The sequence below is a fragment of the Zalophus californianus genome, chromosome 9, assembly GCF_009762305.2.
Source record: "Zalophus californianus isolate mZalCal1 chromosome 9, mZalCal1.pri.v2, whole genome shotgun sequence".
Lineage (NCBI taxonomy): Eukaryota > Metazoa > Chordata > Mammalia > Carnivora > Otariidae > Zalophus > Zalophus californianus.
The window spans coordinates 60,943,847-61,084,130 of record NC_045603.1 but is presented as its reverse complement, the minus strand read 5'-3'; the positions used below and the strand labels follow the sequence as shown (position 1 = coordinate 61,084,130).

The following is a 140,284-nucleotide window of genomic DNA, read 5'->3' as shown; positions in this document are numbered from 1 at the left end:
AGTCATTGAGCGTCTGCCTTCGGCTCAGGTCATGGTCTTGGGGTCCTGGGATCGAGCCCTGCATCGAGCCCCGCATTGAGCCCCGCATCGAGCCCCGCATCGAGCCCCGCATCAGGCTCCCTGCTCCGCGGGAAGCCTGCCTGTCCCTCTCCCACTTCCCGTGCTTGTGTTCCCTCTCTCACTGTGTCTCTCTCTTGTCAAAAAATAAATAAAATCTTTAAAAAAAAAAAAAAGAAAGAAAGAAAGAAAATGCCTAGCAAGCACTCCACCAAACATATGATGAATGAATTCACAAATGAGCAGCTCGGGTCCAGGAAAGCCCTGCTACCTCTCGCTCGGTAACCAACCTACCTCCCAGATTCCCTGGTGTCTAAGGCCTGAGGTAACCCCAAAGCAGGACACATTGACTCATTCATAGGTCTTTGGGCAAGTCTGCTGACCTGGAAGGTAGGAACGGGCTCTGAAGGGGGCGCTTGGGGCAGTCTGGGGCTGGGCAGGTTTAGCCTCAGGGAAGTGTTAGGCAAGCTCCCATGGCAACGCAATTCTGTGTGTGTTTCTGCCCTCCCAATAGAATTCCAGGGTAAGGCCATCTATTCCCCACGGCCAGGAGTTGCCCCATCTCCTTCCTTGACTCCTCAGGTTTCCCTGGTGATTCATCTCAGGAAACTAAGAGAAGCCTGGGCAGCAGAAGCAACCTCCAGCGCATAGGAGGCAGAGGAGAGAAAGTCCTACCCAAGGAGAGGGCCATTTCCCTCCCAGATTTGTGCTTCTGACTCAGAAGTGTCCAGCTGCAGAAGTCAAACTCCCCAGGCCTCCTCCTAGATCCATGGGTCCATGGTTCCCACGGCTCCCACATCCAGCCACATTGACCCTCCACCCCCAGTCGCCCCTTCCCACCCACGGCCAGACCCTGTTCCACGTGGCAGCCAGCTCCGAAGCAAACTCTCTCTCTCCCTGAGCAGGTCACCAGACCAGGGACTCTCCTTCTCTCTCTCTCTCTCTCTCTCTCTCTCTCACTGTCCCTCCAGCCTGACTCCACCCCAAGCACCTCCTTCAGGAAGGCCTCCCAGACCTCCCAGGCTTTTCTCCCAGCCCAGACTGTGATTAGATACCTTCAGCTCTGACCTGGTCTACCAGACTGGGGCATGAGTTCAGGCACCCCCAGTGGCCTAGGAGTACCCCTAAGACGGTAATGACAACTTTTAATCCTTACAGAAACTATGAAATAAGCATTATCTCTGTTTTAGAGCTGAGGAAACAGCCTGGAGGTTAAGAAAAGCTTGTGCTGTACAGTAGCTGCTGGGAGAGGCCGAACTGGGCCTTGTCTGCCTCCCAAGCCATGTCTCTCCTCCCCGCTTCCCTCCCCCTCCAAGATTGTACCAGATGCCAGGCACTCCCCACACCATAGACTTTTTATAACTCCATTCAATCTTCACGCTTAAGCCTACAGGGAAAGTACAAATAGCCTCATTTTACACCTTAGGATAGGGAAGCTCAGAAAGTTTCAAAATATTTCCTAAGGTCACAAAGCACTTGAGCATCAGGATCAGAATTCAACCCAACCCTTCTAGCTCTGAAACCCAAAGTGAGGTTTCCCAGGGCCCTGGGTCTAGCCAGAGCCAGGCCGAGAGAGGCAGGGGATAGCCATGTAGATTCTCCAGGCCAGGAGGAAAGCTTTGACCCCAATCAGCCAGCACCCCTGATAAAGGAAGATGCCTTCCAGAAGGGAAGACCTGCCGAAGTGGCCCTGCTTGTCTGGGGAGACCCAGGAATTCCAGAACAGCTGAGCAGCTGACTGGCATAATCGACCTCCCAGCTCTCCACCCTTCCTCCTCATCCTGTGAGCTGACACACCCTCAAATCCTTTCACTTCAGCACTTCCTACCACCACTCAGTGCTCTTGGATTTGTGATTAAATGAAATGAAATGGAACTGAGAATTGTTTTTAAACAATCCCTAGAACAACGTAGAGTAGCCGAAAAACATAAATTTGGAAATCAAATCACATGTGTTCCAATCTCAACTGTCTCTAAATTGCTGTGTGACACTGGACAAGTCACTTCCCCTGTCTGAGCTACAGTTGTGTCTGTATAATGAAGGAGCAGGACCATTTATTTCTGGAATTCCTTTAATTCCATTTAAATTAATTTGGTTTGGGGCACCTGGGTGGCTCAGTCGGTTAAGTGCCTGACTCTTGATTTCAGATCAGGTCATGATGTCAGGGTCATGAGATAGAGCCCCGTGCTGAGCAGGGAGCCTGCTCCTCCCTCTCTCTCTGCCCCTCCCCACCCAATCAATCAATCAATCAATTTGGTTTTTAGCACTTTGAATTTCCCAAAGTTATTGCAGCACAGCGGGGACAGCACTAAACTTGAAATCATACCTGATTTGGGCTCTCAGCTTTTATTCTCTCATATGTAAAATAAATTAGGTGGTGACAGTAGTTGTCAGAGCTTTTCTTTGCCCTGTAAAGGCCCTGTTTAGGATCCCTACTGCAATGAGAGAAAACCACAGACTCTTCTCCAAGATCTCACCCTTCCTCCTGTTCTTCATCGCCCTCCCTCAGTGAAAGGGCCCCTGTGATGAAGCACACTCTCGACTATACTCTGGAGTCACCCATAGTTCCCTCCTACCGCAGTACTAGCCAGTGGACAAGACAGCATCCTCTCCTTCACTGAGCATTGAAAGGGGCGAAAGGATAGACTGGACAAAGGACTGGCTCATCTAAGGAATGAGAAGAGTAGCAATGAGTGACCAGGGAAGGGGGTGCTCCTTCGAAGGAGCCTCTGTGCTGGGAGTCCCCACTCAGACTTAGATGGGGTCAGGCCTGCCCAGAAGCCGAGGAATGGAGGAGAGCGGGGGCGGCAGGCCTCAAGGGGGCAAAAGCACAGCAAGGCCAGGACAATGGGGAAATGACCTCAGGGAAGGAGGTCTGGCAGGTTCTGAAAGCCGAGCTCTCCGATGGTCTGCAATTCCTAGCACGGACTGAGTCAGGCAGGGCAAGGTCCGGACGCCCCGCCCCCAGCCGGGAGGAATGCAGGTGGAGGTATATGTCTATACAACAGACTGCCTCACAGAGAATGGGCCCATCCAGGGTCATAAGCCTTATGTCCCCACCCCCAGAGAGCAAAACTAGCTACCTCTGAGTTCCCAGGAGCTCAGGCTGAGTCAGAGCTGGGGGGCTGCAGGGACAGTGGCCCTGGGCAGCATGCTTCCAGGGTATGGTGTCCATCAGAAAATGGGACCAAAGGAGGTTGGGAGCAAAGGGGGAGAAGACATGGATCAGGATGACTGGTCCCAGCAAAGGCTAAGGTCTCAAACTCCTACTAGCAGCCCCAAGCCAGAAATCTCCCCGCCCCCGCCCCCCCAGGGACGTTCAGGCCCAGAACTGGACAGCACTGTCGTCTCAGCCTCCTGCTACTGAGCTCTGGGGTTCATGCACAGCTGTTCCTGGAGCGTAATGGGTCCCCTCTCTCTCTCTCTCTCTTTCTCTCTCTCTGCCACCATTAACTATTTCTCTAGATTTTTTTTTTTAAGATTTTATTTGTTTATTTTAGAGACAGAGCCAGTGAGTTGCGGGGAGGAGCAGGGGGAGAGGAACAGGCAGACTCCATACTTAGCCCAGAGCCTAAGGCGGGGCTCGATTCCAGGACCCTGAGATCATGACCTGAGCCAAAATCAAGTCAGACGCTTAACCGACTGAGCCACCCAAACTCCCCTCCCTAGCTTTAAAAACCACGTCAACTCACACTTCCTCTTAGAGGACAGGAGCAGGACCCAGAAAAGTAAAGGACCCAGGTCCTAGCTCCAGTCCTGGTCTTCCCTTCCACCCCTATACCCTGAGCTGGGCTCCCAGTCCCTCGGAGGAAGGAGGAGGCAGGAGGAAGTGTTGCCTTGCTCTCTGTGTCCCTGAGAAATTCTCTTCCTCCCTGCGATGTTCCTTCCTCCTTCTTGCAGGCAGGTGAGAGGGGCCCTGGAGACGTGCGGGCGGGTCTGCAGAGTGGAGGGGAGCTGACATCATCACCCGCTCTGAAGCTCCTAGACGCGTACACATCCTCCCGCTGGCCTTCTGGCCCTGCCCCCCTCCATCTCCCCCAGTCACTTTGCTCCAAGATGTCCTCTGGCCAGGCCCAGCCAGACTGATCTTCCATAAACACCACTTTGATCCTGTCACTTCCCAGCTCAGAGACTCCCTTTGCCTTCAGAATAAAGGTCAAACTCCTCCTCTAGCTGAGCTGAGCCTTCCCTGGCTGGCACTTAGCTGCCTCCCTGCCCCAGCCCCAGGGCCGTGCCCTTTCTCCCACAGCACCTTCCTGTCACCTGCACCTGCTGAAATCTTACCCCTCCTGCGGGCCCTGGCTCCAACACACCCCATTCATTCTGCAAACATTTACTGAATGAAAATCACACACCAGGTACCTGCCCACACAGCCTGCCCCAGTCACCACTGCTGGAAGTCACCACTCCCACAGAGACCCCCAAAACGAGCCTTGGTTATGCCCCTGGGCTGGGTCACCCTTGCCTGAGCACCTCCCTAATTGTAAACCTGATCCACAGGCATCTAACGTGGCTTGAGCATTGGCTACTGAAGCAGTCTCCCATATTTGCCTCATTCGGTCCTCACAATGACCTTGAGGGTTTAGTATTATTACCGTAACTTGCCCAGCAACTAGTAATTGGGGCTCCAAACGGGGTCTCCAAATTCCAAGTCCAGGGCCTCACACCAGCACCAAGTGCAGGCTCAAAAGCAGGCCCCTGTCTTACACGTTTCTGTTTTGCTCAATAGCCAGCACGGAAATTCGTTCGACTCACAGAAGGAAGGAATGCATGGTTCTCTGATTCTATTCTAGCCCGATGAGTCGTCGTGAGTTGTCGTCTGCCCTCTGACCCCTATTTCCTCTCTCCCACATTCCTTTTTTCCTATCTTCTCCTCTCCTTCGCCCTGAGCCCCCAGGATCCTGAAGATAAGGGAGAAAAGAGGCTGTGATTATTCTCATTGATACCAGGGATGGATAGGCCTTGGGAAGTCCTCCACAGCCCAGAAACAGCCCCAAGGAGGTAATCCAGGATGGGAAGGCTCCTCCCTACACCCCACCACCCCGTTTGATAGACCAAATGAGCCCCAGCCTTTATCTTCATCCCTCCCCAATTCTAGCAGGACATAGGCTGGGCAGGGAGGGGAGCAGTGGGGGCAGCCAGATAACAGTGAGAGGGTGGAAAGAGACCTAAATTCGGTGACTCACCACCTTGTGCCTTCCCAAGATGGGGGCGGGGGTACCTGCACACTTGGAATTCCAGCCCAGCCCTGGAGAGACACTTGCGTGTCAGTAAGCTGGACAGGGGGAGGAGGAAGAGCTCTGTTTACTCCCAAACTAAAGCACAGCCATGGCAACGGAGGCTGGGGGCCATCGGTGTGGGGGGCAAAGTCGCAGCCAGAGTGGGACCCCGGCTGCCTGCCAGCCGACTGGGCCGGATGCCCAGACCATGGCAGCCAGGCCTTCTCCGGCCAAGCACCCCCTTGTGGCCAGCCGGAGCTCATCCTGAGAGCCGGGGAGGGGCAGGCCTGAGGGAGAAGCCACCCATTTTACAGAATCACACGCGTTCTCGTTCCCTCCCCTCCCCTCCCCGTTCTGGGTGCTCTCTCTCCGGAGGCCAGGCACAGACAGACGGACACTGAACCAGGGGGGAGCGCTTGGCCTCTGTGCTGGGGCGAGGAAGGAATGGGGAGCTGAGCCAGCCACGGGGAGGGGCGGAGTGAGGGTGTCAATCCGGAAGGCTTCCTGGAGGAGGACAAGGCAGAACAGAAGGAGGGTGTCCCAGGCTAAGGAAAAGACAGTGGCGTCTTCAGAGCAGAAGAGGGTGTCTCCTCAGCTGCAAAGACACGTCATCAGACCTGCCCCTCTCCCAGGGACCAGACTCATAAACTCCTGGTGCCTGAAGGGGCTTCCGTGGCTGGCACCACCTCCTTAATGCCCCCCTCGCCTGTTATCTGTATTCATCCCCACCCTTAACTCCTTCTTGGAGGTGGCCCTCCCTGTGCTCAGGGCCAGGCCTTCCACCCACACTCTCAACTCTACCCCCTGGGAAGCTTGCTCCATCAAGCCTCTCCTCTCCCCGTCCTGCTATGCCCACTCCCCTCTTCCTGTATCCATGTGCAAGTCTCTCCTCCTTAAAAAAAAGGAAGGGAGGAAGAAGAGAGGGAAGGGGAGGGGGGGCAATCATCCTCCACCCTTGACACCTCTCTTTCCACAGCCAAGCTCCTCAAAAGAAGAGGTCATATTCATTCTCAATTCTCACCTCACACTACCTACCCCACCCCAGCCACCAGCCACAGAAATTATTTTTTTTTTTTTTAAAGATTTTATTTATTTATTTCAGAGAGAGAGAGAATGAGAGACAGAAAGCACGAGGGGGGAAGGGGGTCAGAGGGAGAAGCAGACCCCCCGCCGAGCAGGGAGCCCGATGCGGGACTCGATCCCGGGACTCCAGGATCATGACCTGAGCCGAAGGCAGCCGCTCAACCAACTGAGCCACCCAGGCGCCCAGCCACAGAAATTATTAAAACCACTAACGATCAGAGGCGCCTGGGTGACTCAGTCATTAAGCGTCTGCCTTCAGCTCAGGTCACGATCCCAGGGTCCTGAGATCGAGCCCTGCATCAGGGTCCCTGCTCCGCGGGAAGTCTGCTTCTCCCTCTCCCACTCCCTCTGCTTGTATTCCCTCTCTCTCTTCTCTCTCTCTCTCTGTCAAATAAATAAATAAAGTATTAAAAAAAAAAAACACTAATGATCAGGGGCACCTGGGCGGCTCAGTCAGTTGAGCTTCTGACTCGGTTTTGGCTTAGATGGTGATCTCAGGGTCATGAGATGGAGCCTCAAGTCGTGCTCTGCGCTCCTGGGGGAGTCTGCTTGAGATTCTCTCTCCCTCTCCCTCTGCATCTTCCCCCCAACCTGCTCCCCACACTTGCGTGCTCTCTCTCTCTCTCTCTCAAATAAATAAATAAATAAAATCTAAAAAAAACACAAAAAACTAACGATCAACTAATAGCTGAATTTGGTGGACTCTTTTCAAGTTTTTTCTTACCTGATCTACCTATGATATTGGACTGGACACCACTGACCACTCCATCTTTCTTGAAAGACTATTTCCTTGGCCTCCTGACATCTCCTTCTAAACTTCTTACTATCCCTCAGGCCATTCCTTTCCAATTTCCTTTTTTTTTTTAAGATTTTATTTATTTATTTGAGAGAGAGAGAGTGAGCAAGAGAGAAAGAGGGAGCATGAGTGGGGGGAGGGAGAGGGAGAAGCAGGCTTCCCGCTGAGCAGGGAGCCCGATGTGGGACTCGATCCCAGGACCCTGGGATCATGACCTGAGCCGAAGGCAGATGCTTAACGACTGAGCCACCCAGGCGCCCCTCCAATCTTCATCCCCGAATCCTTTCTACCTGCCCACAACCTGTATCTGTAGTCCTTTATCTTCTTGGTGGGCCACGCACACTCCTTTGGCACAATCACAGATTGTCAGCATCTCCTATATAACTCAAGAGGCTCATGCAGTCAGGAAATCCATCCACCGAGGCCAGACTGAGAGCCTTGGCCTCAACCTCTTTTCTTCTGGTCAATCCCATCCACTTCCAGGATGATGGCTCCCAGACTCTCAGGAGAGCTGCAGAACTGTGTTTCCAATCACCACCTTGGGTCTCGCCACGTCTCAAAATGAGTAGGTTCCAAACTGAAGTGATTATATAACACCACCCTCCTGGCCTCTCTTCCTTTCATAATTCCCATCTGATGGACATCACCCCTTCCAAAGTGAGAAAGCTAGGAGTCACCTGAAGGCCCGGGAATGGTACTATAATCTGCCTCATACAGTTGTTAGGAAGCTAAATCATGATATGTATAAAGCATGTGGAATTGTGCCTGGCACATCATAGGTGCTCAATAATTGTTGGTTATTATTGTTAGTATTCTTACTTCTTCATTCCCCATACATCCAATTAGACACCAAAACCTGCCAAATCTAACTTCTAAATTTCCTTTGAATCCATGTTCTTCCCTGTATTTCCACTGATTCTCCTCCCTTAATTGAGGCATTCATTATCACTCATCTAGATGATTGCACTAATCTCCAATCTTGTGCCTTCATACCTTTCCAAGATACCCAGCTAGAGTAGTCTTGCCAAAAAGCAAAATGATTATGACACTTTCCTGCTTCAAGATTCAATGTCTCTCTAGATCCTGAAACAGTACCCAGATGCCTTTGGTTCATCCCTGGGGAATTTGTTAAAAATGGAGGCCCAGGGGTGCCTGGGTGGCACAGTCCGTTAAACGTCCGACTCTTGGTTCTGAGTCAGGTTGTGATCTCCGGGTCATGAGATGGAGCTCCACATTGGGCTCCATGCTCAGCGGGGAATCTGCTTGAGATTCTCCCTCTCCCTCTGCCCCTCCCGCTCACGCCCTCTCTCTCTCTAAAAGAAATAAATAAATCTTTAAAAAAATCAAAATCAAAATAAATGGAGGCCCAGACCCCAATACCAAAGAGTATTATTCTGCAAGTGGGGGTGCCACTTGGGCACCTGCATTCATAACATGTTCCCCAGTGTACCTGGTGCAAAATAAAGTTGAGAACCAGGGAAGTGCAAACTCTTCATGGCCTACAAGGCCTTCCTTGACCTGGCCCTCACTGACCTTTCCCACTTCATCTTCTCTTACATTTTTCTGCTACCAATTGGCTCCCCATGTATTTAACAAATATCTATTGATCACCTAATAAGTGCAGGCACTAAAAACCCAATGATGAGCAAAATAGATATGGCCCCTGGAGCTTACAATCTAGTTAGAAAGATAGCAACCTAATAATCACACTAATGAAAAAATATAAATATAAACTGCTATAAATTATTTTAATAAAAGAAACATGATCCTATAAGAATATATTACAAAAGAACATGGCCTACATTTGAAGGAATTAAAGAAACTTCCCTGAAGAAGCAGTACTTGAACCGAAATATGAAGGATAAGTTAATAGAAAAGGCTGCAGTAAGGAAAGAGAATGATTTAGATATAAGGCATTTCACATACAAAGGCCCTGGGCAAGCAAGAGTACCACATGTTCCAGATACTATCTCTCACCACTTCTATTCAGCATCGTAATGGAGGTGTTAGTAAAGGCAATAAGTCAAGAAAAATAAATAAAAGTCATAGAGATCAGAAAAGAAGAAATAAAGCTGTCTTTATCTGCAAATGAAATGATAGTCTATGGAGAAAATCCTAAAGAATATACAAGAGATCACTAGAACTAATAAAAGAATTTAGCAAGTCTGCAGGATAAATGATCAACATTTAAAAATCAGTCATATTTCTATATACTAGCAATGAGCAGTCGGAAATTGAAATTGAAAGCACAGTATCGGGCGCCTGGGTGACTCAGTCATTAAGCGTCTGCCTTCAGCTCAGGTCATGATCCCAGGGTCCTGGGATCAAGCCCCACATCAGGCTCCCTGCTTCAGGGGGAAGCCTGCTTCTCCCTCTCCCACTCCCCCTGCTTGTATTCCCTCTCTTGCTGTCTCTCTCTGTCAAATAAATAAATAAAATCTTAAAAAAAAGCACAATATCATTTATAATCAGATTTAAACATAAAATACCTTCCAATCAAACAAAATATATGCAAGATTTTTGTGCTGAAAACCACAAAACATTAGCAAGAGAAATTGAAGGAGATCTATATGACTGGAGAGATATACCAAGTTCATAGATTGGAAGACTCAATATTGTTAAAATGCTAATTCTGTCTCTGAATTGATCTATAAGTTTAATGCAGTCCCAATCAAAATCTCAGTAAACTTTTAAATAAAAATTGATGGGCGCCTGCGTGGCTCAATTGGTTAAGCGACTGCCTTCAGCTCAGGTCATGATCCTGGAGTCCCGGAATTGAGTCCCGCATCGGGCTCCCTGCTTGGTGGGGAGTCTGCTTCTCCCTCTCACTCTCCCCCTTCTCATGCTCTCTTTCTCTTCATTCTCTCTCTCTCAAATAAATAAATAAAAATCTTTAAAAATAAATAAATAAATTGACAAAATTATTCTAAAAATTTATACAAAAAGGCAAAGGGCCTAAAATAGCTAAAACAATTTTGAAAAAGAAGAAGAAATATGTGGGGCGCCTGGGTGGCTCAGTCAGTTAAGCATCTGCCTTTGGCTCAGGTCATGATCCCAGGGTCCTGGGATCGAGCCTCGCATCAGGCTCCCTGCTCCATGGGAAGCCTGCTTCTCCCTCTCCCACTCCCCCTGCTTATGTTCCCTCTCTCGCTATGTCTCTCTCTGTCAAATAAATAAATAAAATCTTTAAAAAAACAAGAAGAAGAAAAAATTTGTACTCATACTACCTAGCCTCTAGACTTGCCATAAAGTTACAGTAATCAAGACAGTGAGGTCTCAGCCGAGCGACAGATACATACATCAATAGAACATAAGAGTCTAGAAAGAGACTCACACAGTGGTGCCAAGGTAAATCACTGGAGAAAGGACAATCTTTTCAACAAATAGTGCTAAACAATTGGACATCCTTGTGGGAAAAAAAAAAAGGAACTTCAACCCATACTTCACATCATAGGCAAGAATCAAATCAAAACATAAAATCTAAAACTATACAACTTCTAGAAGAAAATATAAGAAAAAGTCTTAGTGATCTTGGGTTAGGGAAAGATTTCTTAGATTGAACACAAAAAATTACACACCTTACAAGAAAAACTTGATAATGGAATTTTATCAAAATTAAAACTTCAATTGTTCTAATAACATTGTTAAGAAAATACAAAGATAGGCCACAGAGTGGGAGAAAATACTTGCCAAACACATTAACTCAAATGAATCATAGGCCAAAATGTAAAACCTAAAACCATAAAACGTCTGGGAAAAAAAAAACAAACAGGAAAGATCTTTGTGACTTTAACATAGGAAAAGACTTCTCAAATACAGCATCAAACCTTGATTCATAAAATAAAAACTTGATAATTGGACTTCTTCAAAATTAATAACTTCTCTTCAAAAGGCAAAGTCAAGAGAATGGAAAGGAAACCATAGACCGAGAGAAAAATAGTTGTAAATCACATATATGATGAAGAATGTAAATCCAGATCTATAGAAAGTTCTCAAATTTTAATAATTTTAAAAAAACAGTATTTTAAATGGGTAATATTTTAAATGGTGAAAGATTTGAATACATACTTCATCAAAGATGAAATACAGATAGCAACAGAAACCCACGAGCAGACACTCAACATCATCAGTCATTAGGAAAGACAAATTAAAGCCACAATGAAATACCACTATGCACCCACCAGGAAAGCTACAATTAAAAAAAAAAAAAAAAGGACAGATGATAACAAAATGTGTACAGGATCCAAAGCCACTGAAACTCTCAAACATTATGGGTGGGAATGTAAAATGGTACAACTACTTTAGAAAATAATTTGGCATTTTCTTACAGAGTTAAACCCATACAGATACAACCTACTTGTTCCATTCCTGGGTATTTTATCCAAGAGCAATGAAAACATATACCCACACAAAGACCTATACATCAATGTTCATAATTCATTCTAAAAACTGGAAACAGGTTAAATATCCATGTACTGATGAATGGGTAAACAAATTATGGTACCTCCATAGGGTGGAATACTCTATGGCAATAAAAAGGAGGAAACTACAGGGGCACCTGGGTGGCTCTTGGTGTTAAGCGTCTGCCTTCGGCTCAGGTCATGATCCCAGGGTCCTGGGATCGAGCCCCGCATCGGGCTCCCTGCTCCGCGGGAAGCCCGCTTCTCCCTCTCTCACTCCCCTTGCTTGTGTTCCCTCTCTTGCTGTGTTTCTCTCTGTCAAAAAAATAAATAAATAAAAAATAAAAAAAAGGAGGAAACTACAGATATGTGCAATATCATGGATGAATCACAAAAACGTTACGCTAAGTGAAAGAAGCCAGAGACAAGAGGCCGCATGCTGTGTGATATAATTTATAGGGCATGTCTGATAGGCACAGAGAATAGATCAGTTGTTGCCAGAGCTGGGGGTGGGTGAGGGAGATAAACTAGAAATGAACACAATGGGACATTTTGAGATAATTAAAAACGTTTTATACCTTGATTTATGGTGGCATTTTACAACCGTATTCCTTTGTCAAAACTCAAGGAATTCCATCCCTAAAAAAAGTGAATGTTACCATATGCAAATTATACCTCAAAAAAATCTGAATTGTTAAAAAGCAGGAAGGAAAAAAAAACAGATGCAGGAAGTTCATAGGTTCAGCCTGAGATCCTATAAGTTTGTGGTGTTTTCGGTTTGGATTTGTTTTTAGGCAATCTCTATGCCCAAAGTGGGGCTCGAACTCACAACCCTGAGATCAAGTGTCACATGCTGAACCGACTGAGCCAGCCAGGCGCCCCAGATCCAATAAGTTTAAGATGACTTTGAAAGCTCCAAGAGGGGATACTATCCCGTGACCAGCCAGAGACACAGACCTGAAACTCAGAGGAGGGGACTGTGTTAGACACTAACAGGTCACACTGCCCGCTGGATCTGGAAAGCCTTCTCCTCGACCCCCTCGTCTCCCTAGCAAGTTCTCATTCGTTTTCTGAAGCCCTGCCAGAGCATTCCCTCCTCCACGACCCCAATCCTTCAACAGCATGAGAGCAGCAAGCTTCTCTGGCTTTTCTGCACTGTGCCCCCAAAGACGGGAACATGTCTGGTATCTAGCAGGGGCCTTACACATAGTTGGTGAATGGATGAAGCACTCTCTCCTCCAACAGTACTTTAGAACTTTTCATAGTACCTCTCACACTGTATTTGGTTTCTTCAATTATCTGTCCCCTCTAATAATGATCTCCTTGATTGTTATTACTTATTTGTGTTCATCTTTGTATTCCCAGCTCTCTGTGGAACTGAACCAAACTAAAGGCTTACACTCCCTGCTGATGGAGAACCGAGGAGAAGGAGGCAGGGGAGCACCCGTGAAAAGCACCTGCTAGGCTCACTAACTTGGGCGCCGCACGTGATCGCGATCACACGGAGACAAACAGCAAAGCCAGGATACAAACCCAGGTCTGTCCGATTCCAAAATCTATGCTCTCTTCCCATCCTCTCTTTTGCTTGAGATCCTTATCTCCTTGATTTTCAGCACCTTCAGCCACCCTCAGCACCACCATCTGCTCTGACTCTTCATGCGTCCTTTCCCACCTCGTCGGTAGGCCTTGTATCCCACGCACGTGTCACAGTCTCCTCTGCCTCTGTCCCCTCTTCCCGCTGGTCAAGAGGCAAGAGTATGTAGGCGCGACATACGTCAAGTCCCAGCTCTGCCCCCTATTCGTCCTATATTACCTCTCAGCTTTCAGCTTAAATGCCACTTCCCGCAGGAAGTGTTTCTCAGGCTAGATTAGTGCTGTGGCTGATCTCCTTGCAGCAGCTGCTATGTGCTTGCATTGTTCCCTGGACTTGGCCTAGCATCGCACCAGCTACTTGATTATTATTACCGCTTGTTTGATCAGTGACCAGCCTTGCTAAACTGTGCCAGCCCAAGCAAGCCTTCCAGCAACCTCGCTACCTGAAACAGCAGATCATCCCCTTTTCTCCCTTCCTTCCCCAAAAGTCTACACTCTGCCTCCACTTCATCACTAACCACTCACTCCTCAGCCCTTCACTGCCTGCCCTCGGTCTCCATCACTTTCTGGCTGTGCTCTTCTTGTCCTCGGCCTCCTTGATCGCTCTGTGTATATGCCCCGCGGACAGCTCTTCCTTGAAACTCCTTCTCCTTGGCTCTCATGACCTCTCTCTCGTGGTCTCTTCCTAGGAACTGGCAAGAGTCTGAGCCTCCTCCCCTTTCCCCTCTCTTTTCCCTCTGTCTCTTCCTCCTCTACTTGCCTTAGCTCCCTGCCCACTTCTTTGCTCTGATCCCTTTCCATAGGCCATCCCATCCACGGGTTGAGGGTTTTCCCCAAATCCTCTAGGTGGGTGCTCCTGACAGTGCCACCACATCCGGCTATGCAGGTCGGTCGGTGCACTGGCCCCGGAGACAAGGATGAGGCTGACTTTTTCCAGTTTGTGCAAAGGCTGTAAAGGCTAGCTTTAGCCCTGTGAGTTGCAGCCCCTCCCCCTGCCTCTCCCGGGCTATAGCCTTGCTTTCCTAGCTGCTCACAGGATAGCTCCCCCAGACACCGCTAGTAGATCTGCGAAGTCCAAAGCCAAAGGGAGAGAGACTGATAGAGACATGGCCACGGACAGGATGATTTTGAGATGGGTTATCAGCCACTCAGCTTTTCCATTTTATCTCCTCTTCCATCGACTCGGCCGTAGCTGCCCCTGCCCTGTGCCCAGATCGAAAGGAAAGAGTGATGAGCAGGGAACAGAAGACTAGAGGGCAGTGAGGTCAAAGTAAGGGGGCTGGGAGGAAAAGGAGTAGATGCGGCAAACCAGACAAGAGAGGAAATCCACTGGCTTCTCAGTTGTCAAAGCTTGATCAGGCACATTGTCTCATTCGATCCTCATGAAAACTCTTAGAGTAGATATAACTATTATTTTTATTACCAAGGACACCAAGACAAGTACATTTGCCCAAGATCACCCAGCCAGCAGTGGGACCTTCAGCCCAGGTCTTTGGACACCAAGAGCCATGCTCATGCCCTTGGCCCACCCACTGCTCAGCAGATTGGAAAGAGGTAATAGGCTGGGGGATGGCATCGAGGTATCGGGGTTCTACCTGAGGAGAGACCAAGGGCACCAGAGTCAAAAGGGGAAGAGGTCATAAGAGTAGGAGAGGGCATCCCTGGTGGAGGAGAGCTTCCTTTGCCAGAAAAGGCTGCAGGAGGGCCCAGGGAGTTCGAGATTCAGTCCTGTACCCACCCCAGCTGCAGCCCCCACCAGCCCGCCTGCCTCCCACAGCCAACCCAGCCACGCTTGTTGGTACCCCAGCCTCTCCTGGCTCCCCCTTTTCATTAATTGTTTAACTCAAAATCTTTTACAGGGTTCCCCCTACATGCCAGAAGCAGGGCTGGGCTTGAGGGAGTCCCCCTCTGCCCCACACTCCTTTCTCTCGGGTCCTCGGCAGCTCTGCCCCTCACTCCCTAACTCAGCAGCTCTGGGCCCTCCAGGCAGTGAAGGGAGTTGAGGGGAGCCTCCCAGGACTCACTCTCTCTCACCCATCTTACTGCTTCCATCCTCCCCCCCCACAGGGGCCTCTCCCTTCCTCCAACACACACGCACACCTGTGGGAAGTCCTTTCTGAAGTCCCCCTCAATCCCTCCAGAAGATGATGGACATCGTCCCCTCCCTGTGTGGGCTATAGACCCCCACCCTCACACCTCAGTTGCTATTCTAAATACCTCCCTCCTCAGGGCCCAGCAGGAAATTTCCATCCTAAATGATGAAACAAAACCTGAAGGATTGCTGACCCCCATGACCCTCCCTGATCCCTAACCCCCACCATCTAGTTTCCCCTGGGCTGTCAGCTCCAACCCTCAGACAGAGAATGTGGGGAGGAGGAAAGGGCTGACCCCTTTATCAGGGTCATCTCTGAGTTGACTCAGGAATTAAACCTGCCTCTCAGGTTCCCCACTCCTCCTCAGCAAGACACCAGAATGTGGGGCCTGACTGGGGGCAGGGAACATTTCCCCTCCCTCAGGAACCCCCCCTGTGCTCTATAAGCTTTCTGTCTTTGTTCTGGGAGCCTCTCACCAGGCCATCTCCTGCTCCACATCTCCCAGGACCCGCCTCTTAGACACTTATTCCTCCTTTCCCCTGGCCACCCGCCCGAATCCAGAGCCCCAGTGTCCCAGTGCCAGGGATCTGTGGCCCGAAACTCCTCCCCCAGTCCGCACCAGCTCTCCCCAGGCTCTCCGACAGAGTGCAAAGGCCCTGAATCACAGAGCAGTCTGGAAAGGGTAGAAAAGGACAGACCGGTGCTAGAAGCCTAAGGCTGGTATTTGCCAGATGCTGCAAGAGGTCAGGAATGTGGCCACTGACATCAGCTACGGGAGATAAGAGCCAGCTGGCAGCTCTCCCCCTCCGGCCTTAGACTGAGCCTCCACAGGCCCCGAAAGGTCCTGAGCAGTTGAAATGGGGTAGGGATCAGAGAACATCTGGGAAGGGGTTTGGTTAAGAATCCTGGGATCTGGGCCTGATCCCTGATGGAATTTCAAGTCCCCCAGGGGTCTTAAGAGACTTAGACCTCTTATCATTGAACCATCTTTACAATTAAATTGATCCCCCCTCCTCTACCCTCCTGGGTGTGTTTAAGACCTACTCTGCAGTAAATAACTAGTATTTGTTTTATGAAAGACTGATAACACTCACATCCACCGTCACCCAAGGAAATAGACTGGATAGTCTTTATTATTCTCCCTTTGTAAGTGAAGAAACTGAAGTTCTGAGTGAAGTGACTTCCCCAAGTTCACACAGCTAGCCAAGAACCCAAATTGGCTGACTTGAGGCTTAGCAAGTACAGCAGAGGCAATACATCGCCTGTTCTTTTTTTTCTTTTTTAAGATTTTATTTATGTATTTGACAGAGAGAGACACAGCGAGAGAGGGAACACAAGCAGGGGGAGTGGGAGAGGGAGAAGCAGGCTCTCCGCTGAGCAGGGAGCCCGATGCGGGGCTCGATCCCAGGACCCCGGGATCATGACCTGAGCCTAAGGCAGAAGGCAGACGCTTTAACGACTGAGCCACCCAGGCGCCCCCAATACATCACCCGTTTAATCTACGTATCTTACTGTGCAATTCTGCGCAACATGACGGCTCTGGAACCCAGCAGGGGAATGTGAAGGTGAAAGCGGGAGAAACCCCTTTGACGGGCAGGCACCTCTCCTGCCATGCAAACGGAGCGGCATTTATTTGCCTGCTATTTTGCATCCATTTGCCTTTTGGCCTTCAGCAGGCCCTGATTTGCCCCTGGCCAGCCCCCACTGAGCACTGTGAGGCTTTCCCCAGCAGAAGGTGGGGGCCCTGGGAGACTCCAGGGCCAAGCCCCGTGTCTGAGCTATGCCTCCTTCCGGCGGGTCCACTGGCCCAGCTCTACCCCCTCCTTTCCCAGGTGGCTCTCATGTCTGCCCCCATCTCTTCGGTTCAGCTGGCAGCTCGATAAGAATCAATAGGTCCACTCCAGAACAAAGAGCACGACAAGCGTCTAAGGCCAGGCCCTGCCGAACAAGCTGCTCATGGTGACAGACTGGAAGGCCCTGTACCTCAGGATTCCCCAGTTCATTCAGCAGGGGGTGGCCATCAGTCTCAGAGGTGCAGGGAGCAGTGGGAACTTTTTTACTTCCATCCTTCTTACCGACGTCCTGCTGTGAGCTTCCTGGAGGAGGCAGCTCCCTGGGGACCAGCTTGAGATCCAGAGAGCTTTTGGAGGAGAGGCAGGGGAAGGCGGGGACCTGCAGAAAAATCCTAGGAAGGATGGGGACGGGGCTAGCCAGAAGGGCTGAGTCTCAGCTGGAATATTTGTAGGCGTACATGGCTGTCGCCTCAGACCCTGCACCGTGTGGGACACGTCGCAGTCCGCATGAGGGATTTCAGTCTCTTGCTAGTCACTGCTGTTCTCCCAGCAGCAACTCAAGCAGGATCTGACATGCAGTCGGTGCCCAACAAATATCTGTTGAACTGTGAAGTGCTCAGGAAGTATCTGTTTACCCAAGGGTGTAGGTAAGGCTGATACACGGGTGTTTAGAAGTGAAGAGTGTCCCCTGTTGAAATCACCAAGTGTCCCACTGAGGGCAGGCTTCCATGGGAGTGAGTGGAGGGGAGAAGAGCAAGAGGGAGGGGGTTCAGAGAACCAGTTTGTTTTCAGGAGTCTGAACCTACTTGGTGAGTGAATGTGTTTGTGGGTATTTGACAGTACACATCTATATGAGGTGGGCGTGAGTGTGTGCTAGTGAACATGTGCACGTGTATACGTTTGGGAACCAAGTGTGTGTGGTGAGGGGGTCAGGTGTGTAAACCAGCAGATTTGAGGCTCAGGGTTGAGCTACTCTTCTTCTCCAGCCCCAAACTTTTCTTCCCCAGGACTCCTGGGACTCCAGGATCCCCCCCAGATCCTCTCCGAAGGTAGAAACTTGGGCTGCAGGTTGAGGATGATTACGGAGATTCACACCCGACTTCACTCACTCATCTCCCAAAACCCCCAAATTCCAACCTGCCAGGACCTCCTCTACCTGAGGGGAGGGGGGCATAACAACGCCATTTCCTGCCCCGAAACTACACTTCAAGGGCCGACTCCACCTGCTTCCTTGGTCCATCCAGGTTACTCACCCCCCTTCTGGGGGGTCGTGGGCGGCCTTGGCAGGAAGCTGCTGGGGGTGCTGGGGTAAGGGAGGCTGGGGAGGCCCGGGAACCGAGACGCGGATTCCCGCCGCGGTCCACCTGTGGCCCAACCTTGAGCGCGGGGACTTGGTGGCGGGGGCGGGGCCTCCCCGGTCCCCACCCCCTCCCTCGGCGCGATATAACTTCAGTCGCGGACCTGGCACCCTTCCTGGCCCGATCCTGAGTCCTGGCCTCTCGTCTTACTCTCCAAACAGCATGAGCTTCACCACCCACTCCACTTTCTCTTCCAACTATCGGTCCCTGGGCTCCGCGCAGTCGCCCAGCCACCGGGTCCGGCCGGTCAGCAGCGCGGCTAGCGTCTATGCAGGCGCGGGGGGCTCAGGCTCCCGGATCTCCGTATCCCGCTCCACCAGCTTCCGGGGCGGCTGGGGGTCTGGGGGCCTGGCCGCGGGGATGGCCGGGGGTCTGGCCAGCATAGGGGGCATCCAGGGCGAGAAGGAGACCATGCAAGACCTGAATGACCGCCTGGCCTCCTACCTGGAGAGGGTGAGGAGCCTGGAGGCTGATAATCAGAAACTGGAGATGAGAATCCGGGAACACCTGGAGAAGAAGGGACCCCAGGTCAGAGACTGGGGGCATTACTTCAAGACCATCGAGGAGCTGAAGGCTCAGGTAAGGGGGCCACCCTGACCCCCAGCCTTGTTTGACCCTCCTGTTACCCACTCCCCGCTTCCTCCTCCCCCTCCCCCAATGATAGGAATTTTAATAGGGTGGGGTTCCTTGACTCCTTCCCGCTTTCTATCTCTGTCCCGCCCCCTAGTCCACAGGGAGGGGGTTGGCACGGTCTGGATTTTCATGCATGCCCCTGGCCACAGGGGCCCCAAGGGCGGTGACTGGGCATGGGAGGGCCCTTTCCCAGGAAATGGCAGGAAGGGGAGGGGGAGGTCTTGCAGAGGAAGTAGACGGCATGGAAGGTGTGACAAGGCCCCATAAAGAGAACCTGGACCCTCTGGCTTCTGGCCAAAACAGGACAATTGGAGGGTTAAGCGGATGCGGCTAAGGCTGAGTCATCTAAGAGTAAACAGGAGGCCTACCTGTGGGAGGGGCCAATGGGGGGGACGGGGAGGGGGGGAGGTGAGCAGGTGCACTAGGGAAAAAAAAATGTCAGGAGAGGGTCAGGGAGAGGACTGACTCACTTCAGGGCAGGCGGGCCAGCAGAGGCCCCAAAGAAGGGGCGGTGGGAGACCAGTGGGAACTCGGGAGTTTGGGACTCCAGGAAAGGAGGGAACAGTGGAAGGGGGCACAGGTGGAAGGGGGTAGGCGTGCAAGGAGAACCTCTTTGGGACCAGGAAGGTTTCACTCATACGACACCTTCCCACACTCACCACACTCCATCACTGATTTCCCGTTCATGGAGCCACCTGTCTACAATCCCCCAGATCTTTGCAAGTTCTGTGGACAATGCCCGCATCGTCCTGCAGATTGACAATGCCCGTCTTGCTGCTGATGACTTCAGAGTCAAGTAAGCCTGGGGGTGCTAGGGAGCTGAGGGTGGAGCCAAGCACCATCTGTTCCTGGCTGGGTCGGTCAGGTGGGGGCTCACAGTGGGATCTTTGGCTCTCATCAGAGCTGGGTGGATAAGAGTTAGGCTCCCTCAACTTATAAACTGATATAACCCAGTTTAAGAATATTGTCTCCCAAGTACTGAGAACGGTGCTCAGAGGATTACCACCTGATACTGACTCCAGGTGCTGGTTTGCCGTGGCCGTGGGGGCGCTCTTAGGTGGCATGGGCTGAGAAGGTTCCAGATCAGAGATGAGGCCCCTCTGATCGCCTCCACTCCCACAGGTATGAAACGGAGCTGGCCATGCGCCAGTCTGTGGAGAGTGACATCCATGGGCTCCGCAAGGTCATTGATGACACCAATGTCACTCGGCTGCAGCTGGAGACAGAGATTGAGGCTCTCAAGGAGGAGCTGCTCTTCATGAAGAAGAACCATGAGGAGGCAAGCAGGGGCCACTGGCCAGGCCGGGAACGAGGAGGCCAAACAAGTCTGGGCTGGGGGAATAGACGGGAAGGCCACCTGGAAGTAGCTTGCAGGGACGTTTAGAACTACCAGCCTGGGCTCTTCTTAACCAGACTGCTGCCACACTCAGTGGGTCACCTGATTTACAGCGTGATGGGGTCGAGAGGACATGGGTGAGAAAGTGAGGAGAGGACAAAAGAGAAAAGCAGCTAGCACCACGTGTGAGGGCTGATGGAGGAGCGAGAGCAGGTGGAGCTGGAGGGCAGAGAGACGGAGGGACAGGGCAAAGTGAGGAGAGAGAAAGCACCTGTGGGTGATAGATTTGGGCAGGGAGTGGGGGGCATTTTATTCATCAGGAGTAGAAAACCCAGAACTGGCATTGCCCGGAGTATAAAACCGAGAGTCTTCTCCGTGGCTTTCTCCAGCTGATCCCCAGGCCTCCCGCGAGAGCCGGGTGCAGAGGAGGAGCTTTGTCGGAGCTCTGAGCCTGAGTCTCCCCTCACTCTGATCCTCTCTCCCTTAGGAAGTAAAGGGTCTACAAAACCAAATTGCCAACTCTGGGTTGACCGTGGAGTTGGATGCCCCCAAATCTCAGGACCTCAGCAAGATCATGGCAGACATCCGGGCCCAGTATGACGAGCTGGCTCAGAAGAACCGAGAGGAGCTGGACAAGTACTGGTCCCAGCAGGTGCATGAGGGGAAGGGATGGGGGCCAGGCTAGGCACAGAAGCCTGAGGGGGTGGGGGGGAGGCCGACAGAGAAGGAGGGACCCGAGGACTATACCCGCCCTGCAGATTGAGGAGAGCACCACAGTGGTCACCACACAGACCGCAGAGATAGGAGAGGCTGAGATGACCCTCAAGGAGCTGAGACGTACGGCCCAGTCCTTAGAGATCAACCTGGACTCGATGAGAAACCTGGTAAGAGCCCTCACTTCACCTGCTCCAACTACTCTTGGCCCTGAACTCTGTCAGCTTCAGACCCAATCCTGTCTCAGCCCAGATCCTACCCCTTCCATCCTAAGCCACCTGCTCAGAAAGAGTGGCTTCTCTTTGCATTTCCCGGTGCACCTACCCACAACCCTAGTACCTGGCACACCCTAAGTTCTCCGAGAAGTTTCCAAGAGTGAAGGGATGAGCCATCATGGGATTTGGACTGCTCTGCTGAAACTTGCAGAGGCTCTCCCTCCACTCCATCTTGAGGCTCACCCGATCCTCCCCGCCCACCCCACCCCCCCACCCCCCCCACCCCCCCACCCCCCGTCCCCCCACAGAAGGCCAGCTTGGAGAACAGCCTGAGGGAGGTCGAGACCCGCTACGCAATGCAGATGGAGCAGCTCAACGGGGTCCTGCTGCACCTGGAGTCAGAGCTGTCCCAGACCCGGGCCGAGGGGCAGCGCCAGGCCCAGGAGTACGAGGCCCTGCTCAATGTCAAGGTCAAGCTGGAGGCTGAGATCGCCACCTACCGTCGCCTGCTGGAAGACGGGGAGGACTTCAGGTAAGTGGGGCCCTCCTTCCACCCTCACAAGCCGGGGTGGAGATACACTTCTCCCCAAAGCCTCTTTGGTAAGCCCCACCATGTGCCGTTCATCGGGGTCCGCCATCGGGATGGTGCTCTGTGAGGGTTCCTGCATCTCCCAAGGGAGTAACAATGGCAGAGGCTCCCCATCTAGAGAAGAGAAAAGAGACTAAATCTTGCCCCAGCCATACTTAGAGCACACATGGAGTTTGGCTCTGGGTTTCCCTTTTATGGAGGAAGTGGTCACAAGAATGTGGAGATAAAGGCAGACACCAGGAGGGGGGTTTTTCTTCCCTTTCCTTGACTCCCTGCTACTCTGCACAACTGTTTATAACTGGGGCTTGGTCTTCTGTTAACAGTCTCAGTGAAGCCCTGGACAGCAGCAGCGCCATGCAGACCATCCAGAAGACCATCACCCGCAGGACTGTGGACGGCAAGGTGGTGTCTGAGACCAACGACACCAAAGTTCTGAGGCGTTGAGGCAGCAGAAGCAGGGTACCCTTTGGGGGGCAGGAGGTCAATAAAAAGTTCAGAGATCACTTCGTGTCTTCTTTGGCTGTTTCCATACTGTGTATAGATGCTCTGACCCAGGACTCCCTCTGATCAGGTAGAAATCAGTGCTGACCCCTGGGGTTTCATATAGGGGGGGTGAAGGTCGGCCAGAGGGAAGGTCTGCATTCTCTTCTGAGAACTCACCTTCTCAGAAAGAGGAGGGAACGGTTGATGAGAATTTGTCTTTTCAAATTAAAAAAGGGATAAGAGTAACATGCACAAATTCCAAAAGGAAAGAAGGAAAAAATTAAATATTTCCCACCCACTCCAGAGGTAACCTCTATAAAATAATTTCTTAAACTGGACATACATGAACACATTTCATTTTACTTTATATCTGTAGGGACACACTATTCTGCAGCTCGAGTTCTCAAACCCTTCTTTCTTTATCTCACAGCGTACACTGGACACCTTTTTCAATCACTATGCCTACACCTACCTCGCTTTTTTCACCCAGTTGAATGAATGTGGAATCTCTTCTACCTCCATTTGGAATCCATATGCGTATTCCATTTTCCAGAAGGAAACTTAGTCCACTAGGGATGGGAAAAGCACAGAATTGCAGTGATTATGCACTCTGTCTCCTCTCCTGTTTTGCTAACAATTTCAATGATTTTTTTCCTACCCATCGCCCAGCCAAATGTCCAGATCACATAAATTTTCTCTTAATCTGTAACAAAGAGTAATTACCACACTCCAAATGCTTCCAAGAATCAGAAGCTTGATCTGTGTCATGTCCAGTCGTGGTCAACAAACCAATTTGAGAAACGAGGTCTTTCTTGACCCTTGCCTTAGTAATTCGTCCTCCATCTAGTTTGAGTGACATCATACAAAATATGACATCATTTTACCTAAAACTTATCGCATCTCTATAGGAATGCCGTTGGGATCATTTTCAGAAGGATCCCCAGACTGGTTTTCTGCAACAAAAAACTTCTGTTTGGTAGTGGAGGGCTATTATATTTAATCTATACATCGTACATTCTTACTAACAGCTGCCGATAACGACGGTGTGTAGAGTACAAATTTACCTAACCCAGGTCTTTTCGTGATGAACATCTTGTCTCCGGTAGTTTGGTTTTTGCAAAAAAAGATTGTGATTAATGTTAACTCATATGCTATTAATATCTGTAACTAATATGCACTAATACGTGAGCAGATCTATAGGACAAATTCCTGGAAATGGTGTGCTGGGCTACCATATTAACAAATATTTAAGAAGTACTTACTTTATGCCAGGCCCTATGCTAGGGCGCTGAATATCTATGTGGCAGACAAAGTGAGTATTGCCCCTACCTCGTCGAGCTCACAGCCTAATGGTCAAAAGTATGTGCATTTTTGGGGCACCTGACTGGCTCAGTCCATGGAGCATGCGCTTCTTGATTTCAGGGCCATGAGTTCGAGCCCCACATCAGATGTAGAGATTACCTAAAAAAATAAAATCTAAGGGGAAAAAAAAGTGTGTATTTTTATCCATTCCTTCAAAAAAAAAAAAAAATACTTACTGAATACCTGCTAGGTACCAGCCACTCTTCCAGGCAAGAGAGATCCATCAATGAACAAAAAAGACAAAATCGCTATCCTCACGGAGCTTATATTCTGGTGACGGGAGACAGATAAATGAACATAACATAGCGTGCTAGCAGGTGACAAGTGTCCTGGGCCTGGGTAGAGCCCTCAAGGAAAGTCATAGAGGGGAGAAGTCAGGAAAGTGAAAAGGTGATGCACGAAGATCCCAGGATAACGAATCTTCAATCAAAATGAAAAACAGTTTTTGCCTAAAATACAGCGTGTTTACTCTGCAATCTCTACAACAATGGGGTCCTTGGTGGAGAAGAGCTAAAGACAGCACTACTTGAGGCGCTTTGTCTGTGGGAGGCCCCGAGGACCGTGCCGGGACAGGCAGCCCTTGAAGCTGGTGGGGAGCCCCCTGGAAGGACAGGCCGGAAGTCTTCAGCACCACAGGGCCCAGCAGGCTGCGAAGGAAACAGAGCCAGGGCAGCTTCCTGAGCCAGTTACACAAGAAGTGACCTGGAGCTTCTGTGAGCAGGGACCCTGGCTGTCTCTGGGCTCCTGGGTGCTATTACTCAGAGGAAAACTTCCTAGCTGAAAGCAAGACGCCCCAGTGAGGGGCTTCTCACCCTTCTGAAGCCTACCTTCCCTGAACAACCACAACAGTCATCTGTCCCATCTCTCGTTCCCATTGTCTCTACTTTTTCCACACCCTCCTACCCCGTCTATGTAGGTAGGAGTCTACGGGAGACAAAGCTTTGGGACCAAGCTTTGAGTTTTACTTCCTGAGATCTGTTTTGTTTTGTTTTTAACTTTTTTTTTTTAAAGATTTTCTTTATTTATTTGATAGAGAAGAGATAGCGAGAGAGCATGAGCAGGGGCAGGGGAGAGGGAGAAGCAAGGAGCCCAACACGGGGCTCCATCCCAGGACCCTGAGACCATGACCAGAACCAAAGGCAAATACTTAACCAACTGAGCCACCCAGGCACTCCCTGAGATCTGTTTTAGGAAAGCAATCAGAGTGGTTTTCTTGCCCGTGCACCCCACTAGTTTCCAAATGTGTAAGTGTAATACTGAATGTGCTCTCTCAGACCACACAGAAGCCCCAGAGCCAACGAGGGCCCCACCCCCACCTCTGCAAAGACCTGCACGGCCCCGGCTGGCCCTCACTGTAATTTAGTCAGGAGGAATCCAGCCTTCCTAAGGCCCCTAAAACAGAGAGACTGGTGGCCAGACAGCCCGATGTGGGACTGCAAGCAGCCGTTATGGGGTGCGGACCTGCCTGAGGGTGAAACAGAAAGCCTCTGGCAGAACCTAAGCAGCGCTTGTGGCTGAATCAAGCCGACCAGAGTAACCCAAGACCATGCACCTGATATGACTATCCCTCCCATTGGACAATGTCTCACAGTTCCCAGGGCACTAATGCATTTGATCCCCATTACAATCCTGTGAGCTATGCAGGGCAGAGGGTATTACTGGCTCTAGCTCAGAAAAGAAGGCACTGAGGTTCCCAGAGATCATGTGACTTGTCTAAGACCACAGAGCTAGAATCTTAAAGCAAAAACCACATCTCCCAATTCCCAGTCCCAAGCTCTTTCTTCCGTGTATTAGAACTTAACCCAGGGGTTTTCAGCCCTGGCTGCGATTCCAATCACCAGCGGTATTTTACCAACAATACCAGGTCCCATTTGCAAAGATTCTGATTCAGTTGTTCTGGGGTGAGGACCCAGGCCCTCTGGCAAGTGTTAACATTTGATTTGGTGATTCCAGTAGGCAGGCAAAGGGGAGACTCAGATCCCAGCTGTACCCAGAGTCAGCACCATGGCTTTCCCTCCTGATACAGGGCATGCATGTGTCTATTTTAAATTGCACACTGGAAAAGCTCAAGGCCTCTCAGGCAAAACTCCTCATCTCCCACTTGGGAAAATGACCTCATGAGGGTCAGCCCATTTTGGCCCCTGAGTGCCAAAGGGGAAAATCAGCAATTCCAAGGTGATAATATGGAATCATCTGTTTCATCTCATCCATCCCCTGTCAAGGTGCAATCCAGCCCAGATACTAAATTAATAAATGCTACTGGAAGGTGCAGAACTACATGTATCATATACTGACATTTGGGGTTTTTTTAAAGACAAAAACAACAGATAGATAGATGATAGATAGATAAAATATATATTCATATGTATATATCCTTGTATATGCAAAGCTCTCTGGAAGAATACACAAGACATTTAAATTAATGATTGACTTTGAGAGAAATTAGTGTAAGGAGAAACAAAGGTGGGAGGGAGATTAACTTTCCATTGTGTATCCTTTGTACCTTTTGAATCAGATATTACTAATACAAATACCAAAAAAGTTTTCTTTGTTAACTTTGATAATGGTACAGGAATGTACAGCTTTCCACAGAAGGAAATTTTACATCCATCTTTGTTTCTGACTCCCTCCATTCATTCAATCAGTCATTCAGTAAATATTTACTGAGTCCCTAGTATATGCCAAAAACTGTTCTAGGAGCTGAGGATACAGTGGTGAACAAAACAGACAAATAATCTTTGGTCTTGCAGAGCTTATATTCTAGCAAATGGACACAGACAACAAATGATAAATGTAATAAGTAAATTATATTGTATATTAGGTAAGTATTATGGGAAAAAATAGAGCAAGATATGTGGAATCAGGAGTTAGAAGGTGGGGCGCCTGGGTAGCTCCGTCGGTTGAGCATCTGCCTTTGGCTCAGGTCATGATCCCAAGGTCCTGGGATCAAGTCCCATCACCAAGCTCCCCGCTCAGTGGGGAGTCTGCTTCTCCCTCTCCCTCTGCCTGCCGCTCCCCCTGCTTGTGCTCTCTCTCTCTCTCAAATTAATAAAATATTTTTTAAAAAGAAATGTTCTCAGCTTATTTTAAAAATAAATAAACGAACAAACAAAAGGAGTTAGAAGGTGTTATCAGTTTCTTATTATTGCTTTAACAAATAATTATAAATTTAGTGGCTTAAAACAATACACACTTATTATCTTACAGTTTGGGAGGTCAGAAGTCCTAAAATCAAGGTGTCAGCAGGACTGCGTGCCTTCCAGAAGCTCTACAGGGAACTGATTTCCTTGCCTTTTCCAGCTTCTAGAGACCACCTGCCTCCCTTGGCTTGTGGCCCTATCTGCTATCTGCAAAGCCAGCTGTGCATCTTCAACTCTCTTTCTCTGACTTCGACCACAAGTCTGATCTCTTTTTCCATGAGTTTGGCTTTGGGTTTTGGTTTATAAATGAGATCATACAGTATTTGTCTTTCTCTGTCTGACTTATCTCAATTAGCATAACGCTTTTAAGCTCCATCCACATTGTCACAAATGGTACGACTTCCTCAATTTTATGGCTGAATTATATTCCATTGCATATACATGCCACAACTTCTTTAGCCATTTATCCATGATGGACCCAGGTTATTTCCATGTCTTGGCCATTGTAAAGAATGCTGCCATGAACATGGGGGGTACAGATAGATTTTCGAGTTAGTGTTTTCATTTCCTTTGGCTATATTCCCAAAAGCAGAATTGCTGGATCCTATGGTAGTTTTGTTTTTAATTTTTTGAGGATCCTCCATACTATTTTCCATCATGGCTGTACCTGGCTGGGTCTGAAGGCAGTGAGGTCTCAGTAACTACAGGTAATGGCAAAACCGTAATTTAATTTACCACTTGGGGCTACCTGGAAGGACTGGCCTCTTGAAGGTAAATCTTGGGCAGACTACACACCTGTTAAGATAGACCATTACAGTGGGAAAAAGGAAATCAAGGGTTCTCTGGGGTGGTCTGACCGTTTTGGCTACACTGGTGAGCTTAGAGAAGGGAAAGGAAAGCTCCAAGTTTTAAATTCTTGGCTCAACTCTGGAAAACAGTATGGAAAAGAACTCCTGAAAAAGTTGGAAATAGAGCTACCTTATGACCCAGCAATTGCACTACTGGGTATTTACCCCAAAGATACAAAGGTAGTGATCCGAAGGGGCACATGCACCCCAATGTCTATAGCAGAAATGTCCACAATAGCCAAACTATAGAAAGAGCTCAGATGTCCATCAACAGATGAATGGAGAAAGAAGATGTGGTATATATATACAATGGAATATTATGCAGCCATCAAAAAAATTGAAATCCTGCCATTTGCAATGACGTGGATGGAACTAGAGGGTATTATGCTAAGCTAAGTAAGTCAAACAGAGAAAGACAAGTACCATATGATCTCACTGATATATGGAATTTGAGAAACAAGGCAGAGGATCATAGGGGAAGAGAGGAAAAAATGAAACAAGATGAAACCAGAGAGGGAGACAAACCATAAGAGACTCTTAATCTCAGGAAACAAACTGAGGGTTGCTCGAGTGGAGGGAGGTGGGGGGGATGGGGTGGCTGGGTGATGGACATTGGGGAGGGTATGTATTGTGGTGAGCGCTGTGTATTGTGTAAGACTGATGAATCACAGACCTGTACCCCGGAAACAAGTAATACATCATATGGTAATAAAAAAAAAAAAAAAAAACCTTGGCTCAAGAGGACCAGGCTGCTTCTAGGACTTCCTAAATGAATCTCTCAACTCCTGTAGCCCCAGGGCTGATGGAGCCGAAGCCTGACACTGCAGCATAAGTTGGAATCACAACCAGCTCTTATATGAAAGCCAAGGCATTGAGGAGGAATCCTGAGAATGGGAAAAGGAAGTTTGGGATATACTTGAGGATGCTGAATGCCCAGACCATGCTAAACCTCACTGACTGGCAGAGGCAGCCCCTCCTTCTTTGTCTTCTTTGTCTAATGAGACTGGTTTTGTCTTGCTTGGAGACTCTGTAAGGGCTTCACCTGAGATAGTTAACATGTAATAAATGACTCAGTACAAAATCTGACCCTAGAGAAGACCCACAAGCCAAAAACAATTGTAAAGATTTTGCCAGTTTATACAGACACAAACTTGGGGAAATTGTATGGAGGTGGATTCTAAGGGTGCTGAACCAGAAAGGGAAACACAGTTTTAGATTGGGCTGAATTTATTTATATGGGTTTATTTATGTGGATTTAGAGAATCCAAACTCAGTGTGCTGGCTCCAGCAGCCGGGAATGATTTTATCTCTTTCTTTAGTTGATTAGCTAAAACCTGATCTCAGGGGCGCCGGGGTGGCTCAGTCGGTTAAGCGTTTGCCTTTGGCTCAGGTCATGATCTCAGGGTCCTGGGATCAAGCCCCACATAGGGCTCCCTGCTCAGCGGAGACCCGACTTCTCCCTCTCCCTCTGCCTGCCGCTCCCCCTGCTTGTGCTCTCTCTCTCTCTCTGTCAAATAAGTAAATAAAATCTTTAAAAATAAATAAAAAATAAAACCTGGTCTCAGAAGTAGCATACAATAAATGAAGCTGAGATACGAGAAATCCTATTGCATAATTCAGAGGAAGGAATCTAAAGATTTAGCAAGAAAGGAATGTTGGAACAGATTTATCGCATACAATCTACTCACTAACCCCTGAATAATTCCCCCAAGAGGGCCTAGAAAATATTCCCTTCACTGAGGCATTGGGAAATATACCGTTAAGAGAAGCACAGCATTCTTAAAGAGTACTGTGCTAATTTTTCTCTGTATGCTGGGGGATGAAGATGAAAGGGCTGCTATGGAAATGGGCTTCCTGATTTTGATAGCAGTGATGGGATCCCAGCATGGCAGAGGCCCGGTGGCAACAGTGGACCACCAGAAGCAAAGTGGGTATGGTTCCCTTAAAAGGCAACAGGGTCAGAGCAATAATCAGAATGGTCTCACCCACAGGAATCGTTGGCAGTAATTACCTGATCATAGGGTTCTCGTTTTAAATTAAGTGGGCAGTCTATTAAAGTCTGCTCTTATTGCTTTACTGTAAATATGACTACTAGTGAGGTGCCTGGCTGGCTTAGTTGGTAGAGCATGCAACTCTTGATATTGGGGTCATGAGTTAAAGACCCACATTGAGAGTAGAGTTTACTAAGTAAATAAATGTGACTACTAGAAAATATTTTAACCATTTACAAATCTATACAAAGAGATACACTCAAAAACACTACCAACTAGGGGCTCCTGGGTGGTTCCATCAGTTGAGCATCCGACTCTTGATTTTGACTCAGGTCATGATCTCAAGGTCATGAGATGGAGCCCTGCGTTGGGCTCCGTGCTCAGCACGGAGTCTGCCTCAGATTCTTTCTCCCTCTCCCTCTGCCCCTCCCCCTGCTCATGCTATCTCTCTTTCTCAAATAAATAAATAAATCTTAAAGCAAAAAACAAAAAACACTACCAGGGCTCCTGGGTGGTTCAGTCAGTTAAGCATCTGCCTTCGACTAAGGTCATGATCCCAGGGTCCTGGAATCAAGTCCCGCATCAGGCTCCCTGCTCATCAGGAAGTCTGTTTCTCCCTCTACCCCTCTCCCCTGCTCATGATTTCTCCCTCTACCCTTCTCCCCTGCTCGTGATCGATCTCTCTCTCTCTCTCTCTCTCGGATAAATAAAGTCTTTTTTAAAAAAGATTAAAAAAAAAAAACACTACCAACTAATCAAAATGTAGTTCTAAAAAAGTTTAAGCAACCTAAAGGAAGGCAGAAAAAAGAAATGAAAAACAGAGCAAATAGAGAAAAAAATAAAATGAAAAGATAGACTTCAGCCCTAATATAACAATAATCACATTAAGTGGTATAAATATACCAATTAAAAGACAGATATTGGCAGAGTGGATTAAAAAACTATATGGTGTCTATAAGGAACTCATTTCAAATACAATGATATAAGTAAGTTGAAAGTTTCATATAATATGAGGGGCGCCTGGGTGGCTCAGTCGGTTAAGTGGCTGGCTTCGGCTCAGGTCATGATCCCAGGGCCCTGGGATCGAGCCCTGCGTCGGGCTCCCTGCTCAGTAGAGAGTCTGCTTCTCCCTCTCCCTCTGCCTGCCTCTCTGCCTACTTGTTCTCTCTCTCTCTGTCAAATAAATAAATAAAATCTTAAAAAAAAAGTTTCATATAATATGAAAACATTAATCAAGAGAAAGCAGAAGTGGCATATTAATATCAGATAACTTCAGAGCAAAGAAAATTGCTGAGGTAGAAAGAGACATTATATAATGATAAAAAGCTAACCCACCAAGAAAACATAGCAATCCTGATGTGTATGCACCAAATAACAGAGCCTGTGAAATACGTAAAGTAAAAAAAAAAAAAAAAAAAACGACTGAAGTGAAAGGAGACATAGACAAATCCACAGTTATAGTTGGAGACTTCAACAGGTCTCTCTTAACAATTGATAAAACAACTACACAGAAAATCAGCAAAGATATAGAGGAAGTCAAAAACACTATTAACCAACAGGATCGCTTGACATTTATGAAACAGTCTACCACCAACAGCGGAACACACATGTTTTCCAAATGCCCACTGAACTTACACCAAGACAGACCATATCCTGAGCCATAAAACAAACCTCAAAAAACTGAAAAGAATTTAAATCATACAGAATGTGTTCTCTGACCACAATGGACCCAAACTAGAAATCAACAATAAAGAGAGAACAGGAAAATCTCCAAACACTTGGAAACTAAATAGTACACTTCTAACTAATCCATGGATCAAAGAAGAAATTGCAAAGGAAACTTAAAAGTATATTAAACTGAATGAAAATTGGAACACAACATATCAAAAGTTGTGGGATACAGGTAAAGCAGTGCTGAGAGGGCAATCTAAGCTTATGTTAGAAAAGAGGTAGGGGTGCCTGGGTGGCTCAGTTGGTTGAGCATTGGTTTCAGCTCAGGTCATGATCTCTGGGTTGTGGGATTGAGCCCTGCATCAGAGTCTGCACTCAGCACAGAGTCTACCTGAGATTCTCTCCCTCTCCCTCTGCTCCTCCCCACCCTGCCCCCACGCCCCCTCTCTGTCTAAAACAAATAAACAAATAAAATCTAAAAAAGAAAAGAAGCCAAGTCAACAAATTAATAACTCAGCTCCCACCTCAAGAACCTAGAAAAGAACAGCAAAATAAGCCCTAAGCAAGCAGAAGGAAGAAATAATAAAAATGAAATCAATGAAATTGAAAACAGAAAAACAATAGAGAAAATCAGTGAAACAAAGAACTATTTCTTTGAAAAGATGAAACTGACAAAACTCTAGCACGACTGACAAATTTAAAAAGAGAAGAGACAAAAATTACCAATCGGCAATGAAACAGGATGTTTTTATAGATATAAACAAAATTATCCTAAAATCTATATGGAAAGGCAAAAACTAGAATAGCTAAAACAATTATGATAAAGTGGGAAAAATCAGTCTACATGATTTGAAGACTTAATATACACCTATAGTAACAAAGACTGTATGGTATTGACAGAGGGATAGACACATAGATCAATGAAACACCATGGAGAACCCAGAAAGAGATCCATACAAATATGCCAAACTGATTTTTGACAAAGGCATAAAAGCAATTCAATGGAGAAAACAGACTTTTCAACAAGTGGTATCAAAGCAACTGGACATCCATAGACCAAAAAAAAAAAAAAAAAAAAATCTTGACCTAAGTCTCACACCTTACATAAAAATTAACTCAATATTGATCACAAACTTAAGTGTAAAACATAAAATTATAAAACTATAAGAAAAAAATTAAAAAAAAACACAGAAATCTGAGAGCTAGAGCTAGGCAGAGCTCTTACACTTGACATCAACAGCAGATCCATAAAAACTGATAAGCTGGAGGGCGCCTGGGTGGCTCAGTTGGTTGAGCAACTACCTTCGGCTCCCGTCATGATGCTGGAGTCCCTGGATCGAGTCCCGCGTCGGGCTCCCTGCTCAGCGGGGAGTCTGCTTCTCCCCCTGACACTCCCCCCTCTCATGCTCTCGCATGCTCTCTCTCTATCTCATTCTCTCTCTCAAAGAAATAAATAAAATCTTTAAAAAAAACTGATAAGCTAGAATTCTTCAAGATTGAAAATGTTTGTTCTGTGAAAGAAACTGTTCAGAGGATGAAGACAGGCAACAGACTAGGAGAAAACATTTGAATGCCACACATCTTACAACAATTAGTATCTAGAATATATAAAGAATTCTCAGGGCGCCTGAGTGGCTCAGTTGGTTGAGCCTCTGACTCTTGATTTTGGCTGGGGTCATGATCTCTAGGTCGTGGGATCAGCCCCGAGTCAAGCTCTGCACTCAGCATGAGTCCGCTTGGGATTCTCTCTCCCTCTGCCCCTCGGCCCCTCCCACTCTTTCTCTCTCTTTCTTTCTCCCAAATAAATACAAAGAATTCTCAAACTCAGTGGCAAGAAAACAAACAAGCCAGTTAGAAAATGGGCGACAGATACAAAAAGACATTTTCCCGAAGAAGGTACACAGGCTGCAAATAAACTCCTACAAAGATGTTCAACATCACCTGCCGGAGGGAAGTGCAAATTAAAATCACAGTGAGATATGACTACACACCTATTAAAATGACTAAAATAACAATAGGCAAAACCAAATGCTGGAGAGGATATGGAGAAACCGGATCGCTCCTACATTGCTGATGGGAACACAAAATGGCACAGCCACTCTGAAAACAGTTTGGCTGTTCCTTAAAAATCTAAACATATAACCCAGCAATTGCACTCCTGGGCATCTATCCTAGGGAAATAAAAACTTATGCTCACACCACAACCTGTGCAGGAAAAGCAACTCTATTGTTTTTCGTTTTTAATTTATTCTAGAGAGAGAGAACCCGTGGGGTAGAGGAAGAGAAAGTCTCAAGCACACTCTGCGCTGAGCACGGAGCCCACGTGGCTCCATCCCAGGACCCTGAGATCATGACCTGAGCCAAAACCAGGAGTCTCACGCTGAACCGACTGGGCCACCCGGGAGGCCTGCAACTTTATTTTTAATAGCCAAAAACTAGAAACAATCCAGATGTCCTTCAACAAGAGAATGAATGTTTCAGCGGGGACACATCAGTGCCATAGAATACTACCCAACAATAAAAAGGAACGAGCTATTGAAACAAGCAACAGCCTAGACGAATCTCCGGGGAATTATGCTAATTGAGAAAAGCCAATCCCAAAAGATTACAAACTGTATGATTCCATTTACATAACATTCTTGAAATGACAAAATTCTAGAAATGGAGAACTTCGTGATGGGGGTGGGGGTTAAGGAGGAGATAGGGCCATAGGGAAGTAGGGAAGTGCATGTGGCCATACAAGGAAAACACCAGGGACCCTGTGGTGATGGGAATGTTTTGTATCTTTTACTCTTATCAGTGTCTTTATCTCGTCTGTCATATGATACTACAGTTTTGCAAGATGCTACAAATGGGGAAAACTGGGTAAAATGTACGTGGGATCCCTCTGTATTATTTCTTACAACGGCATGTGAGTCTACAATTATCTCAAAATAAAAAGCTTAATTTTTAAAAAATGGGTACATAAAATGTTTTGCATTTATTTTCTAAAACAGAACAAAACAAAACATTTCTAATACGCAAGTCTTACCCGAAACATGTGCACACGCGCACACACACCCACACCCAAGATTTTTGCCCTTGAGCGTTATGATAGGAAAGAGCTCCCCCCTGGGGCGCCTGCGTGGCTCAAATGGTTAAGCGGCTGCCTTCTGGCTCAGGTCATGATCCCTAGGTCCAGGAATTGGGCCCCCTGCTCAGTGAAGAGTCTGCTTCTCCCTCTCCCTCTCCCTCTCCCTCTGCCTCTCCCCTCTGCTCATGCTCTCTCTTAAATGAATAAAAATCTTTAAAAGGGGGGAAAGAGCTCCCCCTTATCTTAAGAGACTGGAGGGAGGTTGCAGGTGCCCCGGGATTCACCCTGGGTTTTCCCAGGAGTCTCAGGACACACTGGAAACCAGGAGACCCCTCAGCTAGAGGCGAGGGTGCTGGGGAAGCGGCGGCGGGAGGTCGGCATCCCTGCCCTGGGGCCCAGACCCCAACCTGAGCCGGGCCACGCGAAGGGCGGCCAGCGCTGAACCCTCGCGGCTGGGGACACCCAGGCGCCCCCGGCCAGCACCCTGGGGTCGCGTGAAGGTGGGGGGACGGGTAGGGGGGCGGCAGCGCCCTCCTGGGTCCACCGTGGGCCGCTTCCCCAAAGGTGTGAGGACGCAGCGCGAGAGAAAGAAGGGCGCGGGCAGGAATGCGGCTTCCCCACGCGGCTTGCTCGGAAATGAGCCGAGGCGGCGGGCGGCGCAGAGCCAGAACGACAGGCCCAGCTCCGCTGCCGGTTCTAATCGAGAATTTTTGAGATCTAGGGTTCTGCTTCGCGCCCAACCCGGCTCTTAGCTGGGCCAGCCTCGCCGCGCGCTCCCCGCGGTGCCGGGCTTTGGCGCCTTCCCTGGGTTCCTCCCCACACCCTATCCGCTCCCACCTTGGCTGTGGCTTTAAGGGGAATCCCACCCCAACACAAAGCTTTTTCAGGTTCTTCCAGTTCCCTTCCGCCCCTCGGCCCCCGCCCACCCACCGAGGAATGCGGCCTTGGAGGAGGCCACGGATATGGTCAGTTTCAACTGCGAGGGCGGGCGAGGCGGGTGCCTAGGGCAGCTGGAGGGCCAGAAGCCGGCTGAGGGAATAGGGAGGAAGATGGGCTCCGGACCTGGGAGTGGCCGAGGCCAGAGCCCCTGAGAGACAGACGTTGCGCTGGACTACCAGGGCTCCAATCCCTGGTGAGCCACTCACTAGCTGGGTGACTGTGGCCGGGTTCATTACCTGTCCAGGCTTAGTTTCCCTTGTCCTAAAATAGGGCTAAAATGTGCCTGCTTCTTGGGCTTGTTGAGAGGATTAAATGAATTAACATATGCAAAGTTTTAGGATCCCGTCTAGCCCACAATAAGTGCTACGTGGGGGGCCTGATGTCATCGTAAGTAGTTGAGCCCCCACCAGAATTCAGGTGTTCTCTTCCCAGGTTCCATAACTGCCCCGTCCCTTCCCTCTCTGGAAGGCCTGCCATATAACCTCTGGAAGGTAATGCCCACTGGTCACCAGGAATGAGAAGGGTGCTTTGCAGACCCCCTTCCCCTCCCAAGCCAGTACCCTCAGCCTGGCCCAGGTGCCTTTTCCCCTCTCCCAACCCTGGGGAAACCTCAGGTCTCCTTGACGAAGGGAGCTAAGGAGAGAGATGTTCTGGCCTCCACTGGGCTGGATGGCCCATCAGAGTGAGAAAAGCTGGCAAGTTCTAAAATCTGAATCCAGTCCCAGCCCTGTCAGTACCTGTGTGACCTCAGGTCAGCCACTCTCTGGGCCTCAGTTTTTCATCAGTGAAATAAAGACATTCCTTGGGCGCCTGCGTGTCTCAGTTGCTTAAGCAACTGCCTTCAGCTCAGGTCATGATCCTGGAGTCCCAGGATCGAGTCCCACATCAGGCTCCCTGTTGAGCAGGGAATCTGCTTCTCCCTCTGACCCTCCCCCATCACGTGCTCTCTCTCAAATAAATAAATAAAATCTTAAAAAAAATAAATAAAGACATTCTTTTCTTTCTTCTTCTCTCTCTTTTTTTAATGTGAGCTCTACACCCAATGTGGGACTTGAACTCACTACCCCGAGATCCAGAGTTGTATGCTCTACCAACTGAGCCCGCCAGGCGCCCGAAGACATTCCTTTTTTGAGCCCACATTTACTAGATGAGAGACACTGGCCTGGCCTGCACTGACTGTTTGAAGGGTGGTTGTGAAGATCACCCAGAATAATGCGGGTGGAGGTGAGTCATGGAATTCCATCCAGTTCCATACATTCTACAATCCGCACATTATAGGAAGCCTTCCAAATCACTTTGTGCTTTTCTTCCCACTCCCCCCACCTACCCACCCATGTCAGCTCCAGGATGTTATGGCTTTCTGTCTGCTTCATCTTCAGTTGTAACCCCAGCACCTAGCACAGCGCATATAATAGGTGGTCAATAAATAGGGGTTGAATGAATGAATAAATGGTTCAAATTTGGCCTCTCAAAGTAGAAATTCTCTTTCTGGCCTTCCCAACTTTTTCTGTGTGAGGATTTTAAAACAGCACAGCCCCCTCGGGCATGTTAATCATTAGAACATTATCACTCCTTCTACTGGGCTGAAATCTGCCTCCTAACCTTCTAGACCAACTCTGCCCACTAGAGTTACACAGAACTCCCTCTTTCGTAAGATTTCATGTGTGAGTGATTACTCTTCTCCTAACCTGGGTGGAGGGAGCCCCGAGCACTGTGTAAGGATGAGGTCCACTGCTTGCCTCGACCCCACCTGCCCAGGGATGAGCTGGCGAAGCGGTCCTCTAGTTAGGGACATCTCAAGGACTTAGAATTTCAGTGATCCTCGGGTCTTGGGAGGCTGTCTCTACCAAAGGCCCTGATCAGAACATGGTGAAGTGGCTGGCCCTACAGCCAGAGTAATTTATAGTAAACTGAGGATTTGAAGGCATTGCAATGCTGTGGGCCCAAAACCCACAGAGTTCTCTACCCCCTCCCACCCCAGGCAGCAGGGTTGACCCGCCAAATTGGCTGACCTTTCTCCATCACTCACCCCCTTGAGAGATCTGAAGCCATTCATTTACACCGTGGAGCTGCCCCCAGGCCCGTCCCACACATACCTGTGTTTGACTCCCGCTTTGTGTCCACTGCTAAAGCTAATGATTTACACTCAAGGCCAGATGAAGAGGCTGGGAGCGGAGGCCAAAAGAGGGCAGGAAGGCAGAAACTTTAAAGTAACCCATGTTTGAGGAGTGAATTCCAGCCCTTTGTGGCCCCTGGCTCCCACCCCGAGTTAGTTCCCTTTGCCACACTTACACTCTCCCTTTCCTTCTCCCCACCACCCCGCGGTCTCTTCCAGGACACCCTCCCCACCTGCATCACTCTGCTCTGGCCCCACCACCCTGCCCCACCCCCACTGACGTCAAAGCAGTATTTTTCAAATTGCAGGGTGTGAACATAGAGAGTTGATTAACCAGCATATTTGTAATAAAATGAATAGGATAGGGTAGAATAAACTAGATCAACGTGCATACCATGTGGTAAGGTAAGGGAGAATACTGCTATACTATGTCCTGAAACTTGTGAGACACCCGCCACCCCCACACCAGAGCACTTGGCTCTATCATTTTGAAAGTCTAGTCTGGGTCTGGGTATATATGATCCATCAGCTCTACCCATTCTTCTTCTCCTTCTCCTGTCTCTAGGCACCATCCAATGATGGACCTTTCTGCAGTAATGAAAATATCTGTGTTGTCTAATATGGTAGCTACTAACTACATGGGGCTATTGAGCACTTGAAATATGGTTGGTGTGACTGAGGAAATTATTTTTTATTACATTTAATGTCAATTAATGTAAAGAGCCACAGTAGAGACTAGTGGCTAAGGGCTACCGGATTACCATATTGCACGGTGTCATTCGGACTGTAAGCTCCCCATGGGCAAAGACGAGGCTGCTTTGTTCACCTTTATACTCCTGGGACTTAGCACAGCTCTAACAGAGGTTAAGTCACCAATAAATGGGGGGGGAGGGGGTGACGGGGGAGGCAAAAAAAAAAAAAAAGTAGCCCCAACCTGTAGCATTTTCCCATTGCCATAGTGTAAATACTCCCATGGTGGTCAATTTCAAGCTACTAGGGGTTTAATTCTGGCAAGCAAAATTTCTGAAGTTAGCGATCAACTCTCATTAGCTTTTCAATGAACAACTAAAGGAACAAATAAGCTACCAGGATGCAACTCCACAGGCAGAACACCCAAGGGAAGGAGGAAAAAGGTGAGTCGAGGGACATCTGAAGCTGTCCTCAGCCATCCCTCTCTCTGTAGCTCTTCTTTGTACCAAGAATCAGAACACAGTGGGAGGATGGCTGAACTTCCTCGTTCTGTGGTCCCCCTCCACCAACCCCCCCAACTTTAAGAAACCCCTAGGGCTTTCCAGCAGGCCTAAATCATTCTAGCCCGAGGAAAATCTTATCGGCTACAAAAGCTGTTGAATGAATATACAAGCATGTGGAATGAAACCAACGCTATGGCTATTTCAAGGTGGCTGCTTCCAGTTTTCCCTGATACAGAAATTACAGTCCCCTTCAGTCACTGAAACGGCCTCTGTAATGGGAAAGTGCTAAAACTGTAAATCTTGCTGTCATTTAGGAATGCTTAGTGCAAATGTTTATGGGCCCACGGCACCATTTTCCCCCTCTTCTTTGAAGGGCTTTTATAGTCCTCCCCTGGGGTCACCCCTGCATTCCACACGTGTTCAGGGAAGGAGGGGCAGGTGCCTACTTTGGGGATAGCTTGGACCTAGGTGGAGACCCTTGGTCTTAAGCCCTAAATGATTCAGAACACTGAGCATTCAAATAAAAATTCAAGTAACAAAACGGAAGACAAGGATACGAGAAAGCTCAGAGCCAAGGAATGGCAGGGCAGTAAATGCTAGGCATTCTAAGAAAGGATGGTGATCATGACTCATGGCAGAAGTAGAACTCAGAGATGCTAGGTTTTGTGCCGTGGGAGAGGCGTGCATTCCAGATGAGAGAATAAGGAGAATGTAGCCCCGGAGGCTCAACTGCTCGCCTAGCACATAGTAGGCACTCAATAAACACATGTTCCTAGGGTCCCAGAAAATCTGCGTCTGCTCTTGGCTGCAGCAGTAGCAAGTGAGCATGTGTGGGCAAATGCCAAGCCCCCGCGGTACATCGCCAGGGAGATAACCTCGAGCTGGCAGGAGTAACATAGGCACACAGGGAACTGAGCTGAGCCAAAAGTTCAGGACAAAAGGGTCTTGTCCCTGCAGCTACTCTCCAGGATTGCAACACTCCCAGGGCTGCCCCAAGGCCCCAGGCCTAAATAAGGAAGTCACATCTCACCTGCAGAACAGGGCTCTGCCCAGCCCAGGTCTCAAAGGCCTGCTGCCCCCCTTGATGCTGCCTTGAGCCCTATCTAGCGCCAGGCCCAGCCACACTCTGCTCCTCAGACCTATCAAATCCCTCTGTTGGCAGGGCAAAGGGTATCTTGATGGTCACAACCCTGGTCTAATCAAAGCCTTCCTGGGGTCTCCTGGAGCTCTCTCATGTGCCCCCACTTCCAGGCCTCTGTCATCCCACCCAGCCCTTCTCAGCAAGTCCTCCAACTTACTCACGCTCCCACCAAGTCACGCAATCACCCTTCAAAGGCAGTATCTTATTGTTCAACTCCCACCCCAACAATTCCAAATTCCAGAAGCTCTGGAGACCAAAAGTTCTTTGTAACTCACTTGCATGCAAAACCTGACATGGGCTATTTATAGTTTTTATATCTCCAATTCAGTGTGACTATTCCTAGGTTTTGCTGTAGAAATAAATGTTCATGTGTTTGAGTCTATAATTCCAGGGGCCACCTCATACCCCACTGTGATTTTCCTTATACTTTACCTGCACTACATTTCTTTTCTAAATTCTGAAAGTCAGGAAAAAAGAGTCATCTGGACGCAAGGGTTTTCGGTTCAGGGATTGGGCACGAGCACCAGAAGTCCAGGCTTTGAAGCTGGTAGGGAAACGATTTTGAGCCTGCATGCCCGCTCCTTAGGGCTGATGGCGGGGAGGAATCCCAGGAAGACAAGGCGGAGGGGGGGGGTGGCGACAATTTACCAACAGGGACACCAGTACAGTAAGGACACAGCAGCCCAAAGGCATACCTGTGGCCTGGGAGCGAAAGCTTGAGACACAGGTCACCTGGGTTTCGTCTTCATTGAAATGAACCCACCTCAGAGCCCTGGGCAGAGAGGAAAGGCATGCAGCTCACTGAAGGAACTCGGTGGGTATCAGCTACTGGGATTCTGTAAGCTGAACCTCAAGAGAGGCCCCGTGTTTGCAGAGCCTTTGCCAGCTTACCAGATGGGGCCATCTAATTCCATGCTTGAGGCAGGTCTGAAGACAGTGGGGCAGACACTCAAGTCCCAGTCCTCAAGGAGGCATGGGGACCCCGGACCCTGGATATAGAGAAGAAACATCCTCTGGGGCACCCGGATGTGATGCACATTGCCCATTAAGGGAGGGGAACGTATAGTCATCTATGCAAATAATACACAAAATGCAAATTATACACCAAAGAACAGAATATAATCAGTGGGGGCTTAGTTGTGACAAGGGCTGGCAGGGGTTTAGGGGACAGTCTGTGTCCTCACCACCTCTCCAACTGGGCATTTCTGCCCCTGTTCTCTCTGTCTCTCTGTCTCTGTCTCTGTCTCTGTCTCTCTCTCTCTCTCTCACACACACACACACACACACACAACACACATACCTCTCTCCTCCCTCTGACCCATCATACCAGCCTCTCTCCCACCCCATCCCCACCCCACCCAGGAGGAGATGCAGCTGCTGCCCTTGAGGAGTGTCAAGTGTGGCCGGGCAAACCGGACTAACCCATCCACAGGACGCCACAGAGGACGACCAAGGTCCAGCAGGGTCTGCCCTGTTTTGTCACCAGAAAGGGGAGCTGCACCAAGGATTACAGAGAAGGAGGGTGTGCAGGGGAAGGTGTGGGGGCTTCCTGGAGGTGGTGGGCATCTTGCTGATAGCTAAGGATGAGTGGAATGTAGGTGGGCAGAGGATGGGGGCAGGGAGTGGTGATGGGAGCACCGTAAGTCAGGGCTTGGAGAGTCACTTGCCTTGATCCATAGAGAAATCTCCTTCCAAAAGTAAAGCAGGGGCCATTTTTGGAGAGTACCTAGGGATCATGGAGGTGGGGCTATCGTTTTAATAATATGAAAATACCTCCTCTTCCTTAACATTTGGAAGCATGCTAGTTATAGGGATAGAGATAGAGAGAGAGGTAGAGAGATATATGGAGGCCTCTCTGGTTCCAGAGCCATGGAGGAGCCAAATTACACCCCTGCCCAAGGACAGAAGGGTCTGCAGACAGCACCCCTGCACGAAGCTCAGAGCTGAGTCTGGCATCCCCCACCTTTCCAGCCCTGTCCTGAAGGAGAAATGGATAGGTAGGGCTGGGGGGGTGGAGGGGAACCAGGAGATGAAGAAAGGCAAGTGGCCTGCCTTGGGACAAAGAGAAGGATGAATCCCTTCCTGTAAGAGCAGCTCGAAACTGCATAGTCCCCGATTCCCAGAGACAGGAGCCGAAGAGTCCAGCCAATGCCCCTACAGGAACAATCCTGGAGACGTCACTGCCTCCATCCCCCTGTCTCTGAGACATTCTCCAAGACCCCAGGACTCAGTGTGACTTGGCATTCCAGTGGACTCTTCCCAAGACCTGACCCCTGAGGGAGGAGGAGAGGGTAGGAAAAGTTGGGGTCAGTGAAGCCTGGGTTTGGGGATCACAAGGAGACGGAGGGGACACTCCGGGGCACCTCTGTAGAGGCACTGAGCCTCTGCAGTGTCCCCAGGGACCCAGTGAGCCGGTTCCAAACCATCCCCTCTGCTCTTGAGGCTGAGGTGAGAGTCAGGTGCATACAGTTACCCTGAACCCTGCCCTGGGCGATGCCAGACACTCTGGCCCAGAACAGTTCACCCTGTCCTGTGCCACCCGAAAGGCAGGAAAGGCTTTGAGGTCCAAGCTTTACTGTGGACAGAACCCCTGGCCAAGTGTGGACCCAATGTCTGCGAGTCCCCACACTGAGGCTCCCTCAGGCCCACAGATTCCAGATCTTCGCTGCAGGCACTCCTGGGCTGGCTGCGCCAACAGCACCAGCTGAGGGGGATCTGTGGGGGGAGATAAGAGAGCATGGGACCCTCACCTCTCTGCCCTGAACAACAGTCCCCACGTTGCTTCCAGAATCATCTTTAAATGTGCGTCTGCCCCCCCATCACCAACCCCTCCCCCCACGGTAAACACCTTTAATGGCTTCCCGTTGTTGAAGGTAGAAAACCCAGCTTCCTTATCCCTGCATTCCGTCTCTCCCCCCACCCCCATAGTTGGCCCGTCTTTAACTCTCCAGTCTCCTCCTTCTCTAAACCCTCTGCTCCAGCTGAGCTGATCCGAAGCCATGCTTCCGATGTTGCCTCCTGCGTGGGCCTCTCTCTCCTGCATGCCACGCTTCCCTCAACCAGGCCAACCATACCTCCTCCCTGAAGCCTTCCCTGGAACTGTGGCTGCAGGCGCTCTCTCTCCGCCTCTGGGCCCCTCTTGTTAGCACCGCCCGCCCAGGCTGTTCTCTCAGCACGCGGGCTGCCCGGCGCCATGGATGTCGGGTTGGACCAGTGATGGCGCCGGCTCTGCCGTCCTGGAAGAGACAGGGTAGAGAGGCCCATAGCAGGGGTCAAAAAGCCACAGCACGAACCCGAGAGATATCCATATATTGATTAAAATCAGAGGTCCCCCTCCAGGTCCAGAAGCACGGGCCCTGCCTGAGACTACGCAGCCACCAGGGATACAAAAAGACCCAAACAGGGAGACAAAGGCTGGGGTAGGGGGTGTGGAAAGAACTTGGGAGGCAGACTCCTTCCCCCCACCCGACAGAGGACGACCTGCAGTAACTAGGGGGGTGGGGGAGCGAAGCTGGCTCCTGGGAAAGAATGTGGTATTCGTCCTAGAAGATAGAAAATGGAAGCTTCCTGGAGAGGAGAGGAGCCGGGTCTTATCTCGTGTTTACATTCCAGAGGGTCCCTGTTGCTTCTCCTCAGCTTAATTAAAAAATACCTGAGGATCTCTGTGTACTGGGAGAGAGGAATTCAGGTGCCTCCCCTGCCCCCCAACCCCCATCCCACCACTCTCCTCACCTCTGACCTCCTTGCTTGCTGTGTGGATAGACTGATGGGAGCAGGGCTCTGTCTCCATTTCTGTTTCTTCTTCTACACGGGGCTGATCCTAGAAGCTAGATTCCTTGGGTGATAATGCAGAGAGTCTGGGAACTATCAGGGCTCCACTCCTGCAAGGGAAGAAAAAAAAATCAGAACTAGCGGCTGAAATAGCCAGTTCTCTCAGTCGTCCTGCCATCACCCCCAGCGCCCTCGCCACCAGGATGTCGGGGTGCTGACACTGCACGCATTCATTCTTCCAACTGTCCATTCAGAATCACGTCTGAGGACCTGCTATCTACGCGTCGGACACAGTGCTGGCCGACAGACACTTCTGTGGGAATCCGTGTCCTCGATAATAGATGATAGAAGCTATCATCCAGCCATAAAACATGCTGTGCCTGGCAGGGAGACAAAGTTGTCTGGTAGGACTAGAGAAAGGTCCCGGAAGCAGTGACATCCAAGCTGGTTCTGGAGGATCATACGGGGTGAGCTTGTGATAAGGCAGGGGAGGAACTAATTGTAGGCAGTGGGAAAAGCAGGAGCAACAGTCTGGACCCCATCCCCTGCCACACACCTCAACTGACCTTCTCTCTGCTACATCAGCTTTCTCTCTCGCTCTGCTAGATCCTTCCCATTAGCATTCCAACATGTTCTAGTGTTGCCCACCTTCAGACAGACGCCCTGGGGCACGTGGGTGGCTCAGTCAGTGAAGCATCCGTCTTCGGCTCAGGTCATGATCCCAGGGTCCTGGGATCGAGTCCCGCGGCGGGCTTGGTCCCAGACCCTCTTCTCCCGCTGCTATGTACTATTCCCTTGAGTAATCTCATCCACTGCCATGGCTTCCATAGCACCTTCTATATAGCAAAGCCTTCCGAATTTTAGATGCCCAGTCCAGATCTTTCTTCTGAGCACATAAACAGTCTGTGGAACTTTCTACTTGAGGCCTGCTTTGGATGGCTCTTAGGCATCTCAGATTTAACCCATTCCAAACGGAAAACTGAAATGATTGCTCTTAGCCCCCCACCAACTCCTTAATTACTGCTCATCTTAGTAAATGACACACCATCCATCTGCCTGTTCATGCCAGAAACCAGGGAATCATATTGGACCGCGTGTTCCCTCTTGCCCCACCCCTCCTGCATCCAATAAATTACTAAGTCTACTCCCAAAATATAGAACTTCTCCCCTTCTCCCCATCTACACACCATGCACAGGCTGCAGTCATCACTCCTCTGTCCTGTTAGCACCTCCCTGTTAGAAGGTCTTCTCTTGGCCACCTGAGCCTTTCTGCCACACCATCCAGTGAGGTCTTCTTTAAAACTCAATCTCATCATGTCCCTCACCTGCTTAGAATCCTTCAGTGGTCTCGCAAATGTCTAAACTACACAGTCAGTCCCCCGCCTCTCTCCAGCCGCATCTTTGCCAGTCTCCCCCTTGTTGACCAGCCTTCAGCCACACTAGGGCTTTACTTGGTTCTTCCAACCAGCCCCATTTCTCCAGCTCAAGGACCTGGGAGTGTGGTCCTCTCTGCCAATCACGCTTGACACATCCACTCCATGCACATACATTGCCCCCTCATCTAGCTCCTTCCCACCTCATCCTCAGGAATCTTTCCCTTACCTGCCCAAGATCTGGCTAAACGCTCTGGTACCCAGAAAGTGCTCAGTGAATATGGGGAAGGAAGCGAGGACACAGGGAGGGAAGGAAAAAGCATGGTGGGAGGGTGAGGCTCAGAGCAAGGAGGTGTCCTGTGGGAGCGGGGGAGGGCTGACAGAGGAGCTTGGAGAGGTGCCTTGAGCTGTCCCTTGGAGCGTTTAGTTCCAAGATCCACACCTGTTTGAGTTATTCTGTTTCAGTCCTGGCACTTCATTATCATAATGATCCATTTTATTGAATGGCAGCTGAGGGCATTGCAGACCTGTGACTCGGTGACTCCAGATGGCCCTGCGGAAGCCGCCTCTTAACCTTCCTCTGCCCCCTGGTGGCCTTCCAGCCGAAGCTGACTGTTCCAGCCTAACCCGGGACTGCTAGGTGTGCTCTGATCTTCTGTCTTGTAGCACCACCATTTGGCCAAAACTGCTAATAATCGGCTTCTCCACCTGCATTCACCAATTTCATAGCATGGCCTTTTGGAGTGCCCGCAAGCAACATCAAAGGACAAAGTCCCATCCAGAGCTTCACCCGTGCTTGCGGTTTATTCTGGAGGGCCACCTGGACGTGTGGGTAGAGTGGCAAATGACCATGGTCCAGCAGTCAAGGAGCCAACAAGATGAATATCAGGCATGAGGCCCCCACCTCTGCCATCTCCCTGTGCCTGAGCCATCCCCGGTTTCCTGCCCTGCCCCCACCTGCCCTGCCCCCAAAACCCCTCTCACCCTCCTTCTCCTGGCATGGAGAGTCTGGGGCCTCCCAACGGATGCTTTTCCAGATTAGCTGAGTCCTATTAACACAGTCTTCCCCCCCCCATTGACACAGTCTTTGATCTCTGTCCATCTAACTGTCACCACACTTTAAAAAATAAATGTCGTGGGCGCCTGGGTGGCTCAGATGGTTAAGTGTCTGCCGTCTGCCTTCGGCTCAGGTCATGATCCCAGGGTCCTGGGATCGAGTCCCGCATCGGGCTCCCTGCTCCTTGGGAGCCTGCTTCTCCCTCTGCTTCTCTCTCTCTCTCTCTCTCCCTCTGTCTCTCATGAATGGATAAATAAAATCTTAAAAAAAAAATAAAAATAAAAAAATAAATGTCGTTTTTCCTCATTACAAAAGCAGAACATATTCACTGTGGAAAATCAGAAAACACAAATGAGCAGAAATAATAAAGCTTTTAAACCCCCCAAATACCACCTAGAGATAACCATTGTTAATACCTTGATGTGCATCCTTCAGGATCTTTTAACAGGCACTTGCTTTCATTTCACAAAAGTGAGATTGCATTGCACCCGCTGTTTTATTTCCTCTTTACACACAACATATATAAAGGGCATTTCTGTCCTTGTCAATTAATACTCATCTACGTAGATTCTAACAATATTGGTTTTGGGGGTTGAATAGTATTCTCTCAGTGGATGGATATAGGATGATTTATTTAACCAAGCCCCCTCTAGCTTTAGATATTTACATTGCTTTTAGTTGTCTGCTACCATAAACTGAACTGCTGCAAACATCTCTCTGGCTATTTTTTTTTTAAGATTTTATTTATTTATTTGAGAGAGAGAGAGGAAGAGTGGGGGGAGGGGCAAAGGGAGAGGGAGAAGCAGGCTCCCCGCTGAGTGGGAACCATACACGGGACTCAATCCCAGGACCCTGGGATCATGACCTGAGCCGAAGGCAGAGGCTTAACTGACTGAGCCACCCAGGCCACCCTTCCCTCTGGCTATTTTAAAGGTAATATTGCATTGTAAGTGTTTCCTCGGGCAGCATGCTTACCCTGTTAAACTGAGGACCCCAGAGACGGAGCTGGACCGCACCTCTTTCCCTCAAGCAGGGCCATACTGCTGTCACCACAGTCTGTCCCCTTCTCTCCTCCTGCAAGCACAGGGGCCACCACACTCATTTCTCATCTGAACCCAGCCACCTGAGCTCTCACCTCCTCCGGGGCTCCCATGTTCCTTACTCTCTTCTCACCTAGGACATAAATCAGTACCCATGTATGACTTCACCTAAAAGTAAGGTGATATTTTCACCCTGCTGGGGTTTTGGGGTTTTTTTGTTTTTTAATTTTACTTTACTGTGTTATGTCAATCACCATACATCACATCATCAGTCCGTGATACAGTGTTCCATGATTCATTGCCCGCACACAACACCCAGTGCTCCATTCAATATGCGCCCCCCCCCAATACCCGTCACCAGGCTAAGCCATCCCCCCACGCCCTCCCCTCTAGAACCTCAGTTTATTTCTCAGAGTCCATCGTCTCCCATGGTTCATCCTCCTCCGATTCCCCCCCTTCATTCTTCCCTTACCGCTATCTTCTTTTTTTAACATATAATGTATTATTTGTTTCAGAGGTACAGGTCTGTGATTCAACAGTCTTACACAATTCACAGCGCTCACCATAGCACATACCCTCCCCAATGTCTATCACCCAGCCACCTCATCCCTCCCACCCCACCCCCACTCCAGCAACCCTCAGTTTGTTTCCTGAGATTAAGAAAGCCTCATATCAGTGAGGTCATATGATACATGTCTTTCTCTGATGGACTTATTTCACTCAGCATAACACCATCCAGTTCCGTCCATGTCGTTGCAAATGGCAAGATCTCATTCCTTTTGATGGCTGCAAAATATTCCTTTGTGTATATATACCACATCATCTTTATCCATTCATCTGTCAATGGACATCTTGGCTCTTTCCATAGTTTGGCTATTGTGAACATTGCTGCTATAAACATTGGGGTGCCTGTACCCTTCGGATCACTGCATTTGTATCTTTGGGGTAAATACCCAGTAGCGCAATTGCTGGGTCGTATGGTAGCTCTATTTTTTAACTTTATGAGGAACCTCCATACTGTTTTCCAGAGTGGCTGCACCAGCTTGCGTTCCCACCAACAGTGTAGGAGGGTTCCCCTTTCTCCGCATCCTCACCAACATCTGTCGTTTCCTGACTTGTTAATTTTAGCCATTCTGACTGGTGTGAGGTGGTATCTCATTGAGGTTTTGACTTGGATTTCCCTGATGCCGAGTGATGTTGAGCACTTTTTCACGTGTCTGTTGGCCATTTGGATGTCTTCTTTGGAAAAATGTCTGTTCATGTCTTCTGCCCATTTCTTGATTGGATTATTTGTTCTTTGGGTGTTGAGTTCGATAAATTCCTTATAGATTTTGGATACTAGCCCTTTATCTGATATGTCATTTGAAAATATCTTACCCCATTCTGTCGGTTGTCTTTTGGTTTTGCTGACTGTTTCCATTGCTGTGCAAAAGCTTTTTATCTTGGGCACCTGTGTGGCTCAGTTGGTTAAGCGACTGCCTTCGGCTCAGGTCATGATCCCAGGGTCCTGGAATCGAGTCCCACATCGGGGTCCCTGCTCAGCAGGGAGTCTGCTTCTCCCTCTGCCCCTCACCCTGTTCTCATGCTTTCTCTCCCTCTGTCTCTCAAATAAATAAAATCCTTTTTTAAAAAAGCTTTTTATCTTTATGAAGTCCAAATAGTTCATTTTTGCCCTTGCTTCCCTTGCCTTTGGCGATGTTTCTAGGAAGAATTTGCTGCAGCTGAGGTCAAAGAGGTTGCTGCCTGTGTTCTCCTCTAGGATTTTGATGGACTTCTGTCTCACATTTAGGTCTTTCATCCATTTGGAGTCTATTTTTGTGTGTGGTGTAAGGAAATGGTCCAGTTTCATTCTTCTGCACGTGGCTGTGCAATTTTCCCAACACCATTTGTTGAAGAGACTGTCTTTTATCCATTGGACATTCTTTCCTGCTTTGTCGAAGATGAGTTGACCATAGAGTTGAGGGTCCATTTCTGGGCTCTCTATTCTGTTCCATTGATCTATGTGTCTGTTTTTGTGCCCGTACCATACTGTCTTGATGATGACAGCTTTGTAGTAGAGCTTTAAGTCCAGAATTGTGATGCCGCCAGCTTTGCTTTCCTTTTTCAACATTCTTCTGCCTATTCGGGGTCTTTTCTGGTTCCATACAAATTTTAGGATTATTTGTTCCATTTCTTTGAAAAAAGTGGATGGTATTTTGATAGGGGTTGCATTAAATGTGTAGATTGCTCTAGGTAGCATTGACATCTTCACAATATTTGTTCTTCCAATCCATGAGCATGGAACGTTTTTCCATTTCTTTGTGTCTTCCTCAATTTCTTTCATGGGTATTTTATAGTTTTCTGAGTACAGATTCTTTGCCTCTTTGGTTAGATTTATTCCTAGGTATCTTATGGTTTTGGGTGCAATTGTAAATGGGATCGACTCTTTAATTTCTCTTTCTTCTGTCTTGTGGATGTATAGAAATGCAACTGATTTCTGTGCATTGATTTTATATACTGCCACTTTACTGAATTCCTGTATGAGTTCTAGCAGTTTTGGGGTGGAGTCTTTTGGGTTTTCTGCATAAAGTATCATATCATCTGCAAAGAATGAGAGTTTGACTTCTTCTTTGCCAATTCGGATGCCTTTTATTTCTTTTTGTTGTCTGATTGCTGTGGCTAGGACTTTTAGTACTATGTTGAATAGCAGCGGTGAGAGTGGACGTCCCTGCCGTGTTCCTGACCTTAGGGGGAAAGCTCTCAGTTTTTCCGCATTGATAAGGATATTTGCTGTGGGTTTTTCATAGATGGCTTTTATGATATTGAGGTATGTACCCTCTGTCCCTACACTCTGAAGAGTTTTAATCAAGAAAGGATGCTGTACTTTGTCAAATGCTTTTTCTGCATCTATTGAGAGGATTCTATGGTTCTTGTTCTTTCTTTTATTAATGTACTGTATCACACTGATTGATTTGCGGATGTTGAACCAACCTTGCGGCCCAGGAATAAATCCCACTTGGTCGTGGTGAATAATCCTTTTAATGTACTGTTGGATCCGATTGGCTAGTATTTTGGTGAGAATTTTTGCATCCATGTTCATCAGGGGTATTGGTCTGTAATTCTCCTTTTTGATTGGGTCTTTGTCTGATTTGGGGATCAAGGTAATGCTGGCCTCATAAAATGAGTTTGGAAGTTTTCCTTTCATTTCTATTTTTTGGAACAGTTTCAGAAGAATAGGTATTAATTCTTCTTTAAATGTTTGGTAGAATTCCCCTGGGAAGCCATCTGGCCCTGGGCTCTTGTTTGTTGGCAGATTTTTGATAACTGCTTCAGTTTCCTTAGTGGTTATGGGTCTGTTCAGGTGTTCTATTTCTTCCTGGTTTGGTTTTGGTAGCTTATACATCTCTAGGAATGCATCCATTTCTTCCAGATTATCCAATTTGCTGGCTTACTGTTGCTCATAATATGTTCTTATAATTGTTTGTATTTCTTTGGTGTTGGCTGTGATCTCTCCTCTTTCATTCATGATTCTATTTATTTGGGTTATTTCTCCTTTCTTTTTGCTAAGTCTGGCCAGGGGTTTATCAATCTTATTAATTCTTTCAAAGAACCAGTTCCTAGTTTCGTTGGTGTGTTCTACTGTTCTTTTGGTTTCTATTTCATTGATTTCTGCCCTGATCTTTATTATTTCTCTTCTCCTGCTGGGTTTAGGCTTTATTTGCTGTTCTTTCTCTAGTTCCTTTAGGTGTAGGGTTAGGTTGTGTATTTGAGACCTTTCTTGTTTCTTGAGAAAGGCTTGTATTGCTATATACTTTCCTCTTAGGACCGCCTTTGCTGCATCCCAAAGATTTTTTTTTTTAAGATTTTATTTATTTATTTGAGAGAGACAGAATGAGAGAGAGAGAGCACAAGAGGGAAGAGGGTCAGAGGGAGAAAGAGACTCCCCGCTGAGCAGGGAGCCTGATGTGGGACTCGATCCCGGGACTCCAGGACCATGACCTGAGCCGAAGGCAGTCGCTTAACCAACTGAGCCACCCAGGCGCCCCGCATCCCAAAGATTTTGAACAGTTGTGTTTTCATTTTCATTGGTTTCCATGAATTTTTTTCATTCTTCTTTAATTTCCTGGTTGACCCATTCATTCTTTCGTAGGATGCTCTTTAGCCTCCCTGTATTTGAGTTCTTTCCAACTTTCCTCTTGTGATTGAGTTCTAGTTTCAAAGCACTGTGGTCCGAAAATATGCAGGGAATGATCCCAATCTTTTGGTACCGGTTGAGACCTGATTTGTGACCTAGGATGTGATCTATTCTGGAGAATGTTCCATGGGCACTGGAGAAGAATGTGTATTCTGTTGCTTTGGGATGGAATGTTCTGAATATATCTGTGAAGTCCATTTGGTCCAGTGTGTCATGTAAAGTCTTTATTTCTTTGTTCATCTTTTGCTTAGATGATCTGTCCATTTCAGTGAGGGGGGTGTTAAGGTCCCCTACTATTATTGTATTGTTGTTGATGTGTTTCTTTGATTTTGTTATTAAACAGCTTATATAATTGGCTGTTCCCATGTTAGGGGCATAGATATTTACAATTGTTAGGTCTTCTTGTTGGATAGACCCTTTAAGTATGATACAGTGTCCTTCCTTATCTCTTATTATAGTCTTTGGTTTAAAATATAATTTGTCTGATATAAGGATTGCCATCCCAGCTTTCTTTTGATGTCCATTAGCATGGTAAATGGTTTTCCACCCCCTCACTTTCAATCTGTAGGTGTCTTTGGGTCTAAAATGAGTCTTTTGCAGAAAGCATATTGATGGGTCTTGTTTTTTATCCAATCTGATAGCCTGTGTCTTTTGATTGGGGCATTTAGCCCATTTACATTCAGGGTAACTACTGAAAGATATGAATTTAGTGCCATTGTATTGCCTGTAAGGTGACTGTTACTGAATATTGTCTCTGTTCCTTTCTGGTCTATGTTACTTTTAGGCTCTCTCTTTGCTTAGAGGACAGCTTTCAATATTTCTTGTAGGGCTGGTTTTGTGTTTGCAAATTCTTTTAGTTTTTGTTTGTTCTGGAAGCTTTTTAATCTCTCCTTCTATTTTCAATGACAGCCTAGCTGGACATAGTATTCTCGGCTGCATATTTTTCTCGTTTAGTGCTCTGAATATATCATGCCAGGCCTTTCTGGCCTGCCAGGTCTCTGTGGATAGGTCTGCTGCCAATCTAATGTTTCTACCGTTGTAGGTTACAGACCTCTTGTCCCGAGCTGCTTTCAGGATTTTCTCCTTGTCTCTGAGACTTGTAAGTTTTACTATTAGATGTCAGGGTGTTGACCTATTTTTATTGATTTTGAGAGGGGTTCTCTGTGCCTCCTGGATTTTGATGCCTGTTTCCTTCCCCAAATTAAGGAAGTTCTCTGTTATAATTTGCTCCAATATACCTTCTGCCCCTCTCTCTCTTTCTTCTTCTTCTGGGATCTCAATTATTCTAATAGTGTTTTGTCTTATGGTATCACTTATTTCTCGAATTCTGCCCTCGTGATCCAGTGGTTGTTTATCTCTCTTTTTCTCAGCTTCTTTATTCTCCATCATTTGGTCTTCTGTATCACTAATTCTCTCTTCTGCTTCATTTATCCTAGCAATTAGAGCCTCCATTTTTTATTGCACCTCATTAATAGCCTTTTTGATTTCGACTTGGTTAGATTTTAATTCTTTTATTTCTCCAGAAAGGGTTTCTCTAGTAACCTCTATGCTTTTTTCAAGCCCAGACAGTATCTTTCTAACTGTCATTCTGAACTCTAGTTCTGACATCTTACTAATGTCCATATTGACTAGGTCCCTGGCAGTCGGTACTGCCTCTCGTTCTTTTTTTTGAGGTGAGTTTTTCCGTCTTGTCATTTTGTCCAGAGGAGAATAGATGAATGAGAGAACAAAATGCTCACAGGGTAACAACGACCCCAGAAAAATACACACTAAACAAATCAGAAGAGACCTGAAACCGGGGAAAAGAAAGGGAAACAAAGAAAAAAAAAAAGAATATGATCAAATATGATCAGGCTGGTGAATAGATCAGTGCCACACACTAGATTTGGGGCGTATTTTGGTCTGTTAGAAGAAACTGCTTCCCAAAATTTTAAAGAAAGAAAAACATATATATGTACAAAAACAAGGGTAAATACGATGAAGGGATGGAATATGACTATAAAAATGAAAATTATAAAAGATTTTATAAAAGGAATTGATAAGATAAGAAGTTGGTTGAAAAAAGAAAGAAGAGAAATTAAAAAAAGAGAGAGAGAATGTGATCAGGCAGGAGACTAGAACAAAGCCATACACTAGAGCTTTAGGGTATATTTTGGACTGTTAGAAGAAACTGTATCCCAAAATTTTAAAGAGAGAACAATTTATATATATACCAAAAATAAGGTTAACTACAATGAAGGGATAGAATATGACTCTAAAAATGAAAAATAAAAAAGATTTAAAAAAAAAAGGATTGATAAGATGTTGGTTGAAAAAGGGAAAAAGAAAAATGGGGGCTGGGTTAGCCTGGTGATGGGTATTAAAGAGGGCGCATACAGAATGGAGCACTGAGTGCCACACACATACAGTGAATCACGGAACATCACATCAAAAACCAATGAAGCAATGTGTGGTGATTAACATAACACAACAAAATAAAATTTAAAAAAAAGAAAATTAAAAAAATTAACTTTGAAAGACTAGAGAATCATGGGAGAAAAGCCATGAATTCTGTGTGCATTATTCCCCTAGTGCTGGAGTTCTGCTGTTCTCATTGATCGGTAAAGTTGATCTTGGCTGGCTGGTCTCACCCTGCTGTTTATGTCCCTCAGAACAATACCTGCTATTTGTGTAATGCTTTGCAGCTTATCAGCTATTTTATACAGAGCTACCACTCTTTGAGTGCTCGCTGACTGCCAGGTCCTAGGCTTCAAATTTGAAATAAATTTTCCCCAGGCTTCCCAAGATAGGTGAGTAATAGTGGCCCTTTGTTACAGGAGAGGAAACGGGCTTAGGGGCTTAGGGCGAGGCCAAATGGCATAGTGGAGAGAGCTTTGAAGTCAGCCTTGACCTAAGTTTGCATTGTTTCTTAGTTGTGGGTGTCACAGGCTGTCAGGAAAATTGCCTGTGAACGCCTCCAGGCAGGACATGCACTCCGTGACTTACACTGCTTCACATAGCTCCTCTCTGAACCCCATCGGCTTTTGAACTTGAGACCCCTGAAAATACCATCCCATGTGATCTCTAACAATGGCTTTTTTTAAAAGATTTTATTTATTTATTTGTCAGAGAGAGAGAGAGCATGAGCAAAAGCAGGGGGAATGGCAGGCAGAGGGAGAAGCGGGCTCCCCGCTGAGCAGGGAGGCCTGACCTGGGACTCAATCCCAGGACCCCGGGATCATGACCTAAACTGAAGGCAGACATTTAACCGACTGAGCCACCCAGGTGCCCTAACAAGGACCATGTAAGGAGGCAGAGCTATGGGACCCGTCCACCCTGAGTTAGGCAACAAGGGGGTGCATCATCTGTAGGGAATTTAAAAACAACAGTATAACGGGCTGAAAGTCTAACTTTTTATTATCTTCATATGTGGGTAATTCTAAACAAAGTCCATGACAAAATACTCATGGGAAAATCTTTTGTTGGTCTAAGTTCTAAAGGTTCTAAACAAATTGTTACGATTACTGTTGAGTTTTGATAATAAATGTGTAAGCTTCAAATTAACACACATACATTATTTTTTAGCAAACAGTATTCTATATGGAAGTTAATTAAGTGAACACCCAGCATTTTCCACTATACGCGTGCATCCTGAGAGAAGTTTGTAACAGCTGAGAATTTTTTAATTATATGTCTAAATTGTTAATTGTTCTAAAGCTGAAAAGTGAATCAAGAAAATAATGATTCTTTGTAATTTTATCCTTTAGACTGTCGAATACTCTAGGTATGCCACTGGAGAGACCGAATTTTTTTTAGATATGATATTTATTCGTTGGCTAATTAGAATTATTATGAACTGATGATTTATTCCCTGGTTAATTCATACTGTTATTGAATTGATGATATTTGTTCTACAATTACCTTATCAGTCAGAGTTCTCCAGAGAAACAGATTCAATAGGATATATAGAGATATACATAAGAGATTTATAGGGGCGCCTGGGTGGCTCAGTCTTTATGCATCTGCCTTCGGCTCAGGTCATGATCCCAGGGTCCTGGGATCGAGCCAGCGTCGGGCTCCCTGCTCAGCGGGGAAGCCTGCTTCTCCCTCTCCCACTCCCCCTGCTTATGTTCCTGCTCTCGCTCTCTCTCTTTCTGTCAAATAAATAAATAAAATCTTATAAAAAAAAAAGACGAGATTTATAAAAGGAATTGGCTCCCACAGTTGTAGAGGCCAAGAAGTCCCACAGTCTGCTGTCTGCAAGCTGGAGAAGCAGGAAAGCCGGAGGTGTGATTCAGTCCAAGTCCAAAAGACTGGGAAATGGTGCCCAGCAGTGGAAGTCCTTGTCCAAACCTGATATCCCAAGACTCAGGTGCCCCAGTGTCCAAGGGGAGGATAAGATGGATGCCTCAGTTCAAACAGAGCGAATTTACCCTTCCTCTACCTTTTTGTTCCACTCAGGCCCTCAAGAGATTGGATGAAGCCCACCTGTCCTGGTGAGGGGGATCTTCTTTATTCAGTACACTGAATCAAATGCTAATCTTTTCCAAAAACACCCTCACCAACACACCCAGAAATAATGTTTCACCACAGATCTGGGCATCTCTTAGCCCAGTCAAGTTCACCTAAAATTAATCATCACAATTACAAGGTTGAAGAGTACAAAAGATAGGCAATGAAAAATTAAGTTCTTCCTCCTATCTCAGATGCCCCACCCCATACATCACCCCAGATGCAAAGGTGACTTATAGTTTTTTATGTATAGTAGATATAATTTTAACCCCATGTTACGAATTAGGAAACTGAGACTCAGAGGTTGTGTGACTGCCTGAGATCCCATAGCTGACGGAGCTAAGAGAACTGATTGCTAGAGCTTTTCCCTGACACCACACTGCTACCTTGGTATCATCCTGTGTTCTTCTTTATGTCCTGAGGGTGCATCCTGGATTGAAGACCCCCGAAGAGAGAGGGCTGCCCATGGAAGCTGCTCAGGGAAGTCCCCAGCACTGCGTCACTGGGCACTCCAGCAGGAGGCCTGGATTCGTCCCACAATTAAGGGCTTTGTAGTGCTGGGCAAGTCTCTTGAGTTCCTCACCTAGCCCTCTTATTCACTGGGCTATGTTGGGACTGAAACAACCTAAGTAGAAAGAGGTTTGGGAAGTTAAAGTGGCATACAGATTCAAGGAAAGGAGGGGCGGATGTTGATGATGGGGTAACTTCGTACTTTAATTTGGACATACCTGTCCTTGTTCAGATGTTAAGTTCCTAGAAGAGGGTTGCTTGTTTGCCTCTCTTCTTTTGCAGAGGGTTGACTCTTCGAGCCTGAGCCCAGTGTGGAGAATGAGCCTGTCAAAGGGGCTGCATGGGCACCCAGAAGGTTTGGAGCCAAACCATATACCCAGGTAGTGACACTTCCTTCCGGGAGCAACACCAGGGTCCCAACCAGCTGGGGGACTGGACAGCAGAGCCATGAAATTCAACCATGGTGAGCAACCCATATCCCCAAAGAAGAATCCTTTGTCCCCTGCCCCGGCTGACATTCTATGACTACACAGACAGCCCTGCACCAGTTTAGGCATTGCTGCATAACAAAACACCCCAAGACTTATGAGGCTTGAAACCATACCCATTTATTTGCTCACAACTTTGCCATTTAACTGGGCTCAGCTGCACAATTCTGCTGGCCTCACCTGGAGATGCTCATTGTGTCTGCAGTCATCTGGGCCAGGATGGTCCAAGATGGCCTCACGCACATCAGAGGTGGTTAGCTGGGGCTGTCAGCCAGGTGCCTTTGTTCTCCTCCATACGGCTCTCCAGCTGGAATACCCTGCGTTCCTTACATAATAACAGCAAGTCCCAGGAGAGTGAAAGTGGCAGCTGTGAGGTCTCTGGAAGTCTGGACTCCAGAAGTCATACATTGTCATTTCTTTTTCTTTCTTTTTTTAAGATTTTATTTGAAAGAGAGAGAAAAAAAATAAAAAGAACAAGCAGGGGGAGGGGCAGAGGAAGAGGGAGAGAGAGAGTCTCAAGCAAACTCCCTGCTGAGCATAGAGCCAGATATAGGGCTCAACCTCATGACCCTGAGGTCATGACTGAACCAAAACCAAGAGTTGGATGCTTAACCGACTGTGCCAGCCAGGTTCCCCCATACACTGTCATTTCTGACATACTTGTTGGCCAAAGCAAGTCACAAGGCAATTCCAGATTCAAGGAGTAGAAAAGTAGACTCTACCTCTTTTTTTTTTTAAGATTTTATTTATTTATTTGAGAGTGAGAAAGAGCATGAGTTGGGGGGGGGCGGACAGAGGGAGAGGGAGAAGCAGACTCCCCGCTGAGCAGGGAGCTTGACTCGGGACTCAATCCCAGGACCCTGGGATCATGACCTGAGCCGAAGGCAGATGCTCAACCAACTGAGCCACCCAGGTGCCCCTAGACTCTACCTCTTGATAAAGGAGCTAATGTTTTGGTCATGCTTTCCAATCACAAGCTTTATACTCCATCATTCAATAATCCTCATCAGTTACCAGTGTGCACTTACTGAACACCTGATATGCACTAGATGCTGAAGTATAAAAGAACTCTCAGACCTAGGCTATGCAGGAAAAGCCCTGAGAGACTTTGAAATGAGCAAAAGTTTACAGAGTACCTTTCAGTGGAATGCTGGGCTTTGTCGAAGAAACCTTCAGCGTTGTTTGATTCTACAGGGGTCTGTGCCTTTATTTTTAAGTTTATAAAAATAGTTTAATTTAGAGGCGCCTGGGTGGCTCAGTTGGTTAAGCGTGGGACTCTTGATTTCGGCTCAGGTCATGATCTCAGGATTGTGGGATCAAGCCCCCTGTCAATCTCCACACTCGGCGTACAGTCTGCTTGTCCCTCTCCTTCTGCTCCTCCCCCCACCCTGCTCACTCTCTCTCTCTCTCTCTCTCAAATAAATAAATAAAAATATTTTAAATTTTTTTAAGAAATAGTTTATTTTCAAGATTTTTCATAGACCTTCAACATCTTATTTTCAGATATACCAAGAAGATAATCTGTGTGTTCAGCATAACCTTTGATCGTTTCTGAGTAGACTAATTTATAGCTCTGCAAACTGGAAAAACCGATAGTAATGCAAATTATTTTTGTCCATAGAAATGCAAATTAACTTTGTCCAATGAGATAAAAATGGTTTCTGTCCAGTAGAGAAGATGATTCCAAATATGACATTTTAATACCTATAGGGTATTAACCAGTTTTATACCTATTAGCAAAATTATTTTGGCATTCCTGACTGTCTATAAATGTTTGCTCTTCAGATCCTCCTTGCAATCGGTTTTAACAAATTGTACGTTTCCCCTTTAATTAATGAGTTAAATAAAATCTTCAATGGGTTCTCACTTTATGTTTGTGTGAAAGTCATTATTTTACATTTTTTAAAATTATCCTATGGGGCGCCTGGGTGGCTCAGTCGTTAAGCGTCTGCCTTCGGCTCAGGTCATGGTCCCAGGGTCCTGGGATCGAGCCCCACATCAGGCTCTCTGCTCAGTGGGAAGCCTGCTTCTCCCTCTCCCACTCCCCTGCTTGTGTTCCCTCTCTCTCTGTGTCTCTGTCAAATAAATAAATAAAGTCTTTAAAAAAAAAAAGGAAAAGAAAATTATCCTACAACAATTTCCTCATCTATAAAATGGCAATAATAACCATACCTCCCCATAGGATTGTTGAGGGCATGAAATTAGATTGTTGAGGGCATGAAATTAGATGAAAATATATAGATGTATTATTATCACAGTACAAACCTCATAATAAATGCTTAATAAATATCAGCTGCTTTATTGTTGTTATTTTTATTATTCAAAGGACTTAGAGTTTAAAGATTTTTTTTAAATTTATTTATTTGAGAGCGAGAACACGAGCAAGGGGGCGATACGGGAAGAGGCAGAGGGAGAGGGACAAGCAGACTCCCCTCCGAGCAGGGAACCCGACGGGGCTCAATGCAGGGCTCCATCCCAGGACTCTGGGATCATGACCTGAGCCAAAGGCAGACGTTTAACCAACTGAGCCACCCAGGTGCCCCTACAAGACTTAGACTTTAGTTGGGAAATCACACAACACAGAAGCAGAGTTCCAATACATCATTAAGCTCTACACTGTACATTAAAGGTTATTAATTCTGGTATTTAAAATGGGTTATTGGAGTCTGGAGTAATCCAGAAAGCTTCCCAGAGGAGGAGTGGTTTCTTAGCTGGTCCTCCAAGGATGGGCAGGATTTGTAGAAGGAAAGAGAAGGGGGAGGAGACCAAACCAGGCAAGGCAAGGTCAAGGTGGGAAGACTATAACTTGACCAGGCTCTTGATGAGTTCATCCCCAGCTCCTTCCCCTATTGCATTTATCTTTACCTTTTTTTTTTTTAAGAGGGGAGGAGGGGCAGAGGGAGAGGGAGAGAGAGAATCTTAAGCAGGCTCCACGCCCAGAGCAAAGCCCCTGATGTGGGGCTCAATGTCACCAGCCTGATGTCATGACCTGAGTCAGATGCTTAACTGACAGAGCACCCAGTTGCCCCTTACCATTACCTTTGATTTGTCTATTAGAGAGTACTTCATGATTCCTTTCTCATTTATCCACAGACCTACAATAAAAACATTAATCAGGCGAATTATTTCTTTATCAGTACCTACCAAGAGCACACAACTAACCATAGATTTGTAAACTCCTGAGGACCAGGGGTCTGGCCTTTAGTTGTTTCTCAAACACACTTCAGCATTAAAAAGTTTGACCTGGGGGTGCCTGGGTGGCACAGTCGGTTAAGTGTCTGACTCTTGATGTCAGTTCAGGTCGTGATCTCAGGGTCATGAGATTGAGCTCTACTTCAGGTTCCAAGCTCATCATGGAATCTGCATAAGACACTCTCCTTCTCCCTCTGCCTCTTCCTGCCCATGCGCACGCTCTGTCTCTCAAATAAATAAATATTTTTTTTTAAAGTTTGACCTGGTAAGTGAGAAGGAAAGAACAAGAAACTTGAACCTGCGCTGTCAAACAAGGCTGTCCGAGCAAACAACCCCAGACTGCCCTCCTGCCTGGCTCCAGAGGTGGGTTCAGGTTTAAAACGCTGCACGGCAAATCTTTAGCCAAAGTCCTCACCCATCTCTCCTTTGACTAACAATCACCAACCCAGGACGTGGGAACTATACCATCTTTCATAGTGCAGGTTGGGTTTGGGGGGTGGGGGGAAGACCACCTATACCCCTCAAGCAGAAATTCTCATCAAAAAGAAGATTACAGGGCACATGGTCTTGGAAGAGAGGAAACACAAACATGTATCAAATACCTCCTGGAGTTTAAAATTAGGAGGATGAAATAAACTAAATACACAACTAAATAGGAGACCAGGCCAAGATGATGTCTTGGGACACTAATTGGAGTAGGTAGGCTTCTCCTGCAAATGATCTGGCAAGACTGAGAAGGTACAGGCTATGCTAAGTGAAGAGAACAGTGAGTAACACTGGGAAATCTCAGGGCGAGGCAGAAGTTGGGAATGACAGACAAGGTTAGAGAAGCAAGAGGAAGGCAGATTACTAAGTGCTTTCAAAGCTAGGGACTAGTGCCTTGGAAAAAGATAGGATGTGTATTAGATTTCTCCAGAGAAAACAGAACCAATAGGAGAGGGGACGGAGGAGAGGGAGAGGGAGAGGAGATTTATTTAGGAACTGGCTCACATGATTACGGACACTGAGAAGTCCCATGATTTGCCATGTGTAAGCCAGGGAACCAGGAAAGCTGGTGGTATAATTCAGTTGAGTCCAAAGGCTGAGAACTAGAAGCACAGACGTCTGAGATCAGGAGTAGATGAATGACTTAGCACCAGCAAAGAGAGCAAATTTGTCCATCCAGCTGCATTTTTGCTCTATCTAAGCCCTCAGTAGATTGAATGATGTCCACCAGCATCAGTGAAGGTGATCTCTACTCACTCTACCAATCCAAATGCTAATCTCTTCCAGAGATACCCTCTCAGAAGCACCCAGAAATAATGTTTTACCAACTCTCTGGGCATCCCGTAGCCCAGTCAAGGGGATACAATAAAATTAGCCATCACAGAGCTCAGTTTTAGGAAGATTGCGTCAGGCACCATGTGAGAGCAGAGGCAGTAAGGATGGATGGGGAGGGAAGGATGGGGTAGGTGGGCAACAACCCCTACCACCCTTGCCCACCCAGTTCCAGCCACAGGGGTCTCTTTGTTGGACCCCAAAGACGCCAGGCACACCTCCACCTCAGGCTCTGCGGCTCTGCGGCACTCTTCCCAGACACCTGTCATCTTCCTTCCTCATTTCCTTCAACTCTACTCAAATCCCCAGGGCTACCAAACATAAAATAGCACCCTTCCCCACCGTGGGCACCCCTAGCCCTTTGACCTTGCTTTATTTTCTCCATGGTACTTATCACTATCTGACCTAATATATATTTGTTTATTGTCTGTCCATTTCCAATACGATGTAAGCTCTGTAAAGACACAGATTTTTTTTTTTAAGTTCACCATTGTGTCCCCATTGCCCAGAACAAGGCACACAGTATGAATATTCAATGAATATTTGGGTTGGTTTGGGATGGGGAGGTTAATATGAGACCAAGGATTTGAGACTGTGACTTGGAAGACAGTAGTCCCATTAACAGAGATAGGGAAGTTGGGATAGAAAAATGAGTGTGTTCCACTTGGGACAGTTTGAACTTAAGATGTCTAAGAGATCACTGAAAATCCAGGACTAGTCCAGAGCAAACACACAGGGCAGAGGAAGGCAGAATCCAAATTTCCAAAGAGTAAAAAAAAAAAAACTAAGAGGCTGAGAGGGAAAAAAAGTTTAATGGAGAAGCACAAGTGTCAGGTACGAGGAGCACAATGTGAGGCCACAAATGGGAAAGTAAATCACTAGGTCAGAAATAATAAAGAAATGATTAAGTTGAAGATGAAAAATGTCAGGAAAAGGAGATAGGGTCAAGACCACGAGAGAGAACCATTAGGCTTTTTACAAGGTTGCATCTATGGGGTGTTAGCTATAGGGGGCCTGATAGGACGGATTGCTTACAGAACACCTAGAGCAGCCCCCCAGAATTTAGGCCAAGGTGAGAAACCCAGAGTTGGAGGCATCTATTGAGTTCATCAAGAGCTGTGATACAAAGATAAGGTCTTTGCCCCATCTGAACAGGAGTGACAACAGAAGCTTTGGGAATTGGTGAGTCACTAGGAAGATGTTCACCACAGGGGCGCCTGGGTGGCTCAGTCGGTGAAGCATCTGCCTTCAGCTCAGGTCATGATCTCAGGGTCCTGGGATCGAGTCCTGCATCGGGCTCCCTGCTCGGCGGGGAGTCTGCTTCTCCCTATGCTTCTCCCTCCACGGCTCGCTTGCTCTCCCATTCTCTCCCCCCCCCCTCTCTCTTTCAAATAAATAAAATCTTTAAAAAAAAAAATAAGAAAAGAAAAAGAAAATGTTCGCCACAAGTTGCAACTAGTGCCCCTGGGGGCTAAATTGGCCCCCAGGTATGTTTTATTTGGGCTACACAGTGTTTTAATTGTTCAAATTAAGTCCACTTCTATTTTTTTAAGATTTTAATTATTTATTGGAGATAGAGAGAGAGTGAGAGAGAGGGCATGAGTGGGGAGCAAAGGGAGAGGGAGAAGTAGACTCCCCGCTGCACAAGGAGCCCGACGTGGGGCTCAATCCCAGGACCCTGAGATCATGACCTGAGCTAAAGGCAGACACTTAACTGACTGAGCCCCCCAGGTGCCCCCAAGTCCACTTTCAAATGTTGGAATTTTCACACAAAAAAATGCTTATTTCTGGCTTATCTTGTAAAAACTGGAAGATCTAGCTGATGCCCACATTTCACTTGATAGTAAGAGTCTGGGCTGAGTTGTAGCTGCTGCCTTTAAAGGCAGTGTATAGGCTAGGCTGGGCTGCAATACCGAAATGGAAGGGCCTTAACAGAATGAAGATTTGTTTCTTGTTCAAGCAAAGCCCAGGGTGAACTGGGCCCCTCTCCAGGGCGGTTTCCCTCCTAGTGATCACTCAGGGTCCAGGCTGCTCACACCTGGCTCTATCCCACCTTGTGTTCTTGATCGGCAGGGAGCAGGGGCTATTCAGATCAGACTACTCAGTAGCTTCTCTGTGCCTCGCACCTGATGTGAGATAGATGACTTCCACTGACAATCCCTCCGCCTCATCTAGTCACATGCCCTCCAGCAGGGGGCTGAGAAATGGGGCGTTCACAGGTATCGGGTAAGCAGTAAATGTCTCTGCGACGGGGAGCACATGCTCTGCGTGCAGTTTGCCACAGTGCCTGCCAGACTGCCTTACATCATTCACTTTATCTTCCTGGCTCCTGGAAGCATCTGTACTTGTAGCGTTGGGTGCAAAAAAGAGAGGAGGGCTGGGGAGAGAACCCTGTGGGATGCTACCAGGGAGTAGCTGACAACTGACCCTGACAGTGGCAGGTGTCTTCCTGCCCGAGGTAGCTTCTACGGACAGAACCTGGGGAGTGACCCGGCCATATCTTCCCCACTCTCGTGGGCACACCACTGAGGGGATGCCTGCTTCTTCCCCATAGGTGGAGATTCAAAACTTTCTTGTATTACAACACTTCTGCCGATATCAAAGTCTTCACAGCCAAGAAGACTCTTCTATATTCTGTCCACTTTACTTGCCCCTGCATTGTGCTTCTGTTGACCCTCTTTCTGCAGAGCTGACTAGGAACACAGCTGAGATAATCTGCCTTACTATGCTCTGGATGGTGCCAATTGCCGTGCAAAAAGTTTTTCAGGGAAACTCAATTTATGTGTTGTCCCTTAAAAGTGCTTGTTTTATACATCTCGGTTTTTCCCTCTGGCTTTCAAAATTATTACCTTCATCTGTTCCTCCTTTTCTGCCTTCTTTTGGATAATTTAATTATCTTTTTAGACCCCACTTTAACTTATTTATTGTATTTTTGGCTATGTTTTTTTATATTATTTTTAATGCTTGCCCTAAGGCTTAGAATATATATCCTCAACCTTTCAGAGCCTACTAAGAGTTAATATTGTATCTTCTCGGATAGATGAACCATCATCCTTTATGCTATAGTTGTAATATACACATTGCATCTAAATACATTATAAATCTCACAAGTTTCTAATATTTGCTTTCAACAGTCAAAGGTATTTTAAAGAAATTAAGAGGGGGAAAAAAACCTTTTGTATCCACACAGCAATTTACTATTTCAGATATTCTCCATTCTTTCCTGAAGATCTGAATTTCCCTCTGGTATCATTTCCCCTCAGCTTGAAGAACTTCCCTTGGCTTTCATTATAACGTAGGTCTACCAACAATGAACTTTCAGTTTTCTTGTATCTGAAAATGTATTTATTTGGCCTTCATTTTTTTTTTAGCAGGTTTGAGATATATTTACATACCAGACAATTCACTCATTTAAAGTGCGCGGTTCAAGGGCACTTGGGTGGCTCAGTCGTTTGAGCATCTGACTTCAGCTCAGGTCATGATCTCGAGGTTCTGGGATCGAGCCCCACATCGGGTTCCCTGCTCAGCCAGGAGTCTGCTTGTTCCTCTCTCTCTCCCTCTGCCTCTCCCCTCCCTCTGCTAGTGCTCTCTCTCTCTCTCTCTCTCAAATGAATGAATGAAATCTTAAAAAAATAAAGTATACAATTCAGTGGATTTTAGAGCTCTCAGTAAACTCAGTGGAGTTTAAAGTTCTTAAGAGTGAAGCAAGCATCATCACAATCAATTTCAGAACATTTTCATCGCACCAGGGGAAACCCCATACCTTTCAGTAGGCATCTCCTGTTCCTCTCATCCCCCCAGCCTTAGGTAGCCACTAACCACTTTCTGTCTCTATAGATTTGCCTGTTCTGATCACTTCATAGAAATGAAATTATGCAGTATGTTGTGTTTTGTGACTGGTTTCTTTCACTTAGTATAGTGTTTCGTCCATGTTGGGTAGCATGTATCAGCACTTAATTCTGAAGTACAGAATTCCAGAGTGACCCATTTTCTTCATCTGGCACTTTAAAAATCTTGTTTGTCCTCTGGACTCCATCGTTTTTGATAAGCCCATGGCCATTCAAATTGTTCCACTGTATGTGATGGGTTACTTTATTCTGAATTCTTCTAAGGTTTTCTTATCAGTGGCTTTCATCATATCGACCATGATAAGCCAATATAGTTTTCTTTGTATTTATGCTGTTCAGGGTTTGCTGAACTTCTTGAATCTTAAACAAATGTGGGAAATTTCTTCAAATGTTCTTTGGCTCCATCTCTCTCTCCTCTCTTGCTGAGACTTCAGTAATGTATCTTTTCATAGAGTCCACAGGTCCCTGAGGCTCAGTTCACTTTTTTCTCCAACTTTTTCCCCCTATCTCTTTCAGATTTGATCATTTCTATTGATCTACCTTCAAATATAGAGACTCCTATCATCTCTATTCTGCTGTTAATCTCATCTCACGAAATTTATTTAAGACACTGTGTTTTTCAATTCTAGCATTTCCATTTGGTTCCTTTTATATTTTGTATTTCTCTGCTGAGATTTCCTACCTTTTCATCCATTACAAGTATATCTTATTTTATCTCATTGAGCACAGTTATAACAGCTGCATTAAAGTCCGCCTCTGATCATTTCAACATCCAAGTCATCTTAGGGTTAGCCTCTGTTGATTGTCTTATCCCTCCAGAATGGGTCACATTTTCCATGTTCATGTGTTGAATAATTTTGATTGTATCCTGTGCATTGTAAATGTTATGTTATGGAGACTCTAGATTCGGTTATACCCCTGTGGTAGGCAGAATAATGGCCCCTCAAAGATGTCCACATCTGAATCCCCAGAACCTGGGAACGTGTTATGTCAAAAGGCAAAGGAGAATTAAGGCTGCAGATGGAATTAAGTTTGCTAACTGGATAGATCTTAAAATAATACTAGATTATCCAAGTGGGCCCAATGTATCACAGGGGTCCTTAAAAGTGAAAGAGGGAGGGGGTATCTGGCTGGTTCAGTTGGTAAAGCATGTGACTCTTGATCTTGGGGTCATGAGTTCAAGCCCCCAGTTGAGAGTAGAGGTTACTTTTTTAAAAAAAAGTGAAAGAGGGCACCTGGGTGGCTCAGCTGGTTAAGTGTCTGCCTTTGGCCCACGTCCTGATCACAGGGCCTCCTCCCCCCTGCTCAGCGTGAGTCTGCTTCTCCCTCTCCCTCTTCCCCTCCCCCCTGCTCATGCTCACTCTCACTCTCATGCGCATACTCGCTCTCTCTCTTTCAAATAAATAAAATCTTTTTTAAAAATTAAAATTTTTTTAAAAAAAATTTTAAAGTGAAAGAGGGAGGCAGAAGATAAGTCAGATGAGAGTGATCAATATAAGGATTCAACCTGGTGTTTCTGTCTTTGAAAATGGAAGAAGGGGACCATGAGTCAAGGCATTATACGGAAGTGGAAAAAGCAAGGAAACAGATTCTCCCAGAGAGCTTCCAGAAAGATTGCAATCCTGCCAACATTTTGATTTTAGCCCAGTGTAGCCCATTTCAGACTTCTGGCCCAGAGCCATAAGAGAATAAATCTGTGTTGTTTTAAGCTACTAAGTCTGTGGTAACTTCTCACAGTGGGAACAAGAAACTAATGTATCCTCCAAAGATGTTCATGTTTTTATTTTAGCAAGCCATGAAATTGGTTAGACCCAAACTGCAAACTCTCTCTTACTTGAAATAGACAGGCAGCTCAGACCTTACTTCAATTCTCTCTCCTTTGTTTTTTCTTTCCTCAGCTGAACTGTCTACAGCCTGCTTTATGCATTCATGGTTCAAGGACCAGCCAGAGACTTGGGCAGAATCAACACCAGAACTCTCTCTTCTTCGCAGGATTCCCTCTCAATTGTGAGAGCAGAGACTGTCCTGGGCAATGCCTTTTTTTTTTTTTTTAAGATTTTAGGGACACGTGGGTGGCTCAGTTGGTTAAGCGACTGCTTTCGGCTCAGGTCATGATCCCAGGGTCCTGGGATCAAGTCCCGCATCCGGCTCCTTGCTCTGCAGGGAGCCTGCCTCTCCCTCTGCCTGCTATTCCACCTGCTTGTACTCTCTATCTCTGTCAAATAAATAAATAAAATCGTTTAAAAAAAGATTTTCTTTATTTGTCAGAGAGAGAAACAGAGAGCTCGCACAAGCAGGGGGGGGGAGCGGCAGGCAGAGGAAGAAGCAGGCTCCCTGCTAAGCAAGAAGTCCGATACGGGACTCGATCCCAGGACCCTGGGATCATGACCTGAGCCAAAGGCAGATGCTCAACTGACTGAACCACCCAGGCGTCCCTGGGCAATGCCTTCTTAATGGCAGAAATGTGGCAGGTTTTCTAGCAAAGCTTCAGCCACCCTGGACCACACCAGGCTGTAACACCCCATGTTGGTACCTTTTTCCAGGTTTCAGCTCCCCTCCAAAATCTGCTTGTCTTTGTTCCACAGCTTTCAGATAGTTGTGGGTTTGTTTCTTTTTTTTTTTTAATTTTTGTTCAGAGTTTATTTTTACCTTCAAGAGAGTTAATCCTCTGGGAATCTATTACCACACCAGAAACAGAACTCCTATATAATCTTGATATATATTTAAAATTAATCTTACACAGTAAAAACTCAGTGATAAAAAGACTTTTATTTTGGAGAAATACACATCTTTAAAGCATTGATATATTTTGCTTGGGTTGTGAGGACACAAAGCAGCAAACAATGATAATCTGATTATTTCAGCTATCCAAACTTAACAAAATAGAAGTAACTGCTAAACGAACCATATTCTATTATTAATGGATTAGCTTAGTCCTGGTTATCTGAGAAATGTCTTTGCCCACTTCACCAGAAGGAAGATCATAATATCAACAATTATCATCACAGATTCATAAAATGACAAAAAAAAAAAAAAGATTTTTTTAAGGTACCTGGGTGGCTCAGTTGGTTAAGCAGCTGCCCACAGCTCAGGTCATGATCCCAAGGTCCTGGAATCGAGCCCAGCTGGGGGTCTGCTTGAGGAGTCTCTCTCTCCATTTCCCTCTGCCTCTCCCCCACCTCCCCCACCCCGCTCATAATCTCTCTAATATAAATAAGTAAATCTTTTAAAAAAAGAAGAATGTCAGGGTGCCTGGGTGGCTTAGTCATTAAGCATCTGCCTTCGGCTCAGGTCATGATCCCAGGGTCCTGGGATCAAGCCCCACATCAGGCTCCCTGCTCCTCAGGAAGCCTGCTTCTCCCTCTCCCTCTGCCCTGCTTGTGTTCCCTCTCTCGCTGTGTCTCTCTCTGTCAAATAAATAAATAAAATCTTTAAAAAAAAGAAGAATGTCAAGTTTCCATATATATTTATATATATTAGAAAAAGCATAGTTTTCAAAAGAAAATTTGGACAATTTCAACTAATTATCGTTAAGAACCTCAAATACTAAATTAAGCCAATCAGCTTACTAAATTCAGACTCCAGAAAACAAATATAAACTTACATGCATTTGCTTGTTTGCTTTTGTTTTGTTTTGTTTTTTTTAAGATTTTATTTATTTATTTGAGAGAGGGAGACAGAGAGGACATGCATGCATGAGTAGGGAGAGGGGCAGAGGAAGAAGCAGGCTCCTCCCTGAGCTGAGAGCCCCACGTGGGGCTGGATCCCAGGACCTGGAGATCATGACCTGAGCCAAAGGCAGACACTTAACCAACTGAGCCACCCAGACACCCCCTTGTTTGCTTTGTTTTTAACTTAGTTTCCAAACATCTTTCTAGTTCTGACTAGTCTAAAGGAAGAAATCTTTTTTGCTTTATTCCTGTGAAAGAAGCCACTGCTTTTAAAAGCTATGTTTTCCAGTTCAAGGAACAGTAAATGAATCCAGGCATATGAGTCAATATGTATTATGATAACTTTTGAAAACCTCCTCAGTGAATATAAATTCCTTGAAAATCTGACTTTAGCACCAGCAAATACATATTGAGCACCAACAGTGTTCCACACGCTAATGCACACAAAGCACAAAGATAATCAACACAGATGCCACCCCGGAGGAGTTGGTAGAGCAGGAGGGAAGGCAGTTTGAGGAGGAAGGTGACAAGTGTCAAAAGGAAGGTTGCAGGCACAGTCCTGGTGGGGTTCAGAGAAAAAAGCTCAGAAAAAGCTTCCTAGAAAAGGTAACAACATTTGAAGAGCCCCAGAAAGATAGATTTTATTGTTGACTCATTCGGGTAGTGAAAGAGGAAAGAATATTCCCGGCAGAGAGAAGAGCAAAGAGCAAAAAAAGACTCAATGTTAGGAAAGCACAAGGTATCCGTGGCTGGAACATAACAGTAGACAAGGAGGTTAGTAGGAAGTAAGTGTGAACCAGTAATTTGTGGCTGGAGTAAACACAACCTTCAAAGTCTGCCTAGGCCACGAAGAGTCACGGAAGGTAATCAGCAGGGGAACGTGTTCAGACCTATACTTTAGGATAATAAATCTGGTAGCTACATATTACACTGATTGAGGCAGGGAAAGTCTATAGGCAGGAAGACTCATTAGGAACTAGTATAGTGGTCAGGGTGAGAAATGACAAGGGAAATAATAGGAACGTGGAAAAGAGGATACAAATATGAGACCCTGCAAATGTCAGGGACTTGGCAAGTGATATTTTTTTAAAGTACTTCTCTTTTTTTAAGATTTTATTTATTTATTTGAGAGAGAGAGAGATACCCAGAGACAGCACAAGCGGGGCGGGGGGGGGGGGCGGCGGGGGCAGAGAAGCAGTCTCCCTGCTGAGCAGAGAGCCCGAGGCAGGGCTCCATCTCAGGACCCTGAGATCATGACCTCAGGACCCTGGGATCATGACCTGAGTTGAAGGCAGACACTTAACTGACTGAACCATCAGGTGCCCCCCACCCTGGCAAGTAATTTTTGATAATCAATTTCTGACCCACAAAAACTGAGATAATGCCAGTAAATTTTAGAGTAATTCATTACATAGCAATGGGTAATTAACAGTTTATTCCTTCTGGATTTCTTCAGAACAAATGCCACAAAGTGGTTTACCATAGACTTATTTTGTGATTTTAACAGTTTTATTTTTTAAGAAGTCTTTGGGAAACTGAAAAGAACATGAACCTGATAGCTCTGGCTCTGCAGCTCTGCACTTGCTGGTTGTGAGCACTTGGGTTAGGTACTCATTGTTTCTGAACTTCAGAGTCATTATCTAAAAACAGGATTTTTACCTTAGAGGGGGACACCTGGGTGGCTCAGTCTAAGTGTCTGCCTTTGGCTCAGGTCATGATCCCAGGGTCCTGGGATCAAGTCCCACATCAGCCTCCTTGCTCAGCAGGGAGCCTGCTTCTCCCTCTGCCTGATGATCCCCCCTGCTTGTGTGCACTCTCTCTCTCTGACAAGTAAAATCTTTAAGAAAAAAATATATTTACCTTAGAAGGCCATTGTGAGCACTAAATAAGCTAGTTTGTTAAGTGCTTGATATAACCCTGGGATATATTAGGTGCTTGGTAACTAAGTCTCTCCCTACCCCACATGTCCCTACCTCATCTACTTTTTCTGTATACTTTCTGAAGTCTGTCCCCAATGGCCAACTTTTTTTTTTAATTTTCAAATAACATTCCTTTTAATGATCCAATCCAGAGAAATACAGAATCTCGAGCCTTACCCCCGTCCTACTGAATGGGAATCTAACTTTTAACAAATTCCCCAGGTGATAAGCAAATTCATCGAAACATAACAAGTACTGGACTAGTACATATCCCCAATCTAATATGGCCAAAACAGAGCCTATGTGCCTCTCCAAACCTGCCTCACCTCAGGCTTGGCCGTTTAAGTAAATGGTATCATCCAGGTGTTTATGCCAAAAACAGGGAGTCATCTTTGATAGTTCCCACTCCTGTGCCCTTCACATCTAACCAATCACCAAGTCTAATTCCAAAATATACCTGTATCTGTCTCTTTCCATATCTACCCTCTCATCTAAGCCACCATCTTCTCTCACCAGGATTACAGCAGCTGGGCCAATTTATCCGGTAAGTATATAGGAGGCACAGTGGCTGGGCTCCATCATAATTTCAGGGGCCCTCAAAAACATTTTAGTTTAAAATTATAATAAAAGGGACACCTGGGTGGCTCAGTCGGTTAAGCATCTGCCTTCGGCTCAGGTCATGATTCCAGGGTCCTGGGATCGAGTCCCACATCGGGCTCCCTGCTCGGCGGGGAGCCCTGCTTCTCCCTCTCCCTCTGCCTGCCGCTCCCCCCTACTAGTGTTCTCTATCTTTCTATGTGTCAAATAAATAAATAAAATCTTTAAAAAAATAAATAAAGGGCGCCTGGGTGGCTCAGATGGTTGGGCGTCTGCCTTGGGCTCGGGTCATGATTCCAGGGTCCTGGGATCGAGTCCCGCATCGGGCTCCCTGCTCCTTGGGAGCCTGCTTTCTCCCTCTGCCTCTCTGTCTCTCATGAATAAATAAATAAAATCTTTAAAAAAAAAATAAAATAAAAAATAAATTAATTAATTAAATTAAATAAAATTATAATATAAACAAATGTTTAGGTCAAAAAATGTTTTAATGTATAATATTAACATACTGGCCAGCAGTCATAAAGTACAATTTTATAATTGATTCTGATGAATATTTACATAAATATACACTGATGTAACCACCACCTACATTAAGACACTAAGTAATCCTTCTCAAAATTTTATTTCAAGTCATGACACAAAATTGCATAATTTTATTGCATAAAAATAAAATCCTTCCGTGTTTTCCCAACCCACTTGGAATAAAATCCAAGCTCCTAAACCTGGTTTACAAAGCCTCACACGATTCAACTCCTAACTCTCTCTCAAACTTCATCTTGTACCACTCTTCCTCCTCCCTCACCATAACCCAGCTACCAGCCTTTCAATTCCTCAATTTGTCAAGGCGGTGCTGTCCTGGAGCTTATGACCCAGCTGTGCATCCTCTGCCTTCTCCTAAAGCTCTTCCTAAAGATGTTCACAGGACTGGCTATTTGTAATCCAGATCTGTTGTTCTTTTTTTAAAGATTTTACTTAGGGGCGCCTGGGTGGCTCAGTCCATCTGCCTTCGGCTCAGGTCATGATCCCAGGGTCCCGGGATCAAGCCCCGCATTGGGCTCTCTTCTCCGCGGGAGGCCTGCTTCTCCCTCTCCTACTCCTCCTGCTTGTGTTCCCTCTCGCTGTCTCTCTTTCTGTCAAATAAATAAAATCTTAAAAAAAAGATTTTATTTATTTATTTGACAGAGAGACGGAGGGAGGAAGAGAGAGGGGCAGCTTGCACAAGCAAGGGGAGTGGCAAGCAGAGGGAGAAAGAGAAGCAGACTCCCCGCTGAGCAGGGAGCCTGATGCGGGGCTCCATCCAAGTACCCCAGGATCATGACCTGAGCCGAAGGCAGATGCTCAACGGACTGAGTGCCCCTCCAGATGTGTTTAAATGTCACTTCCTGGAGCGCCTGGGTGGCTCAGTCCTTAAGCGTCTGCCTTCAGCTCAGGTCATGATCCCAGGGTCCTAGGATCGAGCCCCACATCCGGCTCCCTGCTCGGCAGGAGGCCTGCTTCTCCCTCTCCCACCCCCTCTGCTTGTGTTCGCTCTCTCACTGTGTCTCTCTTTGTCAAATAAATAAAAATAAAATCTTTAAAAAAAAAATAAATGTCACTTCCTCAGAGGCCTTCCCTGACCAGGCAGTCTAAAGTTGCATCCAATTATCTTTTAATCAAAGCATCTTAATTACATGCAGAGTACTTATCATTTCTAATATTCATTCACTGCTTATTGTCTCTTTCCCTCACTGGACTATAAAGTCCTTTGGAGTTTTGTTCTCTGTTGTATCAAAAAAATGCCAATAACATGCCTGACACATGGTAGGCGCTCATTAAAAATTTTCAAATAACATACTAATATAGTATATGATAATATATAATAAAATATAGCATTAGGTAGAGGAAGCATGGATAACACGGCTGTGAAATCATAAGGGCCCGGATCTGACTGAAGGTAGTCGATAAAATGAAGGACTAATTGAGGTAAAAGTCCATGGCAATTAAGTGTTCGGTATTTGTTACTTTCTTATTCTTCTAAACATAACCAATTAAAACCATCCTTAGGCAAGATATTGGGCTTGTTTTGCTTCAACAAAAAGCGATTAAAAAAAAAAGCTCAGTAAATTAACCATATATGTCTTCACACGTGGAAAATCAAAAGAAAAGAAACTCAGAATCTTCCCTTTCATAAAGTCAGTTGTGGCACTCCTATTCCGGGGTCCAGCCCACCTCCATTCGGTCCCAGACAACTAGAAACAACATGCCTGACCCCGCCCCTTCCGCTTACCCCACCGGCAGGAAGTCGGCAGATCGTGAAACCCGCCCCCTCGTCCGCGCATAGCCCTTCGTAAAGCGTGAAGGATTTCGCGACAGCCCAGGCCCCACCCCTTTGGCCACATGTCGCACAGGTCTTCCCGTCGGACGCCGCGCCACCTCCTCGCGCTGCTTTACGAACCTAGAGCAGCGCCGCCCCGCCTCCTGTCTCCCTCCTCACCTCCCCGCCCCCTCCCAGTTTCGCATCTCTTAGCCCGACGTCCCGCTATAATCACGTGATTGCCTCATCCGGGTCCTTTGCGTTCTCTCTCCCTCTCCCAACATGGCGGCCTCAGGTGAGTGAGCGGCCGAGCGCGGCCAAGGACCAGGCTCATTAGCCACTCTCCGAGCCTGATCCACTGATTCTCTGGAGTTGGGGAGCGGGCGGCACCGCTTTCCTTCGGACTTTGGGGCTGCGGCAGGCTGGCGGTTTGGCCATGTTAGGTTATCGCCTCGGGATGTTTGGGGGGAGGGGAAGGACACCTTCCCCTCCCCCTCACACCCTTTTCACCCCGTCAGCGCGAGGTTGGAGCGGGGAGTAATGATGGACTCTGGCTTGAGTTGGAGTGATGAGGAGCAGAAAGATCTCTGGGAGGCGTGAGGCCTTCTCATAGACGTGAAGCACTGTGCCCGCGTGGAGGAAGGAAGGAGGCGGTTGGCGCGCGGACCGGTGCACAGTAGACTACGTTTCCCAGGCGCGAGGCCGTTGCGGACGGGAGTGGGGGCAGGGGAATAAAGGGGGGGGGCAGTTAGAACACGAGCGCGAGTCGGTGGAGGGGCGGGGGAAGGCGACGACGCGCGTGCGCGGTAGGAGAGACGAGGGTAGCGGAGACCGGCGCGCCTTAAAAGCACGCGCGAGGGCCCAGATGGGGAGGTTTTACGCGCATGTGGTGCTTTCCCTTATGTCCTTCCACTTTCTCTCCTTCCCGTTTTAGAGTGTGGCCCGGTCCCTATATTTTTCCAAGGGTAAATGTGTTAGGTTTGGAGGTTGAAGCTACTGGAGTTAGGTGGGGGTGGGGAACCCAGTGTGGTGCGCCCACGTGTTGGAGGAGAGAAAGCAAGGGTGGAGACCTAGGTTTCTTCTAGGCTTTTTTTCTTATTCAATCAGTACCTATTTGCTGACCGCAAACTAAGCTAGGTAGGCATGGTTCTAGGTGTCGGGGATGGATAAAATGGTGAACAAGATCAGAACCCTTGACAGCTTCCATTTTGGTTTATTTTGATAGCTCCGATAGCAGAGTTAGGTTTTTCCTTTTTTTTTTTTTTTAAGATAACTGCACAACTGGGGAGTGCTTTTAAAATAATACTAGTGGATAGAGTTGGGGTTTTTTTAGACGACTTTGGAGTAGGGAATATCAGTGTCATACAGTCAGCTTGCATTTCTCAAGGACTTGGCAATGGGCTTTGGAATATTTTCAGCATTCATTTATTTTAGTTTGGGGGATGATATCATGAACATGCATTCTGCAAAACCCTTGAACCCTTGCTATCTCTGGACACTCATTTCTCAACAATAATTTATTTCCTCTGTTACGTAAGTGACTAAGAATTATGTATGTTTTTGGAAAACGTTGAAGGAATTGAGGTGCATTTGAATGTAATACCTTTCATTGGTGTAGCACTTGACAGTTGACCTGGCTCTTGGGTGTATGTTGTCTCATTTGATCCTTTTTGAGATAATGTAGGCAGATAGTGGTATCTCCCAGATGAGAAAGATGAAATTATGTTTTCAAGGTCACATGGCTGCAGGTACCAGAGCAAGGTCGATATCTTTGAGACTTCTGACTGCTCTCCATTATCAACTTGGAAATAACAAGGTTGGCTTCCATGTTCTGATCTTGTTCACCATTTTATCCATCCCTGACAGCTAGAACCATGCCTAGCTTAGTTATCATATGTTGGGGATCTGCCCAAAAACTTCATCTGAATTAGAGTACTTATTTGGGCTGGATTTGCCATTTTGACGGCTTAGTGCCATAATATAGTGAAAAGCCTGTATTCCCCTTTCACTATAACTTGTGGCATTTTTAAGGGTGGAAGACATTTTGGCAGTCTGTGCCCTTCATTTTAAAGAATTGAGTGAAATCTGGACCGGTGAAAGGCATTTGCTTGATGTCCCCTTCTGTTCTTCCACATTTACTGTACCCCCTTTGAGCCCCTAATCTCTTTTCTTTAATTTGGTTCCACAAATCTTTTTGGCTTTGTGTAGTATATGTAAGGGACACTGATAGTATCAGAGTACAAGGTTACATCTGACAGTCTGCCCTTGAGGAATTTGGGATTTATCAGACTTGTTTTCCCACCTTAAATCTTTTCCAGTCTCGTTGATTTTGTTGAGTGGCCAGTATTCCCAGATACGGCTTTGTTAATGAGACTATAAAATTCTTGGTATGTTTTCAGTATACTTCATGATGATGCCCAGTGTCTTGTTGAAAGTAGATCTTATATTTTCTCAGTGAAAATACATGATAGAACTTAACAGCCCTCTTGTAAATGAGACCGAAAAATTCTTTGCAGCAATACCAGTATCCAGTTGACCCATTACTGACTTTTAAGAACTGAAAGTGTCCCAGAGCTGACCATTGAACTGCTCTCCTTACTTACAGGGAATCAAATGTGTTTGATATAGGTTAACATTTTTGTGAGACAAATGCTTTCAAATTGGAAATAGTGCTTGTATGCACAGAAGGCCTTTCATTTGCATAGCACTTCAAAATGTCATATGTGGCATCTTGTTTAATTATTTTCATAGGGAGAGGATGGTATCCAATAATTGTTTTCATATAGTGCTTGTCCTTATAGTTTAAAAGTAGTTTCATTATATGCTGTTCACATATAAGTTTCCCCTGCTATCCAAAAGTGGAACATTTTGTAAGCTGAAATGGCATAAAGCTAAGAAGCAATGACCATTACCTTATAGGGAAATTTTGGGGAGCATTCCCAGACCCAAAAAATAACCTCTCTAATACCTTAGAGCATATCTTGCTAACAAAATAAATCAAGATAAAGTACAGATGCTCACAGGCACAGTTCAAAACTATATGGTGGCTTGATGCTGAGTATAGTTCTTGGGGAATGAGCTTGGACATGCCACTCAGTTAGAAGTGTGTCTGCCTCTGTGATGGCTCACTGCAAAACAAACGCCTGACACTGTTTTCATTTTTTTCTTTTTTTTGTAAGAGCAAAGATTCTCTCTGGATTTCTTTTGGTTAGGGGAAACAAGTATAATAATGTAAGTCTTTCATAAAGGCAAAGTGGCATAATGCAGCCTTTTGAAAAGCAAGGTTTACCTACATTACTATTTTTAAATTCCATTCTCTAGCATATATTTGTTATTCTGGGAGTAGGGTACCCGATTCAGATTCTGAAACTCTGAAAATTCAAATACAGTTACAAGGAGAGTGTCAAAGTAAAACATAGTGTTTCTAAGTAATGTGGTTGTTAAAATATATAAATTTTTAGGGCACCTGGGTGGCTCAGTTAAGCACCTGACTCTTGGTTTCGGCTCAGGTCTTGATCTCAGGGTCATGAGAGCACTGAGTCTGCTTGAGATTCCCCCCCCCCATCCCTCCCCTGCTCACTCACATGGGCACACACTCTCTCTAAAATAAAAAAAAAATCTTTGAAACATATATATATACACACACTTTTAAACAGCTTGAAGTTCTAATTCACATACTATTTGTGTATGGCTTGACAATATACCCTACCACTTTGTATTAGTCTCAAAACATCCTAGAATGTATTCACTTTTCATGAGGGTGGGGGAAAGAACCTCAAGAGTATTGTTTTTAAAAACCAAGTGCATATTTCTTGTCTTTCTTTTTTTTTCTTTTTTTTAAGATTTTATTTATTTGACAGAGCACGAGCAGGGGAAGCAAGAGGGAGAGGGAGAAGCAGGCTCCCCGCTGAGCAGGGAGCCCACCATGGGGCCTGGGATCACCACCTGAGCCGAAGAAAGACGCTTAACCGACTGAGCCACCCAGGCGCCCCCCAAGTGCCTATTTCTCATTATGTGTATGTACACTTACAAGTACACACACCAAAGTCAATTTGAATTTTTATAGCTCTTCTCTTAGAAGCTCCAAGTACTTTGGGTAGTGGTCAGCATGATGTGTATTGGGCGCTTGCTTTATATTTTTTTACATAAATGACCAAATTGAGTGGAAAAAGGTAAGGGGAAGGCAATATGGCCTTTCCCTCCAGTTGTGTCAGTTTGAAGAAGTTGGGTCATGGAACTGAACTGGTGGGTCGAGGTGGTGGAGCATATTCTGACTTGGTTTTTATTCTCTACTATAGTACAGTAAAAGTGAGGCCTGTCAACATCATGATATTGCATTGTATGAAATCTCATGGCTTGGCTCTGAAGAGCAGCGTAATTAGTCTAGTTCTAGGCACTCTGGTATAGGTAGACTAATTGCATTTGTACAGTATTGTTTCTTTAAGGAAACATTTGTTGATCCTTAATTCATTTTTAATTCTGGAGAACTTGGCAGGATTCACTTCCCAGAAAGAAATGCCTTGCCCCATTAGAAGTTTATTTCTTCTGCCACCCCCCCATCTGTTTTCTTCGTATTTACCTATTCTGAACATTTCATATAAACAAAATCATACAGTATGTGGACTTTTGTTACTAGCTTCTTTATTTAGCATTTAGGGGCTAACAACCCCTTTTGTTTGTCCTTTTATTTATTGATGTGAAACCACTTAAACCAGTGGTTCTCAACCATGAGACAATTTTGTATCACCCACAGAGGAGTCATTTACAGTGTCTGAAGGCATTTTTGGTTGTCACATCAGGGTGGAGGTTTTGGTACTGGCTGGAGATAACTGTTAAACATCCTACAGTGCACAGGACAGCCCACCACAACAAAGAAATACCCAGCCTAAAATGTCAGTGATGCAGAAGCTGAGGAACTCTAAATAAGGGTTAAGCTGGTATTAGTTGTAAGAAACCCTGTCTATTAAGGACACAGGTGTTTTGTCTCTTACTTAAGGACTTGTAGACTTAAATTTTTTGAAAATGCTATCTTTTAAGCTCTTATTTAACCTATACGAGTATATAAAGAGCTTCACAGGTACCTGGTACTTGTTCAGTAAATTGCGGGAGTAATTAAGGCAGACAGAATTTAAAATTTCTGGGATGTGTGTGCGTTTTCCCTTAGTCCATGTGGCCTTAAATAATTGAGACGTTTACTGTTTGTTACATGAAGTGGTTGGTTTAACTTTTTAACCAATTCACATCAGATTTAAAGAAAACTAAGAGTTGGACCAGTTTGATTGTGTGGCAAGGGATTGATAAACCTGGAACATTAAACGATGCTTTACTTAATGCAGAAAAGACTGTTGAAATCTTAAACATGTAATGAGCCTAATACTAGAGTAGCAAAGGGCATAGAGGATTTAGATAACATCGTTTCTCAATTATTCGAGTAAAAGAAAGTGGAACAAACACTGGCACCCACTTTAGTTTACTGATTTTACTTTCTAAAGGGCCAGTTCTTTTAAATCTGTTTATATTTGTACTAAGTCGCTGCTGCTAGATTTAAAGAAACATAAGTTACAGATCTTGTGAAAGAATCTTAGCTTGTTTTTAAATGAAGACCATCCATCATCGGTGATTTCTCAGCCAGAGGTTTTTGGAGGGGAGGGCAACAATCAGGAAAAAGGGAGCTACGTGATTTAAAAAGACATTCTGAACCAAACAGTGCTTTAGTTTTTGTTTTGTTTTAGTTATGATGTTTAGTTTATTATTTTGAAATTTCCAATAACATTAAAGGAGAGGAAGATTTGTTGGTCACGAGTCAGGGGTTTTAAAAAAGTCAAGGGATAAAAGTTGAGAAACCCTGATCTAGAAAGTTGGTATAAGCCAGAATCAGACCAAAGACTGGTTAATTCCAGATTCTGCTCTTTTAGTATTAGATGCATATATAGGACGAAGGGGACAGGGGTGCTTTAATCAAATTATTTTTATGTTGAACTTGACCTCATATGGACTGGCCATCAGTTCTATTTTTATTTCCCTAGTAACTAGACAGATCAATAATTGGGTATTATTAGCTAATGATACTAGGTTAAGCCCCATGAGGGTAAGGATCTCTAGCTAGCATCATGTTAGTACCCAACACTTTGAATTAGAGGATGTGGAAAAGATGAAAATAAACCTATACACTGTGAGCATTCCACCTCAGAGGCAGGCTTTATATCTTACTCACATCTGCTTAGTAAATTTCTTCTCCTAGGCCTTTGCATATAAGCTAGGGGCAATATCGATGCTATAGGATCCAGCCTCTGCATAACTGCTTTCTTTCAAAACGTAGAATAGATCCAGAATATAATCTGGTTAATCAGAAGTGATGCTTTTAGAGCAGGACTGTCTTAAAAACAGTCACTTAAAAATCGTGGAAACTACATTCAGCACCGTCTTTTTTCTGTAGTATTGCAGCCAAGTTCATCTGGTTAGCTCATTGAGACCATAATGCTTCAGGTTCTTAGTGTGTCCAGAAGGCTGTTCATAACATTCATAGCAAGCAGGTCATCTTTATTTCCTGAAAGTTGGGTGTTTTGTTTGTTTGTTTAAGGTGGGGGGGGACAGAGGGAAAGAGAGAATACCTGCTGAGTGCAGAGCCCAAAGATGAGGGGGCTCAATCCCACCATCCGGAGATCAGGACCTGAGCAGAAATCAGGAGTCGGCCACTTAACAGACTGAGCCACCCAGGCTCCTCCTGAAAGTTGGATTTTAAAAGAAAGGGTCCTGGGCGGCTCAGATGGTTAAACGTCTGCCTTCGGCCCAGGTCATGATCCCAGGGTCCTGGGATCGAGTCCCGCGTCGGGCTCCCTGCTGCTTGGGAGCCTGCTTCTCCCTCTGCCTCTCTCTCTCTCTTTCATGAATAAATAAATAAATAAAATCTTTTTAAAAAATAAAAAAATAAAAGAAAGGGTCCTGGTGAGAGAGCATCCTTCAGTTAAACAAATGGTTGCATCATGTTACAAATTCTTAGTCTTCGTGGGTTGAAAATTAGATGAGAATTGGAACATGGAGGAGGAACTCATGGTTATAAAAGCCACAAAAACTGGTCTTTGTTACAACAGAGCTGCTTGCTTTTTTCTTATCATGTAGGAGCTACTCTCAGGAGCCAGTTTTAGAACTTCAGTTAGTCCTTTCAGTTCTTCTGCAGTAGCTCCTGACCGGTGCCATCTCAGAAAAAGTCCTGAGAACTAAATAGTTAGAGAGCCGAAGTCAGTCCACTAAACAGAGCCATTTGGAAATTTGTAAAGATTTCATAACCACGGAAAACATTAGAATGTGTTGGTTCTTAGGGGTTTTTTATGATTTTCTTGCAGCACCCTATCTCGTCTTCATATGTGGTGTTAGGGAAGGAGAGAATTTTTTTTTTCCTAGAGGGCAGGGAGAGCCAGCTCTGTGTAGAGTCTTATTGTGTGAACACATTCAAATGACAGTAACACAGTTTACTGTGGTTATGATACCCCCCTTCTCCCATAGAACTAATAACAAACTTCTTAGAGGTTGGCGCTCCTGTGGGAAGAGCCCTAGATTTGGTATCCAAAACCGTGGGTTTAATTCTAGCTCTGCTATCTAATATCTTTGTAACTGTAGGATTTAACCTCTCTGAGACTTAAGTTTTCTTTTCTGTGAATTGATAGTAATGATTCCTGCCTCATGTGGTCATTTTACGAGTATCAAACAATCCTCATAAATGCCAAAAAGAATATGTTATTAGGGGTAGGAGTTTTGTTTTAGTTCTTTGTATACCAGGAGCAATGGATATAGTCGCCTGGATTAAAAACAAATAGTTTCTAAATTAAAAAATTTCCAATGATACATGATTGAATATAGTAGAAAAAAGGTTGACCCCACCCCAGTCTTAATGTTGAAACTCTTTGTAGACCTTTTCCCATACATAAGCAATTTATTTTGTCAGTTTTCATTGGGTTTTCTTGCTGTGCCAATATATTGTACTTTGTCCCTATTTACATCTGTGTAGTATACCATCGTATTCTTTGGTGGCCCTCTGTGTTGCTTTCTTTAACAGTAGTGCACTGTACAACTCTAATACTCAAGGAGTGATAAATAATCTTTTTTTGCCTTTTTAAAACAGCAAAAAAGAAGAATAAGAAGGGGAAAACTATCTCCCTAACAGACTTCCTGGCTGAGGATGGAGGGACTGGGGGAGGAAGCACCTATGTCCCCAAACCAGTCAGCTGGGCTGATGAAACAGATGACCTGGAAGGAGATGGTAATTTTTTTTTCCCCATCATGCTTGGAGTTTTCATTCTCTTTAAGGCCAAACCCATTCCATAGTAATGGTTCACACTTGTAATCTGAAAGGAACTTACTCATTTTATAGAACCCTAAGTCTTATATTTGTATATTTCATAGAATTTTAGATTTAAGTTGTAAGAGTTTATGATTAGGGACTGAAGGGGAGATTCAGGAGAGCTTAGTACTAATTCTGTCTCTTTTGTTAACAGACTCTTCTCAAGGTATTAATTTAACCCTCATTTTCATTTCAAAAGTTGAGGACTAGATTACTAAAATTCTATGATGTCCTGATGTTACAATGTAATCTATAAGCTGTTTATATTCAGAATCAAGAGAATAATTTGTTCTGGGAGCTATTTTTATGAAGTCATGGATAAACAACTGGTCTGAGGAATGGGACAAAATTGAGTTGTGTTGGTTTTGTTTCATTTTTAAGAGGAGAATAAACCATGAAGAAAACACTTTGTCCACCCAAAAAGTTAGGAATATGAGAGTTGTCAACAGTGTTTAAATAGATTTGGACTGAGAGGGTTCGAGTCCTGCCTGTACTAGGATTATCATCTTCTGCTCTGCCATCTTTGTGATCTTAGGCAAGTTATTGAATCTTCTGAAATCTGAGTTTCCGTTTCCGTAGAATGGGAACAACCTCACAGCGTTATTAAAAAAAGATGGGATATAATGAATATAAAATACCTGGCTCATCGTAACAGTCAGTAAATAGTTGATACTTTCTTTTTCTTTGCTGCATAAGGAATAAGAGTTACCTTACTGTTAACAAAAGCCTGGGCCTTTAAAGACCTTAAAATGCTTAGAAACCAAGAGACAGTGAATACTGAGTCTTTTTGCAGTGCTAACCTGATTCTGACATTTCAGAAGCACTGTGTCTTTGTAAAGTTCCCTTAATTTAAGTGCCTTTTTATCTGTTTCTTTCCTGACATAGCTTATTTCATCCTTGGTACTTAGCATGAGTCCGCTTATTCTACAACAGCAGTAAGGGAAGTTTGCTGTAATTTCTTCTGTTCACTTTCCTATCCTAGTTTCAACCACTTGGCACAGTAATGATGACGACGTGTACAGGGCACCTCCAATTGACCGTTCTATCCTGCCCACTGCTCCACGGGCTGCTCGGGAACCCAATATCGACCGGAGCCGTCTTCCGAAATCGCCGCCCTATACTGCTTTTCTAGGGAACCTGCCCTATGATGTGACAGAAGAATCCATTAAGGAATTCTTTAGAGGATTAAATGTAAGTGTAAAGGTTTAAGGCAATTAACTCGATATGGAGAGTAGCATATTGGTTGTGACTGTCCCTGAATTTCTAAGCTGGGAAAGAGTCTCAGATTGTATCTAGACTTGGAAGAAATGGGTATATAATTGATTAAGTGGCATTTAGGCCCTTTGAGAATGTTCTTGTCCCACACCAATCAGATAGTCTTTATTTACTTATTTATTTTTAAGATTTTATCTATTTATTTGTCAGAGCACACAAGCAGGGCGAGCGGCAGGCAGAGGGAGAAACAGTCTCCCCACTGAGCAGGGAGCCCGACTCGGGACTCCTCACTGGACCCTTGGATCACAACCCAAGCTGAAGGCAGACTTAACCAACTGAGCCACCCAGGTGTCCCACCAGTCAGACAGTCTTAACACCTTATTGATGCAGAAAGAATCTCAAAAACTTAAATCTCTTTTCATTAAGAATCTTAAAAGTGATATTCCCAGGAGCACCTGCCTGGCTCAGTCAGTGGAGCATGTGACTCTTGATCGCGGGGTCATGAATTTGAGCCCCACATTGGGCATATAGATTACTCAAAAAAAACACACCCAGTTAGGTTGTAAGGCATAAAGTTTCTCTGAACTCATTCTGTTAATGACACTCAGGCTTATATCAAAATCACTTTTTAATTTTATATATGAATACCTTTAACTGGAAGATGTGTAATTTATATTAACAAGAGTGTGCTAAAATTTATTAAAAGTTCTGTGAGCCTGGTGCCACATATAGGGGAATTCACAGTGTTTATAGGCATGCTTAAAAAGCTTAAGGGAGGGGCGCCTGGGTGGCTCACTTGTTAGGCGTCTACCCTCAACTCAGGTCATGATCCCGGGTCCTGGGATCGAGCACCACATTGGGCTCCCAGCTTGGCGAGCCTGCTTCTCCCTCTGCCTGCCGCTCCCCCTACTTGTGCTTGCTGTCTGTCAAATAAAATCTTAAAAAAATAAAAATACTTAGGATGGTGGCTGGCTCAGTCAGTAGTAGAGCATGCGACTCTTGATCTCGGAATTGTAAGTTCGAGCCCCACATTGAGGGGTAGAGATTATTTAAAAAATAAAATCTTTTTTTTTTTTTTTTTTAAGGTTTTATTTATTTGACAAAGAGAGACACAGCAAGAGAGGGAACACAAGCAGGGGGAGCGGGAGAGGGAGAAGCAGGCTTCCCGCGGAGCAGGGAGCCCGATGCAGGACTCGATCCCGGTACCCTGGGATCATGACCTGAGCCGAAAGCAGACGCTTAATGACTGAGCCACCCAGGCACCCCCAAAAATAAAATCTTTAAAGAAAGAAAGATACTTAGGACTTAAAAAAATCAGAATAAGTCACAATTTCCAGTTCTGTTGGGTTTTTCTCCAGAATCTTTGCCAATATGAACACATTAAAAAGTACACTTCTTTGGGGCGCCCAGCTGGCTCAGTCAGTAGAGTATGCGACTCTTGATCTCAGGGGTGATGAGTTTGAGCACCACGTTGGGGGTAGAGTTTACTTCCCCCCCCCCCCCTTTAAAAAGTGTGTTTCCTTTAAAGATCTGCTGTCTCCTTCACTCTTACTTTGTTTTTTGACTTTCTTCCTAGATCCTAATCTCTGCACTGGGCCACCAACTTCTATGGGTGGCTTTTCTGGTGTTGTTAAAATCTTTAGGAAAAAAAAGTCACATGCCCTACTGACTGAGCGAGCCAGGCACCCCACGATGTGATTATTTTTTGAATGCCACCTATAAATCTCCTCTCTGTACAAATACGTAGTACAACTGGAAAGCTGACCTGTTTCTGATTTCACTTTCTTGACCTCTTCTGTAGAGTGTTGAATAACCTTGGGCCCATTCAGGCTTTTCACTGTTAATGCTCTAGAATTGGTCTGGAATTACTTCTCCCTTTCATATTTTCTTCTTTTTCCTTCAATATTCAAGAGGTGAGTTAAACTAGAATTAAAAAGAGGCTATAAGAAAATCTATATCTCAGGAGCCAGAGTTAAAGTATCAAATCAGTGCTGCAGAAGAATATAACTTGAATACATAGAAAATACTGAAGAAATGAAGTAAAAGGGTAAGAAAACATATGGAAGCCATCAAGAAGGTGGCCGGAAAATAGTTAAAAGTATATGAAAATGGTTCTAAAATTGGAAATGAAGAGTAATATACCCTGCTATAAATAATAAATACAATTTAGTGCCAGGGAAAGTTTTTTATGAAACTTGAAGGAATCCTCCAAACCTACAATTAGAAAACACAAGGTAGTCTCAAAACCAGATTAATGTAAATTTTTTCTGTACTTGAAGAGTACAAAATTCAGCAGTTTGCCATCTTAGAATTCAGCAGAGGAGGTCAGTCTGGCAGGGGTTTACAATCCAGTGTTTGATTCAGCCAAGCTATTGTTAATATATGAAGATAGTAACGTTTCTCAGGTAAGGTCTCCAGAAAGTACACTGCCTAGAAAACTGGCAAAAACTGAATTGAATTTCTGAAATAGAACTGGAAATACGTATTAAAACCAACTACAATATAGGCATAAAGAGATGACTAAACAGTTGGTCTTTACTGAAAAACAACTAAAAACTAGACTTTTGTAGAATGAGGCAAAAGTCTTGGATGCAAGAACTACCCTAAACTCAAGGGTTTTTTTTGTTTGGTTTTTGGGTTTTTTTAAGGGTTAAATTCATATTGTTCAAACTGGAAAGGTTGTATGGCATTCAGTGAAGTCTCCTCTATCCCTTTGCACCAGTTTTCCTTCTGGAGACAACCAGGTTCTTGTGGTTTTGTGTTTTGTTTGGTTTTGGGTTTTTTTTTTTTTTTTTCAGTAGGCTGTAGGCCCAGCATGGAGCCCATTGTGGGGCTTGAACTCACAACCCTTGAGATAAGAGTCAGACGCTTTACCAGCTAAACCACCCACACACCCCAGTTCTTGTGTATTCTTCAGAGAAATTCACTGCATATGCACTGGTTGGGGAGGGGAGGCGGGAAAAGACAAATGAACAAGAACACTCAATAGGGAAATATGTTTCTTTACTCCTTCAGATCAGTGCAGTGCGTTTACCACGTGAACCCAGCAATCCAGAGAGGTTGAAAGGTTTTGGTTATGCTGAGTTTGAGGACCTGGATTCTTTGCTCAGTGCCCTGAGCCTCAATGAAGAGGTAAAGAAAAGAAGGTGGGGAGTTTGAGGGGTGGGAGCTAACCATTCTTACATTTATCAATATATTTTTGGTTGGGTCAGTAGCTATTTCAAAGATTGTCATATCTACAAAGAAAAGTTCAGTGTAACACTTAACATTCAACATCTAGCAAGTCATATTTTGCTTGAGCAAATTCAACAGGCTCCAGTAACTCAGGGAGGTACTTGTGGAAAATAATGGAAGAAACCCACCACACCAAGACTTTAATAGAAGCTCCCTTTCATTTATTCACAGCTTTGGCTCCACTCTCATGGCTTTGCTTTTTTAAAATAATCTGACCAGATGAAAGCAAATAGGAAAATGATGTTAATCAGTTTAGTGTTAAAGGCATTTTCAGGGAAGTTAATGGTGTTTTTGATAATTTTAAGAGAGTTTGGAAATGTTTCTCAGTTGGATGTCATTTGTAATACATGTTCCTAGGAATCTTCTTACAGGAAAATGACAATAAACATTCAGTGCTTCTGCTTTTTAATGTTGCCCATAGATGTTTTTCTATCCAGACACACTAGAGATTTAGTAGGGAGAGGAGATTGAGCTGTTAATACATGAGGAGGATATGAGTATTAAATCTAACTATAATTATTTGAGTGATTTGTGCCATGCAGTGATCCTTAAGCTAGCCCAAGCAGGATATTTGAAGCATTTAGCCACCTGTTAGTAATGGAAGTTTCTAGTATAGGACCTGCTTTTGCTCCTTTTTTTTTTTTTTTTAACCTCTAGTGACTAAAACTAGATTCTATCTGGGAAGGAAAGGGGCTCTTTTTTTCTTTTTTAATTCCAGAACCCCCTTACTGTTTCTTGAGAAAGCAATTTCCAGTGCCATTTGTGCCATAATCCTATGGTCCACATCTGCCATTTGACATGATTGAAATCAGTATACCTCTTAAAATACTCCTCCTTTCTCATAATTGAGTACCACCATGATACTCTGAAGTAAATGTCAAAAGTTAAATATATGAAAAGCTTAAAGTTGTTCCAAAGTTTTTTCCCTCAGATCATTTTTAGGTTTTATTAACCTGACTAATTTTTAACTTCTCAGTCTGGATAAAGAAAAGAATACCATACAGTTTTATCATCTGAAGTTTGCTGAATTATCTATTATGTAAAATGCTGTCATGGTCCAGACTTAGGAGTTACTTTGTTTCTAGAGATTTCATCATAGTGGTTTTTTTTTGTTTTTTTTGTTTTTTTGTTTTAAGGATTTTATTTATTTGACAGAGACACAGCGAGAGAGGGAACACAAGCAGCAGGGGGAGAGGGAGAGGGAGGCTTCCTGCTGAGCAGGGAGCCCGATGCGGGGCTCGATCCCAGGGCCCTGGGATCATGACCTGAGCCAAAGGCAGACGCTTAACAACTGAGCCACCCAGGCACCCTCATCATAGTGGTTTTTAATGTAACTCTGGATGTTTTCAACTAAAATTCACTGTTGTCCTTCTTCAACTGTAGATTCTACTGTGCAGTGAGGAAAAATCAGCAGTAGAATTAATTGGGTTCAAAGTGTATAAATAATAATGTGGGAAAGGGAAGTCAGAGGGTGTCCTGGAGGAACTGATTTATCCAAAGGTAATTTTGAGTGAAAGAACTTGAGATAATAGAGACCATGCTTGCTGTACCTTTGCTGTGCATAGTAGGGAGTCTACAAATGTCTGAATGAATAATTGCTCTGGACCCAAATACGCCTTTTATTTAGCTAGTTGCCTGGGAATTATTTTCAATTTATTACACTTGATAAATTGCCTTTTGATAGTTAAAAGGCTTATTTTGTGAAATATAGCTTTATAAAACGGTAAGATAATTGATGTGGTGTTGATATAAACCCAACTTAAATTTGTCAATTCTAAGGGGTTATTTCAGTTTTCAAGTCTTTATAAAGGATTCTTTAGCCAACAAATTGGAGTGTTGGCTAGATTACAGTGTTTTTCCTTTATCTTCCTTCCCCCAGTGCTTCTGCTATGCCCAGACGTTCAAGGTCACTCATGGGATTTGTGCATAATGGGGCAAAAGGTTGGTTAATGTGGTCCTATGCTCTCAGTCTCTAGGTAACAGGAGAATTCGAGTGGACGTTGCTGATCAAGCACAGGATAAAGGTAAGAAAGCTGATAGAAATCTTCCTGTTTTGTTTTGGTCCTGGGATAACAAAGCAGAGGCACCCTTTCCCAGAAAATTCTAATAGAGGTGGAGAGCAGTAGGCCTGCCTGAAACTGGAGCACTAGTTCTCAACTAAGGATGATTTTGCCCCACTGGGGATGTTGTCAATGTGTGGAGACATCTCGAGTTGTCAGAACTGGGGAATGCTGCTGACCCCTACTGGGTAGAATCCTGCGGTTGCTCATAGGACATGGATAGGACAGCTCCCCACAGCGAAGGATTATCCACCCCAAAACATTAATGGTATTGAATTGGAGAAAACCTGATTGATCTAGATGAACATTAAATATGTAATAATAGATGAGGTGTCTCTAACAGCATAAGAAGGGCTTCATTCATTTATATCGGGGGAGGGGTCTGGGTGCGTGAGAAATAGCGGACAGAAGTTTTTGTGCGCTAACCTGTGGTTTTTAAATTTATATATCTATAGACAGGGATGATCGTTCTTTTGGCCGAGATAGAAATCGGGATTCTGACAAAACAGATACAGACTGGAGGGCCCGTCCTGCCACAGACAGCTTCGATGACTACCCGCCGAGGAGAGGTGATGATAGCTTTGGAGACAGTAAGTTCATTTTTATCGCGTGAGTTTCTACTGTGCTTTGGGCACTGTTTTGTAATAGGATAAGTGTATGAATGTAAATGATCACATTAGCAGAAAGGGAGCAGTAGACACAAAAAAATTTTATAATATTCGAAAGAATTGATAGATACAGAATTTGATGAATTTATAATTTAAAAAAACAAAAAACCTTGCCAGACAAGGAGTAGATGGGAGATTTCTCTCTTGAGAAACAGTTGTTTAGGGGTACCTGGGTTGCTCAGTCGGTTAACCATCAACTCCTGGTTTCAGCTCAGGTCATGATCTCCGGGTCATGAGATCCAGCCTCTTGCCAGGCTCTGTCCTGGGCATGGAACCTGTTTCAGATTGTCTCTCCCTCCTTTGTGCCCCCCCCCCCCAAAAATAATAGAAACAGTTGTTGATAAAGAAACCCAACGGATCTTATAAAGTAAGGAACTAACAAAAGTTCAGGAGGATTGCTGGGTTAAGAGCATTATACTAAAATTGGTTGCATTACTAGCAGCCAACAGTCAAAATGGAATTTTTTTTTTAAAGAGGTCTTAGAGTTCTTTTTTTTTTTTTAAGATTTTATTTATTCATTTGAGACAGAATGAGAGAGAGAGCGAGCACATGAGACGGGGGAGGGTCAGAGGGAGAAGCAGACTCCCTGCTGAGCCGGAGCCCGACGCGGGACTTGATCCAGGGACTCCAGGATCATGACCTGAGCCAAAGGCAGCCGCCCAACCAACTGAGCCACCCAGGCGCCCCAAAATGGAATTTTTTTTAACATGCCTTTTAAAATAATTGAAAATTTATTCACTTCAAAAATAAAAATGTCTACCATGTGCCAGATATGTTCTGAGCTTGGGATATAGCAGTGAACAAAACAGACAAAAATTGTATCCTCGTTGGACTTTCTTTATACTGGGGGAGAGAAACAGTGCTCAAATAAATCAACTATAATTTAGAGAAAGGAGAAGGGAAAGAGAGAATGTCATAGGGTAAGAGTTGGGCTGAATCAACAACTTTTACATACACCACCTAAATCCAACAAAAGATAGGCAAAACTTTTATGGGGAAAATCAGGCAGCTTTATTGAAATATTTGAAGAAAGAACACTAATTCAGAAAAGACAAGACAAAATAGGGATTTTTCCATATAATAAAATATACGTATAATCTGGATGAAATTCAAAATCTATAATGTTGAGGGGAAGAGGCAAAATTGTGTAAAAATTTGAAACTATCATACAGTGTTTAATATGTAGTTTAAAAATGTATATATGGTAATCTAACCACCTTCATGAGCCTGGGTGACGGTAGAGGGAGCCCTTTAGCTCCATTTGTAAACCTACTACTTTTAAATTTAAAAGCTGAAGTAAACATGGCAAACTGTTGGCATCCCTTAAACCTAATAAGTACAAATACAGAAATCTGTTATAATTGCTTCTGTACTTTCCTGTGTGTTTGAAATATTTTATAAGTGAAAAAGAAATAGAACAACCTCAGTTCATAAGCGTTTTAATTTTGTGAGACACCTTGTGAGTTCTGTACCAAACAAAATTGAGGAAGTAACAAGAGATAGAATTCCTGTTTTTGTAAAGAATTCTCCCTAACCTAATAAGATGTCAGAGAAGGGAGAAGGAATCAAGTTTACATCTTGACTTTGCAGTCAAGACTTTGTGACCAGGCAGAGCCTTGGGAAGAACTACCCGAGAGACCTACCTTTCATGTCAACGTTTATACAAGAGGTTCCGTTCGTTGTTGACAGAAAGAAATGGCTCTTGAAAGAAAAAGCCGTCAGACCAAGGATCCTGTTTTGAATCAAGGGACATGACTATTTTCTCACTTGACCTTGAACTTAGGGTGGTGCATGGGTGGCTCAGTTGGTTGGGAGTCTGCCTTGCGCTCAGGTCATGATCCCAGGGTTCTGGGATGGAGCCCCATGTGGGGCTCCCTGCTCAGCGTGGAGCCTGCTTCTCCCTCTCCTGCCTCTGTCGCTCTCCCTGCTTGTGCTCTCTCACTCTTTCTGTCAAATAAATAAAATCTTAAAAAAAAAAGGAAAGACAGAAACCTTGAACAAGTTTGTAAGACTAGGTGATGTCCCCAAGGTCAGCTCTGCCAAATCTTTAGAGACTCAGGCATTAGGCCCATAAAAGACTTAGGGGAGGGGGGTAGTTATACTAAATGTTACTGTAAAATCTTAGCAATCATTTTTAATGTTTCCTGGCCATCTGTTTTGGTGAGGGCAAGCTTATTATCATTTTATTATTATCTAAGTAAAATTAAGTATATAGTTCGTCTGCCTCTCTAGAGATCAGATACATATTTCAAAATAAACACAAGGCTGATTTTTGGTTTTTGAATTCTGTTTTAGATTCTCTTCTGTGTATAATTGTTTTACCAACATTAACATGTCCTTTAACTTACAAATTTCAGCTAACGGAATATATAGACAAAGTGATACATTTCCAAAATAAAATCATTGTTTAAAAGGAAGTCATCGTAAAAATAAAGTCCTTGTTTGGTCTGCGTACATAAATTAATAAACTCAGAATGTTAAGTTTTTTTGTTTTGACTGATTCATGTTTGCAAATTGAGGTTTTTCATGTAAAAATTGGGATTCCAACTTTCTCAGAAAATTGGAAGATCTAGCAAGTTAGCCAAAGCTAAGTAGCCCCCACCTCCTTTTATAAATGCCTTACACCATGTTGCTTGCCACCTGAGCTCTACAACATTCTTTTATACAAATTTCTGGCATTTCGGCACCTGTGATACTGATAATTCACGTACGTGTGTAAAACAGTTTTCAAGTGTCATGAACACATACAATCAATACATTTCTTGTTCCATTTTTAATGATTGCTTTGTATGGATGCCCCCTGATTTATTTAGTCCATAGCTTGTGCACTCAGCAGTTTTAGTTTTTTTTTTTTTTAAAGATTTTATTTATTTGACAGAGACACAGCGAGAGAGGGAACACAAGCAGGGGGAGTGGGAGAGGGAGAAGCAGGCTTCCCACCGAGCAGGGAGCCCGATGCGGGGCTCGATCCCAGGACCCTGAGATCATGACCTGAGCCGAAGGCAGACGCTTAACGACTGAGCCACCCAGGCGCCCCCAGTTTTAGTATTATAAACAACATTGCAGGGGCGCCTGGGTGGCTCAGTCAGTTAAGCATCTGCCTTCAGCTCAGGTCATGATCTTGTAGTCCTGGGATCGAGCCCCACATCGGGCTCCCTGCTCAGCAGGAAGTCTGCTTCTCCTTCTCCTGCTGCCCTCCAGTTGTTCTCTCTCTCTCTCAAATAAATAAAATCTTTAAAACAAAATGAACAACATTGCAGTGAGCCTCCTTGTACATGTGTGTTTATAATATGTTCAGTTATTTTCTCAGGATAAATTCCTAGAAATTGAATTGTTTCCCCAGAGAGTATACGTGATTTTAAAGCTCTTAGTGTGTAGTTCTGAAACAATTTTCAGAGTGGTTGTGCAATTTTAGACTCAGCAGCAGCAAAGGAATTGACTTATTCCCCTAAACTCTGCCAACACCAGAGGTATCTTATTTTAATCTTTGCCATTTTGGTGGTGGGAAATGTCCTGTTAATTGTAGTTTCTGTTCCTTAAATGATAGCCAGTTAATCCACTGTCCTATGTCATACATATTTTTCTCACTTTGTTTGCCTCTCAGATTTGAGGTTTGTGTGTTTTCCCATGCTAAACTTTTTTAGGTAGTCTTTGGTTCTTTAGAATCAATCAAAAATACAGATTCCAATTATATTCTAGTGTATTTAAGTCTTTAATGCTAGAAATTCGTTATGAGATCTATAGAGATTTTTCTTTTTAACTCCTAAATTACTAGCTTGGCAACATTTATTGAATCATCAGAGAAAATTTTTTGAATCAAACTAATACCAAGAGACCTTAATTCAGTTCACATTTTTCCACTTTGGATTTAAAGTGTTTGGGGTTTGTTTTGTGGTTTGGGGGGTTTTTTTGTTTGTTTGTTTTTTATTTATGTATCCAGAGAGAGCACAAGCAGGGGGAGCAGCAGACAGAGGGGGAAGCAGGCTCCCCGCTGAACAAGAAGCCTGATGCCAGACTCAATCCCAGGACCCTGGGATCGTGACCTGAGCCGAAAACAACCAACCAACTGAGCCACCCAGGCGTCCCAGAAAAGTGATTTACTTCTAAAAAAAACATAGCAGTGACTGTAAACTCATGAAACCAAATTGACTTCATGAGCTATCAAGCTTCTTTCTGTTAGTGGTGTCAAAGAAAAGGAAATGACGTTACTTTGTGTGTTTTCTCTCTAGAGTATCGAGATCGTTACGATTCCGACCGATACCGGGACGGGTACCGGGACGGGTACCGTGATGGGCCACGCCGAGATACGGATCGGTACGGGGGCCGGGATCGCTATGATGACCGAGGCGGCAGGGACTACGACAGAGGTCATTACAAAACACAACTAAGGGAAATTGCTTTCTTTCAAGAACCCCTTTCTTGCCCTTCTTCCCTCCGGTGTGATCGTCATTTGGGATGTGTTCACAGGCTACGACTCCAGGATAGGCAGTGGCAGAAGAGCGTTTGGTAGCGGGTACCGTAGGGACGATGACTACAGAGGAGGCGGGGACCGCTACGAAGACCGCTACGACAGACGAGACGAGCGGCCCTGGAGCTCCAGGGACGACTACTCCCGGGACGACTACAGGCGGGAGGAGAGAGGTAACCCTTTCCTGGTGCTCGCTAACCCAGCAGGCTGCTGGAGAAACCGGTTAGGAAATGATCGGCTACGTGAGTGGGTTTTGAAACAGGATAGAATGTATACGTGGTAAAAGGTGTGGCGGAGCACGGCAGAAAGAGCGTGGGACGAGGGTGACATAATGGACATAGAGCAAAGTCTAGTTCTTCTAAGTTGCCTTAGCATAAAGACTTTTCAGTTCAAATTGGTTGAACATACAAACGAGAACAGGAAAACATATGCCATGCAGTCTCCTAGCCAGCGATTGGCACAGCGGGGTTAAATACCAGGTGTCAGTGATTTCAGTGCCATTGTACCACAGTCATTGATACCTGTTAACTAATGAAGTGTCAGCATACCTCTTCGAAAATTAGGCCCTCATGTCATAACATTTATATAAAACCTGTTGTGTTGCAAATCTGGCCTTTCAAAAAGTATCAATAAATGGCCAACATTTGCTCTGACTTCATTAATATCCAAAAAGTAAGGTGTCTGACCCAGAGATTTTTTCTTCAGTTATATATATATATATATATATTTTAAAAATTTATTTGACAGAGAGCGAGAGAGGGAACACAAGCAGGGGGAGTGGGAGAGGGAGAAGCAGGCTTCCCACTGAGCAGGGATCCCAATGTGGGGCTCGATCCCAGGACCCTGGGATCATGACCTGAGCCGAAGGCAGATGCTTAACGACTGAGCCACCCAGGCGCCCCTCTCTTCAATTATTTTTAGCAGCTTGTCTAGCCTTTTAACATCCTGATGTTAGCCCTGTGTGCCAAGTGCTTTTTTTTTTAACTTGCATTGCTGTTAGCAGTTTCCTCTATTCCCATGCATGCAGCCTAGAAATACTAACACTTATTGAGCATTTACTCTGCACCAGCAGTGAGCTGAGCGCTCTCACAGATATTATAGTCTTTTTTTTTTTTTTTTAAGATTTTATTTATTTATTACGGGGGGACAGAGGAAAAGGGAGAAGCAGGCTCCTCACGGAGCCCTACTTTGGGGCTCCATCCCAGCACCCTGGGATCATGACCTGAGCCAAAGGCAGACACTTAACCTACTGAGCCAGCCAGGCATCCCACAGGTATTATACAGTCTTAAGAATTCTATCTGGTATAGATAATGTTTCTCATTTCCACTTTACTAGAGAGAAAAGTGGAGGCTTACGTGTGGGCTTTGGGTCTCCTTGATTCATGACCTTTTCCTCTCTCAAGCTATTCTTCCCTCCCTCAGTAACTGCATACCTCATCTTTTTTCCCGGTGATCTTGCCCTGTGGTCCCTCTAAGATCTGCCCCCTTATCTCCAGAGTCAATGCCACTGGTTTTGTTCAGACTTCATTGCTTATACCCACATTACTAACAGATTTCCCTGCCTCATTCTATTTTCACACTAGCCCAAATTGTCTTTCTGGAACAAGAGCTAATTAGATTATTCTGCCTACAGTTTACCTCGTTAGTGCTGTGTACCATTAGGTGCTTGCTCAGTTTTCTAGACTTTCAGGAGTTCCACTTTGAAGCCTTCACAGGCTTCCCCAAACACAGTCCCAGTCTAAAAACTTCCATGTGGATAAATCTGTTTTGTAGATCTTAACATACTGTGTTCTTTTTTTATTCTGATCCTCCCGTTGAATTGGGCTCCTTGCAGGCAGGAACTAAAAACTACCCAACTGTCATATTCCTGGCCTTAGCACAGTATTTGAAATATAGGTGCTCATCATTTGTTGAGTAGCTAAAATAAATGGAAATTATCAAAGAAAGAAGAAAGGACATTATGTACTATAGTGGGAGGAACATAGAGTTGGTTTGATAATACAGATGTCATCCTTTGGTCCTCCAAGTATTAGGTGTATGGCTTAAATGAGTTACTCTTTCTGACCCCCCAGTTTTACCCTATAAAAGGGACGTTAATGGGCCCTTGCAAAGTTATACATATTAAAACTGGACCTCGGGAGTGGCGGGGGCCGTTCCTGGCTGGCTCAGTTGATGGAGCATGACACTCTTGATCTCAGGGTTGTGGGTTCGAGCCCCTCACTGGATATAAAGATGACTTAAAAATAAAATCTTTTAAAAAAAAAAACTATCTCGGAAGTTTATATAAATCGCCAGCTTAAAACCTTTATAGAAAATTTAAATCTTGGGGCACCTGGGTGGTTCAGTCAGTTAAGCATGTGCCTTCGGCTCAGGTCATGATCCCCGGGTCCTGGGATCGAGCCCTGCATCAGGCTCCCTGCTCGGTGGGGAGCCTGCTTCTCCTCCTCCTCCCTTTGTTACTCCTCTTACTTGTGCTGTTTCACTGTCTCTCTGTGTCTCTGTCAAGTCAATAAATAAAATCTTTAAAATACATATATTTTGGGGCACCTGGGTGGCTCAGTTGTTAAGCGTCTGCCTTCGGCTCAGGTCATGATCCCAGGGTCCTGGAATCGAGCCCCACATCGGGCTCCCTGCTCCGCGGGAAGCCTGCTTCCCCCTCTCCCACTCCCCCTGCTTGTGTTCCCTCTCTCGCTGTGTTTCTCTCTGTCAAATAAATAAATAAAATCTAAAATATATATATATATATTTTTTTTTTTAAAGGAAAGTTTAAATCTTGCTGAACCATCCCCTCTTTGCAGATACATACGTATATACATCCTGTACTAAAAGTATAAAGACCTGCTTGGGAATGATAAGCCCCAAATTCGAGCATAGTGGTTATGAGAGGACAGAACACAGCTAGGCATGTCACCAGGGGAAAGATACTCAGGAGCCTTTAGTGTGGATTTTAGAATGTTTTATTACTTAAGCCAGGTGGGTGGTTGGGACCACATAGGTTTTATCTTGTTTATCTTTTGTATGTCACAAATATTTAGGATAAACACTAATTTTGAGAAATATAATTCCCTTGAAACACTAAGGTTTATCTTGAAATATTCCAACAGCTTGGATCCAAGAAGGAATCACATTCCTTTAGTGTTTACATCAGCTGTTCAGTGCTGTATGGTTTGCTCCATGAATCACTATCAGATTTAGATTCTACACAGAGACAAGAGTATAGGAACTAGAGTCTTTCCCATCATATTGTCACAAGCTCTTCTTAGCCTCCTGAAGTAATCCATCTTCTAGACCAAATTTTTCACCAAGATACTTTCATCCAGTAGTTTATCATAATTGGACATTCTTGCAGGTAATAGTAGTTGTGATGGTTCACTTCACCATATAAGTGTTTACCTTTCTCAGTCTTCCCTTCAGTGTGGCACTGCCTCATGGATGTGGTAGTGGAAAGACTGATTGTCCTTCGTTGTTTAAGCCACCCATTTCTAATGTTCCCCCTTCTTGGCCGGATTGGCCAGGCCACTACTCTGAATCCCACACGGCATTTTCTTACCGCTCTGTCTGGGCATCTGGCTTTCAGCCATCAACTTCTGGTGATTTTGAAAAACTGTTACTTAGAGTTTTATTTAACTTAGGTCCCCCCCAAAGACCCAAACTGAATCTAAAGCCTCGGAGTACTCCTAAGGAAGATGATTCCTCTGCTAGCACCTCCCAGTCCAGTCGAGCGGCCTCTATCTTTGGAGGGGCAAAGCCTGTTGACACAGCTGCTAGAGAGCGAGAAGTAGAAGAGCGGCTGCAGAAGGAGCAGGAGAAGCTGCAGCGCCAGCTGGATGAGCCAAAACTAGAACGACGGCCCCGGGAGAGGTGAGTGAGGTTCTCTTCGATGGTAGGTTTCCTGTCTGGGAGTGCAGTGCCTCCTGTTGGGCGGGGGCGGTACATTCCCGGGGCACCCTTGGGAAACTCATGTAGATGTTACAGGTTGTCACTTACTAGCATTTACTGTACATGGCCTAGGGCCGCTAGGGGTGCTGCAATATATGGGACAGTCGCACCCGATGAAGAATTAGTTGCCTGGCCCTTAACAATTTTTAAAAGGGCTTAACCAGCCTTAATCTCTGACAAATATAAATTGGTAGTGATTTAATACAGGAGTGGGCAAAACACGGCCTGTCCTTTTTTTTACAAATAAAGTTTATCTGACCCATTAAAAAATTGGCCAAACCTGGCTTTAGTATGTGGAGTAAAACCCCACCATGGTGAGGTGAGTGGGTGTGCCTCTTTTCCAAGTTACTGGCGAAAGAGTAGAGAGAAAATATTTTCACTTATATTAAACATTGACTGTAAATTACTTTCCATCTATTTTTACTTGCGTGTATGTTAAAGGAGTCCTTACTGAATGTTTATTATTAAAAGGTGGAATTGGATCTAATAGGGTAAAAACCTCCTGTGATAACATTCTGAAAAATGGTCTAGTTTTCAGTGGCTTGTAGAGTTGCGTTAGCAGTAAGGAAGGCCTGTAGGTTATATAGGAGACCGTTCTTAACCCTAGTCGGTGCTTGAAGTGCTTAGAGCCAAAGTGTCTTAATGTCTGCAACTTTCAGGTGGTTTCAGAGAGACAAGGTGTGCACACCCACCCACAAATACAGTGAGTGTGATAGAATATTAATAAGTGATAATTTTTGAGGGGTCAGCATGGGTCCAAAGTGGCCTTCATTGAGCTGGACATAAGTTTTCTTTTTTTTTTAAATCTCTTTGTATAGACACCCCAGCTGGCGAAGTGAAGAGACTCAGGAACGGGAACGGTCTAGGACAGGAAGTGAGTCATCACAGACTGGGACCTCAGCCACATCTGGCAGAAGTAAGTCAGACCAGGGTGGGTATCATGTTATTGCCCCTTTCCCTAAACTAGCCATAACCAAATTATGCAGAGACTTCGGGGTGTTAAATTGAGTCATGGAAGCTTTATTTGGAGTAGCATAGATTGGCCAGAATGTCACATCTCCTGGTCTGAAAAATCTGACAAATGGGCACCAAAAGAGACTTAGGTGATCTGTTTAATAATCTTCCAGTAAGGAGTATACCTGATGGTTAGGTTTCTCCCTTCCTTTTATGTCTTGACATTCCAGAGTTTTCCTTTGTTTAGAGCAGTCACAGTCATACAGCTCTCTCGCCAGCCTTTTTGGATGTCACGTATAACCAGAGCAATGTCTCGAGCGATGATCTTCTGCTCTTGATCCTTCCTTCCTTGAATTTATCAATTGGTCACAAACATGTTTAGTGTTTTGGAAACTGAGTAATTAAATCATAACACCTCCCCTTATTGCGAACCAGTGTTGTTTTTAATTTTTTCCTCCCACCTCTAATTTGATTTGTACATGAGCATTTCAAAGCATGGCTCCAGGCTGAAATGATTTGAAAATTCATCCAAGTGTTGTACAAGTTTTCTGGAAATTACTCATACCGGAGTAGCCTTTTAGTAATAGGGTAGTAATGCCTCTGTTTATAGCCAGGTGGGAGTATGATAGTTGGGTTGATTATATTACCTCCTGAGGCGGCTGCACTTAAAAGATAGAATCTGACAAAATAACTTTTAGTTTTTAGGAGACATTTGTTGCCCTTAAAAATAAAATATGTTCTGGTGTGTGTGTGTGTGTGTGTGTGTGTGTTGCCCTTAAAAATAAAATATGTTCTGGTGTGTGTGTGTGTGTGTGTGTGTGTGTGTGTGGTGTGTGTGTTGCCCTTAAAAATAAAATATGTTCTGGTGTGTGTGTGTGTGTGTGTGTGTGTGTGTGTGTGTGTGTGTGTGTGTGTGTGTGTTGCCCTTAAAAATAAAATATGTTGTGTGTGTGTGTGTGTGTGTGTGTGTGTGTGTGTGTGTGTGTTGCCCTTAAAAATAAAATATGTTCTGGTGTGTGTGTGTGTGTGTGTGTGTGTGTGTGTGTGTGTTGCCCTTAAAAATAAAATATGTTCTGGTGTGTGTGTGTGTGTGTGTGTGTGTGTGTGTGTGTGTGTTGCCCTTAAAAATAAAATATGTTCTGGTGTGTGTGTGTGTGTGTGTGTGTGTGTGTGTGTGTGTGTGTTGCCCTTAAAAATAAAATATGTTCTGGTGTGTGTGTGTGTGTGTGTGTGTGTGTGTGTGTGTGTGTGTGTGTGTGTGTTGAGCCTCCAAATTGAAGTTTGGTCAGTGGTACCTGGGGTTTAAGGTTAATCATATGTTCTGGTGTGTGTGTGTGTGTGTTTTGAGCCTCCAAATTGAAGTTTGGTCAGTGGTACCTGGGGTTTAAGGTTAATCAAAGGTCCTCTTCGCACACAGTACATATTCTCCAAGTATAAACATTTTAACACTGTACTGAAAATATAGTAAGGCTGTGATCCTAAAATAAAGAGCACTCGTTCCTAGGAAAGGTCGGGTGGCTATCCTTGGAGAGCCATTATTTTTCTTGAATCAAAAATGTCACTTTTCTCAGAGTGACATTTGGTAACCACTGGTTTGGGGATAGTTTCATCTATTAGGAGCCAGATACAGGTCTATATTTAGGAATAATGATGAAAAGAGGTCAACTTGGGTGGACCATTTTCCATTCTCTTGAGGTCCTGAATAGATGGCTGTTTAATAGCTTTTCCTGATAATGTAACCTTCCTACTCTGACTTCACAGATGCACGAAGGAGAGAGAGTGAAAAGTCTCTAGAAAACGAAGCACCCAATAAGGAGGAAGACTGTCACTCTCCAACTTCTAAGCCTCCCAAATCTGAGCAGCCTCTGAAGGTAATGCCAGCCCCTCCACCAAAGGAGAATGCTTGGGTGAAGCGAAGTTCTAACCCTCCTGCTCGATCTCAGAGCTCAGACACAGAGCAGCAGTCCCCTACAAGGTGAGTCACCTTGGAAGCAGAACAGTTGCTTAGCTGTAGACTCTTAAACATTGTGATGTCATGATGGAGAGTGCCCTAGCTGTTGGCCTTACATAGCATATTTTAAGTTATGCTATCTTTGCTCTCAGTTCAGATTCAGTGGTGTGCTGGAAGCGGCTCATTTAAGCCATTGTTCAGTTTTCTAGAGTTTTGATAACTGGTTGGCATCACTTTGGCTACTCGAAATCTGCAAATTGGTAATCAGAACCTGCTGCTGCCACATTTGGCAACATGGCTTTGGGGGTCCATTTACTTTCCTAAGTCTTCGGATCTTCATTTGTAAAATAGAGAATAATATTCACCTTGCATGATCATGATGATCCTACAGGACATGGTACTTAGTGAGTGTTCATTGTTGTCTTTCCTATATTTTATGTTCCGCAATGTTAAGTATGTATTTTTGGTTCTCTTTGTAAAGTTTATTGTTTAGAGAACGATTATACGTTTCTCATCTGTTCCTTCCCTAAGACTGATGAATATAATTACATGTTTTCCTTCTAGTGGTGGGGGGAAAGTAGTTCCAGCTCAGCCACCTGAGGAAGGACCAGCAAGGAGAGGTAAGACCAACAGGAAGTCGGTATTTCACGTAGCTAGAGGCCTCAGTAAAAAACCTGTAGAGGACTCATGAAATACAGAACTTCAGTATAATTTTGCACCTGTTTTTGTGTTAAGGATTCTTAGATTAGCTGCCTTTTCTTGCCAGTAGAGGGCAGGAGTGGTCTCTTTGGAGACAGTGTGGAGCCCTGCCCTTTCCTGGTAGAACATTTCTTTAAAAGGGGAAAAAAAGAATCGGAAGGAAATTAACATGCTCAGTCCAGATTAGAAATGTCACCATCTGTAAGGCCAAGGTCACTACACGGCGTCACAGTCCTTCATTTCCAGTTTGCTCTTCATGATGATATACCCCTACCGTGGAACTTTTTAGTGGGTCTTATTTGGGGGCAGGGGGAACGTGGGAAGAAGGGCTGGGGAAGGAAGTCTGGGTTAGGGTGAGGCTGAATTGCCCTCCGTACACAGGGGCACACTTTTCTGCAGCCGAAGGGAAACCTAGGGGAAGGAGAGTGCTTACTCTACTTGATGTTCATTTATTTTTGCGTCTCCACTCAGGAGATGAAAACAAAGTAGATGGGGTGAGTGTCCCAAAAGGCCAAAGTGGGAACTCCGGCCGTGGTCCAGGAGATGGAGGGAACAAAGACCACTGGAAGGAGTCCGATAGGTATGTGTGTTCTCGTTCGTCATTTGTAACCTTTCATCTAATGCTAGGTGCATGCATCTTTGTAGTTAAGTTCTCGGTCCTCCAAGCATTGCCAGATCTCCTGCTGTAAACAAAGGAAAGTCAACCAATGTGGACAGTTTCAGTTCTTCTGAGAATCTAGAAAAAAAAGTCCAGCTAGTAAGGACTGCTGACTGGAGGTACCTATGCAGTGCCTCCTGCTGCTTGTGGGGGTTGGGACAGTCCTCTCAAAGATGGGGTTTACACTTACACCTCTGCAGGAAAGATGGCAAAAAGGATCAAGACTCCCGATCTGCACCTGAGCCAAAGAAACCTGAAGAAAATCCAGCTTCCGTAAGTGTTGGGTGCTTGTTCATGTTTGCCCTTGAACTCCTTTATGTTTGGGGCTACAAGCGGAGTGGTGGGGAGTCAGGCCCTGCTGCTTGTTCAAGAGGGGTGTCCCCGTTTGCTCCCTTTCACACCTCTCATCCCCTCTCCAAGATGAAAGGTGGTGGAGGAACTTCATTAAGAGCACATGGGCCTCTGAGCCACTCACCCCAGCTACTCACCAGTGGAAAATGCTGAGCGAGTGAGTGGGTGTGGCCTGGGCTGTCCCCTCCATTTTGCCCAAGTGGCCTTATCCTGTTTCTTGGGTTTTGATGTGAGAATTCAAGGCCTTGGTGATTTTCTCACTCTTGTCTATTCCAGAAGTTCAGTTCTGCAAGCAAGTATGCTGCTCTCTCTGTTGATGGCGAAGATGAGAACGAGGGAGATTACACCGAATAGACCTCTGCATCCTGTGCTTTTTCCTAGTCTCTCCGCCCTGGAACATTCGAGAGCAAATCAAACCTCTATCCAGACAAGACAATAAAACTCACCATCTCCTGGAGACCTTTCTTAACTTTTTTTTAAAAAAACAAAAAAACAAAAAACAAAATGAAATCCTTTTGCATGCTGCTGCAGCCTTTAAAATATTGAACTAACTGGAGAATCGCCAATGTAGCCAGAGAGAAAGAGACATATAGCTTTTCATGGAAAAGTTGTGCATTTTTACGACACATGCGGTTGCCTGTGTAATTAGTGCCTGGGGGCCTCCATTTAGCAAAATGGCAGTGACAGCAATACAGTGTCTGGAATCTGGCTGGGCAGTAGGGCAGGCTTAAGGAAGAGTGAGGTTTCTACCTTCGAAGTCTTATCCTATTGTGGCATATATGAATTCTCAAACATTACCTGAATAAATTTTCCATCCTTGGAAAGGTAGGTTTAGTCTCTGAAGTTGTTTTAGTCTCCAGGAGGCTGCCTGCCCCTCCTCTTATTTAATTCTGAGTTACTGGGGCCAGCCTGGGGGAATTCCTTCATTTTTACCCCCCAGGGGGGTAGTTGGGAGTGAGTCTATGGGCCACTAAAGAACAGGACTGCTTGGTGACCAAAATAAGCGGGGAAATCGTGGTTTGGAAAGAGGCTGTGGGGAAGGGACAAACTATTTTGCACCGGTGATCGGGGGGATATGGCATGACCTCCAGTAACACTGGAGCAGGAAGCACTTAGGAGTCATGGGAATTCCCAAGTCTTTTCTATGTCCTGGTTTTGCCCTTTCTTAAACACTGTCCTTTCTGGAAGTTCAAATATATCCACATTCTTTTGAAATCTTGAAGCTTTAAAAATGTAGACTCTCGTCCTGGTCCTCCGTTCCTCATGCTATTCTTTGCTGTTACCTCCCCCAAAGCAGCTTCTACTTAAACCACATACCTGATCTTGGCTTTCTCTGTCCGCCCCAGGGAGCAGAAGCAAATGAGGAATCACTGCTTTTCTCCAGCAAATCTTGGCTCTTTCGTGTCTTTGGACTCTCACTCCTTCCCTCCATTCCTGCTTCTACTTCTTTGACCCCTTTTACACCTCGGAAAACTCTAGAATTAATGGTCTTGGGTGGTGAGTGAGGGTGGATAAACAGGTACAAATTGTGAGCTGTTCTTAAAAACCTTTATGGGGGCTTTTTGGTTTTGTTCTTAAAAGTTTCCTTCTGTCCACTGAAAATCCCACACTACTGATTGGATTTATAATGTGGCCTCGACCAATGTGTGGTTTTGGTGGGGGGGTGGTTTAGCTTCCCTAGAAAGAACAAATGATAACGGAGAGAACTGTTCTAACAATGTCTTGGTTTCTGTTGCAACACAGTAGCTTAACTTGCCCTACTTTTATGTGCACCTTTGTACTGTCAGCCCAGGAGACGGTGTCCTTATGGGTGATACTGGGACGGGCAGAGAAATGACAACTTGGTCTCTTGTTCGCAGGCCCTTCTCCCATCAGTCCTAGGTTAGAACCTGCCCAGCCAGCAGACGTGTCTGTCGGTGGAGCGCTGCAGCAGTGAGCTAATGAATCATTTACCCCGTGGACAGAAAAGACTTAGTGAAATAACTTTAAGTAATTGGCTTGGATTGGCCAGTAGCCAGGAAGTGGCTTTTAGAGAGAGAACCCAAGGCTGAAAGGGATTGCTTTTTTTTTTTTTTTTAATACCATTGAAAAGGTAGGTTTTGCCCTCTTCGGGTCTACTTCCAAATGGTTGTATCCAAAACTTTTTCCCCACTTCCCCTCCTTCCCCCATTACCACAGAAACGGGGGTTCTGTCCCACTCCTTAATACATGTAAAATTTGTACAAAATATCTTCTATGAAAATGATTTGTAATCTGTAGAGTTAATACCTGGGAGATGTCTTGAGATGTAAAATCCCATCCTTTGGGTTGTGGGGTTTTTTTGTTTTCTCCAAATAAATCTGATCTTTAAAGTTCACCTTAATGCTGAAATTCTTGTGATCCTATCCCTGTGCCTTTCTGTTGGCTCCCCACCCCCATCTCTGTAGTCCTCTCAGCCTTAGATTCTGTTCTGTGCAAGTACAGACAGTGGGGTTACCAGGGGAAGCTGTTTATTGAGGCCCACGAACTGGGAATTTGCACCCACTCCCCTCCAGCGTTTTTGCCTGGTGTTAACCTTTAATATTATTTGAACTAATCTGTCCGTTTCCTTCTTCATGGCCTCGATGCAGTGCTTCCAACCACCTGCTTTCCAGGGCTACATGGCATAGGGACACAGTTCCCTGGACAAGCTGGGCTGTGTTAAAACTGAGACCCTTTTCCTCTTAATTTTTTTTTTTTAATCTGAGGTTAATTGTTCACAGTTCACAGCAAATTGGCCTGGTTTTTTGTTTTTGTTTTTCTTTTTTAAGAAGGGGGGAGAGAAGTGGGGGAAGGGGCAGAGGGGAAGGAGAAAATCTTAAGCAGACTCTTATTACCCAGTGTGGAGCCCTATTCGGGGCTCAATCTCCTAACCCTGAGATCTGAACTAAGCCAAAATCAAGAGTCAGATGCTTAATCGACTGAGCCACCCAGGTGCCCTCTCTTTCCCCTTCTCTCTCAATCATAGCTCAGACTCAGTGGGAATCTCCCAAATGGCTAGAGATAGGCTGTTTGTGGTTGCAAGGCAGGAAAGAGGACGGTGGCTGAGAATCCTTAAGGTCACAAGGGGGTGGAGCAAAGAACCCCGGAAACCTCAGCAATTTGGAGGAAGATGGGGGGGATGTGCAGACAGATGGGAGCCCAGTTACACACATGGCTTTCACAGTAGCTGCTCTTGGGGTTCTTGGCAGTGCACTGATCTCTTCAAACGTGGAGGGATAAGAGGCCCAGGGCTCTGTGCTGACTGCAAGCCTTCCACGTGGATTTAGGTGAGAGCGAAACACCCAGGCTGCATGGGAAACCCACTTCCACCGCTGGCATCAGTCTGCCACTTTCTCCAAGCCTTCATTTTGAGCTGCTCCCCGGAGGACCAGGTAAATGATGGAAAGAATAAAAGTGGGAAAATCTAACTTAGAGCCTCATGATGGTTGGGTACAGGAAGGGTAGAGAAGGAGCTCCCTGTACTGTGTCCCAAGAGGGCACTCGAAATCCAAGGAAAAGGTAGGTGCTGGTATGGCCCCATCCTGAGAAGGATGGGTGGACGCTCTCAGAAGCCCAGCTGCAGAAATGGATCCCAGGATTGGTGCACCCTGTCATCCCGCAATGAATCTTGAGTCACCAGGAGGATTCAGGTATGGCATTCTATTTTACAAGGGTCACTTCCAAGCTGCTTGGATCCCCTGTTAAGTCCACAGCATAGATTCTAAACAGAATCAAGCTCTAGGCTCTGGTCCCAAGGCAGGGAGGTCCCAGTCAGTGCGGAAGGCTTCAACTCAAGCACTAAGCAAGCTCACAGCATCTGGTTTCTCAGGAAGTGGGAGAGCTACACATCTGCTCCTGGGAGGCATTATTTCTCAAATAAAACCTTGTTTCTTGGCAACCGTCATAGCCCCCCCAGGGCCACAAATGAAGGGGAGACTCGACTTCCCTCGCCCTCCCGCCTCACCAGAAAGGAGTTTGGAAGAGGCGAACTGTGCAGCTCCACGCCCAACAGCAGCAACCTCCCAGTTGGACAATACACCCTCTGTCCTCCGCCAGCAGATCCACCTCTGGACTGAGCTCTGCCCCTTCCCCCGCTCTTCCTGGTTCCCAGCACCCCAAACCCTCCACCCAAGTCCCCCTGACCCGGTGCTCTTCCAGCCAGGACGGCCCAGGCCCCTCAGAGCCCTCCGATAATCCCCCCACCCCAAGGATCTGAGCACACTCGGTCCCAGGCATGGGATCACCCCAGACCTTGGAAGAGGGGGTTCAGCCTTCAGTCCCCAGATGGGCTGCCTTCTGCATAGTCAAGGTAAGAAAACCTGCATGGAGGGAGGGGTCAGAGGGCGTTCCTAAAATTCTGTTCCACCTTCACTAACATCATCCTCTCTTTCTGCTCCCTTTCCCCTCCCTTCTGAAGCTCCCACCGCTCTGAAGTGGTAGTCAGATGTCTGGATGGCTCCATATGCCATCCATTTTAATTTCATCCCTCCAAGCCACCTCCTATATATAATTTTTCACTCTCAACCTTCCTCATCACCCTCCCTCCAGCAGCCCCCAACCACCTGGTCCCCAGGTCCCTCAAGTCTGAGCTGGAAGTTCAGCTACCCATCTTATGACTCCCAATTCCTTGGAACCTCAAAAGTTCCTCTCAGGGGCAACACCACCAGCATGAGTGTGAAGCTCTAGCCCTGCCCACGGCTCTGGGATCCAATCAAGTGCCTCTTCTCTGAGTCCCAGTCTCTCCCTTGGTACCTTTAAAGATCAGAACCTTGAGTGCCTAGCTGGCTCAGTTGGAAGAGCATGGGACTCTTGATCTAGGGGTCTTGAGTCCAAGACCCACACTGGGTGTAGAGATTACTGAAATAAATAAGCTTAAAAAAATAAGCTTAGAACCCACCCCCTTCAGCAGGCATCCCAGGCACCTAGCCAAAGACCCTAATGAACTCTGGGAAGGACAAGATTTTAAAAGAACTAGCTAGGGGCGTCTGGGTGGCTCAGTTGTTAAGCGTCTGCCTTCGGCTCAGGTCATGGTCCCAGGGTCCTGGGATCGAGCCCCGCATCGGGCTCCCTGCTCAGCGGGAAGCCTGCTTCTCCCTCTCCCAGGCCCCTTGCTTGTGTTGCCTCTCTCACTGTGTCTCTCTCTGTCAAATAAATAAAATCTTTAAAAAACTAAATAAAAGAACTAGCTATAAAGGGGCCCCTGGGTGGCTCAGTCGGTTAAGCATCTGACTCTTGATCTCAGCTCAGGTCTTGATCTCAGGGTCCTGAGTCCAAGCCCCACATTGGGCTCCACACTAGGCATGAAGTCTACTTTAAAAAAATTTTTTTTATTTAAAAATAAAAGACCTAGCTATAGACTCCAAAGAAATGAGCAAATTTTCATATCCAATTTCCCCCAACTCCTGCCTCCCCTCCTCCCACTGCCTCCCCACCTCTTCCTTCCCCCACCCCATTCCAGCCCCCTCCCTCCAGCCGTTCCTGCTGCTCTAACCTGAGACGGAGGCTGCCTACTAGACACAAACCAAGAGCAAGTAAGATCTAGGCTCCCCAGTCCCAGCCACACCCACCCCTTCCAAATGCCAGTCTCTGAGGGACCCACTCTGTCACCATGTCTCTCCCCAGCCGCCAGATTGGAATCGGAACCAGACTTCCCAGCCTTTGCCAAAGGCAAGAGGAGCACAGAGATGACCCAACTGAGAGCTGAGACAGGGGAGGGACAGAGGGCCCTGGAGCTGGTGGTACTGGCTGCCTTCAGCAGGCATTGGCCATTGAGCCCTGGGCACCGGCTTCTCGGAATCCACGCCCCACCACCACCACACACACATGTTTTCATCATGGAAAATCCCGTGGGGAGGGTGAGGGAGGGCAGGAGGGAGTGTAAGGAAGTGCTCAATACTAGAGAACACTGGTGAATCTGAGAATGGGAATAGATTGAGAGTTTCTAGAAAGATATCCCTTCCCTCTTCCTTCCCCTCCAGAGTGACTCAAATTACCCCAGGGCCCATTCGTTTCTATCCAGCTCCAGATCCCGACACTGCATAAGAAAGGAATGGTAGAGGGGCACCTGGGTGGCTCAGTTGTTAAGCGTCTGCCTTCAGCTCAGGTCATGATCCCAGGGTCCTGGGATGGAGCTCAGCGGGAAGCCTGCTTCTCCCTCTCCCACTCCCCCCGCTTATGTTCCCTCTCTCGCTGTGCTGTCTCTGTCAAATAAATCTTTAAAAAAAAAAAAGCGGGGGGACGGTAGACCACAGACTGAACTTCCATCTCCACTGGAAAACCTGGGACTTGAGTTAAATATGAGGAAGACTTTGATAGGCTCAGGGAGTGGGAACGACCACCCAGGTCCAGCTCCAAAGCCGAGGGGGGGATGGGCTGACTGAAGCTGCTTAGGGGGTGGGAGCTTGAACTTGACGTGGAGGTCCTCAGCTGTTGAGTCCTTAGGGGAGAAGAGGTGGCCAGGACGTCTCTCCCCTGCGGCAGAGGACTAGGGAAGGGTGTCCAGCGACTGGGGACACCAGGGACAGCAGGCATCTTCACCTGAATCTGGCGCCCCATGGGTCGGTGGTGCTAGCCCCACCAGGCCGGGCCGCGGGTGGGCCCCGACTTTGGGGTCAGGCTCGATCCCGATCCTCTCCAGGGGAGGGGCGACTGAGAGAGGCCGCGGCAGCTCTCTGCAGCGTTTCTAATGCCTTCTGGACCTGTGACCACTTTTTCTTCTACGTCTGTCTGGCTCCTGTGTTCTGTTTTGCTCTTTTGCTGCGTCCTGCCGGGTACTCTCTCCGGCCTCGGAGACTTTCCCGTCCGTGCGTCCTCCATGTCCGCCTCCTCACGCCCTCCCCAGCCCGGTCTCTTCCTGTCTCCGAGCGCCCCTCTGCCAGTCTCCGCGTCCCTCCTCGCCCTGAGCCCCCGGAACGTGCGCCCGCAGAAGGTGGGGAGGACGAGAGGGAGAAGGAGGAGGCCGAGGGGCGGGGAGCGGGGGAACGTGGGGATTGGAGCCGGCAGGAGGGAGGAGAGCAGCGCGGGAGGGAGCGAGGGCGGGCGCGGGGCGCGGCGGGCGCGGGAGGGAGCCCGGCCGAGCGCGGCGCCCGCTCCCGCCTCCTCCACCTCCTCCGCGTCGGCTCGGCGCGGGCCCGGCAGCATGGGCTGGCCCGGGGGCTCCCCCTGCTGCTGCCCCGCCCCGGCGCGCCCCCGCCCCTCCGGGCGCCCCCCGCAGGTGAGTGGCCGCGCGGCGCGGGGCGGGAGGGCGGCGGCCGGTGCGTCACGGCGGCCGGGCGGGGCCGGGGCCGGTCGCCAGGGGGCGCGGGGCGGCGCGGGGGCCGTGGGGCCGCGAGACGGCCGCTCTCGAGGCTGGGGCCGGGGGCCGGGGCGCGGGCGGGCGGCGGGAAGCCGGGAAGGGGACCAGGGGGCGGGGCACGGCCCGCGGTCACACTGCCGTCCCGCCCTCGCGCGTCCTGGGGCTCACGTTAACCCCCACACGCGGGCCGGGGACCTGGGCGGGAACTGGCGGCCGCACTCCGGCCTGGCCCGGGAGAGTGTGTGCGAGGGTTTTCCTTTTCTACTTCACTTCTGGGGAGACTGAGGTTCGATTTTCCATTCCCCACTCCTGGGCCTCCCTTCGGCTTCTCCCCTCATTTCTCCAGATCCTTCTGGGCGCACTCATATATGCCGCCTCTCCTCCCTCTCTCCTTCCCCGGGCCTCACCCCTCCTCCGCGGCTGGGCTCCCAGCCTCTCATCCAACCACAGCTATTTCCAGGAAGGGGGAGTGTGGGAGGAGGGGTTTCTCCAAACAAACCCAAGGCTTCGGAGTGAGAGGGGGCCAGGCTGGGGGAGAGACTGACAGGCTCCCGGAATGTCCCAGGCAGGAGGAGGGCGAGGGTCCTAGGGGGTCTAGCCATGTCTTCCAGCCCTGCTCTGGTGAGCTTCCTTTCCTCTCAACTCTGGCTCTCCCATCTCCATCTCACTTCAGAGGTGCCCCAGGGAGTGGGGAGAGCGACTCAAAGCCATGCTTCCCTGGCCACCCAACACAGGGGTTAGTCGGTCCCCCAGAGGGAACTACCAGGTGAGGGGACCTTTCAGCCCCTCTGGGGCCAGCAAGTGTAGAAAGAATGCTGGAGGGGTCCTGGTCAAGGTGCGTGCAACAGGAGCAGAGAAAGGCCACCCCAACCTACCCACCCACCCTAGTGCTCCTCCCCGCAGCTTGGCTGTGAACTGGACCGGGCCAGACCCAGTTGTCCACACTGGCCAGGGGCCTGGAATGCCCTGGGACCCAGCCAGGGTTGATGGGATGGGAGTGGGTTGCAAAACCAGTGCCCCTCTCCAGTTACACGCTAGGGGCCCAAGCCTGGCCACAGAGCTACCTCCCTGGCCAAGGTACTCTGGGGACAGACTTCCTGACCTGGAAGGAGGATTAGAGCTTCAAAGGCGAAGCCTCAGCCCAGGCCCATGCCAGGCAGGTCCAAAGAAGTGTCCCGAGTGGGCTCTCATAAGGGGGGGCTCATCTCAGAGAAGGCAGGATTAGACCAGTCCCTTGGGCATGAAGGAGGGAGAGGCAACTGTAAGGACCTGCTGGGAGAAGCCTGAGCTCTGGTACATTCAGTAAATACCATGCAAATGAGGGGAGGCACATTTGCACATTCTTTCAAGTGACAGCTCCAGCCGGTCAAAGGGCTGCTGTCCAAGGCTTAGGGCTGAGGACCCCTGGCCCTTAACCCCATATATTTTTGGAAGATCAGCCCCCCCCCAACTTCCAAGGCCCCAATCCACCTCCTTCCCTTGACTCTCGGGACAGGAAGTTGGCCATGTTCCCAGGAGGGAGGCAGGAGGCCCACGGAGGGGGGTGGAGTATGTGTTGGGAGGGGGGCCTCCTGTCCAGTCCTTAGGCCCTGGGACAGCTGCTGAGGAAGGAGAGCAGAGCTAGGAGAGCCATGAAGGTAGTACTCAGCCTGGGGCGGGGGGAGTGGCGCAAGACAGGGCCCAGCCCTAGGGCCTGGGTGGAGGGCCAACATAGCAGGGCTGCGAAGAGGGGCTAGGGATCTGGGAGGTCTGGCTGGAAGAAGCCAAGGAATGGGGGTGCGAGGGAGTGGGGGGTGGGCGACAGGAATGTCAGGAGCAGAGCTGCTGGGGTGCTCTCAGGAGAAAGGCCTCAAATGCCCTGGGCTGGAGCGGGAGAATGGATCACTCCTGCGGGCAGAACAATCTTGTGGCTGGAATCGGGCCTTTCAGCGTGTATGGGAGGGAAGGGGGAGGCAGTGCGTGTGCTCTCCTTTTCCTACTTCACCACCAGTGAAACTGAGGCAGGAAGCTGGCCCTGCGTTTATTTTCCCTGCCCCTCAGGATACACTCCTGATTCTGGGCTGGCAGGGGCAGTGTGATTCCCATCTCCCCCTTCCTCCCCACCCGAGGTCGCCTGACAGCCTGAGAGTTCAGGCTGGGAGGCGGGCCTGGCCAGGGACACAGTGTTCCCCACTGGCCCTTGAGCCCTGCCCTGAGACCTAAATCCCCACCCCGCCCCCACCCCACCCCACCGGGGGCTGGATCTCAGGATCCTTGCAGATCCCTGGATAGGGTGGATCCCAGGGCATGGGGCAGCACCAGAGCCAGGGGGCTGGGGGGGCCAAAGATCCTGGGCTGACACTCCCAGCAGGGTAGATCCTGGGAATCTGATCTCCTGGCCTCCCCCACATCCTCCCCCCCCCCCCACCACTTCCTGGAGCAGCGACCTGCCCCTTTCCCGCCTGCACTCCCCTCCACTTCCAGGGCTGGGCTTCTCCTCACACCAGCCAGACAGTCTACCCTCCACCCAGGGGAAGCAGCTGCCTCCGCCAGGCTGCTTCCAGGAAGCCCCGGGCCAGGCCCCAGCATTGTTCAGGCTCGCAGTCGGCACCCCAGGCAGCCGGACATCATGAAGTCCAGCGGCCCCGTGGAGAGGCTGCTCAGAGCCTTGGGGAGGAGGGACAGCAGCCGGGCCAGCAGCAGGGTAGGAGTGCCCCCCGGCTGGGCAGAGGAGGGGCAGGGGAGGCGGTGTGGGCAGTGGGGGAGGGGACCAGCACTGGGCCAGACCCTCTTCCCCCTGCCCCGCATGCCCTCACTACTCTGCCTCTCCCCGGAGGGGCCGGGGCTGTGGTGTGAGCCACAGAAGTTCGGATTAGGGCAGAACCTGGTGTCTACTTTGACTCCCCCAACTTCCTTGCCCTAATTCAGGCCAACCCTGGGGATCCTCGCCCCCAAACCTGCACTCAGGTGTATATACTGCATGGTAGCACTTTTCCAGGTACCACCCCGGCGCCCCGGAGCAGGGCTGAGAGATCAGGCCCCTTCCCTGAGCTAAGAAGTTTGGGAGAAATGGGGTGGAAGTGGCAAAGGGAGGGGGGCTGTGGCCAGGTCTCAAAAGTGCTTTAGACACTGAGGCTTTGCTTTCCCCCGACATCATCTGTGCATGCTGTTAATGCCAAAATGCACCCAGTTTTCCTAATGGGTCCGGCAAGGTTGGTCCAGAGAGTTCAGGTGGGGTTTAATCCAGCTGCTTCAGGACAGCCAAGAGACCAAAAGTGCTGCCCGGGTCCCCAGGATGGGGGGCCTGGAGGCCTATCACTCCATTTCCCCATATTTCCTCAGCCTTACCCCAAAAGCAGCAGCTCAGGGCAACATGAGACAATATTATTGGGGTGGGGGGGGCGGGCAGGAACTTGAACTCCTGAGGGAGGAGCAACATGGGTAAAAGGGAGAGGAGGCATATAGTCCCCGGAGAGGATGAGTGAGGTGAACCCACAGTGGGAGGGATGGGACTGGGGGCCATGATGGGGCATCCCTGCCTCACTGCACTCTGGGTAGGGAGGGGCCCAACAGGGCATCTGGTCCACCTCGTCTCCCATCCCATGCTGGAGTCCCACTTGAACCTCCTCAAGTGACAGGGTGCTCACTACATCCACAAGTAGCAAGACAGCTAACTGTTTCCCTCCATGTCATGTCTCTGTCTGCCTGTCCCTCCAGCGTTACCACCCCCTCCTTACACAGTTGCTGCCTGCCGCCTCAATGCACAATGAGTAAACATGTTGTTCTGACAGTAGTGGGAGGAGGGCGTGTCAGCTGTCCGGAGCGTGGGGGCAGCAGGAGCCAGGGGGGTAGGACGGGCTGAGGCCACTCCTGTCAGGTCAGTCTGGGCGTTGCGTGACTGACATCCTACATTCCTGTCTAGATCCCCTCCTGCTCACTCTCCACAGGGACCTTCATCTGGGGAGGCCATCTGGGAGGAGAAACAGGGAGCCCTTACAGAGGAAAGTCAGAGGGCACCCCCAAACCAGGAGGAAAGCCCTAGTGCTTGGGGAGGCAGTGACCACAAGGGTTCCACACCCCAGGGCCATAGGAAGGGCCTGAGTGATTCCTCAGAGAAGAGGTGACCCGGCTGGGGTGATGCAAGGCGGCAGGTTCCACACACCATCAAGGACAGGCCCCACGCTGGCCCAGATACAGGTGTGGCCAAGTGTGTCTTAGTGTGGGGGCTTTAGCAGGACGGAGGAAGAAAGAAACCAGTGCAGTGCTAAGACCCTGGCCCAGTCCCAGAGACGGGCCCGCTGAGAACTGACACCTCTCTGTCGGCGTGTCCCTCCACCCCTAGCCTAGGAAAGCTGAGCCACACAGCTTCCGGGAGAAGGTCTTCCGGAAGAAGCCGCCAGTCTGTGCAGTGTGTAAGGTGACCATCGATGGGACTGGCGTCTCATGCAGAGGTGAGATGCCCCGTCCTGTGGCTGAGAGCCTCCGCCCAGCACCACTTGTGCACACAACTCCCGTGGGCAGACTCACGGAAATCACAATGAGCCTGCTGCCCCTGGACTGGGCAACATGGGAGCCAAGAGGCAGCTGCCTCCCCTCCAAACAGCCCTTGCTCCCAGTGACAGACACTACCCCCCCACCCCGCCCCCACAACCCAGGAGACCCACTACTCCCCGCCCTCCCTCCCTCCTCACCCCCACCCACCCAAGGACGTGAGCCTTGGCTGGCTCCCTCCCTGGCCTGGGCAGTACTACCCCACTGCCATATGCTTCCCTTGAACTGCCCCTGCCCGCCCCCCACCCCACTCCATCCCAACACACTCTTGGAAGTCCCAAGATCTGGTCCTAGGGCCTGGGGAAATGGGGGGAGGACTACCCCTTCCACTGCCCACAAAAGGCCCCTGCTAACCTCTCTCTTCTCCGCACCATCCCTCTCTAGTTTGCAAGGTGGCAACACACAGAAAATGTGAAGCAAAGGTGGGTGCTTGATTGGGGGAGGGGAACTAGAGTCCCTTGCTCTGAAACAGCCTTCTCCAGCCACACTGGCATCAACCCTCCACCCCTCTCATCACTGGGGAACCCCTGCTGGGGTGGGAGAGGGTGCTGTACTGGGCCCTTTAAGAACCACCCTACTCCACCCCCTGCAGGGCTGGCCCAGGCCGGTGGACAGGAGACAGCGTTTGTCTTGGTGCCGTGCCCAGGCTGCAGCTGGCGAGAGGGTGGGGGTGGGGAAGAGGAGGAGAATGAGGAGGAGGAAGGGTGGGGTGGGTGGTGGGGGGAGCAGGATTTCAAAGACTGGGCAGCCGGATGGGCTGTGCCTTCCCTCTGGGGAAGGGTCCTCAGGATGCCTGGGGTGGGTCTCGTCCTGGGCCCTGGAAAAGGCCGGGCAGAAGGTACAAGAGAGCGCCACTGTCCACTGGGGACCTGAGACAGCCCCATCTCTGAGGAGGTTCCCCGGTCCTCATTCTGCAGTGCGGGGGGTCCCAGGGCTTGGAGTTGGCCTGGGGGAGCTGTGTGCCCAGGGGCGGGGTCTCCCGGTGAAAGAGGCCAGTGTCCGTTCCTGGCCATGGCCTGCCTACATGGCTCTATATATAACTCCTGCCCCGCAGCTGGATGAATGGGGGTCTGTGTGGGCAGGGGGCTGGGAGCCAAGAGCAACAAGTGGGGGGCCCAGGGGTGGGGGACCGAGAGGCCAGAGGGGGAGGCTCCCTTAAATAGAGGAACCTCCGCTGGAGTGTGCGCCCATCTGCTGAAAGCCCCTCCACCTTGCTGAAGCTGAGGGGTAGCCCCATCCTCAAGCCCAGGAGGGTCCATTGTCCCAGGAGCTCAGTCCCTCACTCGGTCTCCTTCCAGGTGACTTCGTCCTGTCAGGCCTTGCCTCCTGCGGAGCTGGTGAGTGTGCTCTGAGATGCAGTGGGGGAGGCAAGGAACCTGGCTGAGGTGTCCAAAGGTCTGGTGGCCACAGAGAGGGCCCCCCAGGAGGTTACCTTGAATGGACTGCTCTGGGTGTTGGTCATCCTGAGGGAGAGGGAAAAAAATGGGCCCTCTGCTCTTCTTGCCCTTGGGCCTGCTGGGGGTTAGGACTCCTCTCCCCTCGCCCAGTCCAGCCCCCACAGGGACACTGTCGTGCCCTCTCCACCATCCCCAGGCACAGACTGGTCCCTGCCCCCGCCCTAACCCCTCCCTTTTCCTTCTCCATCTCCCTCTAGCGGAGAAACACGGCCCCTGTGAAGCGCATAGAGCACCTGGTAAGTGATGCTGGAGGAGGGGGCCAAGCAGGTAGCTCTGGGAGTAAGGACCTAGGTTTCGGCTGAGGACAAAAGTTCAGGGGACTCTGGAGCGGGGTGCCTAGACTGGGGGGCCCCCAAACATGTGCACTGTCTCCTCTCATCCACCAGGGATCCACCAAGTCTCTGAACCACTCAAAGCAGCGCAGCACTCTGCCCAGGTAAGTGAGGGCGCCGGGGTGGTCCCCCACCTCAGCCCTGCGCAGCGCCCCCCAGCAAAGCTCTCCGGGGCAGCCGCCCGCCCGCCAGCGGCCCCACCTACCCTGGGGACCCAGGAGGCCTCGCCCTCCGCTCCCACCGGCCTCCCCGGGAGCCCCGCCCCCGTGTCTGACGCAGGCTTCGCCCCGTCCCAGGAGCTTCAGCCTGGACCCGCTTATGGAGCGCCGCTGGGACTTGGACCTCACTTACGTGACGGAGCGGATCCTGGCCGCCGCCTTCCCCACGCGGCCCGACGAGCAGCGACACCGGGGCCACCTGCGCGAGCTGGCTCACGTGCTGCAATCCAAGCACCGCGACAAGTACCTGGTGAGGGGCGGGGCCTTCCACTGTGAGCCAGTGACAGGGCTGGGAGACCCAGATGGGCGGAGCTGCTCCCTGACGCCAATCTCGCAGAGGCGCGGCCCGCAGGGGGGCGGGGCCCGGGGGCGGGGCCGCGGGAGCCGATCGGGAACGCCCCCCTTGGGCTGTCACGGCTAGGCCGGGCCCCTAGCGACCTCCTCGTTTGGGAGAAAGACTTTGCTTAGGGTCACGGCAGGGGACAGCCCCTCACTTCTTGAGGTCACTTCCGTCTAAAACTCCCCTTTACTTGCAGCTCTTCAACCTTTCAGAGAAAAGACATGACCTGACCCGCCTGAACCCCAAGGTAGGAGGGGATTAAAGCCATTAAACTGAACCACCCCCACCCTAGAAGCCCCCAGCCTCCTCGTTATTAATAGTAGCGATGGGCATCTACTTCACTCTTAAGCACTTTCCCAGATGACTTATTACTTGAGACACCAAAGCATGGTGCAGGAGACATCAACCCATTGTACCGGTGAGGAAAGTGTTGAGGCTGGTTGTCTTGGACAACCAACAGTCCCTTGACCTTGGCCCCGACCGACCCCTACACCTGGTCCCTTTTCCATCCCCACCCATCTCGCTTCGCTTGTGGCCCCCACTGTCAGTTGTACCCCCACACCCCCCAGGTCCAGGACTTCGGCTGGCCTGAGCTGCATGCGCCCCCCCTGGACAAGCTGTGTTCCATCTGCAAAGCCATGGAGACGTGGCTCAGTGCTGACCCACAGCACGTGGTCGTACTGTACTGCAAGGTGGGCTGGGACCTCGGGTTCACAGGGCTGGGGTGCCCTCAGCCTGGGGCACCAGCTGGCCCTCCATTCCTCTCTCTCTATCCTCAGGGGAGCAAGGGCAAGCTCGGGGTCATCGTCTCTGCCTACATGCACTACAGCAAGATCTCTGCAGGGTGAGGCTCCCTGGCCCCTGACTAGCCCCTGCCCCAGTGACCTTGCCTCCAGTTGGCCTGCCTTGAGGAGCCCATCTCCCTTGAAGCCCACCTCTGTGTTCAGAGAGCCATTTACTGTCAACTTGGCCTTTCCACCTCCTTTTTCTCACTTGTACTTCACCACGGCTCCCCACAGAGGATTTGTATCAGATCCCTAGGGTTGATGGAAAAAAGTGCCACACATTAAGCGGCTTAAGACCACAGAAATTAGTTGCCTCGGTTCTGGAGGCTAGGAGTGTAAACCCGAGGTGTCAGCAGGGCTGAACCCCCACCGAGACTCTGGGTAGAACCCTTCCTCTAGCTTCTGGTGGTGACCAGCCGTCCTCGGTGTCCCCCGGCTTGCCACTGCGTCGCTCCAGCTCTGCCTCGGTCGTCACGTGGCTTTCTTCCTGTGTGTGTCTGTCTGTCTCTTCTCTTCTTCTAAGGACACCAATCATATTGGATTAAGGGCTCATCCCTACTCCAGTATAACATCTTAACTAATTCCATCTGCAACGACCCTATTTTCAAATAAGGTCACATCCTGAGGTACATATCTTTTGGGGAGACACAATTCAACCCATAACATGGTCTTATTGCCCCCATTTTACAGTGGAGGAAACTAAAAACTCAGGGAATGCTGGCCTGAGGTCCAACAACTAGTAAAGTGACTGTCTGTGGGGTTTCTAGTCCTCTTCGTCACCACTCTGGGCTTCCTCTAGACTCGGGGGGATCACACGTCTCCTCCCTCCCCTGGGGCTTAGGGGCGGGAAGCCTGGATGGATCCCAGCCCCTGATCCCCCACACGGGCCCTGTGGTCCCCAGGGCAGACCAGGCACTGGCCACGCTTACCATGAGGAAGTTCTGCGAGGACAAGGTGGCCGCGGAGCTGCAGCCCTCCCAGTGCCGGTGAGCAGCCTGGGTGGGGATGGGCCGCAGGAGCGGCTCCCTCCATGGCCGCCAAGGCCAAGATTCTCTCGTTTATACAGCACACCTTAATGGAGCACCTTCTGTGTGTCAGGCACTGGGCCAAATGTTAAGAATTCAGAACAAACCAGGTCCCTGCTCTCACGGAGCTTGTGATAAAGAGAGACTTATAGGACAGTCAGAGCCCATCTCTATCATGGGAAGCAGAGATCTGGGGGGAAGAGCATTCTAGGCAGAGGGGCCAGCAAGTACAAATCTCAGAGACAGCAAGAGGGACTGAGGTTAGATGTGAAGAAGAATTTTCTGGTGAGCTGGAGGATGGGAGGGAAGTGCTAAGAAGAGCAGGCCTTCCGGGCGGGGGCGGGGGGGGGGGCGGGCGGTGTGCATAGTAGAAATGATACAAAGGGAACCCCCGGAGGAAGGGGCTTATGTTCTCACTGACACTCGCCCCACCAGATATATCAGCTACTTCAGCGGCCTCCTGTCTGGCTCCATCAGAATGAACAGCAGCCCTCTCTTCCTGCACTACGTCCTCGTGCCCGTGCTGCCAGCCTTTGAACCAGGCACAGGTGAGTCTGCCGGGGTGTGCTGCACAGGGAGGACCGTCCCCCACCCCCTCCATTCAGCGCGCCTCACGTGACTCCTCCTTCCTGCGCCTCCAGGCTTCCAGCCCTTCCTCAAGATCTACCAGTCCATGCAGCTGGTCTACACATCTGGAATCTAGTGAGTGCTCTCTTCCCAGGCCCCTGCTCCCTGCAGTCCTGCTCCTCCAGCCTCCCCAGACACCTGGGCCTCCCGCTCCTGCCACTGCACCCAGAAACGTATGCTGTCATGCGGTCCGTCTTACAGAGAGGCTGATGCTCAACTAAAGGCCTCTCACGCAGGGCTCAGACTCCAGTTTCCTAACTCCCTCCTGACCCTTCCTACCCTACCTACCCCCACCCCAGCCCAAGTGCCTCTGGTTCAGCCTCTGCTCATCCTCTCTTCCTCAGTCACATTGCAGGCCCTGGGCCCCAGCAGCTTTGCATCAGCCTGGAGCCAGCCCTCCTCCTCAAAGGCGATGTCATGGTGAGGGGGCCATCCTGGGAAGGGGGGTGCAAGGGGTAGTGGTGTATCCCACCAGCTGCACAGTCTCTGGTGAGTCATCAGTTCAAGGCAGACTGGAGGGCGGAAGGCTAGTCCCCGGGCGGGGGAAGTCACCTTGAGGTGAGGCCCGGCAGAGCTGTGGCCAGACAGTCCCAGGATGGAAGCACAGAGGAGGCGTCAGTAGACAGGAGGGCCTGACCCGTGGTCTCCCTTCCCTCCTCCAGGTGACCTGCTATCACAAGGGTGGCCGGGGGACAGACCGGACCCTGGTGTTCCGAGTCCAGTTCCACACATGCACCATCCACGGGCCGCGGCTCACTTTCCCCAAGGACCAGCTGGACGAGGCCTGGGCTGGTGAGTTGGAGACAGATGTGGTGGCTGGAGCCCAGGTGAGGGCAGGCAGGGGGCCTGGCTCCTCACTGTCCACTCCCCGCAGATGAGAGGTTCCCCTTCCAAGCCTCAGTGGAGTTCGTCTTCTCCTCCAGCCCCGAAAAGATTAAAGGTAAGAGCCAAACCTTGGGGGAGGGCTAAAGGTTGTGTCCCTGCTCCCCAACACCTGGGTGGCCCTTCGGCAGGCAACACCCCACGGAATGAGCCTTCGGTCTCTGTTGACTACAACACCGCAGAGCCCGCCGTGCGCTGGGACTCCTATGAGAACTTCAATCAGCACCATGAGGACAGTGTGGACGGTGCGTGGGGCAGGCCCAGGGGTGGTGGTAGGTATAGGTTTGGGGGGGCACACTCCTTCCTCCCAGGCAGAATCCCCCTCCTGAAAAACACCCCTGAGCCACAGTCTCCTGCACTGTCCCCTCTCATTAACTCTCTCTCCCTCCCCCTTCTCCCTGCTTGCCCTCCCTCCCTGGTCCTCTCCCCACTCAGGCTCCCCGACCCACACCCGGGGACCTCTGGATGGCAGTCCTTATGCCCAGGTGCAGCGGACCCCCCGCCAGACCCCGCCAGCGCCCTCTCCAGAGCCACCTCCACCCCCCATGCTCTCTGTCAGCAGCGACTCTGGCCATTCATCCACGCTGACCACGGAGCCCGCTGCTGAGTCCCCTGGGCGGCCGCCCCCGACGGCTGCCGAGCGGCAGGAGCTAGATCGCCTCCTGGGAGGCTGTGGAGTGGCCGGTGGGGGCCGGGGAGCTGGCCGTGAGACGGCCATCCTAGATGACGAGGAGCAGCCCCCCGCGGGCGGAGGCCCGCACCTCGGAATGTACTCGGGCCACAGACCTGGCCTCAGCCGCCACTGCTCCTGCCGCCAGGGCTACCGGGAGCCCTGCGGGGTCCCCAACGGGGGCTACTACCGGCCGGAGGGAACCCTGGAGAGGCGGCGGCTGGCCTATGGGGGCTACGAGGGGCACCCCCCAGGCTATGCCGAGGCGTCTGTGGAGAAGAGGCGCCTCTGCCGATCACTGTCTGAGGGGCCGTATCCCTACCCCCCCGAGCTGGGGAAACCAGCCAATGCGGACTTCGGCTACCGGGCCCCAGGCTACCGGGAGGTGGTGATCCTGGAGGACGCAGGGCTGCCTGCGCTCTGCTCGTGCCCCGCCTGTGAGAAGCTGGCGCTGCCCACTGCGGCCCTATATGGGCTGCGGCTGGAGAGGGAGGCTGGAGAGGGGTGGCCGGGCGAGGCCGGCAAGCCTCTCCTGCACCCGGTGCGGCCAGGGCATCCACTGCCCCTGCTGGTGCCTGCCTGCGGGCATCACCATGGCCCGCTGCCCGACTACAGCTGCCTGAAGCCGCCCAAGGCGGGCGAGGACGGGCACGAAGCCTGCTCCTATGGTGTGTGCCCTGAGGGCAGGTATGGGCACCCAGGGTACCCTGCCCTGGTGACCTACGGCTATGGAGGAGCAGTTCCCAGTTACTGCCCAGCGTATGGCCGGGTGCCCCATAGCTGTGGCTCTCCGGCTGAGGGCAGAGGGTACTCCAGTTCTGGCGCCCACTCCCCACGGGCCGGCTCCATATCCCCAGGCAGCCCACCCTACCCACAGTCCAGGAAGCTGAGCTACGAGATCCCCGCAGAGGAGGGAGGGGACAGGTACCCAATGCCGGGGCACCTGGTCCCAGCAGGACCCTTGGCATCTGCAGGTGAGGGCGCTGGGGTAGGGAGTGCCTAGGGAAGAGGAGGGTTCTGGAAGATGGTGGGGAAGGTGCAGAGTGAGAGAGCGCTAAGCTGGACAGAAGGGACTTCTGGCTCACAGCCCCTGTTCTCACCTTCCCCACAGAGTCACCTGAGCCAGCGTCCTGGAGGGAGGGCCCAAGCGGGCACAGCACCCTGCCCCGGTCTCCCCGTGATGCTCCGTGCAGTGCCTCTTCTGAGCTGTCTGGGCCCTCCACACCCCTGCACACCAGCAGCCCAGTGCAGGGCAAGGAAAGGTACGCGGTGGGGCTGGGGCTGTCCAGGCACCGAGGCAGCCTGCAAGCTGGGGGGTGGGGGCGGCTCACACAGGGACTCTGCAGCCCTACTAATCTACTCACCACCGGCCCACCCTCCCCAACTGCAGCACCCGACGGCAGGACACCACGTCCCCCACCTTGGTGCCCACTCAGAGACTAAGTCCTGGCGAGGCCTTGCCATCCACTCCCCAGGGAGGCGCTGAAAAGGCTCCCGAGCTGCCAGCAAGAAGCGGGCTGGAGCTTCCGGCCCCTAGCCCCTTCTCCCCCACCTCCCCCCCCACGTCACCCAATGACTGGCCTCAGGAGAAGAGCCCGGGGAGCCGCTCGGACAGTGCCAGTCCGAGGGGCCCCGTGCCCACCTCGCTGCCTGGCCTCCGCCATGCCCCCTGGCAGGGCCTACGAGATCCCCCAGATAGTCCAGATGGGTCCCCCCTCACTCCTGTGCCTACCCAGATGCCCTGGCTCGTGGCCAGCTCAGAGCCACCCCAGAGCTCACCCACACCTGCCTTCCCCGTGGCTGCCTCCTATGACATCAATGGCCCCACCCAGCCCCCACTTCCCGAGAAACGCCACTTGCTGGGACCTGGGCAACAGCCAGGACCCTGGGGCTCAGAGCAGGCATCACCACCAGCCAGAGGCACCAGTCACCATGTCACCTTTGCACCTCTGCTCCCGGATAATGTCCCCCAATCCCCAGGTATAAAGGCCTTGAGGAGGGTGGGACCCCCTTGTGAGAACCTGTCTCCCAAGGAGGGGCATGGCATGGGCACTGGGAAGCACTGGGGCCAAGCTCGGTCCCTCCCTGTCCTAGAGCCCCCTATGCACGAGAGCCAGAGCAATGTCAAGTTCGTCCAGGATACGTCCAAGTTCTGGTACAAACCACACCTGTCCCGTGACCAAGGTGAGAAGCCAGCCTGCCCCTCCCCTCCTGCCCTCCTGGACCCCGTCTTGGCTTAAGAACCCATCCTTGGTGCCTCCTCCCTGTCTCAGCAGGTTTACCTGGGCTGTCTCTCACTAGCAGGTGGTTCTGGGTTTGGGCCCAAGGAGGTTTAGACTCAACACTGTCAATGCCCTTTTTAACTCTAAAGTTCCATCCCCAGGTGCCCCAAAACACCACAGCCGTTAGGGTGAGAGGCCTAGGGAGCTTGGGTAGCAGAGGTAGAGAGGGGCTACATGGGGCTCAATCAGCCACTGTGAAAACTCCCACCTCCTCCCAGCCATTGCTCTGCTGAAGGACAAGGATCCTGGGGCCTTCCTGATCAGGGACAGTCATTCATTCCAAGGAGCCTATGGGCTGGCCCTCAAAGTGGCCACACCTCCACCCAGCGCCCAGCCCTGTAAAGGTACAGAATGCCCAAATGAGGGAGAAGGGGAGTGGAGTAGGGGGAGGTACCAGGGGCAAGACAAGGTGGGGTGGGCCATGGCCCTTCTTGGTGGGGAGAGGCAGGAAGTGACCTCTCCAGCTCTGGAAAGAATCCCAGCAGGGGAGAAAGCTGGGACCTAGAATCTGGTAAGGCCATCCTCCCCCCTCCCCTCAGGGGACCCTTTGGAACAGCTGGTCCGCCATTTTCTCATTGAAACTGGGCCCAAAGGAGTGAAGATCAAGGGCTGTCCCAGTGAGCCCTACTTTGGTGAGTAGCAGAGGCCGAGGAGGTTACAGTGGGTTGGTTTAGGGGGGCCAAAGGGTCTCAGGAGTGTGGAGGGAGAGCTGGGGATATCTGGGGGCACCTCATGGCTTCTCTCCCCTCTCCCTGCAGGCAGCCTATCCGCCCTGGTCTCCCAGCACTCCATCTCCCCACTGTCCCTGCCCTGCTGCCTGCGCATTCCCAACAAAGGTGGGTGTCCTGTGCTCTGTCCTCCCACTTCTCCTCCTCGCCCACTGCAGCCCAAGGCAGCCTCCCCAAGTCCTGGCTCCCAGCCTGCCTTCCCTTGGGACAACAAAGAGTTCTCCAGTGCCTAGGGAATGGGGCTCCCTGCTGACCTTCCCTGTTGGCCCTCACTTCCCTCAGATCCTCTAGAGGAGACCCCAGAGGCCCCGGTGCCCGCCAACATGAGCACAGCAGCAGACCTCCTCCGTCAGGGTGCCGGTAGGGACCTCCCCCTGCCTTCTTCCCTGCCCCTGGGCACCAGGTGGGGCGCTACAGATGCAGGCGGGAGGCACTGAAAGGCCTGGAGGTGGGCAGGCCCTATTTGTAGTGCCGGTGGGAAAGGGGGTCTTCAGTCTAGGAGCCCAAAGTCATGAACATGAAAATCTTGGTGGGGGTGGGGGAAGGCCTTGTTAGCATGCAGATTCTTGGGCCCCTTTCCAGCATTTCTGTCGATCTGGGAGAGTTGTAGAATCTGCCTTTTTAACAGGTGACCTGTGATTCCGATGACTTTTGAGCAGTGGTAGTGGGAGAAAGGGCAAGAGCTGGGTGTGTGGAGAGATAGGGAAAGATAGATCTGGGTGCTGGTGAAGCTGGTGCTCTCCTCCAGCCCTCTCCTGCTTCCTAGCCTGCAGTGTGCTCTACCTGACCTCCGTGGAGACAGAGTCACTGACGGGCCCCCAGGCGGTGGCCCGGGCCAGCTCGGCAGCTCTGAGCTGCAGCCCCCGGCCCACCCCAGCCATCATCCACTTCAAGGTCTCGGCCCAGGGCATTACACTGACAGACAACCAAAGGAAGTGAGTATGTATGCCGAACTCCCTGGGGGCCCTGGGGATCCCCGTTTCTGGCTGTGACTTTCCCCATGATCCTCCTCAAAGGCTCTTCTTTCGCCGCCATTACCCAGTGAACAGCATCACCTTCTCCAGCACTGATCCTCAGGACCGGAGGTGAGCCTCCCTCCTGACCCTTGGCTCCCACAGCCCCACAATCCCGTCAGGCCCTGCAGACCGGGCAGCCCCCTGCCCCAGCCCTCCTTCAGTAGCTAGACCCTGGGTGCGATTCTTCACGGTTCTTCTCTTTCTGCAGATGGGCCAACCCCGACGGGACCACCTCCAAGTAAGCCTCCCCCACAAGTACCACCCCTTCCCTCCATGGGTCTGAGGCACTGCCCTTCCTCCCCAACCCTGGCCCTGCAGTCTTTTTGTGGAAGGGATGTTGAGCCCCCTCCTCCCCACCCTGCCTTTGTACCCCTAGGATCTTTGGTTTCGTGGCCAAGAAGCCGGGAAGCCCCTGGGAGAACGTGTGTCACCTCTTTGCAGAGCTTGACCCAGATCAGCCTGCAGGCGCCATTGTCACCTTCATCACCAAAGTCCTCCTGGGACAGAGAAAGTGAAGGCAGGCCACAAGCTCAGAGCCCACGTCAACACCGCGCACCTCTCAGCACCCCACAGTCCTCACTTCCCCTGGCCTAGGCCCAGGAGACCCAGGAACCAGCCCCCTAGTGGGCATTAGCCTGTGCCACTGCTCTCCTTCCCTGCCCCCAGCCTGCTAAGCCAACTGGGTAGGCCCGCGAGATGACTTTGCACGTGATCAGATGGCAGAGATGGGTGTGTGAAGGGTGAGGAGGCAACAGCAGGTGAACCCTGGAGGGGATGTGGACAGCCCCAGCTGCAAAACATCAGCCCTGGAGGGGAAACAGGGCCTGCCAGCTCCAGCCAGCTGCAGGTCCCAGCCCGGAAGGAAGAGGGGGAAGAGGTATGGGGAGCAAGGCACTCCCTCCCCTGCCTCCCCCTCTGAGCAGAGAGATCAGAGTGGGATCACATGAATGGGGGGAAAAAAAGAGTCTATTTTTGTCTAATAATAAAGAATTTCTATAACATTACTTCAGAGTTGAAGTCGAACCTTGTTCACGAGAAGGTCAAAGCCTTGTGTCTCCCAGGGCATACCTGTGTTTCTTGGGGGCACCCCAGGCCCAAAGCCAGGTCTACGGAACACACGCCATCCCCATCCTGGGCCTCATACTGGTCCAAGTCCAAGCTGCCTCAGCTGCCCCCACCTCTAGCCCTGTCCCTGCCCTATAGACTGGAAAGGGTTCCCCTGTCCAGGCCGTACCGATAAATACAGAAACTCCATCTTTATTGGCTGTATAAACATCTCTGGGCTGTACATACATTTCATACATCGTAGTGGAGGGCCGAAAGGGGGGACCCCAACAACACAGCAGCTCACCCCCTTTCCCCAAGGCCCACCCACTCTGTGCAAACCAAGGCCAACAGCTCCTGCTCCCTCCCCCCCAGAAGTCACTGTATGGGAAGGGGGTCAGGAGTCAAGGCCGTAGGAGACAGGAGGGCTTGGTGGGGGAGGACACATGTAAGTGCTAGAATCAAACACTGAAGCGAAACAGGCAACTGGCACAGGCAGCAAGCTGGGGCCCGGGAGTGGGCAGGGGGCGGGGGGAGGCAGGGAAGGGGAGAGAGGGGTCAAGCTGCCCTCAGGGTTCACAACCACAGCTCTGGGGTCTTGCCGTCACCACGGCAGGAGAGACCTACTCTGGAGTCTCTGCCTACAGCCCAGGTAACTGGGGACAAGGGTGCTACCAGGTATCCCAAGGATGGCAAGGAGGGAACAGGAGCCAAGACCCCAGCACCCCTCACTGAGTAGCCCCCCTCTCACTCCATTAAACACAAAACGGACACCCACCTAGGTGCGTACAGCTGCGGGGGGCCAGACTCAGACTCTCTGGGACTATGTGGTGCCTGAGCCGGCGGTGAGGGAGAAAGCGGGCTCTCGGGGGAAAGAAGAGAGACCCTGGAATAGTATTCCTGGGACAGCAGTCAGTGGAAGGAGAGAAAAGGCCCAAGAGAGCCCCCCTAGCCCAGCCAGGGGGGATAACAGCAGCAACTGGTCCACACAATGAGGACAAAGAACGAAAAGAAGATGCAAGGAGAAATAACTATGGTAAACAGGGGAGGGGGCAGTCTCTACTCCACCCTCTGCAGAGCCTCATGCCCAAATAGCAGCTGAGACAGGTGCCCACTCCTCTCCACTCACACGGCCAGAGGGGAAAGGGGCATGCGAGAGTCCACCAGCCAAAGCAAGTGGGACCCACCAACATAGCAACACCATTCTTGGGGCCTGCTCCTTTCCAACCAGGGACTTAGGCCCAGGACTGACTGATGATCGGGGTGGCACCAGGTCAGAAACATGGGCACAGAGGGGCTTGGCAGGGGCCTGATCTGGGAGAGGCAGAGGGACCACGCACTCCCTGGAGCCTGCTGGGTAAGCAAATCCTGGAAGGCAGGAACTGGGCACCTGGTTCTGCAAATGGCAAGGAAAAGGAGAGGGGGCAGGTCTAGGGGAGAAGCCCCTAGCCACTCAAGGGATGCAGATCCACTTTTACTTTCTCCCCACAGCTCAGCATTCCAATGGTGGGAAAGAAGCCCCCAGAAGGTACAACAGCATCCTTCTTCCCGATGATCTTGCCATTCCGAGTGAAGAAAACCTGGGGGTGGGGGCACGGAGAGGAGTGGAGAAGGATGGCTCTGGCCTCCTCTGATGATGCTAGAGCCACACAGGCCTGAACCCCATGCGTTCCCAACTCCCAGAACCGCCGGACGGGAGAGACTCAGGGTGATGTGGGAAGTGACCACAGGAGGGCGTCTGGAAACCAGCTCCCCAGCACAGCTGGGGCAGCACCCGGCACCTGGCAACACAGCCACCACCAGGCCTTCCCCTCTTCCCGGCTCTGGCTACCGTCCCAGTCCCCACTAATGCCAGCCCCTGCGCAGGCCCAGGCCCCTCGTGCAACCCCACACCCTCCCCACTTACCACCACCTTCTTGCCCTCATGCTCTTGCTCAATCTCTTCCCCATCTTCCTCCTCTTCCTCTTCCTCCTCTTCCTCTTCTCCCTCCTGGTGCAGGTACATGACATTCCGGACGTTCCGGACGGCTCGGGCAGTTGGGGACAGGATCACTGTGTCACAACTGTCATCACTGTCACCTAGGAGGGCAGGAAACCTGAGCTCCTGTGGTGCTGCCCCCACCGTCTGCCCAAGCAGCCTGGCGGGCCACCCCCACCCCACTCACCCTCACTGTCCAGAATGTAGTCCCGGGGGAACATGATTCCACAGCCCATAATGTCCCCTTTATAACAGCGTGGCCCGAAGGGGTCCCCCACACCGCTGCCATGGAAGATCTTCCCGTCATCTGTCAGGACGGAGGGGAGAAGAGAAGAGACACACCTGAAGGAGGGGCTGACACTCTACCCCACCCCTCCAGTGAGGCCCCAGCTTCAAGCAGAATGCTTGCCCACCTCCCTCTCTGGCCCCGAGGAAGGGAGGGGGTCAAGGTGAAACATAAATGGAGAGACAAGTAGAAAAAGGCCCCAGATTAAAAAAAAAAAAAAAAAAAAAAAAAGGAGAGAGACACAATGTCTGTTCACACAAGGAGCTGAGGGGCAGACTCCCTCAGGGAGCTGGCGGGAGAGGGGAGAGGGGCCAAGAAGGGGCCAGGAGCTCACAGCAACTCCTTTCTAAAGAAAACCCTAAAGAAAGTCAAGCCAACCAAAAAAAGAAAGTGCAGAATCTGCAAGAAGGGCGCAGAGGGAGCCAACTCAGAGGCCTGGAATGTCCAGTTCGGGCCCAGATTCCCCCACCCCTGTTCGGCTCCCCTCGCTTTTCAGGCTGAGAGGAAAAACACAGACGAGGAGAAAGCACGACTGGCCTAGGGAGGGGAGATGAGGCGGCAGCAGGGGAAAAGGCTCTCTAGCCGGACGCTGGAGGGGAGACCATTTGCAGGGGGTCAGGAAAATGGATGTCCCTGTGCCTGTATGTGGCCCACAGCCCTGGCAGCCCTAGGGCAGCCCTGACTCACCTGCATGATAAGCCACAGAGCCTCTGCTCCAGCCAGGGTGTCTGTTCTTGGGATAATCCTGCACCAAGAAGGAAAAAGAAAACCTATGGTTTTCTATGAAAAGAGGGCAGGAGAGGGCATCTGAACCTTCAATCTTCTCAGACAGATGGCTGCTCACACCCCTGTGGCCTCCCACACCCTTCAGGCACTGGGGAAGGCAGGGGAAGCAGGGAAAGTGACCAGGGCACTTGGCTTTCACAGCCGGGGCTGCAGGCTGCCCGCACCCCACCTTTAGGCCCGGTGTGCGTGGTGCTGTCACGACCCTCTACCTGGTCCTAGCTCAAGGCGGGGGGAGTCTGTACCCTCCCACAGCGAACACATACAACCGTATTCTGTCCCGGGTTAAGACCCTCCCACCACAGCCTGCCCACCTGTCCCCATCCCAAGAGCCCCAAAGCTGAGCAGCTCTACAGGTAAAAAGCCAGCACGAGTGCCCACCTTCCGGGCCAGCCCCAAGGCGATGTAGCATTTCTCTCCAGGGTCCACGATCTCCACCTCAAAGTAGTGGCTACGGGTGCTCAGTGGGTGCCGGGCCTGGGCCAGCCCCACGTCAACGATGCTCTTGCCCTTGCCCAAGTACTCCAGCAGCTGTGGGGGAAGAGCCAAGGGCAGTGGGTGGTGTGGAGGGCAGACAGACACCTGCCCTAGAAACCTGGTCCCAAGGCACTCGAGACCAGTTTCTGGGTCTGACAAAACCTCTGGCTGAAAGGGAAAGGTTCCTAGAGGTATACCCGTGGGCACCAATATTCCAGGCAGGCATGAGAGAACGGGGAGGACCGGCGGGTCGCAAAGGTGGCGGCATGGGCCAGAGGGCTGGCCCTGCACCCATCTGCCGCCTGAGCTGCAGACTCTCCTTGCTTTGGGGGAGAAGTGGGCAGCAGCCCAGGCGGCTGAGCACCAGGGAGCACACTGGGGGGCTCTAAGCTATGGCCTCACTTCCCTGAATCACAATGCTGGACGAGGCCTCCCCAGGGGCCTTGGGCGCAGAGAAGGAGCCGTGAAGACTAGGCTGAGCGGACCCCTGGAGGGGCCTAATGGGGAGGACAGGAAGGGTGCAGAGGTTGGGTACCAGGTCCAGATGTCTGAGGGAGGGGAGACGAGCTCAAAAACCAATTCTGCCTGGGATGGGACTACCATAATTCCTCAAGGTCTGTTTTACTTGGCTTCAGACAGAGCTGCATCAGGGAGGTGCCGAGGGGAGCCAGGGAACCCAGATGACCAGCTCTACTCCTCTGCTTAATGTGGGGGCCGGGAGCAGGCAGGCCGAATACATGAAGGCAAGCTTTCCTGTTCACAGCCCCTCGCGGCTCTTGTCGAGCGCAGGGATGTGCGGAGGTGGGGGGAGAGCAGAGGTGACTGATGGACTCTTGGGGCTCTTCAGCTCCACAATGGTCCTGCCTGGGCATGATGGGGCGGCAACCCCCAAGCTGGGAGGATTTATTTATCAGTTGTCATGGTAATGGTGGAGTTATGACTCAACCCCATCCCCTCTTTCCCCACCCTCAGCATCACCTGGGAGTCCTTAATCCCTTTTTAATTAGCCAAACTGCCCCTCAAGACTTTATTCTACCCTCCTGCCCCTCCAGCCCTGAAGAAAACGCTGCCTGGGGACGTCCTCCACTTATCCCTGGCAAGCCTTTGGACGCTGGCCTCTCACCCCCAAAGAACTCCTGCCTGAACAGGAAAGGAATTAGGCTCGCCTGCACCAGCGTGGAAGCCTGCGTGTGTCTCCGGCAGAGGCAGGGCCTGCATCCTCACCACCTTATTCAGAGAGGAACCGGAGGGACTGGATCCCCTTCTCAGCCTTGGATCCCCAAAGCCCTGCCAACTTAAGTCCATTCTCCCCCACCTTTCCAAAAGAGTCCTGGAGGGAGGGGGAGGCGACCAGGGGAAAAGCCAGAGCCGCATGGGCAACCTCCGATATCCACACCCAGGCTCTTCCCATTTCCTCCAGCCACAACCCTGTATGTTTCGGGTTATGCTGCCTCTTTCGTATTTACACCCCTAAGCCCAAGTCTTCTCTGTTAGCTCCCACTGCTTTCTTTCCTCAGAATGGGCTCCCCAGCAGGCCACCTTCTGATTTACTCATGAAGGCCCACATTGCTGGAATTCCCCTCCCGGTCCTGTGTTCTCTGCGCGGCCTGGCTTCCTCCTCTGTGTCTCCCTGCAAGCGGGAGGGGTGGTGCCTGGTGCGCATCCGCTGGCGTACACTCCACCCAGCGCGAGCAGCCCCCAGCCCACCCTCTCCGGCCAGTGTTGCAGAACTGGGTGGGGGACCCCACAGCTGCCCTTGACCCACTCCATCCAACTGGACTCGGCGTAGGAAACACAGTGTTCTCCACTTCCAGAGCCAAGAGACAGATGCTCCAGATCCCGATCCTTGGGAAAAACCCGCCCAACCATTCCCTCGGCCTCAGCCCTGCGGAGGGCAGCCACTGCAGTCTTGTCTGTGGATAGGGTGGGGACGCTCCCTCCAGCGAAAAGGTCAGGAGGATGAGGCACACGACGGTGGAGCTCTGCCACCCACTCCCCGGCCGGCACACCACTCAGACAGCTGGCTGACAGCTGGGAGGCTAGGTCCCCGCCAATGCTGCCCTCCGCAAGAGAGGAACACCCGCCTCTCAGGGTGTAAGCCGCCCCAGTTCATCTGCTCCTGTCCAGTGAAGTCTAAGCAAGTCCTCCGGAGCGTTGCCAGCACTTACAGGGGCAGGTGGGCACTATGGCCTCCCAGACAGATCGTAGCTTGAGTTCACTCCTCCCCTCCTGAGACCAGGGCTGTTGGCAACTGAGAGCAGATGGGAGGTTTAGCCCCTGAGTTGCCAGACTCTCAATGCTGGTCCCTCAACCCGTGCCTCAGAAGCCTCTCAGACAAAGAATCACACAGACCTGGGCTCCGATCCTAATTCCTGTTACTTACTAGCCACTAACTTTGAGCAAGTGACTTTCGCTGCTTTAGGCCTCAGTTTCTTCACCAGTAAAATAGGGACATACCGTCTGCATTTCTAAAAAGACTAAATGAGGTGTGTCAAGTGTCGGCACGGAGCCCGCGCCCAGTAGGTAGGTGGTCAGTACCTGTTCTGCCTTCCCCTAAATCAGGAAATGGGAGTTAGACCAGACTACACCAACACATCAATACTCCCTAAACATTAACAGTCCCCCACAGCTACAAAAGACTAGACCTGCCAATCACAGAAGGAAATGACCCTTCATCTCAGCCCTTACCTCCAACTACAATGGCCCCTTAGCTCCCAGAACTGGTCACATTCCCCCCTAGGAGAGATAAGCACACCCCAGATTACTCTATACCAAGCCACCAGCTGTCCCCTCCTAGTGCTTCTCCTCCAACAATGCCCAATCAATAGGAATGCTCCCCTACATCTTTGGTGGGGGTAGGGGCACCCATTCCTTGGGGCTTTCAAGCCCCCGACTCCTGCACCTCCCTCCCCACACCCCCAGAGCCTTGGGAGGGCAAACAGGTGGACTCGAGGGCACAGAGCAGAGGCCGCAGCACCAGGTGCAGAGAGCCTCTTGCACTCCAACCCCCCACCGCGTGTGGGTAGCGCCTTCCCCGCTTCTTCTCTCCTGCTGGTTCTCTCCTGCTGGTTCTCTCCTGCTGGTATCCACCCTCCTCCTGCTGCCAGCAGAGACCCTAATCCCTCTTGACAGGCGCAAGGGAGGGCTCAGTGCCTTGAGGGCCTAGAAGCAGCTGAAACAGGAACCCAGGACGTGCTCCCCACCGGCCAGCTCAGGCCCCAACACAGTCTCCTCCTGGGTTGGGTTGGAGGGGGGAGGACCCCTGGAGGGTGGGGCCTCATTCACCCCACTTTGTGTACCAAAGCTGTTGCCCCGTCACTAAGGAGTTGTCAGAGGAGCTATGAGCAGGAAACAAAGAATGAGTCTAATCCCCCAGCTTTACCCACTGCCCCCCACCCTCCACACGTGACTTCACTTTGCAAGGCCTGGGGGCAGGGACGAGGTGAGGGGCAACACCCCCATCCCTGAGCAAAGACAGCAGCCACTCTTCAACACCCTCAGAGCTCTGCAAAGGGGGGACTCTTTGGGAGGGGAAACTGAGGCCAGAGGACGCAGGGGGAAGAATTCCATTCAAGAAAGAGCCAGGTCTGTCTGTATACAAACAACTGTTGAAGCCAGATAGTAGGTAGATGGGTGCTCACTGTACCATTTTTTCAACTTTTCTGTATGTTGGAAATTGCTCATAATGTAACGTTAGAGCCAAAAACGGGGGGTCAGGAATTCGTTCTTCTTTGTGGGAAGAACCAGTGGGAAGGGGAGAGAGAGGATAACTGAGACTCCAAACTGAAAGACAGGCCTGGAAGGCAAAGGGTCCCGTGGCAGCCAGGTAAGCTGCCCTAGACAGGCCGGGGCTGAGGGGGCTGGTCAGGAGACTCGCGGGGCAAGTGGGAACCTAAGGCCCAGAGCTCCGGATTCATCTCGTGAGAGGGGCCAGGAGGAGAGATGACGGGCTACAGGAGAGGGGCTGGGGAGAAGGGCACAGTATGTACCCAGCAGTGCACAGGGCAGGGGCAACAGATCAAAGAATGAGTATCTGGGCTTAGTTGTGGGGCTAATTCACTGTTTGACATTTGAATCGGTCTCTTTGCTTCTGTCTGGGGCTGTCTTTTCATCGGCCACACAACAAGAACAACTCTGGGAACACAAGGGCTGCCCCGATGACGACGAGGATGACTACGGGAGGGAGCTCCAAGCATCCTGGGTCTGCGGCGCCAGGGATGCTACAGGTCCTGCACAGCAGGTAACGGTCTCCGGCTCCGCACTCGGAAGCCCTGGACCGGATGGCGTCAGAGCCTCTCCCAAACCTTTATGGTTCTAAAAGGCACTCTATTGGAAATATCACCCAAGGCAGGAGAAACAGGCTCTAACCCACAACAAGAGGTCTGAGGCCCCATGGAAAGGCTCCCCACAGAGGGGACGGAAAACAGGAAGAGCAAAGAGGAGAAACAGCTGAGCTAGACATCTTTAGAAATGGGAGGTACAGGCAGGGCCCTAATGACCTCTCCCAGGCTCCTCCAGGAAACACAACTCTGAGGGCTGGATTGGAAATACGCTGGATGGTCAGAAGAGACAAGAGGGAGCAGGGCGAGGGACAAGTAGGGATAGAAGAAACTGGGTAAGTCACCCTCATCTGAAAGATGGGGTAGCAGGCAAGAGGAGAAGAGAGACAAATATCTATCAAGAGGCTCGTGCCCCAGTGTGCCCCAGAGGAGCAGGTGCTCAGGGAAGAGTGTGCCCCACCCTGCCGGCAGTCCCAGGCTGGGGTGAGGGTCTGAGAGAAGAGCCAAACTTCACGGCTTATGTCTAAGAAAGAAAAAATTCTCCAATGTGTGACCTGAGGGCATTGGAGGAGGGCAGAGAGGAAGGAAGGCTATTTATAAATGTCTACAGGAGTCTACATCAATTAGAAAAGATTGCCTGGGAGGAGCTGGGGGCAGAGTGGGGGCAGGTCCAGGCAGGGAAAGGATGCCAGGAAAACACTCTTGAGGAGAGGTTGGGGATGAGAGCTGGAACATCGCCCTGGCTCAGTCCCAAGTTCAACTCTGTAGTTGTTGTCAAAATGATGGTGGAAGGGGGGAAAGAAAGGAAAGAGATGAGGGTCAAGGAGTGGGCATCTAAAGCCCCTGGCTTGCAGCCACCGCCATCCTCAGACCCCAGGGCCAGAGGGGGTGCAGGATGTCAGAAGCAGCAGGAGGGCACACACTCTGCCATCTTCCTTGGGTTTGACTCACCTTGAACTCCAGAATGGGGGGAGCCTTGCTCATAATCCACTCCCACCCCCCACTGTTTCTGTTTTGCTATCAAAGGCTAAGTTGAAAACAGCCTGAGTTGGGGTGAGAAGGCCAGAGGGTGGAGAAAAAGATTGAGCCGGGAGCAAGAGGGCAGCAGAGGGACAATTCAAAGTGGGAGGCCCCAGCAGCCCACTGGAGGTCAGGGCCAGACCCCTGACTCAGCAGCCATTCACTCCCAACCCAGCATGAGGCACAGAGGGTAGAGGTGAAGAATTTCCCTCTCCCAAGGTCCATATACTCCTCAAGAAAGTTTCAAATCCAGGGAGAGACCAGAGCAGGTGCTGAAGGAACCAAAGAAGGCAAAGGAAAACCTAGTACTGTGCTGAGATTAAAGCAACTAACCTGAGCTCTCAGGGCCGGGGAAGTGAAGAAAGACAATCAGCACTAAAGAGAACACAGCCCTGGATTCAAAGAATCATGTCAAGGCCACAAATTCCCATTTCCCAAAACCCTACAAGACACCGTCTTCATTCCCCATTCTAAGCAATTCAGACCCACTTATGTGGCCCACGGGTTTTCGGCGGAGCCCTCCCGGTCTGCCCGCTCCAACCCAACCGCCCCTCACTCACAGTTCCGCAGACTCGGACGTCATGTAGCCGGCCCCATTCGTCCTCGTAACTGTCCACCATCATGACACTGTCATCCTCGCGGCCCAGCTCGGCGTTGAGGTGCAGGCGCACCTCCTCACCCAGAGAGTGCATGCCCACTGCTGGGAACAGTCCATCTGGGGACATGGGCATGATGGTGGAGCCCACCTGCAGGGGAGGGAGGGAGGGCTGGAGGGAGGGAGCTGATGCCTGGCTCCCTTTTCCACAGCTCACCTAATTCTTACAAGGGTACTTTTGAGAAGATGCGACAAATAATTATCACACACACTGACAGACAGAAAAACAGAGGCACCGAAAAGTTGAAAAAGAGGCTATAAGGACTCCTGGCCGAGCAAGGTATCCAGAGAGCTAGAAGGCAAACACAAGTCTCTTGACCTGCTGCCAAATGCTTCTGGCACGTGAGTATGTTCTGGAGCAGGCAAGTGTGGAGGCACAGACGCTAAGGAAGGCCAAGGCCTAAGAAAGCCATCCTCTCAGGGTTGGAAAGGGAGCCGGATAGGAAAAGAAAGAGAGCTGGGGGTCCCTCTCTTCTATTTGCTCTTCCCCATCCCTTCACCACTACTAGTCTCTCTCTGAAGAGGGAAAGAAAGAAGAAGTGAAACAAGAAAACAACACACAGAAAGGACATATCCTCAAAAGCCTTCAAGGCAAGGCTCCAAAGAGGACAGAGGACCTCCAGCTTATGCATCCAGGCCATAACCTCTCCCTCTCTTTTTCTGCTCAAAACCTTCCCCCACATCACCCAATCCTGTCCCCCACAATCTCTGCTCACCCCCCACTGCACTAAACTGCCCCTCTGCATCTATCATCTAGGCTAATGCCCCAGCTTCCCTGGGCAGGAGAAGTGGCTTCTCCTATATGCAGACTTTGAGAAGCTGAGGATGGCCTGAAGGAGGTGGGAACTAAGCCTAGGTGTCCCTGGGCAAGCCCCAGCTGGTAGGTTATTTTCATTCCCACAATTCCTCGGATGGCTTCAAGCCACTTAAATCCCACCCAGGATTTCCCACTCACCCGTTTCCCATTTTTGGTGAAGAAGATCTGGGCAGTCTGTACATCAAAGGACACAGGCTCAATGCCGCAGCCAATCCGGTCCCCGGAGTTGCACTTTGACCCAAACTGGCGGCCTTTGGCTCGGCCATTGTACAGCCTGTGGACGGAGCGGCACAGACACAGGACCTGAGCCTGGCCTCCCAACTTCTCCAGGGCACTGACCCCTGAAGCCCCGCTTGCTGCTCCCAGTCACTCGGTGATGCACCTACCTGTCTCCACACATGAGCTCCACCCTCCCCTCTAAGTCTGCCAACCTCCAAGGCTCACTATCAGGCCATCTTCCCGTCCTGATCATAAGTCAATGAAAATACGCCAAGATAGGTAAAGGAATGGCAAAAGCCACCCACGGTAGTCCTTTGTATCTAAGGTCCCCGAATCCATAGGAAAGGGGTCAGGTTCCACAGGAAGCAACTCACTTGCCGTCATCAGCATGGTAGGCTACGGAGTCGGGCAACCAGCCGGGCTGGTGATCCAAGCTGTAGTACTGAGGGACCAGCCCCACAGCAATGGTGCCCCGGACCCCGCTGTCCACAATCGACACCTGGAGGGAGGAGAGCAGGGCAGTTAGCAGGCACCAGAAATGGGATGAATTGCTGGGGGCCTGGAGAAGGGCAGTCAGACATCAAAGACTCAAAGAGGCTCTAAGAGACAAAAAACATGTGAATCAGAGAAAAGACAGGGCACTCAGGGAAGAACTGGGGAGCCTAGAGGTCTACTTTATATCATGATTACTCAGAAAATCATTTCCAAATTATGGAAAAAGATAGGAGATGAAGCAGAAGCTGGGCTTGGGTTAGCGGGTGGAAAAGGCCATGAGTCAGAGTCTGGGATATGTGTCAAAGTCTACCTAGCTGAGGGGCAGGAGAGCAGAAGGGACAAGGTGACAGGACTAGGGCACCCATCTCTCAGCTGAGGCACCATGCTATCCTGTGCCCTTTTCTCAGCCAAGTAGACAGTCCTGATGGAAAATTAAAAGGATAGGATCAAGAATCTAGTAAAGAGTTCCCTGGAGCTTAACAAGCTCACCCCCTGCTCTGCCCACCCACTGCCTTGATCACCTCAAAATAATTGCTGTCCTTGGTCAGAGGTCGAGAAGCCACGTAGCAGCCAACTTCACCAGAGTTTCCATGGTAACTGATGGAGGAATGAGGGGGGAGTTCCATTAGCAGCCCAGCCCAGGAGTTGGGGGGAGGGCCTCAGCATCCCACCCACCCCCACCCTCTGAGGGCCAACACAGAAGAACCCATCAGGCCACACTTCAGGACATCTGCACAGACATCATCACAAGATACTTGAGATCACCCACCCCTCCCCCTGCCTCCAGCCAGGGTCCAACCCACACCACACCAACACAAGCCTGGCTCCTTCATTTTCAGGGGGAAAAGAATGCAGAGCCTCCCTTAGTTGCCTAGTAGGGGGTCTCACAACCCTGTCAAAGCTCAATCCCTCATGCTACAGCTTCAGCCCTTCTCCTCTGGCTCTGTCCTCAGTGGGGCTGAAGAACAGCTGCTGGTCTCTATCCTCTATACCAAAGCCCTTCGTAGACTGGAAGACGGTTATTCAGTTCCCACTCCTCAGCTTTCTTTTCTCTAGGCTAAACAGCACTACTTCCTTCCCCCCTTCAGGGACAACTTTGTCAGAGAATTAGGCTCAGGAGTCAGGGAAGGGGTTCAAGCCAGAAAAGAGAGAGAAAACAGACACACCAGAGGGTTAGAAGGTGGTGGGCAAGATGCACTACAGAACTGTCCTTCCCAAAACAGGAAATCCACTGCCTCTGAAATGGGCCACTCTCCACCAAACGCAACCCCTGAGACACAGGCTGAGGAGACACAAACACCCCAACACGCCCACTGGAGTCCTCTGAACAAGGCACTTGGGCAACTCAAGACACCCGCAGCTTCCTATCTCTGACATGACTGTTTCCAACGTGGACCAGGACAGAGTGACCTGGAGACACAGGCAGAATGAGTGCAGGCTGCAGCAGCCCACACTGCTCCACTCAGGGTCAAAGGCCCTCCCAGTGCAGTGCAGACAGTCCTCTGCCTCCGAAAAAGCCCCTTTTCATCTCTAAGATCTGCCAGAGCAAGGAAAATGTGAAAGCACTCCTCTAAACTTACCTCAAAGTGTCTCCATCTACAAGAATGTGCTTGAACCTCTCCTGGTATCGGAAAGCCCGGACCTCCCGAATCTCCCGGATCCTCCGGCGCCAATTCAGAAACCGGTAGTGCAGGTTGAGGTCATCCATCTTGTTCATGAGAACAAACCTGCCATGGGGAGAAGGGGACTGAGAAGGAAGCAGGGCCCTAAGCAAAGCAGCTCAGCCTGTTCGACCCAGAATGTGGACAGGGCACTGGACTCGAAGTCAGTCAACAATCCCTATCTGCATCCTTTCATTCAGCAAACATGTACTGAGCTCCTACTATGTGCACCGTTCTTGGTGCTAGGGATATAGCTATGAACAAGATGGGTGGGATTCCTGTTCCCATAGCACTTCCATTCTAGTCGGGAGGCATGACAGATGAGACACAGACCCGACAAAGTTGGACAGTGGAAGAAACAGCAGAGTGGGGTGACACAAAATAATGGGGTAAGTCTAGAGACTCCTTTGGATCCAGTGGACAGAAGAGGCCACTCCGGGGTGACATCTGAGTTGAGAAGAGGCCAGGCACGTGCCAAGCCCAAGAAAGAATACTTCAGGCAGAGGGGACGTCCAGGACACAGGTCCTGGGGTGGAAAGAGGCAGGCATGGTAGAGGAATAGAAAGGCCAGGGTGGCTGGTGTGTAGGGAATGTGCGGGAAAATGGTCAGGAAGAGTATGGGAAAAATGCAGGGGCCAGAGAGAGGCCCCATAAGGCCCTATAGGCCATGTTAAGGAGTTTCCATTTTACTGCAAGTGCCATGGAAAACCTCTGGAGAGTTTTAAGCAAAGAAATGAAAGGATTTTAAGGTTTATCAGATCTTAGAGATCATTCAGGCTGTTGGCTGGAGAACTGATCATAACAGAAGCAAGAGCAGAAGTGGCAAACAATTAAGTCGGAGGTTGTTGCAGCAGCTCCAATGAGACATGGCATCCATTAGCATGGTAGCAGTGAAGATGGAGAGGAGTGGAATGACCTGGGTATTTAAACCAACAATGCTAATGGATCGATGGATGGATGGATGGATGGATGGATTTATTTTTCCTGGAAGCCAAAAGTGAGAAAAACGGGAGGTAATTTTCTCTTCCCATCACCCCAAACACTGGGACAGTGGTTCCATCAAGGCGTGGCGGTGCCTTGCATACAGTAGGTGCTTAAATAAGCCTCAGCTAGGCTGAATTCAATCCTAAAGCGCCTGTTACACCCTGCTGCAGTAGCTGCAAGCCACCACGTGGCCCAAAAGGGTAGGCACCAGCCGGGCTGCGCTCCTCGCACGCGGCCAGGGCTCCACCCCAGACAGATACGGGCCCCCAGACCTGGGGACGTCCGCTCGCCCAAAACCGCACAGCCTTGGCACCCGCGAGTGGCAGCCGCACCGCGTCCCGCCTCCAGCCGGGGCACGGCCTGGTCGCTCGGACGAGACCCGGGGGCCCCGGGGGCCGGCTCGTCACCGCGACTTACGCGCAGTCTCCCCAGGCCCGGCACCGGGCCGAGGAGGGTCCCGAGGCAGCAAGCCCCGTGACCGGGGAGCAGGCCCCGCCCCTGACCAGGGAGGCCTCCGCCCAGGACCCCCGCCTCCCGCCTCAAGCTCCGGGGAGACCCGAGGCCTCCGGGACCCCGCCCCCGATCCCCGCCTACCGGGGCCGCCGCGTCCTCCTCATCCATAGGCCTCTCAGCTCCGCACACTAGCTCTTCGGCCGCCGCCACCACACACATCCGGGTCCCCGCCCTTCCTACGCTCCCCGAGGCCCGCCCCTCCCCACCCACCCCGGCCAATCTGCAGCGGCCCAGGAGGACAGGCACCTGAAGGAGCCAATCGGAGGATGCAGGCAGGGGCGGGCGCGGCCCGGTGTGCTGGGTACCTAGCGCAGGATAGGGGCTGGTAAACCCGAGAGTCGGAGGGTGGGAGGTGGCGACGTGGCGGCGCGGACGCCGCGCTGGGCGCCCTGGGCGCTGACTGGGCTGTCTAGGGGCGGCTCCTGCGTGGGGCGGGGAGAAGGTCGCCGTGCACCTTAGGCTACTGCCAGTCTTTCCTGAGCGTTCCTTCTGTGCCCGGCGTGGCGCTGAGAGAAGGCTTCATAGGAATGTCCTTTTAATCCACTCAGCAACCTTCTGAAATGAATCTTGTCATTATCTCCTTTTCGCTGATGAAGATCCTGAGGCTGGCCCTCCATAGCTCGTGCGCCTCACTGTTCCCGCATGCTTTCTATTCTCCGGAGCCATGCTGCTACCATGTGCTCTCCATTCTCCAGAGCTCGGTGTCATGTCCTCTTCCGCGGGTTTTGGGAACAGTCCATTCCCGGAGGAGAGAACTTCGGATGCAGAAAGCAC

General features: G+C 48.8%; 4 protein-coding genes and 1 long non-coding RNA gene across 11 annotated transcripts; 4 read left to right on the top strand and 1 right to left on the bottom strand.

The window, feature by feature from the left end:
• The first annotated feature begins 3,881 nt into the window (after positions 1–3,881).
• Positions 3,882–14,698, top strand: LOC118357340. The gene is made up of 3 exons (XR_004820287.1): positions 3,882–3,961; positions 12,921–13,092; positions 14,576–14,698. It is a non-coding gene; the product is annotated as an uncharacterized LOC118357340 (long non-coding RNA).
• A 3,784-nt stretch (positions 14,699–18,482) lies between these two features.
• On the top strand, positions 18,483–22,382 carry KRT18 (keratin 18). The gene is made up of 7 exons (XM_035729247.1): positions 18,483–18,971; positions 19,739–19,821; positions 20,148–20,304; positions 20,849–21,013; positions 21,120–21,245; positions 21,599–21,822; positions 22,203–22,382. The coding sequence occupies exons 1-7, from the start codon at positions 18,555–18,557 to the stop codon at positions 22,321–22,323; spliced, it is 1,293 nt and encodes a 430-aa protein (XP_035585140.1). The 5' UTR covers positions 18,483–18,554; the 3' UTR covers positions 22,324–22,382.
• Positions 22,383–73,738: 51,356 nt separating this feature from the next.
• EIF4B (eukaryotic translation initiation factor 4B) lies at positions 73,739–104,468 on the top strand. Of its 3 annotated transcripts, none has more exons than XM_027592600.2 (15): positions 73,739–73,872; positions 81,697–81,834; positions 82,898–83,106; positions 86,146–86,262; positions 88,334–88,388; positions 88,880–89,014; positions 93,322–93,459; positions 93,560–93,733; positions 97,193–97,421; positions 98,318–98,430; positions 100,215–100,428; positions 100,969–101,024; positions 101,575–101,683; positions 101,962–102,034; positions 102,389–104,468. In XM_027592600.2, the coding sequence occupies exons 1-15, from the start codon at positions 73,860–73,862 to the stop codon at positions 102,464–102,466; spliced, it is 1,851 nt and encodes a 616-aa protein (XP_027448401.1). In that variant the 5' UTR covers positions 73,739–73,859; the 3' UTR covers positions 102,467–104,468. The 3 variants fall into 3 exon arrangements, with proteins under 3 accessions (XP_027448401.1, XP_027448403.1, XP_027448402.1); XM_027592602.2 differs by having other exon boundaries at positions 73,740–73,872; positions 98,318–98,415; XM_027592601.2 differs by lacking the exon at positions 73,739–73,872 and adding an exon at positions 77,575–77,593.
• Positions 104,469–109,149: 4,681 nt separating this feature from the next.
• Positions 109,150–125,302, top strand: TNS2 (tensin 2). Of its 5 annotated transcripts, none has more exons than XM_027592480.2 (29): positions 109,150–109,325; positions 113,728–113,836; positions 114,321–114,358; positions 115,235–115,273; positions 115,591–115,629; positions 115,780–115,829; positions 116,022–116,193; positions 116,480–116,530; positions 116,853–116,975; positions 117,063–117,127; positions 117,971–118,054; positions 118,529–118,641; positions 118,735–118,795; positions 119,065–119,140; positions 119,383–119,512; positions 119,595–119,660; positions 119,734–119,847; positions 120,038–121,246; positions 121,384–121,534; positions 121,663–122,252; positions 122,367–122,456; positions 122,773–122,898; positions 123,094–123,186; positions 123,313–123,390; positions 123,565–123,642; positions 124,049–124,217; positions 124,299–124,367; positions 124,507–124,536; positions 124,675–125,302. In XM_027592480.2, exons 1-29 carry the CDS (start codon positions 109,251–109,253, stop codon positions 124,811–124,813), a joined length of 4,227 nt encoding a protein of 1,408 aa, XP_027448281.2. In that variant the 5' UTR covers positions 109,150–109,250; the 3' UTR covers positions 124,814–125,302. The 5 variants fall into 5 exon arrangements, with proteins under 5 accessions (XP_027448281.2, XP_027448282.2, XP_027448285.2 ...); XM_027592484.2 differs by lacking the exon at positions 109,150–109,325 and adding an exon at positions 110,998–111,043; XM_027592482.2 differs by lacking the exon at positions 109,150–109,325 and adding an exon at positions 111,859–112,089.
• A 237-nt stretch (positions 125,303–125,539) lies between these two features.
• Positions 125,540–139,707, bottom strand: SPRYD3 (SPRY domain containing 3). Its single transcript, XM_027592486.1, has 11 exons — positions 139,592–139,707; positions 137,933–138,079; positions 136,874–136,949; positions 136,232–136,356; positions 135,777–135,912; positions 134,727–134,912; positions 128,771–128,920; positions 128,294–128,351; positions 127,508–127,627; positions 127,249–127,421; positions 125,540–126,922 (listed from the first exon to the last, which is right to left on the bottom strand). Exons 1-11 carry the CDS (start codon positions 139,612–139,614, stop codon positions 126,788–126,790), a joined length of 1,329 nt encoding a protein of 442 aa, XP_027448287.1. The 5' UTR covers positions 139,615–139,707; the 3' UTR covers positions 125,540–126,787.
• Positions 139,708–140,284: the final 577 nt, after the last annotated feature.

Coding starts and splice junctions, on each gene's coding strand:
- TNS2 (XM_027592480.2), top strand. CDS start 109,251: ATGGGCTGGCCCGGGGGCTCCCCCTGCTGCTGCCCCGCCCCGGCGCGC. Junction 119,141..119,382: donor TCCTCAAAGGCGATGTCATG/GTGAGGGGGCCA, acceptor TCCCTCCTCCAG/GTGACCTGCTATCACAAGGG. Junction 122,899..123,093: donor CAGCGCCCAGCCCTGTAAAG/GTACAGAATGCC, acceptor CCCTCCCCTCAG/GGGACCCTTTGGAACAGCTG.
- EIF4B (XM_027592600.2), top strand. Junction 86,263..88,333: donor CCCTGAGCCTCAATGAAGAG/GTAAAGAAAAGA, acceptor CTATGCTCTCAG/TCTCTAGGTAACAGGAGAAT. Junction 97,422..98,317: donor GAACGACGGCCCCGGGAGAG/GTGAGTGAGGTT, acceptor CTCTTTGTATAG/ACACCCCAGCTGGCGAAGTG.
- SPRYD3 (XM_027592486.1), bottom strand. CDS start 139,614: ATGAGGAGGACGCGGCGGCCCCG. Junction 135,913..136,231: donor TACCATGCTGATGACGGCAA/GTGAGTTGCTTC, acceptor CTCCGTCCACAG/GCTGTACAATGGCCGAGCCA. Junction 126,923..127,248: donor ATGAGGGCAAGAAGGTGGTG/GTAAGTGGGGAG, acceptor CCCCACCCCCAG/GTTTTCTTCACTCGGAATGG.
- KRT18 (XM_035729247.1), top strand. CDS start 18,555: ATGAGCTTCACCACCCACTCCACTTTCTCTTCCAACTATCGGTCCCTG. Junction 19,822..20,147: donor GCTGATGACTTCAGAGTCAA/GTAAGCCTGGGG, acceptor CCACTCCCACAG/GTATGAAACGGAGCTGGCCA. Junction 21,823..22,202: donor GAAGACGGGGAGGACTTCAG/GTAAGTGGGGCC, acceptor TTCTGTTAACAG/TCTCAGTGAAGCCCTGGACA.